A 131,868-nucleotide genomic window follows, 5' to 3' on the forward strand; every position below is an offset into this window, starting at 1 on the left:
TCCTAGCTGTTATTGATTCTATGGCGTCTGCACGAAGTGAAAATTTTCTATATCTAATCGCAGTTATACTGGCCACTACAGGAAGGACAGAAAGAATTGGACCATTCAATGCAGCTCGCGCTAGTGAGTCAGCCATTTCATTTAATTCTAATCCAGAGGGGCCAGGTACCCATAATAATTTTAAAGGAGTACTGACACGATTTTGAAGTGCAGCAAAACGGACGTTTTTGGTTTCCTTGGCATGTAGTGTTAACGCTCTCCCCACACCGCATCCGCGAAACACGTATAAATATTTAAGTTTGATTTTAAAGTTTTCATCTCCCAGCATCTGCAAGGCAGCTTCACCGCATGGAGAGCCCTATGACGTTTGAAGTCAGCTCACTTGGTTTGCGAAATCTGGGTTCTGCATGCAGCCTAAACCACAGAAATCGCTGTCGGAGGCACTGGACGACAGTTCACTCATCATGAACCACGTTCGACTGACAGCAAAGGACAGCAGGTGCATATTTCGTGGGTTGCAGTCTGCCCGTGACGTCACGGGCCGACTTGACACGTCACTATGAATCCGCCCTCTTGAAACCGAAACCGAAACTGCTGGTTGAAAGAAGCGGTATTAAAAATATATGCAATGCATCCCCAGGCACCACGACACTCTTTTTAGGGTTCTCGACACCCGTGCTTTCATTTAGAGCAACAACCCGAAAAATTTTTAAATTCATGTCAGTACTCCTTTAAGAGCTTCAGCTGTGGAGGAATCAGCGTCAGGAACGTCTTTAGGGCAGTTGATTTTGATGAAGCTGTAAGGGACGTGCATACTGACATGGAGTCTGTCATTATTATTGCGCTATGGGCGTTCAAAGCTAATTTACGCAGAGCTAGAATAATTGCCAAGAGTTCAGCTTCAAAAATGGGGGTGAAGTCCGGTAGTCTTAATGAAAATGACCAGCCAAGCGAAGGGAAGTAAATGCCTACTCCTGCCTTTTCGTCTATTACCAGTGATGCTACCGAGGAATTCTCATTTGGAGCAGTTTTTGGAGCAGCAAAATTTCCGTTTTGGAGCACTTCGGCGCAGCAAAAAGTTTCATCTTGGAGCACTTTGGAGCAGATAATCTTGCATCTGGGAGCACTCTGGAGCAGCAAATTTTACATCCTGGAGCACACTACAGAAGCATATTGCATCAACATTCAAGCCCCTGAATATTTATTATGGGGCTCTTATGAAGGCTAGAAATATTTCGATTAATTGCAAATCTCATGGAAAAAAATCATCTCAGGAGAACTTCATACTTCATTCGCTAAGGAAAAAATAAGGGCTCATGCATTTGAGTGTTCTGGATTAACCTCCTCGGTGATTATTTTCGACGCTAACAAATAAACAGAATTCCGGATCAATAAAATTGCATTTTATGAAATAACACTCTAAATACATCAATGCGGTTATCAGCAGACGTGGTAGACAAACGCCGCGATGTAAAGCAATGCCTCAATGCCAAAGAGCCACACTGTCCCTAATGCATTCCCCTAAGAAAACTCCAAGGCGAAAGCCAGGTTCTTTTTCTCCTCTATCGACGGGTAGATCCTCCTCCTCCCTCTCTGCAAGCTTTCTGCACCTGGTTTTGCGCTATCTCCATGATCGGCGCACCGATCACGGAAGCAGTGTAAAGTGACGATGTCATGTGATGACGTCATCACGTGACATCATGATATATGACGCCATGGTGACGTCACACGTTTTGACGATCTATGACGTGATGATGACGCCATCACATGATGATTATTTTTTGCATCAATCGATTGACGCCGCCGACAGTCTATTTTCGTGTTTGATAAAGCATCTAAGGCTTTCGCATTAATATTGCGTATTGAACGTTAACAGCCTGGCCGTTAACAACCTCGCCTTACATACCAAACTGTCTTCCACCATGTCACCTCTGTGCCATGCGCGAAACAGCTTCGCTTCCACTTCACAAAGTGAAATGGCTGCTAATTTTTTTTAAATTTTTATTGTGATAGCAATTATATGGACACTCTCGGCGGATTTTTGCCGTTGCCGTTGCTGTAACTTTCCGTATAAAGTCCAAATTAATAACATCACGTGCATTCTAGCCGCGGGTAAAAGCTCGCGAGCACTGGCAACGAACGCGACTGAAGCGGAGATTAAACTAGCCAGCCGTCTGTCTCTGTCGCACGGACAGCGCATGAGATAACATCTTCCCGCGTGCGGACCTGCCCCGTCTTTCGTAAGGAGCACGAAGGGGCGCCAGGGGAGCAGAGGTGGGGGGGAGAGGGGACCGCATCGTTCGAAGGGCGCAGTCGCTTGCGCGCGCTATCTCGACGCATCAGGAGACTGTTCATAAACTTGCTGTGCTCTTTCTCAACGCTTACTTCGCGTTTAGAGAACTCAGAGCACGAAAACGCTTCGGTTCCTGGAGCGACCGTATTTTCTTAAATCTGCCTTCTGTTGAGTTACGCGAGATCGGATCCAAAAGAGTTAGCTGCTAGCCTTACTTCGTTTAACAATACAATTTGTTGGTATTGCATTCATTGCTTCACCCTTAAGCGAAACTGAGTTTTAGATGAGAAGTACCTTATAGCGAGCTCAAACCAGGGGTGGTGGTGGTGTGCGGCGTGACCACCCATACTGCACATGCGCAGACCCTCCCCACTCCCCCTTCACCACTCCCCCTCTCCACTTCCCACTCCCCCTCTGAAACGCGGGTTCGACATGCCGAAACGCTGCTTCGCATCGCCTCATGGTCCCCTTTAGCAGTAGGTGGTGTGCCCCTCTCCTGCGCAACGCCACGATGAGCGCCAGTGCATGCGCGTCCCTCCCCCTCTCTCTCCTGTCCTACGCTCCCCCCTTCGCGCGCCTGACGACCGCGTTCCCCGCTCGCCCTGTGAGAATTAACGGCAAGGCTGGAAGGAAGACACGACGCGCGTAGCGTTCCTCTTCGCGTTCCACGACGCGAGGTCGGTAGCATGCCCAACATACGCCAACGGAACGCGATCGTGCAAATGCTCCGGCTTCGCATCGCCTCATGCTCCTATTTAGCGGGAGATGGTGTAATTTTATTTAACCGTCAGCATTTGACCCTCGAAAGGGAGGGCCGGACGTGTAACATGGAATAGCCGCTTCACTGTGAGCCGTCAGCGACGGGCCCGCTACTGACAGCTGCGCATTTGCCGCTGCTCCGACCAGGAGATATGCTTTTATTCATTAGATTACATTTTTAAAAAAGTAAGCACAAATTCGAATTGGAACCCTAGCACGTGAGCTCGAAAGGGCAGGGCCTTTAGGGGGTATTTACCGCAGAGTGATTACAAACTCGGATGTGCTGGTGGAAGGAATTACGAAAGGGCTCTTCTGGACGGTGGTCCATGGATAAAGTATATCTGAGGAAAAGTGTCAACGCGTTCCCACCGTTCGCGTGCTCTTCCATAAACGCGAAGCAAGGACAATTCGATATTGTTCCATATATCTACTGCTAGCGATGTCCAGAAACAGAAGTGACAGACATTTTAGCGGCACGCATGTAGTTATTACTGAACATTGATTTCCTTGCGTGCCGTGCCACGCTTGAAACGAGCTATCAGCAGCGTTTCTGGAACAGACGACGTCCGCCGATGAATCGCCGTCGCACTTTCTCGCTACCGATAGGCCTAGACGTCACGAGTCTCTGCGGAGAGCGCGTTTTGCTGTCCAGCCAACTTGCAGAACAAAGCTGCGTCGGCACCGTGCATGGCATCGTGGCTTACTCGGGACGCACGCGCGAGCGCTATTTATTCAGCGGAATAATTCTTGGTCCATGGTTGCGACTTTGGCAGCCCCAAGATCAAGCTGCACATGTTCTGACGCGCCGGCGGTGCGATTGCCGGTGAAAGACATCCACAAACGCGAGAATTTGGCGCAGTTTGGCGCAATTTTCGTCCATATTATCAGGATGGCGCAGTAAATACGATTTGGCGCACTTTGGCGCAGTTGGCGCAGGAGTGGAATCACTGCTATTACTGAAGCGTCTGTGGCTACTACATTATTTGTTTCCACGTGTGCAAGGTAATCTTGCAGCCGGCTATTTAATACCCTGTATGGTTTGAAATTTACGTTTAGAGAGGAAAATGTCATCATATTCTATCTTTAGGTTCTGATTGGTCACATTTGCTGCAGGCACATCTCGAATTTTCACGTTTATCCGGTCTAGCTGCTTCTGAACAAAAGTAATCTGTGGTGTACGAAAACGTGGCCAATGAGCAAGAAAAAAGGAGTCTTGGTTTTTTATAAAAGCATATTCAGATCGTCTTAACGGATAGCTATAAATTTTTAAAAATGCCTGCACCGTTAGGATGCGGAATCGACAAGGCAATATTGGCAATCTAGCTTCCTGGTACATAACATTGTTAGCTACAAACCTAGGGAGCCCTAGACATAATCGCAAGGCTTCTCGCTCCAGCAGAATTCTTTGTCCTATTCTTCCTCTTTTCTTATCAGTCATGTCGTAGTCAAGTTCGTTATACAAGCGTAGCACCGCACGTTTACGTTACTTCGAGTAAAGGCACTACAACAAGTCCACCTGAACACTAAAAACAAAAGTGTATACAGGTCTGAACTCTGAACGGGCTGCGAAAGCTACTGACGGTGATAAAAACAGAGAGAGACACACCGCAAGCGCCGACAACAAAGTGTTGTATGTCATTAGAGCCATCAACTGCTTTCACTACGTGCAACCAACTTGATCCATTCAAAGTACTGGTTGAACGATTTAGTACATCAGTGTGCAAGGGCGAGCTCTAACAAAGCAGAACACACGGGAAAAGCGCATGTTTGTTCATGTAAGAAAAGTACGCAAAGACAACATCTATGCAGTGCTTCGCAGTGTGCTCTCTCTGTTTCCATTTGTGCTAGACCTCCTACAAAAGTCATTCTTCTACCGACTTTTGGTATAGCCAGCATATTTAGCCTGAATTGCGGTGTACTTAAACCAGTACTACAAGAGTATCATGACTAATTCGCTAAACTCACCGGTTGGTAAGACTACCTTGCGATGACCATCATGCGAAAACATTAAAACTGAAACTTCTGAGCGAGTCTGCGTCAGTCAGGTAGTCAAGCCAATCCAAGTCAATATTTTCTCAGCATATATTTTCAACCGATGACTAATTTTTCGCCCTCAAGATAACTTTATTTTTATAAGTAAGCCATTTCTTTGTATGTTGAAAACATATGAATGACAGTGTCCGAAATTTTACCATCTGATCGCCAGAGGGTAGAGCAGTGGCTGTAGCCGTTGTTAGCTGGCGCTACTGGCGCAAGCTGTGCACTGCGCCTGGCGACTGATTGCTAGGATTTAATCGCTGTGCGCGGATTTCGCAGTAGCGTTCGATGTATCCGTGGTACTGATCTAAATGAAGTTTCGTCGAGGCATTGCTAAGCTAAAGAGCCGGATTCTAGTCCCTAGAATGGTTCAAAAATTATAGCAAGGCGTCTGAGCAGTCTTCTGTCGTGAACATGCTGCCAGGGGTAGGTGTTTTCGGTACTGGTAAGTCGGTGCGAGTGCTGGTCCCGTGTTTGCGCTCTCGTGGCTTTAAGGTAGAAGCCATTTGGGGCCGGACTATTGATACAGCGAAGGAAGCTGCTTTGGAACTGGGCATTCCGTTTTACACGAACAAGGAAGATGAGGTACTACTCCGCAAAAGTGTCGATTTGGTGTGCATCATGTGCTCTCCGCACCAGCACGCCCAGATCGCCGTCAAGGCTCTCGGAATTGGAAAACATGTTCTGTGTGATCGCCCTGCTGGTCTGTCACAGTCCGAAGTACTGAAGATGGTGCGAGCGGCGCAGTACTACCCAACGCTGATATCGGTGCTTTGCCACAGTCTGCGATTCCTACCAGCGTACGTTCACATGAAGCGGCAGATACAGGACGGCTATGTGGGAACTGTGCAGATAATTGAGGCTCGAGTACACTGCGGGTCTCTTGTCCACGACCGCTACGACTGGACTTGCGAAGAGTCCATGGGAGGTGGTGTACTGTCCACATTTGGCAGTCACATCATCGACATAGCGGCATTTGTGACGGGTCTTCGCGCAGTTCGTGTGCACGGCTTGGCGAGGACATTGACCAAGACAACGGACACAGTGTGTGGCATTCGACAAGTGAGCAGCGACGACTTCTGCACCTTCCAAATGGAGCTGAGCAACGGGGCATACGCAACCGTCACGCTGAACAGCCACTGCGCGGGCCAGTTCAGCCAGGAGCTTCTGGTGTGCGGCACACGCGGCAACCTGGTAGTGCGCAGCGGAGATTTGCACGGACAGCGCAAAGGCGCCAAGGAGGAAGTGCTCTACCTGGACGTTGAGGACTTGAAGCAGGCGCCGGACTGCGTGGTGCCGAAGCCGCATGCCAAGGGACTCGTCAAGATGGTCACGGCGCTGCGGGATGCTTTCGCCTCGCGTGCCCATGGCCCAGGCTGGGCCAAGGAGCCTACAGAAAGTGCTGCTAGCTTCGAAGACGGCCTTTACATTCAAGCCGTTATGGAAGCCGTTCGCCAGTCGTCGCAGGCACGCCAGTGGGTGCGCGTGCAGTTGTTACAGGACGAGGGCCGCAACAAGGGTGCCTTCTGCTGCCTCTATCGCATGGCCAGTGCTTCCATGTAGCCATTCCTTAGCTTTATTTATTGCAATATGACGCACACGTTCTACGCACCTTGCCACCTCCACAGCACAGGGATGTGAGAGTGCAGCTTCACCCTGCAGGTCATGCAGATTTCGCACGGGTGCTAAGTGTATATATAGCCCTCATGAAAACGGTGCCACTAATTTAGAGTTCCCGCTGGACAGATTACCTACCTGCATTTATGCATCCTCTTTTTTTTTTCCCCCACTTTTCTGCCAGTATTTTCGTGCAGGTGTAGCTGCCTTTTCATACTTACTGTGTGGCAAAGGACTGAGCACACAAGGTGTGCGCATTTCTTCTTGCCGGTTAACTTAGTGCAGCATTTGAAGGTGCCTGAGCACAGAAAATTCAAAGCGTCTTCGTAGTCATTGGCAGGTAATAGCACATCATAGTCTTCTTGAGGCTCAGAATGAAAAGAAAGTGCAGCTGTGCATATGCAGGTATACAGCAAATTGTAGGTTGTGCTAACATTAACGTGATACATGTGCCCTCGCTGAAGCTACATGTGCATTGTGGGTCCTGTTGTGATTACAAGGTAGCTGACGATCTCAGGTTACTTTTAATCTCTGCTGTCATTGTTAGTACCTGTTCAAGTTTTGAATGAAATTCTAGTCCTTTTCTACAAATGGCCTGTAGTGCTTATCAAGAAAAGGGTGCAGAGGCCCTTTTGCCAATGATCTTGAGCATATTTTGAGGGATTTCACTGTTTGTGCTCACTGCTGCATTTATTTTGTTTGGCAGCTTGTTCTCATTTATACAGTTGTTTTGCAAACCTGTAGGTGCTTTTTTTCTTAATTGCAACTCTGACATGTAACGTGCGTACACATATACATACACATATATATACATATACACATAATGCACACTTATACACACTTGTTTCCTCTCTACACTATGGGTGTCAATTTTCACATTCTTGTTCTAAAATGTTGCCATTGCAAAATATTGTACTTAATGTAGTGCCTCCCAAGCCAATAATGAAAAGTGTAGCTGTTGGGCATATGTTGTAAAATGTTTTAGTGTATTAGTAAAGCAGCAGACCTATCAGAATGCAATAAAGTTTAAAGTAATCGTTTAGCACTGTTGACAGCGTCATTAATATTCTATGTTATTGAGCATATGAGATTGTCCCTGGCTTATTTTATGCAAGTTACTTGCCCCCTTCTTACTATAATAATAATATAAATGTCTATTTCAGGATGGCTGTCCATAACTGATGCTTTAATGCAGGGACCACTTCTCTATGGACACTGTTTATCGTCAAATGCTGATGTATTCGTTGTTTTCTTGATCCTGGTGTTGTCTCATATTTAATTGGCCTTATGTGTATTGAATAGTGAACATTTGTACTTATTTGAAGACAAGTGTTTTCACTCCTCTTCAAGTGTCTTAAAACTAGACTGTCTTTTTGTGTTTGACAACCTGTTACTTCCTTTTGCCCCTGAAACTTTTGCACAATTTTGTGTCGTTAATGTCTGTGACACGTGTAACATTAAATAAATCAATGCGCATGGAAGCATGTGCAGCATATACAGATAATCTTGCAAAGCTTATCTGGTAAGAGCAGAAATTTTATGGCCATATCAGGTATTAAAAGGCTGTATCTGTGATTCACTGTCTGCACTTGCCATGCTTATTTTGAAATGGTATGAACGAAAGAAAAGGTATATTATGGTAAATAAGTGAAACGTGCAAGATATACACAATATTCAAACTGTTTTCTTTGCAGTGTCCTCTACAACTGCACCAAGAGGCGATAGAGTTTCTAGCTCAGGCCACACTAATATGATTTGGTATAGATTTTCCTGTGGCACTGCAAAACACAACAAAGTCTGAGGATGGAAGTAGCACTATACACAAGCTGTTTTCTGTTTTGACAAGGCCCACAGTGGTAAAGTATTGACTGTATAAGGGACTCTACTGCAGTGAATCCTACTCTCGTACAGTTATGGAAAGGCCTACCACACACACACACATTGTTTTGGGGTGCCCCCTCCTTTCTCTGTAGAGCTGCCCCTGATACAGTGGTTCGAGCATAATTGGCATAAACTTTAGGCTGAAAACATTGGTGGTTTTCATTCAGTCTCATCTTGAGAAACATCTTCTAGGTTGTTATTGCTTTCAGTTTTTGCCATTCTAGCAAAACTGCCTCTTCTCTCCTTTTTTTATGTGCTTTACTTCAAGGGCCCCTAAACCACCGTGAGGTGAGAATTTTTTTTATATAGTGGCAGTTGTGTATCAGTCAACAAATGCAGAAAGGAAATTGCATGCACAGAATATGGACAATCGTAAGGACAACGACAGAGTGTTATGATTGTATCCTTGCTGTCATCCCTATTCTTCTGTGGTCCGTTTTCATTCTGCAATGTTGAACCAACAAGCCCAAATCAGTATACTTCCACAATGAACATCCAGCTGCAAGAATTTATCTAAATGATGCTGTAGTAGAGTTACGAGTGCTTGATGATCGACATTGTGGCTGCTGCTCTTTTCTCCCTTTCCATAACTGCAGCGACCTGGTAGCAAGCCACAAAATTGACTGGCTAGTACAACTCTCAACATTACGCATTGAGTTACACTGTCAGTAGGCAGTACAGCTGGCCTCACTTGCTTTTTTATGCATTAAATCTTCACTTCTTAGTTATCTTGATGTTCACTTTTACAGCACAAATAAGGGTGGGACAAAAGGAGAGAAGCTACAACACAAGTGCCCATTTGTTCTGTCCTTATCGGCACTGTAAAAATGCCTGTATACCATCTAGCCCTCATGTTGGCGCTTCTACAGTTCCTATTTCCATGTCTACTTAAAAAAACCATTTGCATTCACTGTTAGTAAGTAGCCTGTGTCTCATCTCTTCAAGAGTGTGCCCCATTCTCCACTTAAGCAAGATTGAATGAAGGTTTAATTCAATTAAAATATATGAACAACAGAACTGAGCATTTCATCTGAGCCCATAACTAGCATTACTGCTAGTTATGGGCTCATGCAGCTGTTATACAACTACACTTTTTGTTGTAAAGATCTAGATGTTGCATAATATGAAAAGAAAAACAAATCAATGCAAATATGAAATTATTTGTCCAAAATCCTGAAGCAGAATACAGTTGGGTTTCTGAAACCACAGATGATGATGCTGACTACAGACACGTGTAATTGGGTATTTGCTCAAAGAGGCATTCATTGTGCATGCTGAGATCATGAATAGGCCATGTTGAAAGTCGCAGGTTTTATCCCGGCAACAACGGTCACCTTTCAGTGGGGTTGGAATGCAAAAACGATCTATATACCATGCATCAGATGTGCGTCAGCAAACTCCTGATGGTCAAAATTAATCTGCAGTCCCTGGGGCTTTGTCTCGCTTATGCGATGTAAAGTTGCATCGTTCTTGTCCTCATTGTGCTGCAGGTATCGTGTATATTGTATGTGGTCTTTAGTGTTCCACTGCAAACCTATGTATTCCTTTTACAGAGCACTTTTTTGATGGTCTTTCTAATTTTTTTTAGGTTGTGGTAACCGATACATCTTGGCAGTTTTCTGTCATAATTAAATTCTGAGGTTAATACCAAATTGAAAAAATTCGCAGTTTCGCCCAAAATACAAACCATTGATAGTGATACCAGTGTAAAAGACAACTTCACGATGTAAAGCACATAGCTTTATCGACCTCATGCAGGTTGTTTCAAGAAATGTGTCCGAACGTCCTCAAAAATAAGTGAAATGAGGTATTTGCACGCTGCCTTCATAATTACTTTTTCTGTGGTCCCAGACATCATAACATGAGTAGAGGCCTCAATTACAGCAGTAATCAATTAAGTTAACTTTTTAATTAGTGGAGAGCGGCAGTTGGGTCAAATGGGAGAAATGGAGCCTTTCCTGCGAAGAGCTTATTGCCGCTTTGAGAATTTGAAGAAGCGGCCGCTGGTAATTATTTGGAGTAATGAAATCTGACTCTGACCAATTCCGCCGGCGAAACCGAAATGCAGGAGAGCGCAACTTTCATACTCTTCCGAGATATCCAGAATGAGCGAGTGTCATTGTATCAACCATCCATCGACTTCGCTTCATGGTTGTGCAGGCTGCACTTGCGATTAGAGCACGCATGTTGCACATACATTATCAAATGCAGAAGAACTAATACCACTGTAATCGTTGTCGTGAACAGTGATGTCATTTTGGTCGTCTGCTAGTTGTGCTCATCAGAGTTTCAGTTTCGGCATTGAATTTGGTCGAATTTCATTGCTCCGAAATGATAAGCAGAGGCTGCTTATTCAAAATACAAATGCTGCAATGGGCTCTTCGCCGAAAATACTCCAATTCTCCCATTTGACCCGACTGCCTGTCTCCATTAATTAAAATGTTAAATTGTTTCCTTTAATCACAGCCGTAATTTCTCTGTCTTGTCATCTTAAGATGTCTGCCACCATAGAAAAAGTAATTATGAAGGCAGTGAACAAATATTCCATTTCCCTTCATTTTTAGAATTTTTGGACACATTTCTTGCAACACACTGTATATTGCGGCAACGTTTGCTTACTACTTAAATAAACAACCACAGCGTTACACGCGTGCGCAGGCAGACATAACATCTCGCGCAGTGACCGTGGACACCCTCTCCCAATGCTGGCACGATTGACAGCGCGGAGAGTAAGCAAACGCATCGCGTTGCCTCTCATTTCAACGCGTCTCGGTAACTACGCAAGGCGCGCGGGAAAACGGCGCGCGCTCAGCCACCAGCCATCTCGTCTCGCTCAGCCATAGAGTATGAAATTAATGTGCCTGCAGCCTTCACAGCCGCCACAGATTGTGTCTGCAAAATAGGGCGCGTGGTCCGCATAGGCCTGCGCGAAGAGCTAGCGCACCTGTTAGGTCGTGTATGACGAAGACACGCACTGAATGAGACGCACGTTCGCCTGGTCCCTTCCGTTGCAGCGCGCTTGCCTCAAGTCCGCCGGCAGCAGCCTCCAAAACACTGACTCCTCCACTGCCTGCGCGCAGGAAGGCGGCGCTTATCAGGCTACCATTGCTACCATCCTTCTCGGCTCATACGCACCTACAGCGTATAGCACGAGGAGCATGAAATAATCTTATCGTATTTAGATTCTATGCTGAACATCACGGCGACGGCATACAACAGAGTTTCTACACTCGCGGTACGCCAGGCCACGGGGCAAGAAATGTTCTTGCTTCTTGGCCCTGGTAGTAGCAAGCAGCAGGGGCGTAGGCAGAAATTTTTTTTCGGGGAGGGGGCACCTCCGATCTGAAGTGGGGGCCGGGCTAGCAGATGCGTAGAGAATCATTTTGTGCTCTGTATGTCATGGATGGATGGATGGATGAATAAACTTTATTTCGGTCCCTCGGAACGCGTCATGGCAAGAGAAAACTTTCGGGGGGGGGGGGGGGGGGGGGGCTTGGGCCTGGTGTGCCACCCCCTGGCTACGCCACTGGCAAGCGGACTAGGAGCGGCTAAGCGCATAAGCGGCATAAGTGTTTTGTAGTGAGCGCATATATTTTTAATAGATGAATGGATAGATGTTATACTAGCTGTCCCCATTGTAACGGAGCAGTGGCCTGTGACCAATCAAGCTCAATTTCTAATTTGTCATGATTCCTTAACTACCTGTACACGTGGCGTTGGCATCGAGGCGCCCCAAAGTCTCTCTGGTTATACAGTTCTATTCTAGTTCACTGTACTATGGTCGCTATACAACGGGTTGTGAAGAAACGTGTCTTCACAAATCTAAGGGAAATGCGATATTTGTGTGCTACCATGGCACTGTTTTCGACAACGATTGAAATGATGTTATTCCTCTAGATTCGTCATACGTACTCCATGCGTGTTAATACAGTGCACTTACCATGGCAATTTGCGCAGCCCGTACACCAACGAAGTAAAGTATAATAGATCGACGGCTGATAACGACGTGCGCTCATTGTGGGCTTCTCGGAAGAGTATGGAAGATTCCATAGAGTTTCATTATATCAAAGTAGTATGAAATTCTATGGGAAGTGGGCCAGTGGCGGTTTCGCTGCTGAATTAAGTTGGTCAGTTAAATTGGTTGGTGGAATTAAGTTGGATTCCATCGCTCCGTGAAAATTACCAGCGGCCGCTTTTTGGAAATCTTCAAGCAGCCATGAGCTCTTCGCAGGAAGAACTTCAATTTTCCCGTTTGTGGCGACCGCCTGTCTGCTCTAATTAAAAAGTAAATTATCGTAATTTCTATGATTAATGTCTCTAGATGTCTGCCACCACAGAAAAAGTAACGCCGAAGGTAGCGAGCAAATATCGCTGTTCCCTTATTTTGAGGATTTTCGCACGCATTTCTCGAAACACTCAGTCAAAATTTCCCTACACATTGCTTTGGGAGGGGGAAAGGGGGGGGGGGCACATACTTAATGTGTCAGGCACGTAGGCAAGGGGGAGGGGGGCGGGGGGCCCGGGCCCCCCCCCCGAAATTCGCCCAGCCTTATATATTCCCGGGCAACATTTTTTTTCTTTTTGCCATGAAAAGACTTTCTTTCGAATAATTAGGCCTTGGGCCCCCCCCCCCCCCCCCGAAAAAAAATCCTGGCTACGTGCCTGTAATGTGTAACAATTTTTTCCAGCGGGAAATTTTGCCTAGGAGGCGAAAGAAGATATGCCCGTCTAACTATGCTCTATCGTACACATTCGACTTTGATACTCGACTGGCGTAGCCAGCGGAAGGGGTTCACACCCCCCTTTCCCGAAAATTTTCAATTTTGCATGTGTATAGTTATATACACGTACGCATACACATTGGCGTGCTCAAGGGGTGGGGGGTAAGGGGGCGCCCCCCCCCCCCCCCCAGTCACCTAAGAGGGAGGAGGTTAATAGGGAGGGGGGCGCTGCGATGAACCTTCGCCTAGAGTCATTTTTCTAGTGACTCTACCTTCGCCCGCCTTCGTCCCCTGAAGGGGAACCCTGCGCACGCTATCCGCATACAAACGCACTTGCGAACATGCAAAATATTTCTGGCTACGCCACTGTTATATTCTCATGTTATTCAGTTTTGTATGTTCGTAAGCTGTAAGCTGTGTTCACCAGCTTTATTTCTAGGATAAAGTGAAGTGCTATTTTTTGCAAACTTTCATGAGTGCCGGAGCCACAATGCGTTGCTAGCCCTACGCAACTACATCGACACGAATAAAAGTTCGCGCAGCGAGCTGGCGGGCACCTAGCTGGTCCTGGCTTTGGATAAGCTTTTACCTTCTCACCTCTCTCTTGCCCCATCCCTTGCTATTCCATACTATACACGGCTATGCTTTCTCTCTTTCGTTTTCTATCTTTTTTGTGCGTCTGATTCTTTCTTTGTCTCTCTTTCTTCCCTTTCTCCCTCTCTCTCTCTCTCTCTCTCTCTCTCTCTCTCTCTCTCTCTCTATGTGCTCGTTCTCCCCTCCTCCTTTCCCCTTCCTCATTCACGCTTCCCTTTCCCACCCCTTTGCTATGCTATACTATACTATATAGGGTATCATACGCGCTGCTAGCGTGCCTGGATAGCCGAGTGGTTACGACGCTCGCCTTCGGATCGTGGGTACGCGGCAGTGGCGTAGCCACGGGGTGGCACACCGGGCCCGAGCCCCGCCCCCTACGCCCCCCCCCCCCAATTTTTTTCTGCCATGGGATAGCTGAGAGCACAAAATGACACTCGACCATAGGCGTGCGCAAAGGGGGGGGGGGGGGGGGGGCGGCCGTCCCCCCTAATCACCTGAGAGGGCGGGGGGCGCAAAATCTGCCCCGTACATTGACTAAGTAGGGTGGGTGGGCGCTGCGATGAACCTTCGCCCCCCCCCCCCTCTGATGGGAACCCTGCGCACGATATGCACTTGACCACATTTACCTGCCCGGACCCCACGTCGGATCAAGGGCGTGCCACCCCCCCTCCCCCCAACGAAAAAAATTTCTGCCTACGCCACTGGTACGCGGGTTCGAATCTCGCCTCGCCAAGAATTTCTCTCTTTCTATCTCGTTCTTTCTCTCTCTCTCTCTCTCTCTCTCTGTACTCGTTCTCTCGCCCATCAGAGTTATTGCACCCTGCGCCGGACAAATCGGCGCACGTGTTCTGGGAGCGAAGCAGAAGAGGACGAAGAGAGCACGTGCCGATTCATGATGATGATAATTTTATTTCTACGACACACGGCAAATATCGAGCATAATAGACCTGCTGTAAAAATTCCGATGTTCGTCGGCGGCGACCGTTCAGTACTACCTTAAGTCACATGACCTCACAGACACACAAGATGATGCTAAAAGCAGAATGTCACGTTACGTCATCAAAGACGTGACGTCATACATCGCGACAGTTTGTGACAGATATCGACTTCGTTTTTGTTCCATTAAAACAAGTTTAGATCGTACTTTCCGTTTATAAAGCAGCTATAGAATCCTTCAGATTAAGGTTACGTGGATTCCGCGTGGTGATTCGGTGTATTGACGTGGATGCTTCATTTTAAATGCGCAAGCATTTCAATGCCGGCTCAACGAGAAAACTGTCCGCCCGTCCGTCTGCCCCTCTGTCGAAACTGTTTTCTTGGCAGTGCTGGGGTTTGAACCTGGGCCCCCACTCTCCGAAGGAGAGAGAGATAGCTCTTTAATGAAAAACAGAGAATTCTGCCGGCGTATATAAAGGCGCCTACATGCTACTCTGTACAGGGGATTGAGGACAGAAATGCCCTAGGAGGAGGAGGGCAGGAAAGGGGGGAAATATTATGATTGTGGTATGTGCACGCGTAATGGTTAATTGTGATGTAAGTTACATTACAGTTTATCAATTAAGTTAATGTCATCGAGGAATCTGAACAGACATTTTAAAATCTGACGTTGCTGAGAAGGAGAATACGTAGGTCCAAGTATTTTCCCGAGATCTAGCGGTGCTTGGGAAGATGAGCTTATTTTACTTTAGGGGAAAGTTCTTTCTTCTCTGTATGCCTGGCAATCTAAACGAAATATGTTCTATTGTTTCTAATGCGCCACAGTTGTCACAGTATGGGCACTGCGACGCAGCTGCGTTGAGGCGAAGTCGATGATAGAGTGTCTCTATCATCTACGAGGAAGGTGATGCGGAAGTCTTGATTTTAAGTCAGGGTCTACGGAACAGAGAAAGAGGTCTTCAGGCGAAAGATTCCATAATTGATTCCTTTCTTCGTGGGCGTACTTCTTTGCCATTGCTGATAGACCTGATTTAGTGAAGTATGTTCGCCGAATTTTCTTTAAATACAAGCCTCTATGTGCAGTTAGATCCGCTTTTTCATTTCTGTATATGCCGCAGTGTCCGGGAATCTACTGAAACATGACAGCGTGACCAGAAACTCTCCGAAGGAGGGTGCTCGGCTCCCCTTAATGAATGTTCGTGCGTGTGTTTGTATGTGTGCGCGTATGTATGCGCACATACAAAATGAAAAAATATCAGGGGGCAGTTTATTATTGATGTGTGGTGATTACTTGTCTTGACATTGCATTGATGAGTAACGCGGCAGACGAATTACAGCTCATGATTACTGAACTTTATAGCATGTGCGTTGCTGGGTTGTATAACTTTGTATAACTTCTTTGTTCCGATGCAAAGCATGTGCATTGCTGGTTTAAACTGTCTTGTGGTTTACTTCGCTTTTGCCGTTTTGTTGTCACAGTGAACATGGGGATGTGGGGCTTTGTCAAGCTGTTTTTATACAGCTTTTTTCCCCTGTCCCTGTCCCTGCCACTTACTGTACAACTGTACGTGGTAAATAAACTCAACTCAACTCTACTCAACTGGATTCTGAAAATTAATATGCATAAAACTAAAGTAATGTGGAACAATCTTGGCAGAGAACAGCGCTTTGCGATAGGTGGCGAGACACTGGAAGTTGTAAAGGAGTACGTCTACTTAGGACAGGTAGTAACCGCGGAGCCGAACCATGAGAGTGAAATAACTAGAAGAATAAGGATGGGATGGGGCTCATTCAGCAAGCATTATCAAATCATGAATGGTAGTCTACCACTATCTCTCAAGAGGAAGGTATATAACAGCTGCACATAGGCGTGCGCAGGGTTCCCCATCAGGGGGGGCGAAGGTTCGTCGCAGCGCCCCCCCCCCACCCTACTAAGTCAATGTATGGGGCAGATCTTGCGCCCCCCCCCCCCTCTTTGGTGATTATAAGGGTCAATGTACGGGGCAGATTTCGCCCCCCCCCCCCCTGCCCCCCCTGTGCGCACGCCTATGCAGCTGCATCTTACCGGTACTTACCTACGGAGCAGAAACCAGGAGACTTACAAAGAGGGTTCAACTTAAATTGAGGACGACACAGCGAGCGATGGAAAGGAAAATGATAGGTGTAACCTTAAGAGAAAGGAAGAGAGCAGAGTGGGTCAGGGACCAAACGGGGGTTAAGGTCATCATAGTTGAAATCAAGAAGAAGAAATGGATATGGGCCGGGCACGTAGCACGTCGGCAGGATAACCGGTGGTCATTCCAAGAGATGGCAAACGCGTGAGGGGGCGACTGAAAATTAGGTGGGTAGATGAGATTAAGAAGTTTGTAGGTATAACGTGGCAGCAGAAAGCACAGGACCGGGTTGATTGGCGGAACATGGGAGAGGCCTTTGCCCTGCAGTGGGCGTAGACAGGCTGATGATGATGATGATGATTACTTGTCTTGATCGGTGTGTTGCTCCTCGGGAGTGCGCACTGCACGCGGCTACCTCATTACGGCAAGAAGCGAAATTCAATATGGAGAACGGCAGCTTGGCTTGTCTTTTTGTTGAACAACCGCACAAACAACCGAGACAAAGACGAAGGGAAGAAGGAGGAACAAGGCTCCTTTCCCGCGCTCGCTCCGGCCAGGATGAGGAAGGTTGCCTTGCGAACCCTCCTTTCCCGCTTCCCTCTAGCTCTGAGCGAGCGGCGATATGCGTTTGCTTTTGCTGTTGGCTCTTTCACTCTCACTCTTTAGAGGAGAGTTTTTCCGCGCGGACGCCATAAAATCCCGGATCCTAGCTTCACTAAATGTAAAAAAAAAAGGGGGAAAAACTCAACTGTGCAGTTCCCATAGTTACCGAAAGATTTTGCGCTTTTTAATCGGAGTCGCCACATCTCTGTGAAAGCCGCCAACTCGGGGCACGCATCGCGGCGTGCCGCTGCTGGCGGGTATGTGCCACTGCACGCAACGTCTCGGCCTTGCCGCCTTTCTGCGTGTCTTGCAAGCTGCACATGACGTGACGAGTGCGGCCTGACCATGGCTGAAACAGCGGCCCACACGCGAGCTCTTACTGCACTGTGCGCTGCCAATGGTATACAAGTCGAATGACCTAAATGGGAGCTCCTCGGCGTGCTTCCAAAACAGTGTCAAAGGGCTTGCTAAGGGGGTCAGGTGACGCTTGCGCACATTACGGCCTTGGAAAAATCTTGCAGGTCTCGCGTATACTGTGGGAATCGGTATATAAGCGAAGCTTTGATGAGCCAGTTACCAGTAAGACCGGCGCTTTAACGGCGCTCTACGACAGGATACGCACAGCGGATTTCGGCGACTTTATTGTTTGATAACATCTTCATTATCTTTTTAAAGGCTGCATCCGCCTGAAATAATTGTCCTCCGTGGAATAGGAAATAAGATATGGGGTAGCGTACCACATACAGCAAATATAATTCTTTATTCAGGGGTGATGTTCCCGAGCGATCACTATCGCAACGGGATGGATGGGTGGGCTAGTTGGTACTGCATATTGGAATGAAACTTAGAGCGCAAAAAGGAGACGCAGTATGTAGGAAAAGTGGTGTGCGTATACCTTTCCTTGTCCTGCGTCTTGCTTTTTGCGCTCTAAGTTTTCCAAGATCACTATCGGTGATAGGCTGTCACCTTCCCGAGCTTTCGCGCGTCTCTGCAACGGAAGCGTCGAAGTAGACGGGCGAAAGCGGTCAACCTAAGGTCCCTATATTTATAGAGGGACTTTAGGTCAACCTTGTCAGCCTCCAGGGGGTGGGGGTTACCCCCCTCCCCCCGCTTCCCGAAATTTTTGAACTTTGCATGTTCTATATATATGCGCACGCATACAAACGCACGCACGAACATACATAAAGGATGGTTGACCGCACCCCCCCCCCCCTGCCCCGTAAAAATTTCTGGCCACGCCCCTGTCAGCCACACACGCTGCGCGTTACCTACGAAGCAGCCGACTACGACGACCACGAAGACGACACATCCAATCACAAGGAGGTAGGTAAATAAAGCTTGTTTAAAGCCATGCTCCGAATCCTCTCTTCATGATAGGCAGGATACCGTCCAGTGCAGCAGCAACAACGTGCATAGCGTGATCAATTTTCTTTTTTATTGCAGTTGTGGACAGTCCAATTGAATTTGCACCGTCACCACCGTCACCGTTATGTTCGATATATATAAGAAAGAGAGCCTGACTTCTTCAAAAAAAAATGTGAAACAAGCCTTTTCCGAACTGGATACCATCGAGTAAAGCGCGTCATACGCATGATCTGCGTGCGCGAGTACATTGGAAATGAGGAATTGAATTAAGTCAGGTCTGGGGCACCTGGTACAGAAACATTGTTCGTGAAGACAAAAGCGTTATTTAATCTTTTTTCTTTCTTTTCTTTTTTTTCCCCCTGAAAGCATCTGTTTTTGTGCCAGAGCGAAAAACAGTGACGGTGATGTACTACGGCAAGACGTCAGGGTCACACTGGTCGTGCCGGAAGCAGCGCGTTGCGGCAACAACGGTGCACATGTATCATCTCCGGTTTCCTCCGTGCGCCCTTGTCACACGCCGAACGACTCGCTTAGTCAGCGTGAAAAACACGCAGCTGCCCTTGTCTGAGCAGTACAAAGGTGGATGCACCGTTGATAGCCTCCTGCGTGGATGTTGGCCGATAGCGCGCTTCCTGTCCGAGATGCCACCATGCACGCATGCTCGCTCATAGCGGCAGTGTTGTCATCGCTGCAATGCAGTCATCCACTATAAAAAGGTCGCGCTTCAGAAACGTGTGGCTGGCCGATTGTATTTGCATTCGGGGACACTCTATAACTGCCGCTCTGAGGCGGCTATCACGAATCTCGAATATGAGGTTTCTACCAAGACTACGTACAGAAAGAAAGTGGTACTTTGCATCGAATTTTTCATGCATTTAAGCAATTTATATATTTGGCCATAGGATATGAGGAGTTTTTATTGTGAGGTGAGAGTATAGAGAGTAACGTCATTTCAGTTAGTTTCAATGAATGGTCTCCGTTTGTCTAAATAAATAAATACGTGCAAAAATGAATACATATTCACAGTCCCTTTAGCCAACACTATAAGGAGAGCGCAGGTGAAAGTCCATGCTCTCACGAGACATTCATAAATTTACTTTGGTGTTCTCAGTCGATTGCAATAATGTAATCGACTCCGAACGTCAACGCGCGCGCGCGCGATCTGTACGCGTCTCCTGCAGTGCCTGCAGTATAACGGTCGAGGTGAACGTGGCAGCATGGCGCAAATGACTCGCGCGCCTTATCATGGTTATCTGTGACGGGCGTAAAGGCTGAGCGAGCCAAGATGCCTGGCTTCATGTGCGCTGTCTTGCAAGTTTCGGAGGCGTGTTGAAGCGAGAGGCAGCACGACGCGAAGTTGGCTCACCGCTGCCGGCTCTTTATCGCGCCAGCATTTTGACAGCGAGTGTTCGCGGTCATCGATTGTGTAATTAAGAACTGCCGGGGTTTTACCCGCCAAAACCACGATATGATTATGAGGCACGCCGTAGTAGAGGGCTCCGGATATTTCGACGGCCTGGGATTCTTTAACGTGCACCTAAATCTGAGCACGATAGTTATAACATGTCCGCCTCCATAGAAAATGCGACCTCCGTGGCCGTGATCGAACGCGCGACCTTGGTGTCAGCAGCCGAGCGGCCGTAACTACTCCACCATCGCGGCAGCTGGACATCGATTGCTTTTTTTTTTTTTTTGTGCGCGTGACGCCATCCTTGTTATTTCAATTAGTCAGCGAATGTTTGTTTCACAGCCGATAAAACTACGAACTTTACTTGGTGTAATAGTCTATTATAAGCGATTCGCTATCGCTAATTCGCCTTCCTGCCAAAACAGCCACATTTCCTTTTTCATCGCACCGCGTGCTTCGCTGCACTCGTGTCGTCCCCATTACTGCGTTAGTACGTATACACTCGAGAATCACGAAGGCCAACCATCTCCTCTGGTTGAGTTTGACCGTTTGACCGGAGTCGGTAATAGCGGGCCGGCCTCCCGGACGTATATATATATATATATATATATATATATATATATATATATATATATATTATATATGCATGCCTGTGCGTAACAAACACGCCGCTTCCGGATGGTGGTTAATGACGCGTACGTCGTGTAAACTGCGGCGGAAGGGGCGTCTTCCCATGTACGTACATATGCGCCGTGCAATGGTAAGCGTAATGGTGCGGTCGCTTTCACCGCCCGCTTCGGACGAAATGAGCGATGCTGGTAGGCGCCGCGCCCATTCCAAGCGCGCGCGCGAGAGAGAGGCCACGCTAACTGCGCTTGCGTAGCAGCCTCGCGTTTGCGTTGAAAAGGAGTGCCACGCGAGGCGCAACAAACAACAGGAGTCACACTCGGCTGCCCATGTTCATCGCGAGTGAAAAAGACACTGCCGAAATTCCGCCACTTTTCCTTGGGCGCCCCCACAACACAACCACACCCTCTCCACGCTCTATCCTCCGCCTAGCTTATTGTTCCCATTTTTTGCTCGCCACCGTCCTATTACGAAATGACGGTGGTCTCCCCCTCCGCCCAGTCCTTCCCGCGGACACAAAGCTGGCAACGACGCGCAGCACCTTTCCTCATTGCGCGCACGCTGGATGAACACCGTAAACACGCACGCCGCTGCTAACCCAGTTCTTCGCCAGTCGTTCTGGCAGCTCACTCGGGGGAAGCGAGAGCGTCTGAGGTGATTGCCGGGCTATCTTCGCATAGCTCTCATGACTTCCGCGCTCGTTCGCTTTTAGTGGCGGAAGCCACGTTGAAGGTTATTGCTTGCTGTTAGCGACTCCTGCTGGAACGGCGCCATCCAGGTCCTACTCTCTGCGTCTCCTTTTGTCCCTCGTTACCTACTCACAATTGTGACTCGAAACTTCTTTTATCCTAACGTCATACCTTCTCTACAGAAAATTTTTGAGTGATGGGGATAACTGAGCTGTGACAGGTGTCCGTGCGCAGCATATATCGCGGTACACGCTGTAATAAGGCCTTGGGATCAGCCCTCGAGCCAAAAATTGCCACTGCTGGCACGCACACACGCAAGTGGATTTGCTCGTTATACATATTTAGCAAGTCCCTCAACGCTCTTATCAAGCTAGAGTAGAGAAATAATTACCTAAAACCAAGTTAGGGGCGCTTACAGAATCAGCGTCGCGGCTTCCTTGCAGCATATACACTGTTGCAACACTTCGAGCAGGGGCCATTTAAATGCGCTACAGCGCCACGACGATCTTTGCGTAACGTTACTAAAACGCGTTGAAATAATTCGGTTCTCCCATAGCGTTATTCACGAAAAAAGTTAATCTGACCAAAGTCCGTGAAACAAAAGCGTGTTGTTGTTGCTGTGTAGTAGTAGTAGTAGTAGTAGTAGTAGTAGTAGTAGTAGTAGTAGTAGTAGTAGTAGTAGTAGTAGTAGTAGCAGTAGTAGTAGTAGTAGTAGTAGTAGTAGTAGTAGTAGTAGTAGTATAGAAGGAGCAGCATAGCAGTAATAGTAGTAGTAGTATAGAAGAAGCAGCAGCAGAGCAGTAATAGTAGCAGCAGTAGTAGTAGTATTAGTAGTAGTAGCAGTAGTGTAGAAGAAGGAGCAGCGGAGCACTAATATAGTAGTAGTAGTAGTAGTAGTAGTAGTAGTAGTAGTAGTAGTAGTAGTAGTTGTTGTTGTTGTTTTAGAGGCAACTCGCAAGTATTCTCGCCGGACAAATACCAATTATAAACGGCGCTTGCTCATCATATTGTCAGTTTGTGGTGGGTTTATTCACCGTGAGATTAAAGAAATGGTAAACAAAAGACGGGACAGTCAGAAGCTGCAGATCACCAATCATTCGCGCCCGTTCCTCTACCTCGTTCCTCTTTCACACACTTGCAGCGCACCGTTACAATATTCTCTTCATCCAGGCAACTTGTATATCGGGCGTTTTCCTTAGACAATACCGATTTCTTTTTTTTTAAATCGCCTGAGGTAGATAGCATGATTGTAGTCGCTGACCTCGATTACTCCATGCAGTGGATATTACTTGCGTGATAAATCCAAATACATAATCGGCTAAATAAGAAAAATCACTCACATTTCTAATTAATTACTTAATGACACATATTTTAATTTACGACTGTAGCCTATTAGTTCTCACGACGTATCCACATTGGCCGAATTTCCAGGGTGACACCGGTTTCGAAATATTCATTCCCAAAAGGTGCGACAAAAGACATGGATGTTTCAGTTGCTTTTGTGCTTTAGTGCACAAAACGGCGGTTTGAAACGGCGGTTTGTAAAATGTAACTGAAATAACAGTGCATTTTTACCGCAAGCTTGATGGCCCTACAACATCATGTCCTTCAGTAAGTGCCAACTCGCCCTAGAGAAACTAATTGTAGTACGTGATAGCAAAGCAACTAGGACACATATGAAACAGATTGGATGAGACCATGTTGGTTGTTTTGGTCACGATTGTTGACGTAGCGCTAGTTTAATGATTGTGACTCAGTTTGGTTGAAAAAGATGCAGAATTTGGCTCATTTTTTTATTTGAAACTGCCTTTTTGAGTTCACGTTACAATCAGCTAGGAATTGTACCATTTTGATTCCAACTGTTTTAGAAGTTAAAGATACTTAGGCGCACTTCACGCTCCCGTGAAATTTAGGCCAGTTTCGGCATGTGCATTTGGCTCTTTTTGAAAAAAAAAAAAAACGCCACAAGTATACGTCTAGTGGCGATGTCATTTGTATGGCGTATGATCTATTTATGAACATGGACAATGGAAGGCGGCAATGTTATCACATACAGTGTGTCCCAGCCAACTCGGGCCAAGCTGACGAAAAAAGAAGTGCAAAGAGATACGAAGACGCCACCAACGGCGTTTCGTTAGTGGTAGCCAGGCACATATTGGTAATTCTTTTTTTTTTTTGGCATCGCTTAGTTATTTATCGAAAAGTGCCTTAATAATTATTACTTGTTCCGGAAATTCAGACGTCTAACTCGGCATCGTATTCGAAAATGTCATGCTCAAAAATTTCTAGTCCGCTACATCATTCCTAATTACTTATACTGCATTTGAAATTTGTGCTGCAAAAGGTGAAGATGCGGAGCGAGCGAGCGCTGTTGTCGCGCCCGCAAGACGCGTGGAACTATATAGTTCACTGTACGTAGAACCGAACTGCAAACCACGTTGCGTGCTCGTGCGGTTCGTCGATGCAGAGCGCACTAGTAAGTAAGGTTGTAGTAATTTTTTCCTCCCCTTGGTACTAAATACCACGGAGTGTGCATTATAAATGGGAGCCCTATTTTTTAGAAAAAAAAAAAGATCTCAGCAATTAATTTAAGCACCACTTGGCACCGCACATAGCTTGAGCAACTGTTCATTGACTCCTTGGTTTTTAAGCTTATACTCACGGACAGCGAATTCACACACATACATGCACATTAGAGCTGTAGCAGACGGCGGGAAGAAGGAGCGAAACTACAGCGATCGATGTGTGACCGCAGCTGTTTCGACTTGTGTAGCCTATAAGGTTTCCAGATAAAATTACAAGAGGGAAATGTGACGCTGCAACCGCTAGGCTATCATATGGTCGTAACGAGTACACGAATCGGTCTTGGGGTTTCCTTTTTCATCAATGGAAGCCCATTATGGCACGCGCCCAAGCTTAATTGTTTCCTCTGGAGACGCGACCTAAGAAAAGGGAACACTTTAAACAAGCAACGCCGATCCAACGCGTGTGTTGTCATCTACATGTGGGATTCTAAAAGGCGATGAGTATACAGCTGTATTTGCTTTCATCGTATGAAACGTGCGTTGTCATGAAATGTTTATACCGATCATTGCACAGTCGCGTACACCACAAATAAGGTAAATTCGCAATTTATTTTCATAACAACGCTCTATCTAATATCGCAGGTTATCATTACCGTGCATCTAAGCATTATCAAAATTATTGTGTTATTCTTCGACCGCACGCTCTCGCCCCAGCCCCACCCCTTCTTTTTTTTATCAAATGTATGTAAGGAGAAGCTGGCGCCTCGTAAAGGCACCGGCTACTCCTTTCCTTATCGGAGCTTAAAGTACGAACTTTCTGCAAGCACGTTATTATTATTATTATTATTATTATTATTATTATTATTATTATTATTATTATTATTATTATTATTATTATTATTATTATTATTATTATTATTACCACTACTCAATAGAAAAAAATCCCAAGCATATATAACCATCGCTTCGCCAGAAATGGCCCTGGAGCCTTGCACTCTAAGAAAAAAAAACAGCACCTCCCCCCCCCCCCCACCCCCTCTTTAGGCCTATGTTTCCACCAACGCTTTCATATATCATCGTCAATCATTATTACCATGCGCCCAGCGTTTTCTGGCCAATACTGTTCATTGCGCCAAGAAAGCACATCAATCAATCAATCAATCAATCAATCAATCAATCAATCAATCAATCAATCAATCAATCAATCAATACCCAATTTACACGATCTTTTTTTTTTTTCAAGCAGAGCTGAATGCCAGAATTCCAGAAATTTGTATCTTAGCAGCGTACAAAGGAATTTTATATATGTATATTTTGTTAATTTCAACATACTTTCAATCTTTTTTCACCATTTCTGCGACTAATTTCTGCATCATCGAACTGATTTATTATATCTTTTGTTCAACGAACGACCTTTTCGTTCGCCTTCGTAAAGAGCTGCAGCGCTAGTCCTGTGTGCATCTTGTCCGTGTTTATTTTGCGCTGCCTTTAACTAAGGATATATGTACCAAATGGCTCGCATTCACACGCTACTAAGCGGAGTCTCCGTCAGGGAGCTTGGCTGTCTGCCTTTTGCAGGCAGCAACGATTGCGCAGCTGCACTGTCCCTGTTTTCCGCCGGTGAGTATAGTGAGAAGTAGAACGGTTGTCTCGGGCCGAAGCGTGCTGCTCGTTTTTAGATAGCGAGAAGCAAGTCAGTTGCAGACTCGCTCGACGCTGTCATGCTAGAGTGAACTCCAGTCATGCCGAGGCTGTTGTTGCACATAGCCATCGTAAAGATAAACGACGGGGTGTCTTTTTGGGCGCGCTTTGATATCAAGATAGAAGAACGTCAAGTGAGCCAAGTGCTTTACGAGGTGACGCACCTGCAACCAATCAGCTACTTTCGAAATATCTTGAAACAGAGCACATGACACTGAAGGAATTTAAGTTCCAGCACAGTAAATAATGTCCTCCAAAAGTATTTGTGAAATACCAAACTGAAATAAAAAAGTGTACCAAATAAAGCATTTTCAGTGGGGTGCTTCAGGTCTGAGTTCGCACCAATGTCGTTTTCTGCTAAATTCTGGTAAACACTATCTCTGCGTTAGCTTCTTTGAAATTTTGTTTCAATTTCGTAAGTTGCGGTCCAGCCATCCATCGCCCCATCCTTCTCCCTTCTGACCAGTTTCTCCGTACACTCTTTCAAAGCACCCTCACCACACACCTTACAGACTGCAGGTCGTTTACATGAGATATCGTCTAGGTTTACCGTTACCAGAAGGGGAGGAGAGTTCGCACCCGAAGGCGCCTCGTCCCGGGCTTACTCACTGATCCTTCATCATTCAGGCCCCGGCAAGTTTTTAAGGGAAGCTTCTATGAGTTACAGATTTCGGTGGCGACAGCGGTATAATTCGCAAGAACCTGGGTCCTGCGAGTGTGCAGAAATGCGGGTGTACACCCTCGAAGGTGCGCCGGTCACGTGCGTATTTGTATGCGCCGTTTTCCAAAGATTGGTGCTGCCTCGATCGGCCGTTTCTGATGTCTGATCTATTAATATGAGGTCTCTTGTCATTTCGCTTTGCCACATTTTATTGTTGCCGTTCATTGTTTCACGCATGGCCGTCGTTGTTGTCTGTAGCAACAGAAGTGTAGCGCTGCTAAGCACGTGGATGAAGGTCCAAATCCCGGCATGAAGGAAGGGAAAAGTTAGGAGGACGCATTGCGCAAGTTTCGCTGTCACAAAAATACAGGCCCCTTAAGACGTACATTTCTTGACATTAGCACATTTGGTGTGCTTGTTGTTTCGTTGAGAACATATATATATATATATATATATATATATATATATATATATATATATATATATATATATATATATATATATATATATATATATATAGTACATATGTTAAGCGTTAGCCCCTTTGCGACGATGCAATACTGACATGAATGACATGAATGGACCATTAGTTCTGAAAAGTGGGAAAAGTGCGAAGAAAAATGTATACCGAGTCGGTCGGTATACAATCGGTATACATACATCACACACTGTCGAAGTGTGTGATATGAGGGATAACGCGTATTTGGTAAAAGGAATGCAAATGAGTGAGGGGAGGAATGAAGTGTGGTGAGGGGGACAGAGAGTGAAGGAAGAATTCTATGCTTCCAGCTTGCAATCGGTCCATTCATTTAAGTATTGCATCGTCGCTATGGCTTTATAAACGCAACAATTCGCATTGGTTATGCACGTCTGCGGAGACTCGCTGTACCAAAAAATAATAATAATAAGTAAGTAAATGAACCACGAGTGCTTAAAATTTGTTGATTATATAAAACTTATTAGTGTCAGATGAATGTTTAAAGCCGCAAGTACGAAGACAGGGAAAATTCTTGTGCTAGTTCCTTCATTCCCATGGCATCAGAATTTCCTTCAGTAAGTTGTGTAAGAAACTATATGAGCCCAAGAATTATTCTGATTATGTCAGAAGAATTTCTGAGAACTTTACGCCAATGAAGTCACGGAATATGTCCTACGTATACCTGAGGGCGTCCATAATAAGTCTGGCGTCTGCGTTAAATGAGTGATAAAAACGTAGAAGAGAGCTAAATATAGAACCATACTGGTTTTTCTATTATATTTCAGTAGCAACATTCGTTTCATGGTAACAAAGAGAAGAGGAAAAAAACTGACAGATCAAAAGATGCATTACACTTGCGACAGGGGCGTAGCCAATATTTTATTTCGGGAGGGGTCCGACCCCCTCTTTCTGCGTGCGTGTGTGCGCAGTCGTCGGATGGGGCTTGAACCTCGTCAGCTTCCCTTCTGGCTACGCCTGTGCTTACGAGTTCCTTCGTTCACCATTACTTTCAAAGGGACAAGACGAACGGGCAGCCATCACGAATGTGTGACACGTGCGCTGGGCAAGTGGTGAGATAGGCGTTGAGCGCGGCGTATGCGCAGCCGTGCTTCCGGCCAGCAGAGCCGTCGTGACGAGTAGTGTCATCCGTGAAAGGAATGGCCGCCGGGGGAGGACCCTCATTAATGGCGCCTTCAGCGTGGCGTCGGACAAAAGCCACCGCCTCCGCGTCCCTTCTTCTGGCAGCTTCGCCAACGCCGGGAGCTTGCGGCACCTGGACGCACCGGGGGTCGTCATCAGGCGGCCCTGGAGACAGGCGTGCAAGGTCGTCCTTGCACGATTCTCGGGCCGTTCGGCTTGGCTGATGCCCCGAGACGGACCCTCTTTCCTGACCGAAAAGAAAAAGAGTTGCGGTCTCATGGGCGCCGCCCGACAGTGCTGAGAGACGCGAGCGCGCTATGAAGACGGCTCTGCTGCTCTGCCTGCTCACCGCGGTGGACCAGCGCCAGAGCACGGCGCACCATCACTCCGCGCCGCCGCCACCGCCGCCGCCGCGCACTGACTGCCACCATCAGTACTGGCTGTACCAGCCGGGGTCTTCTGTTGGTGGCTTCCAGTACCCTCATTCGGGGCACCATGGCTACGGCTACCCCTACGCACCCGGCTATCAGCAGCCCGGCTATCAACAGCCAGGGTATCAACAGCCTGGCTATCAACAGCCTGGTTATCAGCAGCCCGGCTATCAGCACCCCAGCTACCCCGATGGCCGCTACCCAGTCATCCCACTGCCTCCACCTCCACCCCCACCTCCACCACCGCCGCCTCCTTCCCTGCCTTATCCTGGACCATGGGTCCCATCATACCCAAGACAACCGGCACCGAAAAATTTGGACCCATTCCCAGGCAAATTTCTTGGTATGGGCACGGTGCGTTTCCTGAACGGAGGACGGGACGTCGAGCTAGTCTGCGACCTACACGGAGATCAGCTGGTCTCGGTAAAAATGCTTGCTCTTCAATTGCATTCGCGTCCTTCACAAAGCGCTTCACACTTCGCTTTTGTTGCCATCAGTATCCTGAAACTACGCCTCGTCTACTTTGGAAGTTCTACTAGACAGCAACCACGAATGCCATATATATATATATATATATATATATATATATATATATATATATATATATATATATATACAGTAAAACCTCGGTGATACGATCACGGCTCGTACGAATTTCGGGGTGATACGAATTTTTCTGTGGTCCCGGCCAAGGCCCGTTAGCCTGCACTTTATTGAAGTACGGTTGTTGCGAAAAGATTTGCACCCCGCGACGTTTGATACGAATGTACGCTAGCGTACAGGTACGAACAGATGCTGCCCGCGCTGTCGCGGAAGACGCGGCAGTCACGCGCGGGCGCGGGCACGCGCGCTGCGTGAACGGTGCGTCGTTGCCTCCGAGATAGTGCGCGCGAATCTCGGAGGCCTTTGGGCGACTTCGCGTTTACATTACAGATGTCGTTGACGTCGCGCTTTTTTTTTCCGACACGTTGACGCGTGCTCCTGTGCTCGAGGCAGCAGCGTCTTTGTACTGTGTTAACACGTGCCTGCCACGTCGATGCAAGCCATGTCCACGCAATAACACGTTCTATGAAAAAAGACTGAAACTTGGGCTGTGGGTCCGTCATGAAGCCCCATTTAAGGTGGACGAAGACCCCGAAAGACGAAGCGGGCGGTCTTGGCGAAGGTTTTTGACCTCTGTCTATCGTGTGCAGAGCGCTTTTTAAGTCACTTTCGCCGCAATACTTTGGCGTAATGCAGAAAAGCGTAGTACGTTTAGGAAGGGGCTACTAGCGGTCACGGGGCACAACACATCTGGTTCATTAATTAGACATGCGCGCATGCACCGTATATTTACGAGTGCAAGTATGATCATTGACCTCTAAAACTTTACTGGCAGTCATTCAGATCTGTTCATGACGTCGCTGCGGCCCTGAGAAACACTTAATCAAAATGCATGCCAACTTTCTTTTGTCGAATACTAATTTTCCATGTTTTCTGGTGATACGAATTTCGGATGATACGAATATTTTTGGTAACCCCGCGAGATTCGTATCACCGAGGTTTTACTGTATATATATATATATATATATATATCCTGCGATCTTTAGAATTAGCTGTGTATAGCAGAACAATCCCCAGCGCTCCGCGATCGCTATAGGTGTTCAGATTTTTCATTGTACAGTTGGCGCCACTGTGAGCAGTGTTCTGTGGACGTCAGACCGAGTCGCAAATATTCGCGTGCAATGGACACTATACAACTGCCCAACATAGTGAGTAATAATCGGTACCCCCTTTGCGTAAATGCAAGCTAGGAAATCTGCACTTTACAAGAATCGCGCTCTCTCGCTTCTTTTTTTTTTTTTTATCTCTTCCTTTTCGGTATGCGCCGCCGCGGTGGCATAGTGGTTGCATGCAGCGTTCCGCTGCTGACCCGAAAGACGCGAGTTCAATCCCGGCCGCGGCTGTCGCATTTCGATGGAGGCGAAATGCTAGATGACCGTGTTCTGCGCGATGTCAGTCCACGTGCCCCAGGTGGTCTAAATGATCCGGAGCCCTTCAATACGGCGTCTTTCAAAGGCTGATTCGCTTAGGGACGACAAACCGCATAAACCAACCAACCATCCTTTTCAGTATTATCATAGGCGTGCGCACAGGGAGGGCAGGGAGGGCGCCCCCCCCCCCCTAATCACCTAAGACGAAGGGGGGGAGCAAGATCTGCCCCGTACATTGACCATTCTAGTCACCTAAGAGGGGGGGGGGGGCGCAAAATCTGCCCCATACATTGACTTAGAAGTGTGGGGGGGAGCTGCGATGAACCTTTGCCCCCTCTGATGGGCAACCCTGCGCACGCCTATGAGTATTATCTTTTGTTGAAAATCAGAATGAGGCTGTTGGATTTGGGAAGTAACCGTTGAAACAGCTCTCCTGCTTTTGAATTGCAACCCGGTCAAAATCTGATGTCTGCTAATAGAGAATAATGCAAGCTTATGCAAGCATGAGTAACAGGGCATAGTCATGCTTGCATAAGCACTTTCCAGTAATAGTAACCAGCTCGTCGGACGGTGCATTGTCCCGTTTACCCCAGCCGAGCAAGATATTCCTTGTCGTTGAAAGTGGCCCAATCGACGGTAAAGATTTGAATATTTCATCACTGAGGTGACCGCTGAAACCCGCCGTTTCATCCAATCGTCTCCCTAGCAAGCAAATATGTAGGTGCGCATTTTGCACACACGTTCACTCAAAGCTATATCGCAAGCAAATCATTGGAGTATATAGTATAGTTGCGCTGTGAAAGTCGCAAAAGAAAGAAAGAAAGGAAAACTCTACTGTATTCATACAATAGAGAAGAACAGTAACCCTACGAGTTCTGGTCTGTTCAAAATATATCGTTTATGTCAGACTCGGCATTCCGTGATTCGAACCAGGGGCACATTATTACCACCAGCCCAAAAAGTGCGTGCTTTGTTCCTCCTGCAGATTTCATATCGGCAGTGACTACGCAAGCAGCAGTTAACCTTAAAACCTTAATAATAATAATTTTGAGCAGATCCAGTCACGTGATCGTGCACGTAATAAAGAGAAGAAAAGGGAGGGGTGAGGGGGGTCTGCTGATCCCTTCTACAGAGATACACGGTGCGCCCGAGGGAGGGGGGCTTGCGGCTGCAGCTATTCGCAACAATTCTTAACTGACCTTGTTCTTTCTGTTAAATTACTTAAATTTATACACTCATATTTCGCGGCATTTTCTGAACGTGCAGTATACACAAGTATAATAATAATATCTGGGGTTTAACGTCCCAAAACCACGATATGATTATGAGAGACGCCGTAGTGGAGGGCTCCGGAAATTTCGACCATCTGGTGCTCTTTAACGTGCACCTAAATCTAAGTACACGGGCCTCTACCATTTCGCCTCCATCGAAATGCGACCGCCGCGGCCGGGATCGAACCCGCGACCTTCGGGTCAGCAGCCGAGCACCGTAACCGCTATACCACAGCGGCGGACCATACACAAGTATAGACAGTATAGAAGTATAGAAGTATAGACGTACAGTATAGACAAGAAAAATAACCGCATAATCTCAAGAATCGAATACACAAAATGCTTTGAGCGATTAGTGGAACATTTTCTGACTGGTTATTTTTAGGACGTATATATCCGCGCATTATAAACGATCGACGAAATTCTTCACAAGATGGACGGTTATTTCGGAATAATTGGACTATACAAGAATAATGCTGACGTTGAATGAAATCCAGCGGTTCGCTGTAAAAGGGTTTTTTAGACGTTTATAATGTAATAATGATTCCGCGGTTGCATCGTATATGAGTATTTGTATGCACAGCTACTTATATGTGGATACTGTAATGTAAGTGTATGTAGTACAAGCTGTAGGTGTTTTTTATAGGTTACTGCATTTTCTTTACTGAATGTGAAAAAAAAAAAAAAGATTGACAAGTTTGGCGACATGTAGGGCCGGCAATATTGAAATAATTGTTCGTATTACAAAGGTACAGTGAAAACAGCACATCTGGCCTCTGTGCAAAGCTTGTTTCGAACGTCGTCCATGCTCTCAGGTCAGGGGCGTAGCCAAAAACTTTTTTCGGGGGGGGGGGGTTCAACTACCCTTTATGTATGTTCGTGCGCGCGTTTGTTTGTGTCCATGTACACATGCAAAAGTGAAAAATTTCGGATGGGGAAGGGGGGGGGGGGGGTCAAACCCCCGGACCCAGTTTAATTCACACTTGAGTTTAATTCTATGCGCTAATCAACTGCGCACTCTGCTCGACGGAAGCAATCAGGGCTATTTACGGCCGTAACTGCTCGTACACGTACAGACGAGCTCCATGTCCAGAGAGCAACGAAATACATAAATCAAAATGGAGGCTTTATAATAGTACCATGATTATAGAAAAATAAGGAAGTGACCGTGGCAAAGGAGGCTGTACATACATCTTCGGACGCATCCAGAGTTCTGTCGGGCCGTCGACGTCCTCCTCCTGATAATGGCAGCACCTGTGTTACGTCTCTTTGTACATGTACAAAGAGACATAACGCGTGTATGATGCCAATTACATAGCCTGCAGACATGGGCGTCCGGAGGGGGGTGCAAGGGGGGGCAGCTGCCCCCCCTTGGAATTTCGGATAATATTTTCCTATGCAGTTGCGATAAGCTACACAGCTTGATTAGCACACTCAGGTCCTGGCCTTCAGGTTTGCCATTCAATTTCGCGCCTTACAAACTACTGACTAATCTTGCCTGTCATGTCACGGCAGTGAAAGAAAGGCTGCCAGTGCTGAATGCCCCCCCCCCCCTTTGCGTATGCACCCCCCTGCAAAAAGTTCTGCGGACGCCCTTGCCTGCAGACCATGTAGTTGGCATCATACAAGTGCGCACGCCGCACAGGGGGGCAGGGTAGGCGGTCGCCCCCCACCTAATCATCTAAGGGGGGCGCGAAGTCTGCGCCACACCTTCACTCAGTCGGATCTGTCACGCCATTGTGGAGGGTTATGGCCATGACGGTTTCTGATTTTACGTTCCATCGTCACCCCCTGAAAGACGGGAACCAAAGGCAGGCCGTTGTGATGAGCAGCACGTCATCGCTTCATTTTTATTTTTGCATCCATTGCGAAGCTTGTTCTCTTTCAGGCTCGACCATGAAAAAGGAATGGGGAGGGGGGGGGGGGGCTGCGGCGCTGCTGTGATACTTGCATCCCCCTAATAGACAACCCTGCTCACCCATATGGTTGGTATGTAATGCTCACCCGCACTACATACCATGTATTGCATGTCAGAAGTCTCTTCGCCCGCCACGACAATATATAGTATAAAGAATGTGCACTTTTGATCACTGTTTCGCAGAACGTGGTGTGGGTGAAGGCAACGCATCCGCGGGGCCAGCCGCCGGTCGCATGGCGCCCTCCACCGCCCAGCTGCGGGCCGTGCTTCTGCCCCGTGCAGTACGGCTGTGTCTACCAGCATCTGGACCTGGCCGACAGAAGATTCTTTGCCGACACAAAGGGGCACCACGCCTCGCTGCACATCTACGGGGTTTCGCCGGCGGACTATGGTGTCTACCGCTGCAGTGCTACCAGCTCGCCTACGGGGTCGGCCGCGGCCAACACCGAGACGGTTTACCAAATCGTTCATTTCACCGGGTAGAAAGGTGCCTCGGCGCCCCACAGTGATGCATCACCACAGATGTTCACGCGCGGTGTGCTTTCCGGGACTCTGGTAGTCATTGTTATTAGGAGGTTTTATAACCGCTGAAGATACGTTTAGCATGTTTTTTATTATTATTAGGCATAGAAAAGTAGTTTGCACGTACTGATGTACGCGCTTACTGATGGATCGCACCGCTTTGGGATTGCACTGGAGGAGATATTCCGTAGAAACGCAGACAAAGATATCAGCTAAGTGCTAGGTATTTGTACCCGTTCTATGACGCTGAAAACGCGTACATCTTCGACCACATTACACGTTGCTTAGAAGTCCCCCCCCCCCCTTTTTTTCCGTCACGGGAGCCTCATTCAAGGTGCATTCCTCATCATCCGAAACATCTTTGCTCTTAGACGTTCCTCTCTATATGTGTTTCTTTTTTAATATATATTTTTAATGTGTTCCTGTTTTTGTTATGTATCGACCCACCCAATTCTCGATTCCAAAAAGCGTTTTGAGAACGAGCAGGAGCACCTGCTCGCTGCAGAGGCAAATCTGCGCACCTACACACGTATTACGTTAAAGAACGGTCGCGTTCCCAGTTGCAATCTTATGAATATACTTCTCTTCACACATTACCTTTCAACGTGTTGACCTTTGAGACACGTGGGCTGTGCCGATTCTGCGGCACGAACTGAGTGGAGCAACTTCGCTGCGACGATGTTCTTTGAAACAAGATGGTGCGACAAATGTATATCATTACTTTAATAAAGGTATTAACACGTTTATCAAACCAAATTATTTAATCCTAATACCCGCTTTAATTGGTGTACCCCAAATCTCCCAGCCGTCTCTGGTTAGTCTTCTACTGTCCCCTCCGCCTACACCCATTTACGTTTCCTCTACAGCCCTGAAAATCCCGAAGTCTCGAGCAGGGTTACTACGTAGTACACACTTTTTGAAATGCTGCGATGTACCAACAGGACATACTCAACACTTCTATATATTCTACGCGCTTTGAACTAATCGTGGTAGCCGGCACTTTCTGCAGTGTTACCACGCGTTCTTAGATCTGATCTACCTATCTACCTTCAAGCACACGTACACACACACACACACACACACACACACACAACACACACACACACACACCACACACACACACACACACACCCACACACACAACACACACACACACACACACACACACACACCCACCACACACACCACACACACACCACACACACACACACACACACCACACACACACAACACACACACACACCACACACACACACACACACACACACACACACACACACACACACACACACACACACGGCCGCTTTAGTTCTCTAGTTCTCGGTTAATAATAAATAATAATAATAATAATAATAATAATAATAATAATAATAATAATAATAATAATAATAATAATAAGGCCTATTTCCACATTTGAAGGCCAGATTTAAAACATGGTCTTCTATAATTAAAGTAGAAGCAAGTTAGGTTAAGGAATGTCTAATTTGATAGCTCATTGAAATGTATGCTGAACGGAAAGAAAAAAAAATGTAGGAGGAAGAAAATTGGTGCAAGACAGACAGGGCAGACTGCCCCATCAGGTTATACTCCACTTCATCAATCTGGTGCAGTGCAGCGAAGCTACATCTCGTGTCAAGAACGCGAGAAAATAGCAGAAGGGCTCTTATTCCATTGTCTGCCTTTGATCCCTCTCCACGCAACGACGGCTGAATCGGGAAGATTATAGTAGCGTACAACGGGCGAGCCCTGTTCCCTTCTCTGGAACAACGAACAGCGGCTTCTCTTACTGACTGGCCGACTCGAGCCTTCATTGCTCTACACGCAATCGGAGAGGTGGAGTAAAGCTGTTGGACACGATAATTGATACTTTTCTTCTTGTAGATTTCGCGTCATAACTAGGAGTGACTGATTTTGCCAATGACATTAAGAACTGCAGGAACGCATCTGGTTTACTTGTATTGCGCAAACACTATAGTTTTTTCCTCGCGTTATTCGTAACGGTTAGAATTTAGTGCTTCCCTTTAAAAAATAGTTATAAAAAAGACAGAGTCACGTGGTATACTAACCCACCTCTCATTCAATCAGTCGAACATCTCTTTTATATACATATACAAAAACGTCAGACCAAAATGTTTGTGTCAGCTCCCCTTTAATGACTTCGGTCGATGTTCTGACACCGAACCCCCCGCATGTGCGCACGCCTATAGTGGTTCGCGCGTTCCGTTGACAGCGTTAGCGGCCTTCGGCGCTTGCCACAAGGACAATTTTCCTATATTAGACCTACAAGTGTTGGTGACGCTGCCGATCAGCGTTTCCACAGCAGAGAGGTGCTTTTCAACTCTTCGCAGGCTGAAAACATGGATTCGGTCCACTACGGGCAAAGAACGATTGTTAGGCCTTGCTACACCCCCAACGCGCCGGCAGAGGCGGCTCCAGCGGGGGGGGGGGGGGGGGGTGATGGCGGGGTGGCAGCCCGCCCCCCCTCCCCATAAAAAATATTTCCGCCGGTTCCCCAAGACACAACTCATAAGTTTCCCGCCTCCCTGGCCCCCGAAGAAACTCACTTGTCGTGGACGCCCCTCCCCCCAGTAAAGTATCCTCGCTCTGCACGAACTGTTCGCATTAGGACGCACTAGGACATTTTTGTCGACGTAATCAGAGTAACCTAGTGATTTGCTCACGGTTCGAACTGCAGATCTCTGTAATCACTTTAGTGAAAAATAGAATGGCTTTCAATTTACTTTTCCAATTGTGTCGGGTGTGTCATACCTAAATCTTCGTTTTTATCATTTAGGTCAGTCATTCGTGTGTTTCGAAGCTAAGGAATTTCTTTAATTAAATGTTTATTTAGGCTAAATGCATGCTTTAATTTTGTGCTCTCATCGCCCATTTGATAGTCGTGACTACATGAATACTTTGGCGCTTCAGCGATTTCATATTTGTCTGAATTCTATGCTTGTGCGCTTTGTGTACTTTCGTCGCTGTGATCACCTTTTGTACTGAATAAATTGTCACGTGCGACAATGTATACTGACCTTTCTTTTTTTACTTTCTGTATGTCTTCGTTCCAATGAATAGCTTGTATACACTACAACTTATCCAGCATGTGTCGGACGGTCCTGCTTTCAGCTCTTACAATATTTTAACACCAGAATTAAATGACGGCAGATGGGCCGAGCTCTGTCTAGCAAGTATATTAGCCCGCACAGTCACTGGAATTGACCAGTTGTGCGTCCAAAATTGTTATCCAGAGCTGGAAGGTTTTTCCTTCCACTCCTTTGGAATTGCTGTGTATGGTACAGACACAGGGTTACAACGCCAGTATCTTTATCCGCATACAACTTGACCTCGGTATACGCTTCACGAAATCGAAGTGGGCAGGACCTAGGCATATGCGTAGTTTTTATTTTCCCGGCAAGGGGCGGGGGGGGGGGGGGGGGGGGGGGAGAGGGACCGACTGGCGACTGGAGAAAGTACTGCCTGGCACAGGAAGCTTTAATTTTATCAGTGAATTTAATTTGAGATGGCCAAAAATACTCCGCAGATGGTAGCAAATACCATTCGGTACCACTACAGCTTGCGCGAAGCTGGGGCTACGAATTTTCACGTTAATCTGGACGAGTATTTGAGTGGCTCTTCGGTTATCGAATTGATGGTAAAACCCTTAACTGATAAGTCGAAGATGTCCTCGGCACTTCTATAGCCAGGCAGGTCGTAAGGGCACCCATTTGCAGACATTCAGGAAATTACACTTCTTTATTGGCGAGCAAGTCTGTGCGAAAGCATTCACTGACTGGCTGTGTCGTGGATGCTTTCCATTCTCAGAGGCACTTTGATTGTCTGAAAACCAGTCGCTACGCGGTTCCAGACCTTCTTTTCTTTAAAAAAAAAGCTTGTCATTCCTGAAGCGGCCACTTAAGTTGTTCATCAAGACAACATATTCAGCACATATAAATTCCCACTGAATGTTTCAACTGTTACTGCGTCAAGATCCAAATTTAAAAGGCCTGAAAGGAAAAATAAGCGCGAATAAACAAGCCCCTGTGAAATAGCTGCCAGACAGAACGGCCAACAGTACGTTGTGAATGGATGACACAAAAAAGATATTCCGTGCCGGTGCCAGGAGCGGGAGGGGAGGGGGGGGAGGGCACGAGCCTCACTGCGCCCCCACAGTCGACGCTTATGATCTAGGAGGTATGCAGGAAGTGTGAGAAAGATAATATATATATATATATATATATTATATATATATATATATATATATATATATATATATATATATATATATATATATATATATATATATATATATATATATATATATATATGCGGTTTTTTCGTGCACGGCCGGTCAGAAGGCGCGCGCCTCTAGACAGTCCTTGTAACCTTCCCCGCCTCCCGCCTTTGAGTCAACCCTGGATCCTTCCCTTATATAGTTGACATGATACTTGCTTCTCTGACAGCCCACGTAGGATCTAAAATAAAGTAAAGAAAGAAAGAAAAACAAGGAAGGGCGGGGTTGCTGTACAGCAATTTAATGGGGCGCTGCCCCCATTTGCACCAGTGATCAGCAATACGTGCATACATATACATACAACCTCTCTCCTTGAGCAAAGATGCGAAGCTTGGTGTGGAGGAAGTCGCTCTCCGCGGAGTTCACGTTGAGTCCTGAATTTTAAACACGGAGGAAGAACTAAACTAGGAGAGAACGAATTACGTTACGCAGCCAGCCTTGATAAGCAAACGAGCTATTTCCTTCGCTTTTTCCCTAGCTGAATCGACCCATCACGTGACCTCTGAGAGAGAGCGTATTGGCCGAAAAAACACATAGGCCTACAGCGGAAAGCAGACGATGCTGTGAACAGCTCAGCCAAATCTTGCAGTCGTGCGCTGTAAGGAGCGCTCACAAGCGGAGCGTGAAGTTGCCACTTTTTCAAGCGCCCTCTCTTCATTGAGAAGCCCGTATGGTGGCTACCCGTACACTCTTCGGAGGGCCGTCATACAACACATTTTTCGTCAAACAACAGATTGCTGCTAGTGCAGATAGCTGACATAAACCAAGAGCGGCGTTTTGGATCAGATGTGCTTCTTGCCACGAGGTGCCGGGCGCCGCGCTCTATAGTGTGCTAAAATTACTCAGTAGCAGCACTAGCGCGCCCCGGAATAACACAGGGAGAGAGTGGTCGCGGGTCGCGTTTCATGACGCACGCTCTAGGCCATGAGACGTGCGTGACGTAGCTTCTTTTCCTATTTTCATCCCTCCCTGTGTAGCTTCTAGCCAACACCTTCTATAGTCGGATACAACTTAAGAATTCCGGAGAGGCCCCCACCCAGATGACCGAAGCGCGCCAGCCGATCGCCTCCGCGACTACAGAAATAGTCCCGCTCATGCACTCGGCAATGTTCTCCGAACAGGGGCGTAGCTAGGCGGGGGCGGGGGAGTTCAGGTCCCCCCTCCCCGAAAATTTTCAGTTTTGCTTGCGTATACACGCACACATACAAACGCACGCACGAACATACGTATAAAGTATGGTTGAACCCCCCTCCCCCGAAAAAAAATTCTGAACGAAGAAAACACAGACGATAAAAAAATAAAAAATATAACTGCCACACCTGACCAAAGCCTGCATTGCATTGCAGAAACCAGGTAACATCTACGGCATGTGCCACTTGCCAAGAACACGAGTTCCCTATCTTGACAGGGCGATTGAGGGTTTGGTGACACAAGATTTGTTTGTATTTTCTTTGTTGTGTTCTCTTAGCGGCTGTTCTTGCGAAACTTTTATTTGTCGGTATATATATATATATATATATATATATATATATATATATATATATATATATATATATATATATATATATATATATAAAACCTCGGTGATACGATCACGGCTCGTACGAATTTCGGGGTGATACGAATTTTTATGTGGTCCCGGCTAAGGCCCATTAGCCTGCTATGTATTGGAGTACGGTTGTTGCGAACCGATTTGCACCCCGCGACGTTTGATACGAACGTGCGCTAGCGCGCAGGTACGAACAGGTGCTGCCCGCGTTGTCGCGGAAGACGCGGTAGTCACGCGAGGTCGCGGGCATGCGCGCTGCGCGACCATCAACGGTGCGTCGTTGCCTCAGAGATCGTGCGCGCGCATCTTGGAAACCTTTAGGCGCCTTCACGTTTAGATTACAGACGACGTTGACGTCGCACTTTTTTTTTCCAACGCGCTGATGCGTGCTCCTGTGCTCAAGGCAGCAGCCTCTTTGTACTCTGTTAACACGTGCCTGCCACGTCGATGCAGGCCAATGTCCCCGCAATCAGACGTTCTATGAAAAGACTAAAACTTGGGCTGCGGGTCCGTCATGAAGTCTCATTAAAGCTGGACGAAGACCCCAAGAGACGAAGCGAACGGTCTTGGCGAATGAGCTTGGCCTCTATCTATCGTGTGCAAAGCGCTTCTTAAGTCACTTTCGCCGCAGTACTCTGGTGTCGTGCAGAAAAGCGTAGTAAGATTCGGAAGGGGTTACTAACGGTCACGGGTCACAACAGATCTCAGGGGCGTAGCCAAGGGGGGGGGGGGGGGGGGGGGGGGTTTGGGGGGGTTCAAAACCCCCCCGAAATTTTTCAGTTTTGCTTGCGTATATATACACGCACACATACAAACGCACGCACGAACATACATAAAGTATGGTTGAACCCCCCGTGGAAACGTGGAAACATCGGCTTCCGCTATCTTCAATGACTGTGCGAGGTTTTTCACCTCAACCCACCATCAATTTCACGCCAACGAACGCAGCAGGTTACACGGATTCCGTGGACACCGGATTTATTTCGGTGGGTAGGCTCTTTCTCCATATTTTGCCTTCCGAAGTGCCAACCACGCCGCAGCCTCGCTAACCTTGACGGGCTAAGCCTAGCTCCGGCGACCCAAGGCGGGTAGGCCTAGGCCTAACCCGCAAGTTTCCCCCATTCACCATAGAAATCGTAGACGGCGAAGCAATTTCGCCTGAAGAAGCGAATGGCCCGGGCTGGATTACGGCCTACAACCGTAAACCAAGCAAGAGCAAAGCTAAGCAATCTCAAGACGCAAGACCCGCAAGTACACGAGGCAGACGAAGGAACGGCGGCCGCACCACCGGACCGAGAGGCGCGTATGAACGCCTCGTCGCCACCTCGAGACTCCCTCAACTACCGAGGGACACATACCGCATCATCGTCAGGCCCCGAGACGGCCTCAACGTGGCTAAAATCACACCGGTGCAGTTTGAGCAATCCCTGGCAATGGCCGCAGCCCTGGCTCCTCAGGAGCTCACGGAAGACTCAATTTGCCCTAACGTAACCCAGAACATTTTCGTCGTGTGTACCCCTAGCGAACGAAACGCACGAGCCTATACCACGGTACAGCAACTCCGCCTGCGAGACACCTTGTACCGAGTTGCGGTATACCCGGCTCCACCTGACGACACCTGCAAAGGCGTCATCCGAGGCATCGACCTCGACCTCAACGATAACCAGCTCCGAGAACTGATCGTCACAAAACGCAACCCCAGTGCTCTGGAGGTGAAACGCATCAAGAACACCCCAGCCGTGACCATCCTATTCCAAGGAATGCAAGTTCCCAATTATGTGTACTGCGGGGCGAGCATAATTCGATGCACGCTTTTCCGCAGGCACACGGAGGTTTGTTACAACTGCGGCAGCCTCGGCCATCGCGCAGGACGTTTGTCCCAACCCCAACACAACATGGTGCCGGACGTGTGGGCTCAAAACCCCACCCGAGAACCACCAGTGTAAGCCCCACTGCACCCTTTGCGGCGGACCGCACCCCACCGCCGACAAGGACTGCAAGCGCAAGTTTCAAGTTCCGTACATCGTGCGACAACGACGGCGCCGACGTCGTCAACGTGGCCGTAGCCGCTCCCGGGGACCGAGCGGAGCCAGCTCCCGCAACTCCAGCGCCACCTCGAGCACCTCCGCGGCATCCAGGAGAAGCCGCTCCGTCACACCGGCAGCGAGACGTCGCAGCGCCCTCCACAGCCGCTCCCGCTCCAGGGGACGCTCCCCCTCCCGTCAGGCCGGGCTGACATGGGCGGATCGAGTCCAGGGGAAGCAACAATCGCAACGGAGCCCACCACCAACTAAACAGGTAACGCGGCCTTCATTGCCAGAGCATGAAAGCGAGATAGTCACAACCCTACGCCAAGAACTAGCAGGCCTTCGGGCCACCATACAACAGCTCACCACGCAACTAAATGATGCGAGGCAACAGATACAAACTCTCACAGCCCCTAAACCTGTACCCTCACCCTCGGTAGACGTTAGCAAACCCAAGCGCAGAGCCCCCTCACTCTCAGAAACGGTCAGTGGTGACAGCGACACATCACAAGACACTCTAAACGAAATCCTCCGTCTCACACGAGAAAACAACGAAAGTATCCACACCTTGTCACGCCGGGTAGAAGCACTAGAGCAAAAAGCCACCATAAAAGCTAAACACAAAGCGAAACAAGCACTTCCTACGGATCCAACGGCACACCTGCCTGGGCCAGCTACTCTAATCTAATCACCATGGCTTCCACAACCCAAGACACCCTAGAAATTTGGCAGTGGAATTGCGCTAGCTACGCGAAACGCAAAACCCCACTGCAGCAGTACATTAAAGCGCAACCCAAAAAGCCTCACGTAATACTACTGCAGGAAACCTTATGTGACAAGCTCACACTATCGGGTTACCACCCCATCTCACAACGACGGGAGACCAAGAGAGGCATAGCCACACTCATCAGTAAGAAATTCGCTTTCATTGAACACGACGTGTTACCCACCCGCAGCCGCCTAGAGGCGATACTCATCGAACTCATACCAAACCGATTATTAAAACAAAGCGTTTTCGTTCTCAACGTTTACAGCTCCCCGTCGGAGTATCGACAGTCCTTCCACGCGCTCTTAACAAAAGCCACAACCCTCGCGCGAAACTCTCCGCTCATCATAGCGGGAGACTTCAACGCCCCCCACCCGTCATGGGGTTACCCCCAGGCAACGGCCAAGGGCACTAACCTCACGCGAGCAATAGACGACCTGTCCCTCACACTAATTACAGATCACCGATTCCCTACGAGACTAGGCACGTCGGTACGCCGCGACACTACACCTGACTTAGCATTCACCCGTAACGTCACAGGCCATACCTGGACCAATACGCAGGAGAACCTGGGCAGCGATCACTTCATCATACGCACCGAACTACCCAACGCAACAGCCCCACCCCGTACATTCACGCTAACGGACTGGGATGCCTTCCGCACCCTCCGCAAAAACAACACAACCGCATACAACACATTCACCGAACTACTGTCCTCACTCCAGGAAGACGTAGCCAAAACAACGAAAACCATACAAATAGAGCTCGACGTCCCGAGGATGGACCCACACCTCGCACACATGCTCGATGCAAAAGCATCATTACTTGCACGCTGGAAAACACAACGACTCAACAGACGCTTACGCAAACGCATAGCAATACTAAACCGAGACATCACCCAATACTGCACGGAGCTCACACGACTCCAATGGCACGAACTCTGCTCAGCGGTCGACGGCCGCATGCGAACGGGAGGTAAATGGAACCTCCTAAAACACATGCTCGACGACCGCCAAACAAAAGACAACCAGAGTCACGCTATAGACCGTCTCCTTCACTCGCACAAAAAGACGGGAGGAACGGAGACAACCTTCCTTGAGGAAATCGCCAAACGACACCTTCCTCTACACACCGCACACCCCACCGACTACCCCCAAATAGAATGTGTAACAATACCCGAACTCGATGACCCCTTCACGGAGTCTGAAATTCGGGAAGCCTTGCACAACCTCAACAGTAGATCGGCCCCTGGTCCTGACAGGGTAACCAACCGCCTGTTGCGAAACTTAGATGACCAAGCCATCACACTACTCACGAAAGACATAAACCACATGTGGGAAATCGGCCACGTGCCTGAACAATGGCGCGCAGCCACGGTGGTCTTCCTCCCAAAGCCTGGCAAACCACTCAACTTTGACAATATACGCCCCATCTCCCTAACCTCATGTATAGGTAAAGCAGCTGAACATGCTATCCTTAATCGCATATCGCGCTACATAGAGGACCACGAACTCTTTCCATTCAACATGGTAGGGTTCCGACCACACCTCTCAACACAAGACGTCATGTTACTGCTAAAGAAGCACATCTTCGACTCAAAAACGAGAGATGTCCGCGGCATCCTCGCCCTAGACCTCACCAAAGCATTCGACACCGTTTCCCACCGCTTCATACTGGAATCCATTGCCAGCCTTGGCCTCGGTAAAAGATTCCAGGCATACGTCCGTTCTTTCCTGCAAGACAGGAAAGCTCAACTACGAGTATCGCAACTCACATCCGACACATACACATTAGGTCCCAACGGGACACCACAAGGGGCAGTCATTTCGCCCCTTCTTTTCAACATAGTAATGAAGGGACTGTCTGACAAACTCCGCGACATCCCCAACATAAACCATGCTCTTTACGCGGACGACATCACCATCTGGTGCCCGGGAGGTTCCCTGGCGGAAGTAGAGCAAGCCCTTCAAACCGCTCTCGATATCACAGAAGCCTACCTACAAAACACCGGACTGAGACTGTCACCCACGAAATCCGAATTGCTACTGTACCGGCCATCTCGCCAAGGCGTTCGTAATCTAACCCCTTTACACGAGCTTCCCATAGCACTACAAGCCAAAGACGGGCAACGAATACCCCGCGTTGACTCCATACGCATTCTCGGCCTCCTAGTCGAGGCCACCGGGTGCCATGCACGTACAATAACACATATCACAACTAAAACGGAAAACATGCTCCGACTGATCCAGCGAGTCTCGGGTCGCAGGCAAGGTCTCGGTGAGGCCAACCTCCTGCGCATATACCACGCGTTCTTAATGAGCCACATCAATTACGTCGCCTCTGCCCACAACTGGACAAAAGTGGAAAAGACTAAGCTGAACACACTCATGCGCAAAAGCATTAAACAAGTCCTCGGCCTACCCCAAAACACGAGTACCTCCCGTCTCGACCAACTAGGTATGCACAACGACATCGATGAAGTGATCGAGGCCCAGACCACAGCCCAAGTGGTCCGCCAATCCTCCTCCAAGGCAGGCCGTCGACTACTAAACGAAGCCGGCATGTCCTCACACCCCTACCTTGAACGCGCAGTAACCCTCCCGAGAGATGTCCGAGAAACCTACATGGTAACCCCATTCCCGCGAAACGTCCACCCACACCACAATAAAGGCAGACGCCTGGCCCGCGCTCGCGCTATCCTCGACCGTACCGCCGCGAATCGCGGCTCTACCGTATTCGTCGATGCGGCGCAATACGGCAACTCCTCCACCTTTGCACTCGCAGTAGTAGATGGCGATGGAGCCCTACGCTCAGCCGCTTCGGTTAGGCTAGCAACGAGCGCCATAGCCGAGCAGGTCGCCATAGCTTTAGCGATGACCGACCCCTCGCACACTAGCGTCTTCACTGACTCTCGCGCCGCCATTCGGGCTTACGAAACCGGCAACATCGCGCGTGAAGCAGCCCACATCTTACAAACACGAAAGCACACGGGTTCGCACTGCCTCTCTTGGTTCCCTGCCCACATGGGCAAAGACGTCCATTCCCAACAACCCAACCTCAACGAAACGGCTCATGACCGAGCGCGAGAGCTCACCCGCCGCGACGATCAATCAGCCACCGAAGAGCTGGGCCCAGACATACAGTTTAACGACCCCTTACTAACCTTCCACGAAATCACCTCTCACTACCGCAACAACAGATGCCAATACCCATTACCACACACAAAGCTCGAACGTGCGCAAGCGGTAGCCTTTCGAATGCTACAAACAAGATCGTACCTATCACGGGGCCGACTGAGCCATTATAACACAGAAATCACTCCCCAATGCCCAGATTGCAGAGAACTCTATTGTTCACTCTCGCACATGCTATGGCAATGTCCCGCGTTACCTCAGGGACCTCTCACCAGTGAGTCCGACTGGGAAGAGGCACTCAGGAGCTCCGAGCTCCACCAACAACCCAAGGCAGTCCAGAGGGCCCAAGAACTGGCGGAACGCCATCACGTTCCCGCCCCGACTCGGGCGTCGCCTACGGTAGCGGCTGCTAGGGTGTCCCCCCTGGATCCCCCGGTGGCCTAAACTCCTCAGGACCGATGAATAAAGTTCTTGACTGACTGACTGACGCCCCTGACAGATCTGGTTCACTGATTACACACACGCGCATGTACCGTATATTTACGAGTACAAGTATGACCGTTGACGTGTAAAAACTTTATTGGCAATCATTCAGAGCTGTTCATGACGTCGCCGTGGCCCTGAGAAACACTGAAACAAAACGTATGCCAACTTTTCTTTGTCGCATACTAATTTTTCATGTTTTCTGGGGATACGAATTTCGGATGATACGAATATTTTTGGTAGTCAGTCAGTCAGTCAATGAACTTTATTTATAAATTGTCCTGAGGAGCCGATTCCCCTCAAGAGGGAGGGTCGGCTGCGGGCCGCACCCACGTGGGGACAGGAACAGCGAGCCCCTCCGCCAAATTGCGGGCCCTCTGGACAGCCCGGATTTGGACCTCCCGGTCCGAGCTAGTGATTGCCGTCCTCCAGGCGTCCTCTGTGCTGAGATTCTCGCAATCGCGCAGCGCCGTGCATTGCCAGAGCATGTGGGCTAACGTGCATCGTCTCTCATCGCAATGAGGGCAGTGCGGCTTTATGCTGTCAATAAATTTGCTGTACACTAAAGGCGACGGGTAAGTACCCGTTTGCAGCATTCTTAAAGTGACTGACTGGGTCCTCGAGAGTTGCGGGTGCGGGAGTGGAAAGCTACGCCTGGCCAATTGATAATGTTTGCAGATCTCATTAAAGGTGAGGAGAGAATCAAGCTGCCGGATGCCATCCCCAAAATTAGATGCCGATTGCCCGTCACGGTGGGACAGTTCGCGTGCGCGGGTATGGGCAAGCTCATTGGCATTGGGGATAACCGGGTGGACCCCGCGACATTCGTATCACCGAGGTTTTACTGTATATATATATATATATATATATATATATATATATATATATATATATATATATATATATATATATATATATATATATATATATATATATTTTTTTTTTTTTACGTTTATTGACGGCGGGATTGACGGCGACGGTGCACAACGACGACAGTCGACGGAGCGCAGGCTCGCCTCCCCCCCCCCCCCGATACAAGCGTATCGCGATGGTATCTTCTAGATACTATTGAGTATCTGTATTCTGTATCGAGATACATTTGAAAAATGCATTTGTATCTCAGTAGTGAAATATTCTACTAGGAAGAGGGGGGGGGGGGGAGAGTTCAGTTACCCTGTATGGTATGGTCGATCATGCGTGTGTTTGTTTGTATGTCCATGCAAAATTGAAACATTTGGCGGGGGGGGGGGGCGTGAACAACCCCCCCCCCCCTGGCCAGTGGGTATCTCGTTAATTTTTCTTTTGTTTTGTTGGAAATGACCTCAAGCGAAGTGTCAAATTCTTCCAACTTTGAGAGCTCGCACGTGCGAGTTGCAAGGTACACGCGCTACAGCAAAAGGACATCTGCGCGAGTCGTCATGATCGGCGGTCATGATGTAACACGGTTTTTATAAGTTAAAGATGGAGATGCATTTCGACTTCTGCACGGTCAGAACAGCCCTACGGTGTAGCGGAAGTGTTTGTACCTATAGTTGACCCGAAAAGAACTGTCGGCATGCTGCAGGGCTTGCCGGCCATGAAGGTGGTATTTATTCGTTATAACACGAACTTTTGCTCGTCTGCAGCGGTAGAGAGACTTTTATCGTTCGCGAGTCTTCTGTTGAGGCCGAACCGACTATTTTTAGAAGCTGCTGTAAACAACCTCCACAGCAAAACGGATGTGTGTAAAATAAATGTAGACTTTCTTTAATTCACTGTTGATCGTTAGTGATTCGAGCGATATGTTGAGTTGCAAGCCCTACGGTGTAGCGGAAGTGTTTGTACCTATAGTTGCGTGCAACTATAGGTACAAACATCGATCCGATGCGCTGCAACATTATTCACAATATTATGCTGCACTTAATAAATGTCCTAGCGGACATTTATGCATCATCATCAAATCATGCATCATCCTCGAAATAAAAAGAAGTATTCCAGGACCTGTATTCTTGTATCTGTATTCCGTATTTGTATTCCGTATCTGTATTCCGGGATAATTCTTTCGTCTTTTTGCAAAAAGTATCTCCGGAATATCCCTTAGATTTAGGTGCACGTAAAGTAGCCTAATTTCCGGAGCCCTCCACTACAGCGTCCCTCATAATCATATCGTGGTTTTGGGACGTTTCAGTTTTAGAATAGCCTACGCAAAGCTTTGCGCTGGCTTTTCGCGCAACTGCGCATGCGTCATACGCTAACCGCTTGCGGGCTCCCGTTAAGTGACGGAAATAGCGGGCCGCAAACGCGAACTTAGCAGGGGCGTAGCCAGAAATTTTTTTCGGGGGGGGGGGGTTCAACCATACTTTATGTATGTTCGTGCGTGCGTTTGTATGTGTGCATGCCTATATACGCAAGCAAAACTGAAAAATTTCGGGGGGGGGGGGGGGTTTGAACCCCCCCCACCCCCCCCCCCCCCCCCTTGGCTACGCCCCTGTAACTTAGCGTACGCTATTCTAAAACTAAATATCCTGTTACGTCAGACAAATGTGGCTATCTGTATTTTAGGCTTCCAACACATCTGTATTTTGATATCTGTATTCCGGAATACTCTTCTGAGAATCTCTGCCCAGCCCTGGAACATCAAAAGCACTCTAGCTGCGCTGACTGCAGAGCGGGAGTTCTGCAATCGACCGTGCGCTCTGACATACTGTCACGTAGTCTTGTGATTTGCGGTAGGAACCAGAAAACAGTCTGGGAGGCAACCACTTTATTGGTCGAACATGTGCCCGAATTCCTCGGCGGTAACGTCGACAGGCGCGGCTGCTGGTAGGCGTAAAGAATACTGCACCTCGGTGCTGCGCGCTCTTTTAAAACAAGGCGTAGACCATGTGTGACGTATCTTATCAGTATGTCAAGTGATACACAAAAAGAAAGCAGTAATATCGCTGAACTTGGACACATTGCGCGCATAGTTCTACGCGTGCAACGAAAGGAACGGATGCAACAAATGACACAGATAGCGCGCCTGCGGTGACCAACTGCACAGCTCACGTGTCATTGCCCCCCTTTCAAGGGACATCGTCCCGATGTTGAAACTAAACATGAAATACACGATTGTAACAGAAAATGGTGCAAAATCTAACATGAACAAAGAAAGAAGAAGTCGATTATGAGTGTGTTAGTATCAGCGTTCATGGTAAGGCTTCAAGTGCATGGACGACGTGGACCACCTCAGAGCGTGGGCGACGTCTCTGTGACGAGGTGAGGTCGTCGGGGACAACCTCGTAATCCAAAGAACCTAGTCGTCGTAAAATCATGTATGGTCCGAAGTAGCGTCGCAGCAATTTTTCACTCAGTCCTCGTTTTCGAAAGAGAGTCCATACCCATACGCGGTCGCCAGGTTGATACTGTCGGTCGCTTCGGCGCAGATTGTAGCGTCGGGCGTCGGCTTTTTGCTGGACTTGAATGCGTAGACGGGCCAATTGCCGAGCCTCTTCTGCTCGCTGCAGGTATACAGACGTCAAAGTTCTCTTCCTCGGTCGTGTTTGGAAGCATAGCATCGAGCGCTGTCACGGGTTCTCTTCCGTATAGAGCAATTTGAATGGCGTCATCTGTGTCGTTTCCTGCACTGCGGTGTTGTATGCAAAAGTTACATAAGGCAACACGGCGTCCCGGTACTTATGCTCGATGTCTACGTACATAGACAGCATGTCGGCAATGGTTTTGTTCAGACGCTCAGTAAGACCGTTCGTCTGAGGGTGGTAAGCCGTTGTCCTGCGGTGGCTTGTGTGGCTGTAGTGCAGGATTGCTTGCGTCAGGTCAGCCGTGAACGCCGTTCCTCTGTCAGTAATAAGCACCTCGGGCGCCCCGTGTCGCAGTACGATGTTTTCGACGAAGAACTTGGCGACTTCCGCAGCGCTTCCCTTGGGGAGAGGTTTTGTTTCGGCGAAACGAGTGAGGTAATCAGTTGCCACGACGATCCGTTTGTTTCCATCAGCGGACGTCGGGAACGGTCCAAGAAGGTCCATTCCAATCTGCTGAAAAGGCCTTGAGGGTGGTTCGATCGCCTTTAGATGCCTGGCAGGCTTCAATGGGGGTTTCTTTCGTCTTTGACAATCTCGACAGGTTTTTACATATAGCGCCGTGTCGGCAGCGAGACTGGGCCAGTAGTACTTCTTTTGAATTCTTGCCAGTGTGCGGGTGAATCCGAGGTGACCTGACGCTGGTTCATCGTGGCAAGCGTGCAGAATTTCTGTGCGAAGTTTCGAAGGCACGACCAGAAGGCAACTTGCCCTATTTGGGGAGAAGTTCTTTTTCACCAGAAGGTCATTCTCCAGGCAGAATGAAGATAGACCGCGTTTGTAAGTTTGCGGAACGGATGAGGTCTTGCCTTCTAGGTACTCAATCAAGGCACGCATGTCGGGGTCACTTCGCTGTTGTTCGGCGAGATGCGTAGCACTGAGTGCTCCGAGAAAGGACTCGTCGTCTACATCTTGCGGGGCAGCGTCGATCGGTGCTCGGGAAAGACAGTCGGCGTCTGAGTGCTTGCGTCCGGACTTGTAAACGACCTTGACGTCAAACTCTTGAAGTCTCAAGCTCCAACGCGCTAGGCGGCCTGACGGGTCTTTCAGGTTTGCAAGCCAGCAGAGTGCATGATGGTCTGTTACCACCTTGAAGGGCCGTCCGTACAGGCAAGGGCGGAATTTGGCGGTTGCCCAGACTATGGCGAGGCACTCCTTTTCAGTTGTCGAATAATTCGCCTCCGCTTTCGAGAGCGATCGACTGGCATAGGCGATGACCTTTTCGAAGGAGTCACTTCTTTGGACGAGCACCGCGCCGAGTCCAATGCTGCTTGCATCTGTATGAATCTCTGTCTCGGCGTTTTCGTCGAAGTGCGCGAGTACTGGCGGCGACTGAAGGCGGCGTTGAAGCTCTGCGAATGCTTCGGCTTGTGCAGTTTCCCACGTAAATTCGACGTCTGATTTTGTTAGTCGCGTCAGTAGCTCAGCAATATTGGAGAAATTCGGCACAAAGCGCCTGTAATAGGCGCATAATCCCAAGAACCGGCGGACAGCTTTTTTTGTCCTTAGGCCGCGGAAAGCCGGCGATGGCTGAAGTTTTTTGTGGATCCGGGCTTACGCCATTTTTGCTGACTACATGGCCGAGGAACAGCAACTCTTGGTAGGCAAACCGACACTTGTCCGGTCTGAGGGTGAGCCCGGAAGATTCGATTGCCTCGAGCACAATCCTCAGCCTGCTCAGGTGTTCCTCGAAGTTTGCCGCAAAGACAACGACGTCGTCAAGGTAGACGAGGCACGTTTGCCACTTCAGACCAACCAGGACCGTGTCCATAACCCTCTGGAAGGTAGCTGGTGCAGTGCAAAGTCCGAATGGCATGACTTTGAACTCATACAGGCCATCCGGCGTGGCGAAAGCGGTCTTTTCCCTGTCCCGTTCGTCGATTTCAATTTGCCAATAACCGCTCTTTAAGTCCATTGAGGAGAAGTATTTGGCGTTACTTAGACGGTCTAAGGTGTCGTCGACACGTGGTAGCGGGTAAACGTCCTTCTTTGTGACGCGGTTCAATCGACGATAATCCACGCAGAATCGCAGTGTCCCGTCCTTCTTTCTGACGAGCACAACGGGCGATGCCCAGGGGCTCTGCGATGGCTGAATGATGTCATCACGTAGCATGTCGTCAACTTGCTTCTTGATGGCCTCGCGTTCTCGCGTCGTGACTCGATAAGGGCTTTGGCGAACAGGCTGCGTGAATTCGTCAGTGAAAATGCGGTGCTTGGCGATTGTTGTCTGTCTGATTTTCGACGACGACGAAAAGCAGTTTTTGTGTTGCCGCAGAAGATTAATCAGCTTTTGTTGTCTGTGTGCTGGCAGCTCGTGGTTGACGTTAAATGTGAGCTCCGGTTCTGGTGCTTCGGTCACGTGGTCTGACGACGAGTCCGTCAGGCTGAATGCTTCGCTGATTTCGGAAAAAGTTTCGATAAAAGCAACAGTCGTGCCTTTGTTGAGGTGCCTCTTTTCCGCAGTGATGTTTGTGACCAGTACTTGTGCGCACCCGTTTTTGAAGTGGGTGATACCTCTTGCCACACAGATTCCACGGTCAAGCAGTAACTCCGGGTTTCCTTCAACAATACCATCCATTTCCTCTAACCTGTCGTTGCCGACGGTGACGAGCGAGCTTATATAGGGCGGGAGGCTAACGTGTTCTTCGCGCACGCTCAAGGGTGCGGTGCACTCAGCACTGTGGTCCCGGTTTACCGCTTGGTCTGTTGAAAGCGTAATTGACTGCGACTTCAGATCGATGACGGCGCCGTGTTCGTTTAGGAAGTCAATGCCGAGTATTACGTCTCGAGAGCACTCTTGAAGTATTACAAAGGTGACAGGATAGGTGTCGTCATGAATTGTGACTCTCGCCGTGCACCTTCCGTTCGGCGTGATAAGGTGACCACCAGCTGTGCGCATCTGTGCGCCATCCCACTCAGTCCTCACTTTCCTTAGCTCAGTGGCTAAGTACCCGCTTATGACGGAATAGTCCGCGCCCGTGTCGACGAGTGCACTAACGTTGCGGCCATCAATAAGTACGTCGAGGTCTGCCGTTCTTGATCTTGCGTTACAGTTGCGACGTGGGGTTTGGTCACGGCTGCGTCGTGCTGTCCTGCTGTTTATGCGTCGCGTCGCCATGTATTCGTCGAGCATAGTTTCCCTCGGGTTCGTAACTTAGGCTCGGAGAAGCGTCGCTTTGTCGTCGCACGTGTATTTCCATCCTCATCGTCTGCGGCGGAGGTTGTTCGGAAATTTGGCCTACAGCAACCACACCTCCAGTGGCTGCAGTCTTTAGTTTCCCGGGCTTGGGGACCGGCCACGTGCAGCCGCAAACTGTGACCGACGTTCTGGTGAATGCTGGCAGGCAGGCGACGGTGAGCGGGAGGAATACCGGGGGCTCCATTCAGTGGCACTCAGGTACTCGGCAATATCTCGTGGTCTTTCACCGCGTTATGGGCACGGCGCGGTGGCGGAAAACTCGCGCAGACCCATTTGTCTGTAGTGACAACGGCGGTAGATGTGTCCCAGGGGCGTAGCCAAGGGGGGGGTTGGGGGGGTTCAAACCCCCCCCCCCCCGAAATTTTTCAACTTTGCTTGCGCATATAACACGCACACAAACAAACGCACGCACGAACATACATAAAGTATGGTTGAACCCCCCCCCCCCCCCGAAAAAAATTTCTGGCTACGCCCCTGATGTGTCCCGCTTCTCCGCAGTGGTAACACAGTGGTTGCTGATCCGGTGCGCGCCATACATCGGTCTTCCTCGGGGAGCTCCGCGGAACAAGGGGCGGGCGGCTGGTCATGTCTGTTGGTGGAAGACGACGTTGCGGCATAGGGTTGTTCTGGCGCGGGATGAAGGGGCGTGCTGAATGGCGAGCGGCGGCAGCATAAGTCATCAGTTGTGGTTCGTCTTTTGCTTCGCACTTGTTTGTTTGTTTGTTTGCCCTGAGGAGACACGGTTCGTGGTTCCCGAGCGCGTGCTGAACTTCTCTTATTACGCTGCTGAGAGACGACAGCTGAGGTTGCGAAAAGGGAAACAGCATGCGTAGTTCTTCTCGGATTACGGCTCTAATAACATCCCTGAGACTTTCATCGCGCGGGATGGTAGTTCTGGCGCTACTGTCCATCGTGGCTGTCGATAGCCTGTCATATAATGCCTTGCACGCATTTGCAGCGATTTTTCTATGTGGCTGGCTTCCCTTATGAAGTCTTCACCGGTAGTGGGGGTGTTCCGTAAAGGCCCAGCAAAAAGGTTTTCTTTTACGCCTCGCATCAAGAAGCGCACTTTCTTGTCTTCAGACGTACGCCCAAGAATGGCTAGACAAGTTCGAAAGGGTAGCTATCAACAAGCGGGACGACGACAAGCTTCGGCACGTCTTTTTTGCGTTGGAGGACTCAGCCAGGGTGTGGTTTGAAAACCGTGAAGCATCGCTATCTTCCTGGCATCTTTTGAAACAGAGCCTTTTGGAATCGTTTCCTAGCGAAAACGGCAAGGACGTCTTCCCATGGTGAGCCGTTGGAGGCTCTCTTGGCTGCTGGAGGACTATCGGTGTCGTAGCTGAGTCGGTGATGCTAGCTTCTGCCTTGTTCGTTGTCATCTTGATTGAAAGAGGGCCGAATTCCGGAGGTAAATTCTGCAATCGGCGGCTTGCTCGTTGGCTAGTAGCAACGTCGATTGGAAGCGCACGAAGGGGGCTGGTGCTCCGGCTTCGACGGCGCGACTTGGGCATAGGACGTCCGCACCTCCACCAGATGTCACGTAGTCTTGTGACTATTGCGGTAGGAACCCGAAAACAGTCTGGGAGGCAACCACTTTATTGATCGAACATGTGCCCGAATTCCTCGGCGGTAACGTCGACAGGCGCGGCTGTTGGTAGGCGTAAAGAATACTGCACCTCGGTGCTGCGCGCTCTTTTAAAACAAGGCGTAGACCATGTGTGACGTATCTTATCAGTACGTCAAGTGATACACAAAAAGAAAGCAGTAATATCGCTGAACTTGGACACATTGCGCGCATAGTTCTACGCGTGCAACGAAAGGAACGGATGCAACAAATGACACAGATAGCGCGCCTGCGGTGACCAACTGCACAGCTCACGTGGCAATACGATCACGTGCTGAGCCGATACTTTGTCTTCACTCATGTTGCCCAATAATCTCTCCAAATGTTTACATCTTCCATAACTTCAAACTTTCCGCGCAACTTGCCTCTCGCCAACGTTGCCTCTCACGGATCGGCCTGGTCGACTTTCAACCTAAAGAAAAATTAAAATTTGAGTAAGTCTAGCCCTGTAAACCACTCGAAATACGACAAGACTATTGCACATTGCTAGTTTAGTGGTTATAAGTACTAACACGCACAGGCTACATAGCATGGCGCAGCTACTTGTAGGTCTTTTAGGAGTTTTGTGTTCACGGAGGTACGGCAGATTATGGCATCTGGCCACATTAATGGCGACGCACATGATAGTGGTTGGAGTCATTGCGTTAACCGACTGCCGTGCGCCGAATGTCTGACTGGTTAATGTCAAAGCCACTATGTTCAAGAAAATGGCGAAATATTTTGACATAAGTACTTAGACTACTTTTGAAGGGGCACGCGTCTGAGATTAAGCAAAATACAAATGATTTGGAGAAAGCGATGGCAACGACCTTGACTGGACTTCGGCATCTAGCGCTTCCAAGGCTTCGAAAAATTGCACCTGCTTTTTGCCTGACTATTCCCAAGCAGCAGTCACGCTCACGGAGCGACCTCTTTGGAGCGCCGAGACTAGGGCCTCCGGAGGTAATGTCTTTGTAACATACTGCTGCCCAGTGTCCGCATCAAATAACCTTCTTTTCATTAATTAACGGGGAGATCTTTCCCCCCGTACTGTTGTGGTTACAGTCAAAAGACAGAACCTGTGCCAGGAACGCGCTCCGCCAAGTAGAGTAGTTGTGGTTTTTCATGTTGTGGTTGTGGTATGCTTCGCACGCTGAAGTTTTGTAATGGTCACAGAAATTGAAAGGGACTCACCAGGAACTGCTTATTCCTGCAGGTATCAAAGATCCTCCGATGCAATGAAACGTCAAGGGAAGTACAAGCGCGGTCTCTGCGGTCCTTCGATACAAATCAGCTTGCCTCCAACAGCCCCATGGAGGATCGCCTTGTTATTGCTCGCTGCCTGCTCACTACGGGACATTTATTCGGCGTGTTTGATGGACACGGCGGACCGGGTTTTGCACAACTTGTGAGCCAACGCCTGTTTGACTACATAGCACTGTCTATTCTTCCCCACTCTCTACTTAAGGAATATATAGAACAAAATAACAGGACACATCTTGTTCAAGTTATGCACTGTATAGACTCTCTAACAGATGAGCAAAATCAAGCGCACTTTGACAGCCTACATGCCTTTGCACATAAACTGCTTTCAAGTGTGGGAAGGCCATTTTCAATGCAAGATGCCCTGCATCAAGCTTTCTTGCAACTGGATGCTGACATTTCACGTGAAGTAACTGAGAAAAAGTGGCAAGACTCTTTGCGGTATGCTCTAATGGGAGCCTGCGCCTGTGTTGTGCATGTAGATGGACTGCATTTGCATGTGGCCTCAGCAGGTGACTGCAGGGCAGTACTGGGAAGCCTCACTGAAGACTCCAGCTGGCGTGCCAAGCCCCTCAGTATGGAGCATAACGCGGACAACATAGCAGAGCTTCGTCGTGTGCTGAGTGAGCATCCAGATCAAGAACGCAACACAGTGGTGCGGCAGGACCGCTTGCTGGGCCAGCTGGCACCGTTAAGGGCTCTGGGAGACTACAACTACAAGTGGCCCGTCAGCAAGGTGACCGAGCTTCTGGTGCCACTGGCTGGACCGCATGCCCTGCCACCGCACTACTATACACCTCCTTACCTAAGTGGTGCACCTGAAGTGACCCACCACCATCTGGGCCCCCATGACAAATTCTTGGTGCTGGCCTCTGATGGCCTTTGGGAGCAGCTGCAGCCACACCGTGTGGTAAAGCTTGTCGGCCAGCACATGAGTGGTCGGCAAACATTGGACCGACTACGCTTGCCCCAGCCCAACATGCGCCTCATACAGGTGGCGCGCATTCTTGCTGCCCGCCAGAAAGGCCTGGCTCAGAAGCCTACAGATGCTAATGCAGCAACTCACCTCATCCGCAATGCACTTGGACGCACTGAATATGGCATTGAGCACAGCAAGCTAGCAGCCATGCTGGCACTGCCACAGGAAGTGGTGCGCAGCTTCCGTGATGACATCTCTATTGTTGTAATTTACTTTGACTCTGACTTCCTGCGGCTCTCACCCGCCGGCTAGCAACTCTGGACATCACGTATTTATTGTTCTGTCTTCATCTGCTTCGCCCTCTCATTGTGATATTTTATCTAAAAGTATTTATTGTGCAGAAAAAAAAAGCAAGAAAAACTGCCACTGCCATGTTGCTGAGGCATATAGCAGCTAGGAGGAGGTTTGTCTAGTCTACAGAATGTTCCACACAGCAAAACATCATAATGTGAGAGTTATGGCAACTGGATGCGTAGTTCCAGTTGAGGCATAGGAACAACTTGAAAAGGGTAAATAATAGATTGGTATACAAGGACTACTCTGGATGCCGCTATATGTAGTAAATTACTTTAGTGTTCTTAATAAATTATGTTGACAGTCCTATGGCAGAGCAGCATCCTTTCTTCACCAACTCCAGCACCACTCCTCAAGAAATTGCAGTTAAGCAATAGCAGTGCACACTACTGGCAATACATTATATTGAAATGTTGCTGAAAAGAAGCAGGAAAGCACTGTCAGTGCATTCCTCCTACTTTGTGGCTATTCAACATAGTATGTCAAATATCGCTAATGAGATGGCTACAGATGCACAGGTGTGGCTTTATATGCACCAATATAATAATCACCAAGGCTTATTACTATTTCACATTACCTTTTAACAAAATCCTAACAAGGCAGACACAGCTTTGTGCTTCAAAAGGTATGTATGATATGGCAAAATCTGACATTGACATTGAATTCTGTTGCATGATATGATGTTACATTTGTTTAAACACTGCCAACTACTAGGCATGTTCATTGAAGGTTTGAAAATGTTTTAACTGTACCTTGATATTTTACAGCAAAGCTGTATATCGCTAGGTTCTGGCGAATTGTTGTCCATGGACAAAATGAAGCGTAGAACAATAATTTTCAGCAGCAGATATATCGTTTTATGTATAAAGTGCCTTAGCACAGGTGCCTCTCGCCATCGCTGATGCCTCTTTCACGAGTGTCGCAATACTCTGTGGTGGCACATCCCATCAATCGTTGTGCCCCTTTGTCTCATAAAATCGAGATCGTGCTAGCTCTGTTATGAGCAGTCGCCCTTTGGATTCGCTATGGGAGAGACGCGTGTTGTTCACTCAGAGGAACAAGAGTGGCAATTGAAAGAGAGCCTATGTGCATGGAAGCACGTTGGCGTTTTGAGTGTATGTCTCTTTATGCACTTCAATATAGTCGATAATCATAATATATACATTCACTATACCAGTATTTACTATAGCAGACCCACCATGGTCACAGCTTCACTAGCTTCAATCTTCACTGTAGTGGTTCTGCAATTTTGTAATTTGTATCTTGTGCAGTACACTGGGATCAACATTTCAAATACATCTTTTTGCAACACACATTATTTAAAGTAAAGCCAACAAAGTGGGAAGTTGGGTAACTTCATATGGATTTATGGTGGAAGAATAGCACAAGTTATGCACAAAGCTGGAGAGTATAAAACACAACACATATGCTCACTGAAAATACGTCGAGGACCCTGTACACAAGGTTTTACATGAGCGAAAAGTGAAATGCCAAACAATATCTGAAGAAAATGTTGCAAATCAAAGGGTGTTGGCATAAGTCTTCAGCCTAAGTATCGTATTCTGCATTGATAACTTGGTGCTACCACATGATGGTGAATGAGAGCCTACGCGTGGTTGCAGCAGTACTCAGAATAACATTTTATCTTACCATTATTAGTATAAACATATGCCACACACATTTAGCTTTAGTGGAATGGTTGCCTGGGCTAGTTGGTTCATAATTTTAAATACTGGATAGCGCGGATTCAACATGCACATTGGTCTTTGTTCTGTGAAGCTCACCAACCGAAAGATGCTTTTTTTGTTATAGAGTTCTGCTAAGGCACAAAGTGTGTACTCTTTTGCATTTGTTATCGGCCTTCTGCATAGCTGACACTAACTGGCATGCACTATTAGGTAGTAATTTATAGTATTTGCTAGAAAGGACAAGGATGCCTGCATCGCTACAGCCTTGCCTTTCGGTTCGAATGTCCTATGGCCATGAAGAGGTGGGGAAGGAAAGTTACAAAACATAGAACAGCAGTATGGTTTTCATAGTATGGGCTTTTGATTAAACCCAATTTCACAAATATGCTCCATCTCAATGGTTTCCCTCAGTGTAGGGGCAGGTGGCTTCAAAAAATAAAAATACCTCCTGATGTGCATTTATCATTCTTATCTGGCTTGTTGCCTGCACAACGTTCTCTTGCAGCATTCAAAATTGCATTTACACATAAGCGACAATTACAGTATTCTAGGCATTACAGAGTCATATTTTAAACTAATTCAGTCAAGCCTGCTTACAATGTACGACTTTAGAACAAACCATGTTCTCTATAGCTTTATCAAGTTTCAACTGCCCCAAAAGCATCCTCTCCAGAAGTGAACAAGGTGTCAAATTAATGCTTGAAACATAAAAATAACACAAAACACTACCTTTTTTTTTTCACCAGAAAATTTTTTTGAGGTCTGCTCAGCTGGTGTACACCAAATAACTGCACTCTCACAATTCCACAAGCTAGCCAGATACTTGCAGCTTGGAGCTGCAAGTATCTGGCTCAAAAGCATCAGGCATGATGCTTTTGTTTGTTTCTTTTCCGTGGAGGGTGGATGGGTGGTTGCTTTATCACAGAATTTTCCTCCCTTTTGTACTTGTTTTAAGTCAGTGATGTCTTTAACAACCAAACACAACTGGCTGCACATCTTTGTGTGTGTACCTTGTTCTGTCATCTGGCAAACAAGGTAAGCTGAAATGGCCTACTTTGTTCAGCACCATCCTGTGCGCTGAGCAGCTGCTGTTACAAATTTTTGAACTAGGAGAGGCTTCCATTGTGAATCATGGTTTACATGTTGACTAGTTACGACACTACTGTTCGACAGTTTATTTTGCTAGACTTCTGTTCATTGTAACTGGGTTGGAACAACTCTTGAGTCACAACTAGGCAATGCCTCAGAGGCTTCCTAGAACAAAACCTTCTGTATAATGCAAAGGTGTTCATACGAAGCGCGAGTTTGCTTAAATTGTAGTGATAACGAGTTAGGTTGACACTGAACTGAGTACTGAGTCAGGCTAGCTGGTACATAGTTTTACAAAGGATGTGGCACAAGGTTAAAATCGCAGAAATAAGAATGGACAGAATGCCCATTCTTTCTATTCATTCTCATTTTTATAGCACAAGCCCCAAGTCTTGAAGAAGTAAACTAAGTAATCACAGAATAATCTTGCTATTGTACTGGATTGCCTCGCAAGCCTTCAAGTATAAGTAGAGTTAGTTGCAGGTAGTTATTGCACACTCCAAGTGGCTTTCTCTCATTTTGTACCCATGAGCACACTAGATGCTATATAGGGGGGATGCCAAAAGGTTAGCGAATCCTCGCCCGTAAGCTATGTTACCACATCTCATTGCCTCAAGCATTTTCTCTTGCGTTTTCCTTTTCCTAAGTGTTAGTTGCTACTTGCAGTTCAGGTGTACATGGCGCTCTCTGGAAATGCTTCACTAGCTCAGGCTGATGCACGTCAGCACAAGCTTGAAGGTACATCATCCACAAATCTCAATCACGGTACATAATTGCCAGCTGGTGAGAGGGCTCGTTGTAGTTCATTGCAGGACATGGTGGTACCCCGTTGCAGTCGCTGTACCCAAAGAATGCAACAGAAGTAGCAACATGCAATTGTCGTGTGTATAGTAGTGTGGGCTCATGTGCTGCAGTCAGGCCACACTACACGAGTTACTTGGTGTAAACTAGTTATGTGCAACACCAGCTTGGCCACAGTATAGTAGCCAAATCTAGATTATGCATCTGAAGCACTTTTGGTTAGTTCAATACAAGGCTATTTGTGCCAAGGTATCTAGCTTGTGAGGTGCATAGACAAGAGCTAAAGTGCACTGGCAAGCATATGTTTGGTTCGAAAGATCACAATATGCATTAGCAATTAGTGTCGTAGTGGGCTCAGTATGAGACACGTGACCAACCAAGGCACACCTATAATCTGAAAAAAAGCATGCATTTACTCTGGCATGTGACATACCACTTGACTATAGGAGAAAACGGAACATTATAGGGGCCCTGTGACACAAATTAAGCATGTTGTATTCAACACTTCTGGTACTGTCAAATACACCAGTTTTGTGACGCAGGCAGCAAAGCCCAAAGCAAAGTAGTACAATTTTATTTGAATGGAGAAACCACATTCTTCTCAGACTATAACGATGCACAACAGCGATTTTTGGCATTGGAAGTGGCGTTTGGTCACGTGAAATGCACACCAGTGGCTGTGCATTCTCAGTGGCTTGACACAGCCAAGTCGCAAGTGACGTTCACACAGTCCCAGCTAGGCGACACTATTGAGCACCAAAAAATAGAAAAAAATTCTTTGCACTTCCTGAGTTACAAAATTTATTTTTAAATATATTTTGAAAACAATTGCAACATGACAATAGGCACACTGTCCAACAGCCATCATGAGGCAAGACTTCCAGTATATCTCTGTAAGAGGCCCACTGTGATTGAAAGCAACCAGTAATGTCTCTGGGAGAGTGAAATGTCAAAGGTAACATTTTCTCTCGTCATCTACTCAGGTCGTGAACTTTGAAGACTAATTAAACTTCAGTTTCCATGCTTCAACTTTTATAATTCCTTTTGTGTTGATCTCAGTATTCAATACAAAACACACTCCAATGCTACAGAAGGCGGTCGAAAAAACATTGCGGGGCCCCTTTAAGTAGATAACCATCAATCAAGAGTGGAAGAGCAAACAAGAAATACAGCGCAATCTCGTTGACATGGTTCTGTAGACAATATATTTTTAATTTTCCCGGCTGTCATCCAATAGCAGCAATGCATTTTTATACAATTAATGTGGTTGCGTTTTTACCTGAAATCGGATATACAACTGCAGAAGTAGGCTTTTACTGGCACTTATAAAGCTCTTACTTTTATATTCCTGTATATATCGGTTTAAATAACATTCCAATGACCCACAAACACGTGTTGCAGAATATGCATGCCGACAGCCATGCATATTCTGCAACAGCAGTGCGGAGAAATAGCCACAGGGAAAGAGTGAAAAGAGCTACTGACAAACTACCATGATGCTACTGCTCCACACAATGTGTCATGCGGAGCAGTCTTATTCGATGCTAGATGAACCTTTTTTATCAAGCTTGTCAAGGAGTCCAACTATTTTTTAACGTTTTGAAGCTTGCTTTGAATAATACAATTTTAGATTGATACACCTTATTATCTGGTTCCCAAGAAGATTGTATTAGCGCAATTCTACTGTACTAGAGTGTACTAGAACAGGGGAGTTTCGGAACGAGCTTTGAAAAGTGAAGCCCAAACAGGGTCAATCCACTTGTGGCGCTGCTATCGGTAATCTGCAATGTGTCGTCGTTTAAGAGTCGCGCGCGGCTTCGCCGAAGTGATGCAGGGGTAGAATGGCCATTTCCCACTCAAAAGGCCCGGGTTCGAATCGCAGCTGTAAATGCTGGGTTTTTATTCTTAGTGTCACCTTTTATAGCTGTATTGGTTTAACTTTGTTTCTTAAAACTAGCCTCAGTTGCTACGTGTTGCTTCAAAAAGTAACGCAAAATGTGAAGTAAAATAGAAGAAATTTGACAGTGAGCGAAGTTACTTGCAGCGCCACTGCCCGGGATTAAACAAAAACGTAAAGTATGGCCTCCAAGATTTTTGCGAATAAGAGACTCGAAATGATATTTCATATCTTAGGTTACTTTTTTGTAGCAATATGTAGCTACAAAAGCTAGTTTTAAGAAACAAAGGAAAATCAATACAGCTATAAAAGGCGACACTATGAATAAACCCACTAAGACGCATTTTCTGCTGGCTGCAGCAGAAAATGCGTTATTTAGCTGGCCAGGCACGGTAGCCCATGGGTGTGCATGCCATATCTTTAGAGGGGATCAGCAGATGGCTCAATCCTTTGTACGTGTTGTGCTCTCATTGCGAGTTTGCATTGACGCATTAGACAGCATAAAGGACACTTCACTCGCTGCAGTGGCCGTGCTTCCTTACGCCTGCATTTTGTGTGAGTTATGCCACGTCACCTGCTAAAGGAATGAGCTGCTAGCCTTACTTCATATAACATTCCAATTTGTTGCTATTGCATTCGTTGTTTGACACTTGCAGCAAAACTGTGACTTTTTTTACACAAATCTGTAAATTGACAACTGCATGCAGTGCAATATTTAGCTCACGTGTTCATGGGTGGCTTGTCTAAAGATGAGCAATTTTTTCTTAATATGCAAAAACACATTTGAGCGTTCCTCTAAAAATATGAGGCATCTTATCAGCCAATGTTTTTAAAAGAGGTGAGGAGAAACCTTGCTCTGGCATTTGTTGTTAGTGTGCAATGTTGCAACATGGTGAATAATCATGACTTGTGTAAACCAATGGATGCAACGATGCTTTATAATGGTGCTCACTCTGTGGCAATGATCTCTATAGTCAAGTACAACTTTATAAGGTAACAGCATTTCTATCTCAAAGGCAGATGCACACAAGCCAGGCCTGCACTAATGAGCACACACTTTGACTGACTACATAAGCTTCACAGTCGGTCACCATGCTGACGGAGGACATTGCTGAGTACAAGAGCAGGACTATTTCTTCAGTGCTCAACCCTTTGTTTCTCACATACAGTCTGTGCAGTGCCCACAACCGAAAATGATATTTTCAGACAGTTTCCGTTCAAAATAATACCTGGAAAAAAACTTACAAGAATACATATACATTTTATAAGAATTTCATTACTGCCACGTTTGTTGCAGTCAGGAATGAGGAGTTGAAAATAGGGGACCATGCATTGAACTCTCAGGGGCTTTCAAGAGGCATGAAAATTTTTAAAGCAGTTGATTTTTTCTGTATCAACGCATAGGTAAGATGTGTTCTTCTCCACTATCGATCTTGAGATCCTTCTTCACCCAGTGCCATACTTTTTTTTGTTTATCTGAGTCGATCTTAGTCAACTTCTTCATCCTCACTGTCTGTGGAGCTTTCGCCATCCGTGCATGGCAGTCTCTCCGGCGAAACATACTATCCCTTGCAATCTGAGCCTTTTAAGTCTTCATCTTCGCTTCCGCTTGGATACTGAAAGAGAATTTCTTGTATATGCTCGTCTGTCAACTGTTGCCTCCATAAAGAAAAACCTTTTTTTTAAGGCTTTGAGGTGCTCTAAAACTTCTTTTGCAGTAAATTAATGAAAAAGAAACAGAACGACACACTGCAAACTTCTGTACAATTTTTGGCCTATCTGGAAGCTGGACCTCGTAGTCCTGAGTGCCACAAATGTGTATGCAAGCCTAAACTGCACATACAGTTGACAATAACCAATGATACAAAAATACTACAAACTAGGCTCGTTCCGTAGGCTTCACGGAAATAAATATAGGCATTTATAACTAGATATTACAAGTAATAAGCAAAGACGAGCATGAACAAGCCAAGAGGTCGCTGTCTTTGCCGGCCGCACGTGGTGTCCATGTTTGCAATGGAAGAAGCACTCACGTGCGGTACCTGTAACGCCATCTATCAAGCCGAAGTGAAAGCTTGGACTTCAACGTTTGTGGCAGCAAGCAATCGGGGGTCTCATAGTAAAATTTCGAGGCAAAAAAAAAAGAAAATAAAACAAAACTGCCACAGATGTGGCACCTGGAATATAAAGGGTTAAGATTGTCTAAAGTGTCATCATTATCAATAGCAGCGCTCTAGTAATACAGAAATTAAGTAAATGTAGGACAGTATAAGCGCCACCAGTGGGACATTTTGGAATGAGCCCGATGATGTCAAGAGTCCCAAGTACAAATTATCTCTAGTAGTGAAGCTACTTATGATAAAAAAGGAACATTCTGAGCATTGCAAGACTTAATAAAATGCTGCTTATGTGTTTGTTTGATTCATGGAAAAAAGAACTTGATGTTACAGTGGAGAATGGCGCGGGTTGTGCAAAAGTTCCATTTTCGCAGGGCTGTGCTTCGCTTGCGCGGTCGCGTCTCATTGGCAGTTCGTTATCACATACTGCTGCGTGTGCCTTGCACGCTCGTGAAAGTTGCTCTAACGGAAACTTCGACAAAATACCACGTCTATGCGATGATGTGTAATGTGCCCTTCAGAGCAGAAATCATAGCGCCTGCTGCCAAAAGTAAATGCAGGCAATGTTGGGCAAGGCAAATGCTATGTCGGGAGGCCTTTTCAGGTGTGCAATTTAGCTAACGCTGTGCGGACCACTAAAACACAATTTTCATTCAAAATAAGCATTTCCTTGGCACGGAACAAGCGCTACAAGGTTTCTGGAACGCTATTTCAACAATAAACGTCTACTTAACATTTGCCTTTAGTGTCCCTTTAAGTTGTATTGGACTGCAGTATACGAGAGTGAAATTAGGGGCTGCAATGCGATTCTAGAAAGTATAATGAAACATGTTTCAGATGGTTTTCACTGTAATTGAAAATTTACTATAATGCTTATTTGAATATTATCCAGTTTCAAGATCATGTGTTACACTTACCGTTTGGTGAACTACAAGATACTTAAAACGTGTTGATGACCTAAAAATGTTTGGCTGCACAAGTTCAGAACCCTAAAATGAACAGCTTGCTACAGGTTGTACACGAATCTGGCATGCACAGAATAAAATGAATTAGTGCATTATGACTTCAGGTAAACTTTCAGTGGAGCATATGAGACAGTGATTAAATTTGTGACACCACGACCTTTTTATAAGCTCCAGCTGACAAGTTTGCTCATGCCGGTCTTCAATACAAGCAGCCTTATGTAATCAGGTGCAACACTGCACCATGAAAGACAGTCTCAGCACCATGCACTGAAAGCCTGTTTAGTGAATGACACTGCCATCTGCAGCAACGTGCTCTGCCAAAGAAGACAAGGAAGACCATGAAATGCGCTCATGCTCCTTTCGTTACCATGGTTTCAAGGCCGGGCTAACGCATCTGATCGTCATTTTGTCTCATAGGGACCTTTCAAATAAGTTTGGCAACAGTCGCCTCACTACCTGACAGCACAATTTGGTCTGCAAGCAATTCAGTGAGTTCACAGCCTGTAAGTTGTCTCAGATAACCAGCATGGCTTTTTCACCATGGGCCGTATTCTGAGACTATCGCATTCGGCAACAGTGTCACTTTCCGTGACACAGAATCTTGAGTCTCCAGTGACTCAAGCACCCACTTGCCAGCCTTTCCTCAACCAGCCAATCAGTGCGCACTAAAAAGTGATACTATGCATACCTGACAAGTTTGGAGAAACGGAATGCGGGAGATTTACTCACCGGGGGGGGGGGGGGGGGGGGGGGGGGTTACTGCCTACTAGGCAGTTTTAGAATACCGTACGCAAAGCTTTGCGAAAACAGAGCGCACCTTTTTTTATGTACTAATATGTACGCATCACGGGCAAGACGCGGCTGCAGCGCTATGACACGTTTGCGTTGGCAGCCCTGCGGCACAAAGTGCACAGCTACTTCATGCGCAATGCAACTGAGTTGAACCTTTCTACCATCGTTAAAAGAAAAGAAGAAGAAGAATCCTTTCGTCCTTTCTACTACGTGGCCAGACAACTTTGCTCATGTGGCCAGACAAAGCACTGGACGCGCGGGGCAAAACTGGATTTCCGGGAGATTTTCCTATGACCCGCACAACCGGGAGAAACGTTCAAAATCCGGGAGTCTCCCGGGTAATCCGGGAGACTTGGCAGGCATGGATATGGTGATATGAGCAAAAGTTGTCTTCTCAGAACACAGCCCCACGACACATTGCGCCAGCTTCCAATCCCATCTCTTGAATCACATCCTCTATCAGCCTCCTATCAGCTAGTTTACTCAGTACGAGTCTATCCTAAAAATAAATGGCGTCACTTTCCAAGTATGGAGCCTGCAAGTGAAGCAGATTTCCATTGAGCTTTTCAATAAGCCCTTATCAACATCCTCGGTTTCTTTGTCTCGACATGCTGCTATAGACAGCAGCACCACTACACACCAACCCAAAAGAACAGAAACCTCAAAAACCTTTGATAAGCCATGACAATGCCTGCTAGCAAACGTACAAATCCAAAGTGAAAGCATGTCACTGTACCACTGTGCTGTGCTACAGACCATAGTGGAGACACAGAGCTGCATATAGTGAACTATTTACAAATTTTACTTTCAAGTGGTGCACTTTTATTCTGAAAACATTTCCGGTGAGAATCAATGAATATTAACATGCTCACAGAGGAGTGTCACCTGCCATAGAGCCATCCTACTTTAATGTGAGATGCAACTTGAACAAAACATCCTCCAGAAATGCTGCACTATGCTAAAACATCTGGAGAAACCCGATTCCTCGCTGTTCTTTACACTGTAAAAAATGCTGCTTGCATGGTATGTCATGAATTCTTGCGATGGTGCAAAGTGATGCAAAGAGCATACTATACATATTAACAAATGTGAAAACTACAAAAACATGCAACCAGATTCAAGTATCAAAGGTTCACTGCATGTAAGGCTCTCAAGAGGTAAAAAAAATGTTACTGCACACATGAAGCTTTCCGACTAGCACTATGACATCAATAGATAAATACCAATCAGGCTACACATAAAACTGCAGGGATGCTCTGGCAAAAGTAATACATACCTTTTATACCAGGATTTCAGGACATTTCCATACTAATAAACCGCACTTTATTGGTATTCATTACAACACAAATATCTGACTGTACAGACAAGTATAATACATGGTAGAAACGGGGGAAGAAACCACACCATCTCACCTCTCCAGAAAAACAAGCTTTGCAGCAAAAAATAGTATACTCTCATAATGAAATGATTTATAGTACTAACTGTGCATGCATTTGTATGCTTACTTTGAAACACATAATAAAAAAAATCTTGCGATTCACACACTTAAAGTGAGGACAAATTTTCTGCGAGCTAAACTCTGGCTAAGGGAAAATGAAAAAGACACAGAACATGCCCCTGAGGTAGGGTACTCAGCAACTCAGCACCACCTCTTGAAGATTGCTGCGATGATACATCAGAGGAAATGTGCTGCAAAAGACAAAAGACTAATTAAATATTTGCTGCTGTTTATATATTTCAGCATACCAAGAAGAAATGAAAAAAAAAAAAGGAAATCAACGGTTAACAATAAACTGTTACCAGCAACAGCAGCCTGTCCTATGTACACAGCAGGACGAAGGCCACTCCCAATGATCTCCAATTTACCCTGTCTTGCTCGAGTTGATTCCATTTTATTCCTACATCTTAATTTCATCACCCCACCTAACTCTCTGCTGGCCTTAACTATTTCCCATCCTTTGGTATTCATTCTGTCGTTTTCATTGACCGTCGGTTACCTAACCTACGCATTAAGTCACCCAGCCATGTCCACTTTTTTTCTCTTAACACAATGCCCACCTTTACAGAGCACAACAACAATAGCTGGCAGAGGCATGGGAAATATAATTCTGTTGCATGCTATTGTGTAAGACATGTCACTGCAATGTTTAGCATAAACTAGCCTACACTGTTCAAGAGCAACAGCAGCACGACATACTATTCACAATAAACATCGAAATTTCAACTGATCACGTTCTTCACTACAGACAAGAAAATTGAATATGTATAATTCATGTAGTATGATAGAACAAAACAAGTGGAATGGATCAAGGGCTTGTTTATTTGTTAGACACAAACTAATGAAACCAACAATGAGGCCAAGGAAGGCATAGGGGACATTATTTTGTAGACCTTAACTGTAGTGTAGTAATTATGACATAAATGGAAAGGACGAAAAAACAAACTGCCACCGTTTTCTTCATATATGCATAATTCGTAAGGCGCATGCTTCAGAGGATAAAAACACTACCAAGGTGGCACAGCTGCTTTTTGATACACCATTAAAAAAAAAACAATGCAGTGGTTACATGGTGATGGCAGTTATGCCAACAGTTAATCCAAGCAGTGTGCACAGTGCTTTTAATCAAGTGCACAAAAACAACTAAGAGGATCCAGTGTGGAAACACATGCATCCATTGTTCACATTGTGAACATCTCAATGTCCCGACCTATGCTGCATCCTCAAGACCAATGCAACCACCTTCCCTGTCAAGCACACACACAACGTGCGTGTGCTGGCAGGGAAACATTGCAAATAGAAAAAGTACAGATACGCTCATAAATGATAGCCTTTAATTCTATGTATATGCACATATGCAAATCATTTTCATGTTTAAAAAAAAAGCAGCGAGAAAAAAAAAAGAGCTCTATTCTTACAGCGAAATCATTTTATCAGGTAGCATTAAGTGAACCCAGTACATAGCAGAGCATGAAGCTTTTAGAGGACCCATGACACCAAAATTGGAAACTCAAGGTGTTTATGTTGTTTGTCCTGCATATGTTGGTACTTATGATCGATTATTAGTGGCGAACGCAGCCTTGAAGATATTTAAGATATTTAAGTGTGCAGTGGAAGTCACAGGACACTGGTAAGCTATCCCAAGAGACAAAAAAACCTCATTAGGAAACGTCAAGCCACGAAAGCTTCAAATGCAACAGACAAAATAGAGCTGGTGGAGCTTTCAAAGTTAATCAATAGGCGTAAAGATGGAGAGAATTGAGCATGCTCTAAAGAACAGAAGAAGCCTAAGCAATGTACAGTTGCCCAAATCTTTAACTAGCGTGCACGAGCGGCGACTTTTCTGTGTGTCAGTGCCATACGACGGAGCCAAGTTGCAAACAGGGCGAGGGTAAGCGCATGCTCACAAAGCTTGCTCAGCTGCGCCCATCGTCTGCCGGGCTGTTCCTTCTTAAGGACATAACCCCATATCAGCACATTTCAGCTGAACCACATTCTTCTGCTTATCTCATGAGTGGGGGCATGTGACGTATCTTTAAATCTTATTTCCTCAATTTCTGGCTGCAACGTTCATCTTCAGAAAATAAGATACGAGCAAAACTATTCGCCTATTCACGCTGCCTGTTCTTCTGAAGTGCGCTAATATGGGGCGACGTCCTCAAGAAGGAAGAGCCTAGTAGACGACGGGCCCAGCTGATCGTGCTTTGTGGTCATGCGCTTACCCTCGCCCGGTTTGCAACTCACGCACGCTACCGTATATTGCCGATTATAAGTCGACCCCCCAACTTGCAACCCCTTCTAGGGGAAAAAAAAAGTTGACTCAGAACACAGCCTCATGCTGCTGCCATAGCTCACCAATAAGTTTTTCAGAAGAGGGAGTGATGCAAAGAAACATTTATTTGCCCGTGGAACATTGCTTACGACTCGTCGTCGCTTGAGAGAAGGACGCAATGACGGTCATTGCCATCGTGTGAGCCACTGCTGCTGCTCTCCGTCGGAACAGGTGCCGGTGGTCGTGAACCCAATCTCGTACCGCCTCCTCAACGGCAGGGTATCATCCAGACTTCGGTCCGCGAAAGAGATGGCGTGTAGCAGCACACGCGAAGATCTTCGCCCTTTGTTTTCTCCATTCCCTCATGCACTTTTCCAACACATCAAACTTGTGCCCTGCTTCAATGTTGCTTTCAGACTCTGCGTAGAGGATCGCTTGCCTCTTGAAAGCAGCGCTGTACTGTTGCCAGCGTAGCGGTGGCATCTTGGCGTCCGTTTGGCAGCGTCGCAAATAGCGCACACCCCTGCTTGCAAGCGAAGCGAAATGCAGAAATGGCGAACAGGCGTGAGTGCAAAAAGACGCGAAGATGCTTGTGGGTGCATGTGACTGGTCATGTGGTTTAGTTCCCCGCGAAGTGCTGCCAGCCCACACAGATGGCGATGGTTTGTCAACGAATCGTTTCTATTGTACGAAAACAAAATTGCAGGGCGCACCGCAACGTAAATTCCTCTTTATTCATAGAGCATCGTTCGCCCTCTATCAAAGGTTTGAAATGCTGCTTTCGAGACCGTGTTTCCCAAGCAGTCCGCATTAATGCCGCGCGGCGGTGATTTTTAAATGCGCTCCGTAGTTTCGCCTTGCGTGGTTTCGCTATAGTTTCGCGATCGTCGTGGCAGATCGCAAAAATGTCCGGCTCCGGAAACGGCACACGCGCAGTGGGAGATAGCTGTTGCCGCGACTCCGCTGCCTGCGCGGCTGATGTTATCGATGCGTCGAATAGCAGGAAATCGGAGGACGACGACCTTTCGTCGGACCCCACAGATAAGTCAACTTTACGATTCCGCGTATAGGTCGACTCCGATTATAGGTCGACCCCCGAACTTTGGAAGGTCATTTTATGAAAAAAAATGTCAACTTATAATCGGCAATATACGGTAGTTAAATATTTGGGTGGCTGTCACCAGAACAGGGAACAGTTGCCCAAGACTTTGCAACAATATGCAAGATGCACGTGTGACCAAGGTGAAGGCAGGGGGTTTGAAGGTTGTGCTACATATGTCTCACAACTTAAAAAGAGCATAGAAAAGTTTTCATCACAGGCAGCTCACCTGAAGATCAGTATTTGCCATTATTCCACTTATAGTGACAGGCCTGCATAGGATGGTCCTTCGGAATCTTGGGACTCCATACGAGTGCGTAGATGATCTAGGGTGTTCTGAAAGTGCTTCTTAATTTGGTCCGTCTCTTCATTTGCTTCAAGTTGTGGAAGCTCTTCTCTTATTCTACCGATAAGCTGACCAACAGTATCAGTCTTGATCTGAAAAATATTCAGATGAACATGTTAGCAAAAAGGGACAATCACTTCAAGGGACCGACAACTGATTTTTCTCGACCCAGTTTTTTACGGCGCGACAGGAAGCTTACCCTTCGTAGCGTTTGTAGCTGCAGTGGTTTATCCTAAAAGCACGTAGTTATTTTATAAGCAGTATTTTTCGATCTGAAAGGCTCGAAACACGCATGGAGGCTTGCTCCAGCAACGCTGAGAATTGATAGCGATGCCGCTAGCCCTTGTGAAATGTGTCGTTGTTCTGCTTTCGCAGGAGTTACTGTAACTATGCTTAACCATCATTATTTTGAGCTTTCCAGCCATTTTTGAAAACAGCAAGGTGTTACAATGAGATGATGTGGCTTTATTAGCCCCGAGAACGAACACTGGCGGCGCGGCAGTCGCGGCGATGTGACGTCACGGCAAGGACTCGCTTGCTCCGCGGCCGAGGCTCGCCTTTTTCTGCGCTCGCCGCGTGCCCGCTCTTTCGCGATCCGGTGGTGATTACTGCTTGTTCTTGAGGTGCAGATTTCCTACGGCAGAAGGTGGAAGTTTACATTAATAGCGAACGTTTAGTAAGCTGTAGAAAGTTTGGATAATATAGCTTATAATGGGTGAATTCCCGTCCGAACTGAAGATTCACCGTGAAAATGGTGATGCATGAGAGCAAGACATTCGTTATTTTGACCACGTGCTCCAAGACATTGGTGCTACATAATTTACGCTAATGGTTCTAACTTCATTACAACTTGGCGCAGACTCCACGGTTAGAACACGCGTCCCGAAGATTACAAGTTAAAGGGACACTGAAGCACTTTTAAAGAAAAATGACTTTGGAATGTGTAATCATAGTTTGATCCTTGCTGAATACGAAAACCAATGTAAGAGTTCACAGAAGTGAACGCAAATGGCATTTCTTGGCAAAAAAAGAGCGGCTGCAGCCGCAGGGCTTTTTGAACTGCTGAGCGAAGGCGGTGACGTCAACTTCGGTATGCCGCGTCATCGGCGCCATCAGCTCTGTAAAAGCATGGCCTTCGCGATCAGTTCCACCAACGCGCGCAGCCAGAAGTAGTCACGGAGGCCACGGCTCCGCCAAAACCACGGTGGTAGAATAAAACAGGTGGCCCATCGAGCGCCGCTAGCGCGTCGCCGTACTGCTCGAGTTGCTCGCGGCCGCCGCTAGGTTCGCGACGAGTTTTTGGGCCGAAAGACGCGCATTGCAAGCTCTCGCTGGGCTGTAAAAATCGGTTTTTCTAGCTAACTTTGTGGCTTTAAACGGTTGTTTGTGCTTTTACTAGCTTGTAGTGGCTGTCTGCCAGCTTCGACCACAAAAGTGAGAGCGCCAGGCTTTATGAAGCTTAAATTTTTTTAATCGGCGCGGGTAGTCCCGATATGACTGTCACAGGGTGCCGATTGCAAGAGACGCGCGCGTATTTTTTTTTTCGAAAGCGTGCAAAATTCTACCGGCGAGTGTATAGAGTAAAAAAAAAAGCATTTGGTTTTCACGCTATCGTATGTATGCCGGAGGACAGTAGCTGGCGGTCTTTCCGTGGAATTGCATTTCTCCACAACTGCAGTCGCTTTTCGTCTTTCGGCGCGGAGAGAAGACACAGCTTTTCTTTGCACGTTTTATAGCCAGATTTGCAATTTCGAGCAAAGCATTTTCGTCCCATGGTGGCCGCCGCATCAGCGGCACAGATCTAGCCACCGTAGTTTCAGCCGCGGTTCCAGCTTACAAAGTGAGCGGAAACACCAATGCGGTCGCGCGCGTTGGTTTGACAGAGCGCAACAAACGCGACGCATCAGAGCGGATCTCAAGCCGTGGGATCACCTAATCACGACCACAGTGATCTGGCTACAGTGTACTAGAAAGGGCAGTGAAGCGGGTGGAGGCACCGACACATAGGGGCAGCTGACGCCGCCACTGGCGAACGGAGCGGCGGCGCTGCAGTCGCTCAATCTTGAAGGCGGGTGCCTCGTGTGGCCGGTTCCTTGGCTGGAGCGCTAGTTTGGAAGTGATTCTCCCGCTTTTCTCTCAATGTGTGATGCTATAACGTGCGAATGGCTCCTAAAAAACAACGCTTGAACCATTGCTTCACTCCTGGATGCAGCACAGGGTACTCTCGAAGCAAACAAACGGCGAAGCTTTCGTTGTTTAAAGCGCCCGCAGACCCAGAGCGAAGAAGCGCTTGGGAACGTTGTTTGCGATTGAACGTTATACAGCGGACGCAAACTTCATAGCGAGAGTGTTATGAATGTGTTGCACATGATTCATCATGCTTCCCCATTGCAGGTCGGCGGTGAAATTCACGCTAAGAGCCTAACAGCACGCAGTTTTGGATTTTACGTTAAGCGACTGCACTTTTTTGTGAAAGGCGAGAATAAGTCCAATCTGCTGAGGAAACGTAATTCTGCCAAGCACCTCAAGCGAAGCAGGCAAACTAGGTGCATGGCAACTCTCTCAACATGCATTATACCTTTGCCTTCCTCACCTGCTGTTATTTATTTTCGCTTTACCTTGCCAGTTGTGAGGATTTGCAGAATCAAAGCAAGCGGCTTCCCTTTTGTACAGTAATTCAGTTGTTTTTCTACCCATTACTAGCGTAATGCTCTCATTGCATTAGTGTGAAAAACAATGTCATACATCAATGTTCTGTGCCCTACATGCCTCATGTGTGTGTTCTCATATTCTGTGATGCATTGTCACATATTTAAAGGCGAATGTTTGACAGCGTTCTGTCTGGTTGGGAAGAAAATATCATTGAAAAAGTTACACCAACCAACGAATTATAAAAGTAAAAACTTCTTTTACTTTAAAAAACCCGACGTTTCGGATCCAACTCGGATCCTTCCTAAGGGGTGACTGTGGGGCGCCAGAAAGCAACAGAGTTTTGTCAAACAACAGAGTCAAAACTCTGTTGCTCTCTGGCGCCCCACAGTCACCCCTGAGGAAGGATCCGAGTTGGATCCGAAACGTCGGGTTTTTTTTAAGTAAAAGAAGTTTTTACTTTTATAATTCGTTGGTTGGTGTAACTTTTTCAATGATATTGTCACATATTAATTCAAAGATTACAGAGACCGTGACCTTGTGTCCATTTTGTGAAATGCTGTAGCTCGTTTAATTGCTCGCCGAAGCCTGCAGGGTCACTATCAATAAAATCGGCTGCTTTGCCAGTTTAAGGAAGTTCCCACTTGGCTTTCTGCATCAGTGCTGTGCTAGTCCTCTTTTTTCAGCTTGCCTTGCGTTTGGGGCATGATTTCTATAGGTGAATTTCAGTGCCCTTTTCACAATAAATTGTTGCTGTGGGCGTATATGACTGTTCAAATTCGTGCACGAATGTTTTATTATAGCTGTTTCAGCAACGAGTCCAGCTGATTCTGCGTGACGTTGTTCATTTGCGCGATCAATAAAAAAAATTTTTTTTTCAGGCCTTGCATATTATGCTGTTGACAGGGATTGCAAAGAGAACGAGCGCACCATGTAAGTGTTTAGTTTAAACTTACTTTCATAGTTGCGGTGACTAGCTACGTTTAATTGACCTCTCACAGAGCTTCCCTATTCCGATTATACAAGATCCGAATGTACTCGCTCTCTATCAGAGATTCGACTGCGCTTTCAAGTTCTGTAAGCTAAACAGACTCGATCCTGATTGCTGAAACGGTTGAAAATGTTCTAATGGGACTCAACTGCGATGGAAAGTGTCCGTGTTTTCAAGAACGTGGCTCTATTCAAGCGGCGAGTACTTTCCCAAAATGCGTTTGCATCTGTGGGAAAACCAATCTGCCTGGCAGTTTCTGGTCCTTACCAGATGATACAGACTAAATAAGCGAAGTGCTTACGCACAAACATCGGAACCACAGACACAGCGCGCGCCAAGCACATGCGAGCGTCGCAGTGGATGCTACGTTTCGCGTGCTCCTCTTCAAGATTGGTCGATCGCAGCGCCGCCGCTGCTGGCAACGCCGCCGGAGTCACGCGGAGGCTGCCGCCCGCTTCACTGCCCTTTCTAGTACACTGTAATCTGGCCGTGATCATGACTCGAAGGCTGATTGCGACTTTGCGACGCTGGTTGCGTCACATAGGGACGCTCTTGCTCTTCGGACGCTTCCACCCACGGACGCCTCCGCATTTATCGAAGATGACCAAGCAGAAAGAAGGAGACGCGGCTGCAACGCTGGTTGCGTTGCATGCTTTCATTAGTGGCGCGTCCGTCCTAAGCCACGGCAACTCTTCAGTGTTGCTGTAGGCCTCTCTGGTGTGATAAATACACCGCGGATCTCTTTCTCAAAAGTTAAAGATGTAACTTGCAGTTTAAATGCTCGCGACGCACACTGGCCACATGCCTTCAAATGCGCCGGAGCGGAGATATCGGCCCAGAGTATACCTGCTGCCACCTTGCGGAAAAGCGGCCGCAACTCGAGCACCTCCGTGACACGCGCGGTGCATTGGCGGAGCGGCGCGTCGGGCCACCTGTTATTCTACCACCGTGGCCAAAACTACCGACGATGACGTATTCCGGTCACGCCCACACTTTCGGCGCGTTCGCGTGGGCGGAGCAAGACGAACTTTTCTTTCGCGTGTTTTAAAGCTCCTGCTGCCACAACAGCGAAAAAAATTACGCCATCGTCGACAATAATGTTGGTCCTTGTTAACAACAAAGTTTTACCGAATTGTAAAACCACTTCAGCATCCCTTTAAATTAGGACGTTTTCAATTCACTAACTACATTGTGGTTTATCGCACAAGCTATGCCTGCCTTCGCAGATTAACTATAGGTGATTTGACAGAATTGCGCTTTCTGCTACAGGGGACTTTAGATGAATCTGTCTATCATAAACAATCACTTATTACATCCGGAGCGTTAAGCAAAATAATACTGCCACACACAATGGTTTCGGAAATTCTGAGGTGTTATACTTGGATTATGTAAACATTTCTTCTCAACGCTCGTCTGGTATTATGTGGACGTATACCGTGATTTGCTGAAATGCTGGTCCGATCAACCCCCGGGTCACATGCGGTAATGTTAAATTCACGTAGGAGCACTGTTGATAGCAATCGCCTGCAAAACAAACGCCTGAAAGTCGAGATGAGCGTTTTGAACTGTTTCGATGGCACTATCAGTGACGTGGCCCACGTATTAATTAAACATCCTTCGCCTTAATGAGTGAATTAATGGTCTCGAACGTCTTGTCCACATAAAGGTTGATGATGATCAGGGGTATCTCAAATGCAAAGAACAATAATTTGCGAGCTGGCTATCTAAACTAGTACTTATACAAGTGTAACAGCGCCGTTGCTACAATGCTGCATGAATACACAATCTGACAGCAATAAGGAGTTTCCGCAATTAACCTCAACATTTTTATGTTGTGAAATGAAGCCCCCAAATTATTGCGAGAAAAACGTGAAACTAAACAACATGATAAGCGAGCGAGTACACAAGAAAAACAAGCACAACAACTGCGACGGTATTCTCGGGCGAGCGCTTTCGAGATATTTTGCGAAGCTCAATCGCTTTCGTAATCGTGCGCGGGGCTTGGCACGCCAGCAAGAACGCTGTCCACCGATCCCGGATGCGTCCGATGCAAATAACACTTGTGGAGGCGAAGCCATCATATTTTTTAAAGGAATCGCCCGTGAACAACGCAACCTAATGTCTTGCGTGTCAAGACCACGACATGTGTGTGAGACACGCTGCATATTAGTTTTGACCGCCTCGAATTCTTTAACGTGCTCCTGTATCTAAGCAGAGGAATGTTGTTTTTCACACCCTTCGGAATGCGGCTGCTGCGGTCGGTAATCAGACCCATCCCAGAAGTTAGCAGCACGACACAACGACAAACCTGATCACCCCTTTCAAAGTGTGCACGACGGCGCGCGGACACCGTTGGGGACTGTGAAAAAAAAAATGCATATAACTTTTTGTCGCTTTAATAGGAATATTATCGATGCTGTTTTCGTCATTCATCTGAAGCTTGAGACAGGAAAAAGGCGAACGTAAACAGCGGAACAGCGAGCGAAACAAGCGTGCGATATGCCGGCGCGTCACGGCGGGCGTCGAAGAGTCCTTGCCGTGACGTCATCCACGCCTCCCGCCAGGTGGCAACACCCCAACTTCTCGGGGCTAATACACCTTCTCGGTATTTGTACAACGTTGTGTGAGCCTGCGCCCAAGGTTGCCTGCGCCTGTGTCAAGGCTGCCTACGCCAAGCGAAGGCAGCGCCACTTTGTTGCATACAACTAACGCAGGCCTATATGTACATTTTTATGGAGTAATATCTTTTAATATAAAGAAATAAACAATATTTCAGTACTAACAGAAAAGTCATCGAACGCGTACACCAATCAACGGTCACATGACCGGCTTCATCATCCCATTTATGATTTTGCCGCCAGAGGCGCCAAAGGTCATTTTTCGCGACTTTCAATGAGGAAATAAAAATATAAATCCATCTCTCACGAGATAAACAGGGTTGGTTTGAGTCAATGCGATGGACAATCTTTTCATCAGTGCAGTCATCTCATTTCATGTTCTGGGCAGTTGTCGGTCCCTTTCAGTCCCGAGAGTGTTATCTATGCCATTTAGGCAGCTTAATTTTCTTGTAGTAATCAATATGATGTCCTCCTTGAATTTATAAATATTTATAAATATAACATGAAACATTTCAAACTGCAAAGACTTTACAAATCAAACAAAACAATAGAGCTTAATGAGTACAGTAAATGTTTAGATAATTCCATGTGCCACCACAGCTACACAATATACATTAATTGTATACTTAATATCAAAAACACGGACATGACAGCTATCCCAAATGTGCACAGCATAGGACATATAATTATTAATGAGTACTACTGATGCACTTATCAAGCATTTGCATCCACAGAAATGTCATTCTGCATATTTTGCAAAGCAGTTTATTTTGATCTGTGACACTATTTGTAGAGTATAAATACTTTATACACTATTACACATTAATTGTAATCCCAGAAACGTTGAAGCAGCACTAAAGAATATGGGGGCCACACGAAATCAGGGAGAAGGAAACTTGGCATAGTAAAGAGCCAGAAGTATGTGGTGAAAGCATGGCAGCATCTTCAGCAATTTTAATAATAGAGTAAAATCAGCGCGGGAATTCTATACCCAACTGCACAGTACTCGGAGCAGTGATGCGACCTTGACGGGAATTTTTGATGAACGGGATAGAGACGTTCCATGTGCAATCCACTCTTCACAATGCACTGTAGTGCCATCGCACAGTGGCCATCAGAAACAATCTGGCAGGTGCTGCTGCACGCCCTGAATGCATTGCCACTGTATGTGAGACTCGTGAGCTGACAAGCAGAGTGTAAGAATAATTTAAAGAAAGTACTTTTGACTTGTGCTTTGCGTTGTATTGTGTTTTGTTTCCTCCCTTGAAGTTCATATTTTCACAGCACTGTTGGAGGCAGGAACGAGTGGGCAATAGGCGTAAAGTGCACATTGCAGAAACAGTCAGCGATAAGATCATTGCAGTATAAGACCCTTCCTTCCCTTTGGGTTTGTTACTGGCTGCAACGAACCTGTGCAGTGACCTGTAGTCAACAGTTTTGTAGTCAGCTAGCTAGGAGCCCGCTGGTCAATCCTTTGTACCCGGAGGTTTCTTCAGCATTACGAGCGGCTGGCTGAAGCGCTTTGGCAAAGTAAAAATACCCGTGGAAGTGCAGCTCGAAGAACACATAGTGTCAAGAGAAGCGCGCTTCATGCGACAGAAAAAGCCGCAATGCTCCAAGAAGAAGGATACGAGTGCAATGTCATGTATGACGATGGGTCAGCGACATCCCTGTGTGGACTTTTTCGGTGCATCTGCCTTCATTGATGATTCACTGATGATTAATGTCAAGAAGCGTGCTTATTTCAGGTCCATGTTGTTTGACACAGATCTCAATATATAAGACACCACCTCCTTTCTATAACAGATAAATAAAGCTAACTTATCAGACAAAAATAAAACCACCCAGGGCTTACCTGTTCATTGCCTTTTTCAAAGAAGTAAATATAGTAATTCAGCAGCTCTACAAAAAGTTGCACCTTCACTGACGGGTCCATACATTGTGTTGCAATACGAATTCCTTTTTTAAGACATTCAACAACTCGTTTGCTATCGTGCAGCTGCAAGAGACCAAAGTTGTGCAAAATTAGATGGGAAACATTGCAAACATCTGCTGTAAGCAGGATATTCACATATTTTACAATGATGGGTGAGAAGTAATTAAATGACTGCAGGCAGTTTCCTGTGCCCAAGTTCTAGAGAAAGTTATACATATGTCATACTCAACAGGGCAGTCACAATTAAAATGAACCATATTGCAATGCTCCTCCTCTTATCAGTTGCATAATCGAAGCAAGAAGACTATTAAGAAAGGAGTTCTTAAGTGAGATGTTCAATGGTGCTGAAGTAAACTTAGCGTACAGAGAGGCCACAAACCTCTTCTCCTCCAGACTCTTGGGTTTTGCCCGACCAGAATAAGTGCGAACAAAGGCCCACACCACGGCACTGGTCAGGTTTTTTGAGAAGCTTCGATGCTGCCAGTGCGCACTGTGTACGCAGCGGCTCATGGTTTTCTTCTGAGAAGCAACTTGTCTGTTCTACTGTGCCCATAATCAGGGTTATTGCAGATAGCTGGGCTTTGCTGTCAGAAATCTCATCCTCATAGAGAGAAAAAGCCTAAAAGAAAATGAAGAATAAAAGAACAGCAATTTCATATGCATAACAGGTCACTGTGTTAACAGAAAATTATACTTTCCAAGACATGACAGCAGAGCACATAAGCAATAATTTCAGCTCATGATCTACAACTTCGAAGTCTTAAGAATGAAAGAATGGCAAGCATATGAAAGTGCAATTAAAATACCTGGGATATAAATTCGTAGGCCACGGTCTCGAAATTTTCAAACTTGATTTGACCAGCAACTAGTGCCCCTTGAAGAAACAGGCGTAGAGGCAGCTCAGCAAGTTCTGCTTTGATAAGTGCACTAATAGTTTGGTGGCAGAACTGGAAGATCTTGTTGCATTTCTTCTCCCACTTGTCATCCTGCATGTGACGAACAGGGTTTTCTGCATGTTTTTTGCATCAAGCAGTATATTTCAACATTGAAGCCAACACAACAAAAATATTGGTATAGCATAACGTATCATGTCACATCGTGTACACGTTGCACCCATTTAAAGTAGGTATCTAAATGAAAAAACAGGCATAGAGATCACAGCCTTTCACAGAAGGCACCACCTTGAACTGCAAGTGTGATGAAGCTTAGTTATCAAGCATGGGTGGGAGTAGTGTTTGTCTATGCAAGAAAGAATACACACAGCATCTTTAAAGTCTGCGGTAATCACTGTACTAAAAAAAACATTGTTATACTCTGTATCTGGTCCACTTAATGCCATTATAAAAAAGAAACCATACAGAGTGCACTTTGTGGTGAATGCATCTTCAAAATTTTCAAAAAGCAAACAAAACCAAAACACTGTGTGTTGTGAGCCTGTTTTCATTATATTCTCCATAATGGCAATTTTCCTGCCGCCAAACAATGACATGTAGATCGCTTCATAATGATGCTATACAGAAAAGTACTTCTTTCACACCAAATGCTCCTCCAGATTGCAATGACTAACTGCTGGTACAGGCGTCCCACAAAAACTTATGAAATTGCAGCATGCTGTTATTAAATGTTGACCAGAGCTGCACTGAACAAAGCAAGTAAGTTCTGCAGAAGCTGACAAGGTAGAGGAAGGTTCATGATAGGAAAATTTTTCATCCACCCTAGTGTAGCACAAAGCTACAAAGAAAACCGAACATGGGTTTCTTGAACAGAAAGCTTCACGGCTGCTAAAAAGTTTGTCCTGGTATGGGTATCAAATATAGTACAGCCTTTGCAAGGCAGTCTGCCATTTGAGCTAACCATGAGGCCAGCAAATCACAGAGTGGGTGTGAATTAGGCGCCAATTCAAAGCAAAGGGTCACTAAATGTGGCAATCAGTTCAGTGGAAGCCTACAAGGCGAAGGAACATTCATGAAAGGAAGGTTGAAAAAAAAAAAAAGCCTCGTTACGCTACTGTTGGCGGATGACAATTTTTTTCTTTCATAAGCCACACGTGTCTTTTTAATGAACACAGAATGCATAGGTAATTAAAGGGCCCCTAGCCCGCATTGTAAATTTTAATTAAATGGAAGTTGTGAAATGCCATCTGGGAAATATTTTAGCAAAATAATTTTTCAAATCGGTTCATTATTGGCAGTGGACATGTTAGAAGAAACTGAACTCTCCTGTTACAATGCTCCAGGAAGCAAGCTTCACTGCCAGAGTTACACTCTCCCCATTTGCTTTGGCTAGCGTCTGCAAGCAGCAAAGCTCCTTTTCATTTTAATAATTAAGCGCCAGAGGAGAGGGAGCGCGACATGTTAATGTGATGAACACCGCCTGCTTTTTTTTCTCTCTCTCTTTCTGTTTTGCTCCTTGCACATTTGCCGTGGTAGTATTGCATGCTCCATATTGGATGACGAACTGAAGTTACATGCCATGGTCAGTGGCACTACACGGCTGGCCTAAACGCACAGGTGCGCACGATTCCAGACTGACCGTGGAGTGATCAACATCTTAACTGCGTAAAGACATTGTTGATAGTGTGCAGTGCTTAAAACAGCCACATGGCCAGCATGCACTGCATTACGATGTGCGAAATGCTAGAAAACAATAAAATAAGAGAACCAGAGCTGTGCGAATAGCAAAATTTTGGGTGCGAAGCGAATTCAAATATTAAAATTTGAGTGCAAATAGAATCGAATATTTTTCTAATACTTTGAAGTGAAGTTGCAGAAAAAGGTTGCACAGGATCCCTGAGCATGTTCTTATGAGATAGGAACATGCAAGCGTTTCTTTTGGCTATGATGGTGAAGTGCTGGAAGGGTGCTGCTAAGTGGTGTTCTCTAGTTGCCTCATGAAGAACGAGGCAATGCAGAGGCTGAATTGTGTTTATTTACGTGATTTGGTACAACCAAAGTGGTGTCGACAACATTTTACATGTGAAAGGAATAGAAGTTATTTTCTCAGCCTCTCCTCCTCCAACTTCTCTGGAGGTCCAGATGATGTGATGAACAGATGATGTGTGCTCGATACCTGTGTCATATTCAGCGGCACGTCGACTGGGAGAAGTTTCCACAGGCCAAAAATCGGAAAATATTCAGACCTCGAGAGGAAGCTTGCAGGCATTCTCAAGCAGCTTCGTGTAGACCGAGCTTGTCAAGGTAAAGGCCTTTGAATAGGCACGCGATTGAGGCGTTTCCACATGTGACCTCAAAGTCAGCAAAACTGGATCACTGAACGAAAGGAACTATTAGCAGAATAAATTTCACTTTCTATAAGGGTTCATTGTGCTTTCCTTTCTTTTTTTTGTTTCTTTTGCTCGGTTAAAGGGGTCATGAACCACTTTTCCAAGTAATGATCTAATGACCTCAGTATCGGAGTTTACTGCCTCCCGAATCGATTGCCGCAAAAATTTCTCGAATCCGTCAAGAATGAGTGGAGTTACGGGGGTTTAGCGCATGCTCTCAGCGCTTTCTCTCTTTTCTCGTGCCGACGAGCGCACTGGAAGCTACATAGGTAGGGATGGCACGGGGGAAAGAAGTTACGTCAGCGTGCGTCATGAAACGCGATCGCTCTCCCGCTGTGATTCGCGTGCGCGAGTGCGGCTACCATGTACTGAGGAGTGTGGCGCCGGCAAGTGGCAGCACCCCGTGGCAAGAAGCGCATCTGATCCGAACGCCACTCTCGATTTACGTCGGCTATCGGCCAATAAGCATGCTACGTCTTTTGCGACGTGGAGATGCAGATCGCGACGTCAATGTGCAGACGCCCCGCCCACCGACGAGAGTGAGAACCGGCCTCTGTTTGAAAAGAGGGTGCCTGGGGAAACGGCAACTTCGCGCTCCGCTTGTGGCCTTTACGCGGCGCGCACGACTGTAATATTTGGCAGAGCAGTTCATAGCCCTGTCAGCTTTCCACAGGATGTGTTTTTTCAACAAGCCCAAGGGGTGCTTCATGACCCCTTTAAAGGGACACTAAAGGCAAATAACAATTTATGTCCAGAGTGAAAGCCCAATGTATGACAACTTCTAAAACGGCAATATTATCAACAGCAGTGCCCTACTTACCGAGAAATTAAGCTAAATGTATCACATGATGAGCGCCACGAGTGGGACATTTTCAAAGTGATCCCGATGACGTATGGAAGTCTGCCTACAATAAATCACTGGTAATCAAACTAGCAGCAGTAAAAAAAGAACATTCCGAGCATCAAAAGACGTAATAAAATGCTGTTTGTTCGTTTCCGCTTGATTCATGGAAAACAAAACCTCCGTGGCGTTGCCATGGGGAACGGCGCGCGTGGTTCAAAGGTTCCGTTTTCGCCGAACTGCGCTTCGCCCGTCTCAGTGGTAGTTTCGGGATCGCGTACTGCCGTGCATGTTTTGCGCGCTCATGAAAGTCGCTCTGACAGAAAGTTCGACAAAATGCCGCATGCGTGTGATATTGCCGCATGCCCGAATGGTGCACAACGCCAGTGCTGCAGCAAGGAAACCGGTGTGTCTTTTCAATGGGTGCCGCGGAATGAACCCTTACGCTCGAAGTGGCTTAGTGTCATGCCATTGCGCCAGTGTGCTAAACAGTCAAAACCTCTGCGTGTGTGCTCGCTGCACTTTCGTACTGAGGATTACGAGACCAACAGCAACTTGGTGAAGGCTTTGAATGTGCCCATCCGAGCAAGTCTTTGCCGCAGCGCCGTTGTTGCTACTGTGGGTCCCGCTACTTCCGCTCGGCTGCTACTAGTGCCGGCGGCCGCGCAGTAAAAGCGGGCAACGTTGGGCACGGCAGCAGTGACGTATGAAAGTCATATTTTCAGGCGGGAGATTTGAAGCGCGCTAACGCAATGCGGACCACTAAAAACGTGATTTAATTTCAAAATAAGCACTTCCTTGGCACAAAAGCAGCACTACAAGGTTTCTGGACCGCTATTTCAACAATCAACGTCGACTTAATATTTGCCTTTAGTGTCCCTTTAAGTACAGTATAAGAATATGATGCGCTTCGCACTTTTACGCTGCACTCATTCTAGTCTCTGCACACTGACTGGTCAAGCGACAGGGTGCGGTGACGGCCATTAACGTATCCGATAGGTCTAAGTTCGCGAGAAGAATTGGAATTGTGCGCATCATTTCGAAGCGCTATGATTTGATTTTCAGCGAATGAAATGATCATACTTTCTTTCCAGAAGTTCGAATACTTTGAATAGTAAAATTCCAGTGCGAATTGAATCAAATAGTAAACACTGTTCGAAAAATATTCGAAAGTTTGAATATTCGCACACCCCTAAAAGAAACACTTGTCCGTGTGTTACTGTGATTTGATGTATTAGCGGCACTGAAAAATGTACAAGGAAAGCTCTTTAGGTTCTCTGAAGCTTAGATAGTGAGCGAACCTTTTTGTTGGCTATGTGGAACATAGTGATCAAATGTTAGGACACCCAAAGGACAGGCAAATAGGCTGTCCTACAAATACTGGTAATCTTATATTACCTTGTCACTCAAGGAGCGGTACTTGAAAGCCAGCTGATACGATTGGAAGACAAGTGGAGGCAATGTGTAGCGAATGCGCTTGTTGCCTCCACTGCCAAAGTGCTTCCTGGCAGTCATCACGATCTGCAAGTTAAACAATACCCAATGAAAAATGTTTGAAATGACAAGAACGTGTATGCTTTCCTTTTTTTTTTCATTTGAATGGCAGTGATACGAACCAGATACTGTTGGTCAGGCAGGTCAGCCACCATAAGGTTTGCAAATCGCCCTACAAGCACCTGCTCTTCCAAGAAGTCCTCTGGGTCTTCCTCTTCGTCTGGCTGGTCTGGCTGATCTTGAACCAGCGGGCTTATCAAGTTCAGCACTTGGTCTGCCTAAGAACAGTAAGCATGCCATTCAAGTAGGCTTTAAAGGTTTATGTTTGGCAAGGCACAATAAGTACACTATGCTCATGTAACAGCACCACTTTTTTCATTGTCTTGACACGCTACAGCTCTTACAAAGGGCAGGTAATTTGGGTCCGAATTCTCCAGCTTTGTATAAAGGCTCAGTCACACCGACGACTAGCAACGGTTGTGCGACCAAGTTAGTCGCAAAGCTCTGGGCCAATCGCGTGTGCAGAAACAGAACGTCAGCTTATTTTAAGGGGTAATGGCAATGCGAGCTATATATGACCAGACGTGAGTTCTACGTCGCAACGTATATAAGTCGCACTCAGGTGTGAACATGGTCGCTTTGAGTCGCTTTTTGGTCGCCAGTCACAAATGGTCGCGTGACTGGTGCTAGTCGCAGGTGTGAACGAGCCTTAATTCTTGAGATTATTTTTCACCAAAAGAACGAACTGTTATTTTTCTAATGCACGCACACTACACACCTGGCACTTATTTAGTCTCACCACAGTTTTTGGTTTTCGCTGCTTATAGTACATACACCTGGTCAAAGTCAAGCAGCTTTAATACATTTGGCTGGTTCTCTTGGAGCACCACGCTCTACCTCAAAGCACTCTGAGGCACTCAACTTTGACCTCGGAGCACAACCGAGATCTGATCACGCAACTCCTCCGGCTCTCGTTCTGGTGTGACGTCAGTCACAGCTGCATGCACATACACACACACACATAGACCTAATGGCACCTTAGCTGAGCTGCTTCGTTTCAGTCAAAATAATCTATTTTGCGATGTGAATCAAAGCAGGAGCCCGCAGTGCAGTACTATTAGTACCGGTGTCCAAGCCATTTTCTTTATTTTACGACAGGCAGCAAAAACAGCACGTTTCTGAAGTCGCTTGGTTCTCCTATATGAAGGTGCGCATTAGATAAACCATGTGAGCAATAATGAAGAGTTCATTATTAACTGACACAGATGAAAGATGAGAAATCTGGATGCAAAATTTGAGCGCTAGTGAAGCACTGGTAGGAACAATATTTTTGATAAGTTTGCAGGAACAAAAATGCAAGTCACTGTACAAGTACATACAGTTCCAATAAGCATTAACAGTTCTCACAGCATTTTTTTTTTTAACGCAGTGAAGGAAATGTTTGCTGGAAGAGCACTGTATATTGCTGCACCTTTTCAGGACTTATTTTATGAAAACTATAGCTAATTACATGACTTCTATTAGATGGGTGTGCCTCGCATACCTGCTGGATTTTATTATGAAGAAAAAAAAAAACATTTCGTAACTTCTACTATGCTTAGTTAAATGTCACTTATAGTTTCCTGAAAGAGCCAGCATGCAGTTTTCTTATACAGCCAGCCTAGAAGCTGTTACTAATACTGGCTCATAGCTATGATGAACGATTTTATACACGGTAATGTCATCATTGGACTAGAATGGGGCTTGTTAGATACTCATAAATGTTACCAGTAAATGTCTTGGCTCAGTTGCTTAAATTTTAATGAAAAATATGGAGCATCTGTTTTCTTTCATAAGTTATAAATTGTTAGTATCCTTCCACAAACAATAATATACAGGCAAGAAACCATGCATTTACCTGCTCTGGTGTTGGGATCAGCGTGTCATTTTCAAGTGAACTGTTTACAAGAAAGCAGGCCATCACTTTGCGGCCACGGTAGTCACAAAGCTGCAGCAGACTTCCAAAGTGACTGAGTTGCAAAATTGTGAGCAAGTCATTGTATGACTGCACAGGTATCTTCAGCAGTCGCACCAATTCCTTTCCAACAGGTTTCGACAGCTCCACTCTAGATAAGCAAGAACAAGTGCCATAGAAACAGGATCAGAGCAAGAGGTCATAGCAAGTTTTTAAATTGAGCAATTTTTTTATACACTATAACTGTGGTAGCCACCATACTATAACAATGAAATCAGTCTGTACATTTTCGCAGTCACCAGTATCAGTGTTGACATTTTTTCTTTAAGGATTTCACTAGCACATCATTCAAAATCTGATGTAGGATGCCTATAACTTTTGCATGTCTGCTGAACATCCAATAAACAATATTACTAAGTGGCAACAGAAAGCAGGCATTTCTAAGGCCTACAAATACCTTACTTCCTTTTTCCTGCTTATATTAAGTTAAAATGCCACCAGAAATCAGATAATATTTGGTAAATGTAAGCACAAAAAATGCAACAAGCAATAAAATTAACTATAGTGAACAGGCATTTTTTTCTTAGTTCAAGCACTACATAGTATGCTAGGGACACTTCAAATACGAAAAAGGAACATCCACACTTGGCTGGATGTGTTTTCTCACCAAGCCCGAGGGGTGGTTCATGACCCCTTTAATGAACAGTAATACACTTTTTCTTAAGCAAGGCTATATAAAATGACACCATGTTCAGCGACAATTTACAAAGTGCACAATTCTTTTTCCGCAATATTTCTCCAAGTTATTTTTTTTTTACATATCATCACACACTGCACCTCTTTTTGCTACTTAAAATGGCAGTAAACACTGTTTCATACCTAGTTATGCCAAGCTTGACGAAGATTTCCTCAGTTGTCTGAAGCACTTTGTCAACATAGTCGACTCTTTCCCGGTAGCATTTCAGAGCCAGGTGAATTAAAGAAACTTGCAATGAGACGATGTCTTCAGTTGGCATGTCCTGCCTCATCTTCAAAAAGAGGAGAAATTACATGCGAAACTTCTGTACTTGTTACGTGCAGTACGTCAATACATTTTGTGAGTACTTTTTTTTCACGAGATTTTTATAACCTATCCTACAACAATCATCAAAGGTTTATCCCAACTTTACAATCGTTGATATGACAATTAAGTACCAAGGGTGTGCCCAACCAACAAACATTAAAAAAGAATACAGTCAGCACAAAGCCTTTTCGACACTTTCTCCGATTCACTTGGCCACCATTCATGGAGACACTATTCTAGTTCGAGTAAGTCATTTCATCAAGCGTATGATTAATTTGTTATTTTTTATAATCATGCTTGACAAGTTATACCTAGTCATTAATTATTTATAGCACTGTTAATAATTCAATGTATTTCTGCATTTCTTTGCTGAAATCAAGATGTAACGTCAACCAAGTTATAAGGAAATGGGTATAACAAAATAGATATAGAAAGCCAGCGCTGGATAAGAGGTGCAATGGCAGTTTCAGCGTGCTACTAAAATAGTATGTTGATGGCACACGGTAGGGAGACCACGAAAGTGGCATGTCACTTGAACGATGACAAATCCATGCCTTTAACATCATTTGTTTGTACCATCATTTGTTTGTACAGCCAAGCTCTGCCCATGGCCATGCGAGATACAAGGAGCACATGCATTCCTATATATTGTGGCACTTCAGTACACAGTCACATGAGAAACTAAACACACATGCCTCAGGATTAGCTACCAATTGGCTTATGTGAAATCTGAGCAAGTGCTACTGAAAACTGTTTCCTCCACTCACTAGGTAACGAGTTACTGTGCGACTGTTGGCGTGTGAAGTTTCAGTGCTAGTCCCCCCAATGATGTTCCCCTTGAAATCCCCTCAGATCCACGTATTTAAAACCTAATTTTAATAAAATAAAAATGTCCTGTCAACGGACATATTAAACTAAGTTCATCACAGATACCAAAGAATGCCCTATCTTTGCACAACAAGCATATCGCTTTCAGCAGAGTTCGGCCCACATTCAGTGCAGCAGTTCAATTCTCCCGTGTCCCTGCATAGAATACTTTCTAAACTTCGACACATATGGAGCATTTTTACTGGCATCTTCTGGCGTTTTGTTCCCTAGCACCATTCAGCACTGCTAAGTGTCGACGCTGTTGGTAAAGGCTGTCAGTAGAGGCAGCTGAAACACAGAGCTCTGCACGTTCCAGATATTGGTGTTGTCGCCGGAAGCGGCTGGATGAGTGGAGACCAATCAGTGCATAGCTCGCAGTGACTTCCGCCAGCATATTAGTGTCATCACTGCTGCTGAAGCGAGCGTAGTCTGGCTTGAATCTATAAAGTCATCATACAATGTGTGGCCCACAATTCCCAACTGGCGCTTGTTCGTTTCTACATGCTTCAGCAGCAAAGCGCTTGCGAATATTTTGCACCATTTCCAAGAACCATTCTCAACTTCTTGGTGCTATGGGCTCATCAAGAGTAGCTGTATTGGCCATGCATGTCTTCAAAAATGTTGCGGCAGTGCATGTGGTAGAGGATGGGTGCTAATGTAATTTCAGAGGCCACATATAACGAGTTTGCTGGTTATTTTTAATCAAATATGGCATAAAAGCTATAATCAGGAATATTTCTTATTGCCCCACTGATAGACATAACTAACTGCTTTAGGAGGTTTCAGGTTTAGTCCGTCTGGTCATACATATTGTGTGGCACAGGTCTGGCACTGGTCTGCATGCTTTTTGTGTGGTTGGTCGCCCTTTCTGGCAGTGTTCATGTGACAATGCTGAGATACACAACGCTAGGAAACACTAGTAAAAGCGCTCCACGTTGGTCAAGTTTTACCTTTCTTACCACCACACGCAGCTGCACACAAAAAGCAAATAGCTATCCTCTATGCCCACTTCCATCGCACTTCTTTCTCCTACACTGTGTCTAAAGCCACCCATCCACTCATCCAACATCTAAAGCTTAGTTAGGCCCACACATCAATGCTGCATAAAATTGAATATTGTACAATGAATCCGAGTATTCTATCCCCCCCAGTTAGAAAGATGGCCATGGATGACATAATATGAGGCAATTTCATGCCTAGACCATGATACAGAATACACTGTGTTAAGCATTACATGATAACACTGGAAGTAGAAACATTCACAAGCGGAACATACCAAGAGCTAAGTGTAACCTGCCAAAAGCAACAAAGAGGTATAAGTGAAGTAACAACTTTAATAAAAGCACTAACCTGTATCACTTGGGCGATCTGGTCAGAAAAGATATCAAACAGCTTGATGTCACTCGGAATTCCTGGTCCATCTTCTTTCATTGCATAGGCTGCTAGTCTAGAGGTAACAAAAATAAAAGCTAATTCACTCCACATTTAGAAGAGAACATCCTTCACAGCAGAGAGCTCTTCAATATGCTCAGGTATCGAAAATATAGTCAGTACAAGTCAATAACAAGTTCCTAAATAAATGTTGGAAATAAACATTACCAAAAAAACTTCATACATTTCATGTCTTTGAGATGAGCACATGTCACTAATTTTATTTTATTTTTTCTTCAGCAATTGTTTTCTGTGCTTCATAATACAAAGAAAAAAAGGCATGGTGACATAGTACCAATGTCCGCATGTATGCACACAGCACTCATTACTAACTGCATGAACGAGTACTAGGTCTCTCTGGAAATTTTAGAAAAATTGACACTGACTTGAAAACATCCAACAGCAGCAAGGTACTGCATGCACAAGAGAACCTAACTCTAGATTGCCAAAGCTGAAATGAGCACTCTTGCAACATCTGTCTCTACATTTCATTTTATTTTAATTAACTCTTCTACCATCTATGTTTGTTCAAAAGTGGTCAACTGGAGAAGAGTGAGGGTACCATAAATGTATGCAGCCCAAAGGTGCAATGCCTGTTGTGATGCTATTCCTTTTTGTACTCCATCAGTGGTCAGAGCGATGCTCTGCTCATATTATCAATAGGATCAGCGGGGCATGAACAGTGTGTGATAACAGTGGCACTGCTACAAGGTGAAAGGCACGGCTGAAAAATTGTGGCCCTCTAGTCAGTCGCAACCTAAGAATAAATGCAAGCTCTGCCCACAGCCGTCACTCTCCCACCCAGAAAGAATTTGCACAGATGTCCCATCCAATGGTATTTGCTCATTTCTGAGATGTCAAGCACCTTTCGCGTATTTCAGGAAGCTGATTTTCCCACAAAGACACATGTTGGTGTCGCTGGTTTTTAGTCGAAAAACTTCAACTTCCAGACGAATTTCAGCAAATTCCGACAACACTGCTCGGGGAAACGCAGTATTTTAAGTAGGGACGACAAACTGTTTATTATTGATATGCGTAGTGTTTACAATAGCAGTGAAAAAGTACAAATGGTTAGAAAGGAAAGCACCTAAATTTTGGAGGACCACATAAAAAGCCCGGTTTAAGGTAGAGCACACGCGCACACGCGCACACACACACACACACGCACGCACACACACACACACACACACACACACACACACACACACACACACACACACACACACACACGAGCTTCTGCATGAATTGTTACACTTGAAATACAAGCAGAAGCATCACGAAAAGCTAGCAAAAATAGCGTTTTTTGACACTGAAACTGCAAGAAATGTCATTGCAGTTGATCCTGACCTTTTTGTAACAGACAACAGATGTAGATGACAATCGGTTGTAAAGGACAAATTATTTTATTTCGGTCAACAATCTCACTTGTAATGTATATTTTAACATTAAATGTAGTGCTGTTTGCAGCTAACTGCAGTTAATTTGTTGTGGAAACAAAGAGAAATGACAGACACCTGCACTTACTATTTAACTACAGCAAACATAGAGCGGGTCAGTAGGCTCTAAAACAAAGATGAAAAATCCCTGATATGGGAATGCAATATAGAGAAGCACTTCAAGCTTGCCAAGGTTAAAGGACCCCTGACACCAAATTTGGAAACTCGAGATGCTTGTGTAGTTTAATAGTCATGCATGCGTGGGCACTTCTGACCGATTATGACTGACGAACATTGCCTTTAAGATATTTTAATTTGGTTTTAAAGTAAGCGTGAGGGCTCATCTGAGTTTTCAGCGCCTCGCGACATCGCCACTAGTATGACGTAGACAGAGGCCCTGTGTGACGTACCACAAGAAAAGCGAGTATTGTCAACGTCGCAGAAGATTCGCAGGGTGCACACAACAGCCCGACTGGCACCCTACAAGAGCTATTGTTCCTCGCCCCTCTCTCTCTGTTGTCAGGCTGCTCTCAAGGCGGTTCTGGCTGCTTATGCCAGGAATGCTTTTCTTTTTCCTGAGGGGGGCCACGCTCAAAGCACCCACATCGTTTCATTCTTACCCGCGCGCGGGTCCCCCAATTTGAAAACTGCGTGTTCAGCGTCACCGAAGCTTGAGCGCACGTGGTCTCAGGCGCTCTCTGCTGTGGGGCGCTAGTTTCTTACGATTTTAGGTGGGCGTTTTAAAGTGACGCTAAAATTGGTCACAATTAACGCTAGCATTAATTATACAACACATTAGAGCATTTCCGATTCAATTTTGGCATTACCAGACATAAGGCTACAAATTACAGTAAAAAAGTCACAAACAAAAATTTTGCTGTCAGAGGTCCTTTAAGGGTGCGACTGCATCTGTGGGCATCTGTTTGAGCAAAGAATGCCGGGAGTGCGTAGCGAGCTCTCCCACTCAATCAAAAAGCATTACAGGTGTCACAGTGTCCACAAGCGTGAAGACAACAGTGTTCCAAAGCAACACAGTCGAGAAATGGCAGGGTGAAGATCTTCAAATTAACAAAGTTTAATGAAGTTCCTTCATATGCAGTCTAAGTTAAGCATGTGGTGTTTTTACATTCAGCCTTGCCTCGATGCAGCTGCTACAGCTGTGAATGGAATGAACAACCTCGTGTTCAGCAGCCCCCTACCGCTGTCGCTGAGCCACTGGCAAAATATTTGAAGGAAACTAAAGATAATCTGGAATATTTCTATTATGGAATGACAACAACTTCAATAAATGAATTCAATGAGCGGACAGAAAAGTGCTTTGGCAGCAGTATGAAGCACAAAGCATGCGTTTACTTCAGCACCTCTCTAAAATAGAACTAAGCTATAATTCCAAATGCATTTGGAGAATCAAATCAAGATCAAACATAAAAGGTTTGGAACATAAGGAAAATTGTAGTCACCTGTCAATAAGGGAGATTATGATGTTTTTCACATTTACTTGTGGCCTCAGCTCCGCACAGGCCTTGAGAAAGCAACTCAGAGTTTGTAAGTGAAATTCATCCGGAAAAACCTGAATGATGCACTCCATGAGGTACTCCTGGGCTATGGCATCCCTACAGCTTACTACTTGCTCCAGAATGCCTGGCAAAACAACCTGGTCACACAAAGACAAAAGAGAAGTGATATGAAATGATGTCGCATGTACTCCTTTTGCAATAATGTAAAAGCTAGCCAGCTGTTGCCATCAGTGGCCAGCTTGACTTTATGCTTGATGATATACCGCGCCTCTTACAATAAAGAGAACTTTTGAAATAACACTGCAAATAAGATAGACAAGCAAGACGATATGACGGGCATTAAGAAAAGTTTTATTGCAATAGCATAAAAATGAAGAACAGAAAATCAGAAAAATAAAAGTCTCAACGTAAGATTAAACTAAATAAGTGTTGCCAGAATACATCCCTCTATAAAAAACTATGCAATTTTTTTAGAATATAGCAAACTAATGTAGAATATTTGTTTTGTTTAGATAAAAACATTTTAATTACAATACAGCAAGGAACTATGTATGATTCGTCCTGGTTTCTAAAATTATTGAAGGGGCCAACAACTGACCAAAGTCAGTTCTGTTATTGTGGTAAAAATGAAAAGGAAATGCTTTACATATTGGCAGACTCAAACAGCCTCTTACATCTAAAAAGAAGTTTTATTTACACAATAGAAAGTCATACAAAACAATCATGCTACAAAGCTCCAGTGTGAACTTTTAACACCAACACTGCAGCTTATACATGATCACAAAACAAGGTGCTTAAGTTAGTTGATAAACATTAAATGCCATTTTATGAACATTTATCATAGTATTTCAAATGTGTTTGCACACTTTCAGTTCATTTTACAAGTGACGCAGTGCACACTTAGATGTGGTATTGGCACTATGACAATGAGTGAAACTGCAGAACATTGCATGCTGGCACGTATAAATGCATTTGCACGTGTACTAGTCTACAATTTTCTATAAGCTCTGTAGCCTCACTATTAAATACGAGATGCTGTAGACTCACGCCAGAAAAGAAGTGTTGGCACTGCCAGAAGAATATGTTATAGGTTGGTTAATAATGGAACAACTTAGCTAGGCTTAAATATGGCCACAGCTAAGCACATTAGAATAGGAAATGGCAAAAACATGCATACTTTATCACAAAAATTATTCAACAGTGCAGAAGCATGAGGTTCATAGGGATCACCTCGATAAATGAAGCTTCTCCCTTGTACAGCATGCGATTGCTACGGCAATCCCCTACTATTGTTTATAGCGTAGGCCCACTTATATAACCACAATCTTGACTACAGGTTGGAGAATCCAACTGAAAAATTTTTCCAGATTTCAATGTAGTCACCACCTGAACATTCAACAGGGCATGCTCTGTTCCACTATATAAGAATCAAAGGAAAAAAGAAAAAAGATATAAGACACTGTAAGAATCACTTGTCAGTTCAGCTAGCCCCGCCACGGTGGTCTAGCGGTTATGGCGCTCGACTGCTGACCCGAAGGTCGCGGGATCGAATCCCGGCCGCGGCAGCTGCATTTTCGATAGAGGCGAAAATGTTTGAGGCCCGTGTACTTAGATTTAGGTGCACGTTAAAGAACGCCAGGTGGTCGAAATTTCCGAAGCCCTCCACTACGGCGTCTCTCATAATCATATCGTGGTTTTGGGACGTTAAACCCCAGATATTATTATTATTATGTCAGTTCAACTAATAGATATGCACTGATTAAATTTAGGTTACAAGAAGAAAACTAGCCCAATACTATGAAAGACTACAGAATAAGCCTAAAAAATTAAGAGACCTGTATTCAAGAATAAAACTTCAGGATGACTACCCGACCAGAAAACCTACTCTACTAATTAAGCACACCATAAACGACTTCAGCAGGGCCTCACTGTTAAGACATGGCATTGATTTATTGCCCAGTTGTAAAGAATGACAGACACACAAATGCACACAACTGAATGCATTTCTTTTCCTGTTTTTTTTTTTTTTTTGTTAGAAGAGGTGTGTACTAAATCAAAGGAATGCGTTAGAAGGGTGCCAAGCTACTAACCAATTTTAATAAAGAAGTTTTAGCAGTAAATGTAACCTCTCTGTCTTTCATTGCAGTTGTCACACTACTTTACACTGCATCAAACATGCCCTCCGATATATTACACAAGGCCAAGGTAACTCAAAGGGTAAGAGTTTTGAAAGCAATCAGAGAGCAAAAAAATGAAACGGCAACTGAACATTAAAGCACAGGGTTTTGCTTCTTAATAAAGATTAAAACATCGCGCTCAACTGCTGACACGAAGGTCGCGGGATTGAATCCCGGCCGCAGCGGCTGCATTTCGATGGAGGCGAAAATGTTTGAGGCCCATGTACTTAGATTTAGGTGCACATTAAAGAACCCTAGGTGGTCGAAATTTCCAGAGCCCTCCACTACGGCGTCTCTCATAATCATATCGTGATTTTGGCACGTTAAACCCCAGATATTATTATTAAGATTACATCATCAAGGTTTTGTGGGATATTCAAGACCAATGACAATATTGGCAAGCTGCCTAAAATGCTGTCGACAGGGTTTAAAGAACACCCATGTACTTAGATGTAGGTGCATGTTAAAGGGACACTAAAGAGAAACAATGAATTAATTTAGATTGATAAAGTGTGCTCGGAGAACTCTAGTGTAGTTTATTTCACCACCATAGGTTTATTATTAGAGGAGAAAACCAAGTTCAAAGTTTCATTTTTTAATTTCACACCGAACTTTGTAATTCGTGACGTAAAAGACTTCAAAGAGCATTTAACGTATTTTGGCGCCACTGGCTCGACTAAATTTCCACAAATTCGTTATGTCAAGTCTCTGGCCCCCTCAGAGGACAAAGTACTTCGATTTAACCGATTAGGAACTACGTAGGCCCAAGCAGGCACCTTCAAAAATATGTGATGTCACGGCAAATGGTGCGGGAATTCCAAGGTGGCGTCGCCACCTGTATTTTCTTCTTGCGTGTTTTCTCACTTATTAAGCGCCTTCTCGCAGAAAGCGTGGTGTTTTTGGTATCGTGGAAAACTACTTTACTAATGCGAGAAAAATCGTTTTGCTCTTTAGTGTCCCTTCAAGGAACACCACGTGGTCGAATTTCAACCAGATCAATACAATCAACTGATATATGATATATTTTGATATGATATATATGATATGAAAGGCATAAGCATCTCATTAATTTCCATAAGTTCACTGGAAAGATGCTTGCATCCTGTCTTAGTCTTCGTAGCTTCCACAGTCATGCTGCTTCTTTAAGGTGAGAGATGCGCAATAAGGAGAGGTGCTTATGAAATGCTTATGAAAATGCCACCAGATTCAGAACATCAGACATCATATGGGGCTTTTCATCATACACTGCATTCACCACAAGGAAGACTTGTCCCCCTTTATGCAGGAAATGACCAGGGTAGCAACGTACCTTCTTGTAACGGTCCATGTCCACAGCATCAAGCTGAGATAGACGCACCAGATTGGTTCCTACCAGCAGGCGCAACTCCTGACGTTCTTTTTCCCTGCGGTCTCGATCTCGAGAGTGGCCTTGGTGTTGCATCCGCACCCACAATTTGTTCATTTCACCAAAATTAAGAAGAACAAAGTCTACAGAATCTTTCACTGTTCCACTCACTTCACTGTCCCTGAAAAAAAAACAAAAAAACAGCAACCCGGAGGTATGAAACAGCTGCCGTACAGAAGATGCCTACCTTTAACTTGTAAATTTAGAACTACAAACTCTTAATAATTACCTTGAATACATCAGCAGTTCAACTTTCCCTCCATCAGCATTCAGGTTTGCATCATTCCTGAAACACAACAAAAAGTGCTTTAAGTGAAGCGAAATAAATTTATGTACTGTACAACTTCACTCTGAGGTGATGAAAGCAGTGATACGAAATTAAAAACTGATATAGCAGACCACCACATTACTGAGATTGGAAAACTGGTTTAAAAACAGCACAAAATCTTCTGCAGCACACATTGTGCTAATATTACCTCACTATTGTAAACAAGTGCCTACTATATTAACAGAAACCAAACCTGTGCCTCAAGTGCACTGATAATGACTGTGGGAATCGAGCGCGCCCTCCCCTTTGGCGCCTCGTTCCCCAGCTAGCGCGTGTGTTGGCCCCGCGCGGCTCAAGCGCCGGGGACTGCCGTTAATCGGCAGCGCCAGGCCTCTTTGTCTGGTGCGAGCCATGCGTCGGCCTCCCGGCGCGCGGGCACGCGTCTGGGCATGCCTCGACATGCTCACGCCACCAAGCTAGCTTACGTCACTGCGCAACGCCTGTCCCCATTGGCCGCCAGTGACAACCCCCCTTCCCCCTTGAGCTCGCTTCTGTCTGGCGCGGGCTTGCCCGCGTCAGATGCTCTCAGGCTAGCACGAGAGGTAGACGCGCTGCTCTAGCAGGCGGCTTCTCGTTCGTGTGCTCGACTGCTGCCCTTTGTGTGAGAGTCGTAGCGCTGCTGGCAAGCGTACTTGCTCGGTCTTGCGGAGTTCCCTATACGGCCTGCAAGCCCGTGAGTGTCGTACTGTGCTGCATCTAGGGTTAATAAACCCGTTGTTGTTGTTACCCTGCCTCGTGCGTGGTTTCTGCGCTGTGTCGGAGAAAACGACGAACCCAACCGCAGCGTCGTCGCACGTAGCGGCAGTGGAGAATGTCGCGTCCCTACACGGTCGCGCTCGTAGGTAAGCCTAGTGCAAACCTATCTCCACATGACATATGGTGTTTCATGCCTCTCTTTAGATGGCACCTGCACCCTACCACACAGATTATTACAGTTTTTAACCTCAGCATAACGAAGCATGTTTACCCGCGATTTCAATATAATGCAGCTGCACTGCACTGCACCCTACCACACAGATTATTACAGTTTTTAACCTCAGCATAACGAAGCATGTTTACCCGCGATTTCAATATAATGCAGCTGCACTGCTAACGCAAAGGAGCCCAGAGGCAATAAATTTACATAATACTCGTGCCAGTGGTCAAGTAGTTGTTACACGCCGTTTTCGCGAACACATTTTTGGAATCACACATCACTTAACCAAAAAGAAAGACTCTTTTCCTGCTGCAGTTGGGGGGATTTGAATGCCTTCCAGCACAAAGGAGACTGAGAGCATACTTTTTGTCAAAGCGGAGAGTCCACAGAGCATGAAGGCGAGTGCCCTAGTGCATCGTACTGCGCACTCTACAACCAACACAGTTCTGTAATTACGTAGTCGTTGCCTTCCGTCAAAGACATATTTGGTGTTTTTGTTATCGCCGTGTATCAAGTGACAAGCGTGAGCACCCATAGAGGCAGAAGTACTAAACACAACAAGCTCTCACTTATCTTGCAAGCAATCTCAATCATTCAGGAAATTGGCGTAGCCAACAAGGCTTTTAAGCTGTCTTGATCGGTGAGAGAAAGGACGTAGTTTGTTTTAATATATGACAGAGCTTGCTCTCCATGATACCAAAATCAAAAGAAGGTATTCTTTACTAGTTGAACAGAATAAATTGTCACTGCCCCCCCTCCTGTGCCACATAAGCATAACCACAAAGGAAAGAAAATGGCTTTTTTTTGGACAGGGGGGATGACCGCCGCCGTAGCTCAGTGGTAGAGCATCGGACGCGTTATTCGAAGGTCGCAGGTTCGGTCCCTGCCGGCGGCAAGTTATCTTTTCGTTCACTTTACTTTCTTCACATTTATATCCCAAATTACAAATAACATCTCCTATACTTTCCTTGGCATTATTGTCTGTTAATTCTCATTAATATTAAGCATAACCACAGCACACATTGCTGTATTATGCTTACTTCTTCTGCAGAGGTACAACAACAGTTTCCTTGCTTTGTAGGAGGAGATTTTCTTTTTCCGTGTTAGTGCAATTATTTCACTTTTTATTTTCAGCAAGGGCAAGACTGTGAATAGGCTGGATATCTTCTTTACAGTTGACACAGTATGGTGAACGAGTGCAGTTGTCAGGTGTGTGGTCATTGATGCCGCATTTCGCACAACTTTCTTTGCTTCTGCATGAGTGAGAAGCATATCCAATCTTTGGCATTTGAAACATCGCCGAAGGTTGGGGATGTGGGGTCTTATGTTAACTTTCACGTACCCTGCCTCAAGATAGGTGGGCATAGCACTAGTTCCAACAGTGAGTACGGCATGTTTCGTGGGTATTTCTTTGTCATTGCAGTGAATTACTGCTCTTCAGACTGACATTTTGATCCTGAAACTTCTCAAGAAGTTCCTCAACACTCGGACCTAGGAAATCTTCAGAAATCATGCCTCTGCTTGTGTTTAATGAATGGTGCTCTGAAATTGTTACAGTGTCACTGCCAATACTTTTGATTTCAGAAAGTTTTTACACTTGCTCTTTTTCCACGAGTTCAAGGAGAATGTTTCCACTTGACGTCTTTGACGCCTTTTAGGGGTGAAGCTCCTTTGGGTGTGGGTCTGTCCCTCCTCTGTAGTATGTAGTAGTAGTAGTAGTAGTAGTAGTAGTAGTAGTAGTAGTAGTAGTAGTAGTAGTAGTAGTAGTAGGTAGCCACCTCTAGTTCTTGGAGTGTTCATTAGATGGCGCTGTCGTAGCCACCTCTAGTTCTCAGAAAGATTCCTAGATGGCACGGAGGCGCTCGCTGAGTTGCAGATGCGTGCTCTAGTCCCTCCCTCTCTCTCGCCTCGCGAGGCCGACGTAGGCAGCGTCTGCTAGCGAGTTTCTTGATTGAAAAAAACCGACTGCTCGCGCTGCACAACCGTTCACTGACCACCCCGTATATATAGGCACTGGATTTTGACCTCCAAGGTAGTGCCTGTGTGAGACTTCTCCTGTGCGTGATTAAACAATAAAAATTCACAGCGTACATGTGAAATTAAAGTGAGCTGCAAGTCGCCATGACCCTCATCGACCCTTTAGTATAAACGCGCCCGATCTCACGTCGTTGATGATGTACTGGGCAGAATTCACGGAAGATTCACATATGGCGCGTGTCATCGGTGGAAGGCAATCGTTCGATTTAGTGCGGCGACGTACGCTAGGGGGACCGTTATAATGAAGGGACCACGTAAACCAACAGTACAATAAAAGTTTGATGTTTAATATATACACGGTGTTTCTCACGTGTTTACTTGATCATATAATGGGCGAATTACTCGGAGTATTCACGGTTTACCGATGATTCCCTACGGAGCTTCGCCCCACTCATCATCATTCACCCCGTGGATATGTTGTGGATTTTTCATCATCATTAGCCTGACTACACCCACTGCAAGTCAAACGCCTCTCCCCTGCTTCGCCAATTAAACCGTTCATGTGCTCACTGCGGCCATGTTACCCCGCAAACTTCTTAATCTCATCTGCCCACCTAAGTTTCCACCTCCCTCTCGTGCGCTTGTCTTCTCTTGGAATCCAGTCTGTTACTCTTGATGACCAGTTATTATGCTGCCTTCGCGCTACGCACCCTGCCCATGCCTATTTCTTCTTCTACACCTTTCACATAGGTCCTATTTTCTCTTTAAGGCACTTGGCCATGAGGAACAGGGACAGCTTTATGACTGGTGTAATTTTGCTACACATTACATGATATTAAGGGAAAGTTACACTGCTTTGAAAGGACAACTTAAATGTTGCTCCAGAGCAGCCACTTTCCAGAGGCCGATCAAAAACAAAAGATGCTTGAGAAACCAAAAAAGATGCAATATTTTGGCAACAGCCCCAACCGCCCACCACGGAGCCCAACAAAGGGATGCGGAATAACTTGTGAACAAGCCCGTATGTTATCAGCCACGCGCCGCCACTATAACCAAATATTGAATAACCATGGCAGGATACCCACACAAGGTTAATTAACCCTTTCCACCAGGAAACTTGGAAGTAAATGGAAGAGAGAAGAGGACAAGAAAGATTAAAAGTGAGAGAGAAAGACAAAGATGTGGGGAGAAAGACAGGAAAAGGCTACTGCTAAAATACTGTGCTGTTGGAGGTACTTTTTGCTCTCCGACACTCTTTGTTGATTTTTCAATGTTGATTTTTCAACCACAAAAGCAAACTGCAGGTTTTAAATGCAAAGCATTTCTTAGCGAACCTTTGACACTCTGAGCGGTCCTTCGTTTCTTTCTTCCTTTCTTTCTTTCTTTCTTTCTTTCTTTCTGTCTGTCTGTCTGTCTGTCTGTCTGTCTGTCTGTCTGTCTTTCTGTCTGTCTGTCTGTCCGCCTACATCTGGGTGCTCTCATGATCACCTCCTTAACTTGGTGTAGACCAAAATTGACATCAGAGGGTAAGAGGATTCGACGAATATGACTGTTGGATCATGACATGAATAATGTGAAAATCCTGTCACGTATGTCGTCAAACCATTTCCTCCAGACACGTGTAGCACATACCCGTTTACCACTGGCCGCTTTTATAGCAGTCTAATAAACACTACATTTGTATTCCTATGATTCAGCACGTTACAATGAAGCATTGCTCGACCCCAGAGGAATACATAAACGAAAGTTACGTATGATATTCACATGATTGCACCATAAAGTGTACTTAGTTTCGATAATATTGATGTATGTACTCTAACGTGACGGCTGACGTTACGTCGCACACAAGTTACCCTATAAACACCAGTGTTGTCGATGTGCCTGGTAAGCCCATGATGTGCACACGGCTACTACACTTACAAAAACACGTCGATCCACCTCGTAACGCTAGGCTCAAAGCCATAAAATACAGCATAGAAGTACATACCGACTGCTTCGCATGAAACCGATTCCCACAATGCGTGGGATCTGCCGAATTTTTTTTTTCATGCATTCTTGGGAAGTTGTCCTTTGCTGAGTTTACATGGCGCAGCTTTGTATAACTAGTACATCTTAGTAGGGGCCTGTCCTCAACCTCTTCATCTACATTGTCGTCCATTTAAATTTAAAGGCATGGAGGAAGAAATAAACAAGGAGAAAGCATGATGTCATGCAGCCAGCCTTCGCAAGAAAGCTCTCAATGAAGTCTTTTTCTCACAGCATCAGTCCAACATGGCCTCTGAGACGCAGCATATTAGCCGAGTAAGTTTGTTCGGCTACATTGCCACAGCTATGCCTGCATTGCATGTGCACTATGACACAGCGACCACTTGCTGGTCCAATATTAAGTTTTTTTTCTCCAACTGTGTTGCACTACGGCCACTTCTAACTTTTATTCCTCCATGATAACTAATCTAATGTGAAATCGATTGGAAAAGGGTATGTTGGTTGTTTTGGTTACAAGGCATTAACAAATAATGCCCATTACTTAAGTGAATCTGGCTCACTTTGATTTAAACAGGAGCAGCATTTTATTAATTTATGGTTCAATTTTTAAGTGGGCATCAGTAACTGACCAATTCTAATAAAATTTTTTTAATGAGAGAAACCCAGATAGGTTTTACACTATCGTCAAATTTACACCAATTTCAGTTTCTCATTTAATTTAAAGAAAACATGGCTGATCCCCCTTTCATAGGAATCGGTATAAGATGAAAGTGAAAAGTGTCTTCACAGGGGTAGTTGAGAGTTTATTGTGCATTGTTTCGCCATAAGGGCGAAGGAATGAATGCTATAGCAACAAACTAATGTCACGCGAAGAACGGCAAGCAGCTCGAAACTTGCAGCGCGCTCTAAAGCAGAAAGGACGCGCGAAAAGAATGTACACAGGACGAGCGCGAACTAACAACTGTCACAATTGTTACTTCTTTGCGTGAGCAGCGCGCTCCTTTTGGAAACACGGCTGCAGCAGTGAGCGAAGTGACCTTTGTGCTCTCTGTAACGTCAACTGCGGTGAAAGCACAAGATGTACAAACCACCCCAATCACAAGATAAGCGCGTGCACACGAGAGACACCCATGTTGTGTTCCGCTCCCAAGAACTAAGTCAGGACGGGCGAGCTCAAGCCCCAGTGGCGGGTGCCCAGGTGGAGGGTGACTAATGGGACTTGCAGCTCTATGGAACGCGGTTGTTCTGGAAGCTGACCCTGGCGTCCATTAAAAACCTCGCGGAAGGCCACTGGACTCGTCAATCTTCCAAAACGCAGTGCAGGTGCTCTTCGACACGAGGGGAGAGTCGGTCTCGAGCTTTATAACAGAAGCTGCTCTGACTCACTGACCCTTCTCATACCGCTGGCCACCCCTTCTTTTTGTGAATCGGCCGGGATGGGCAGAGTAAGAGGTGGAGAAAAGCGGGGGACGAGACAGAAGACTGACAGCAGAGGCCCGAGAATGCGGGTTTTCGAACTGCTCAGCCGAGTGAAGTTTTCTCAATGTTAATAAATCAGTTTTCCTAAGTTACTACCTTGAAGTCATGGCTTCACCAGCAACGCCTAATCTTGGTCAACACACCAGAACTCACGCACAACGCAACACCCCCTGTAGAGGTGCGCTCGCATCGCAACACACAGGGCAATGACCTTGAAGGCGTGCCTCCGCACGTTTCACGCCATCTTGCTAATGATAACAAGAACACGCTGAAGCCACCAAGCTCTGTGTACCGGCAATGCTAAATGGTGTATATAAATAGCTCGCCGTTAGTAAGCTGAAGAACGTACGCTCTGTGGCTGAGTGGTTTCGCGCCGCGCGCTGCGGAGCGAGGGGTCGTAGGTTCGACTCCCAGCAACGAAACTTTTTCTTGTAGTTTTTTTTCTTTGCTATCAGTTAGTGTATATTTTAATGTCATATCCGTGACAAATACGTCAGTGGAGCCGTGGTGGACCCCGGCATAAAACACTTTCATCGTGTTAAAAAAAAGCAAGCTCATTTGAAGCACTGCCATCAAGGCTGTGCACCTTATCACAGCAAAGCAAGTTTGACGATCGTATTCATAGGCAAGTGCAATCTGAAGCGAGCGTCACCAAACACCATGGTAAAAGCAGTGAATGACGCTAACAGTGAATTGCACTCCCTCAAAGTGACATTAAACTTGTTTGCCTGACAGGGGCATAAGCTACTGATGTAACACCATAGCTACTTACAGGGCTGCATCCTCTTCATTGTCAGGCAGAATATTGCGTGTGCACTGCAGCAAATAATTGCGCAGAAAGAGTCCTCGTAGTGGATGTTGTACCCCACGACACATCTCCACCAGGTCCTTAAGGATGTCCTTCTTAGAGTGCTCATTTGACTTCATATAAACCAACCCAACAGTGATTAGGAGATACCTATTAGGAGAAAGGGCACACTGTAGTCTATCATGGATTGCAAGAACATGCTTAAAAACAGCAATACTTTCAAGTGAGAAGAAAATGCTACTTGAAACTTGAATTGCAAGATTGGGAAATTCAAATAGGTAACTTCAGATGCATAGTCTAGCAACACATCTTTACCATAAAGAAATAAGTCACAACAAGATCAAAGCAGCATTTATACAATGCAATGCAGATTTAAAAAAATAGCAAGACATGAAATCCAGGGCAAATATTCAACAGATCCACAACAGCTCGCTGGGGCAATACATTTTCAACTAGGACCTAATTGTTTTAAAACTTTGCCCATTAAGAAAGTTTTACAAGAATGTCAATTAAAATTATTCTTTCTCAAATTCGTGGTGAAAAGGGCTTCATGCAGGGCACAAAGGCTGTCAAAAACACACACAGCTGTATCAGAAAAAAAATTTATACAAGCAGTTTTGTACTACAACATTCACCTTTCCATCAGAAGGCATACTCCTTCGACAGCTGTAAGCATGCGCAAAGCGCAAATGTTGCTATCTTCCACTTTCAAGCAGGTGCTAAGCTTATAACAGTAAGGTATAGGTTACATATGTCAAGGGACCTTTTGTTGACACATTCAATAAGCTGGGTCATAACTCAAAACAATGGCGTAGAAAACCAACTGTTTAGCCTATGTAGGCATGGACTGCTTGCAGCTGTGCATCCTATTTGATGGCTACATAGTCCACCATGCTCTCTAAACAGACTCACTAAGCCCACTACTTCTCTGGTGTTTTGGATTCTAATAAAATTTGACTTGATCTTAGGAAAGTGTAAGGTGTTTTAAATACCACTGTGCAATATTTACACTTCGGAAATGAAGCTCAGAAACCACATATTTTGTTTCATAATACTGCCTACTATAGCTGCCGGTCCCTGCTGGCGGCAAGTTATGTTTTCATCCACTTTACTTTCTTCACATTTATATTCTAATTACTACAAATAACACCCCCTATACTTTCCTTGGCATTGCTGTCTGTTAGTTCTCATTAATATTGTGTCTAACAAAGAAAAAACGAGCCCTTAAAAGTAATCTTTCCTGCCTACTATAGCTGTAAGCTTATTTTTAACCTTCAAAGGTATACTGCGCTATAAGAAACAAGGACACAGAAAAGGGGGGGACAACACATGCGCAGTTGTCCTCCCCCCCTTTTCTGTGTCCTTGTTTCTTATAGCGCAGTATACCTTTGAAGAATGAACATCAACCAACTAGCCCAACTTGCTGCTCTGTTATTTTGAACCTATTTAACTTGAACAATTAATAGTACACCTCAGTTTTACTTTCTGAATTAAAAGTAAAAATTGAGAAACCAATATGAAGACCTAGCTGGCACCTAGCTACAGTTGAAGGTCAGTTTCACATTAAATATTTTCACAACAATTTTGATCACCATCTATCATTCTTCCAATCCACTGTGGCAAACTCCCTGTCAGCCCTGCTAACAATACAGTTCTCATACAAAATGCAAAGAATCAGTTTGGAAGAGAATTAGGAGAGAGCTCTTATCAGGTCAACTCATATGAATCACACAAGCAACTTTATGCAAGGTACAAGAATTAGAGTCTGGTTAGAGTTCTCATACATGAACATATGGGATGTTGCTTCAATGCACTGTCACAGTGGTGCCAACTAACATGCACAGCAGCCTCATTATGGAATGATCCCGTTTTGACAACATTCTGCCTCATAACTCTAATGAGTAGAGCTGTGCGAATAGCAAAATTTTGGGTGCGAAGCAAATTCGAATATTGAAGTGGGAGTGCGAATCGAATCGAATATTTTTCGACGAACATTTTCCTAATACTTCGAAGCGAAATTGCAGAAAAAAAAGTTGGAGAGGATTCCTAAGCACGTTCTTATGAGATAGCAACTTGAAAGTGTTTCTTTTCGCTAGGTTGATTAAGCGCTGGTAGGGTGGTGTTTCATAGTTGTCTTATCAAGGATGAGGCAATGTAGAGGCCGAATTGTATTTACGTACATGATTTGGTGCAACCAAAGTGTTGCCGACAACACTTTACACGTGATAGGCAAAGATGCCATTTCCTCAGCCTCTCCTCCTCTTTCAATTTCTGTGGAGGCCCAACTGATGTGGCAGACAAGGGTGTGCTCCCTTCAAGTCCGAAGTTCCAAATCTGCCTCATAGACGTCGATATATAAGAACATCTGAAACTTTGGATGCTCAAAAGCTTCGGCGTCCGATTTTTTGAACTTCCTGCCCAAATTTCAGGTCCAAAACAGCATTAATTGAGCCCTCACCTGTGCCACATCTTTAATCTGCATGTTGGAACCAGTGTTTTCTTGAGTTAATACATTTGCGACCATAACAGAGCTTGAAAGGCAGCTTTGCCGCAATACGGGGGTGTGATGAGACGAAGCACACTGAAAATCTAGGGACCACTTCCAATCGGACGTTGACTGTGTCTTGGCTAAGTTCGACCGCAACGGAGCTTGAAAGGCAGCTTTGCCACAATACGAGAGTGTAATGAGATGAAACACATTGAAAATCTGAAGGGGTCACTTTCAATCGGACGCTGACTGTATTTGTCCTCAGGAAGTTCGAATTGTTCGAATAGTAAAATTCCAGTGCGAATCGAATCGAATAGTAAACACTATTCGAAAAATGTTCGAAATTTCAAATATTCGCACATCCCTACTAACGAGTGAAAAGATCAAAGCAATGTTTAAAGTAGAAGACGGTAAACACTGCATTTAAGTCTGCCACTATAGCATGAGAAAATGGCTATTTTGCAGCACCTTAAACATTAACCATTTATCTCCTGCAAACTTCATATTCTAACAATAATACTGCAAAAGAAAAAAAAACTTTTGTATGTGGTCTGTGTCCCTGTACAACATTATCCCCTACATGCACGAATTATGATGGGATGTCTGAAAATGTGTCAAATTCCTACAGCACAATTCCAAAGCACTCAATATTACATCTCAAGAAAGAAAATGAGGCATTATGTTGTTCTGTGCAAGTTTCAGTAATTAATGGTAATTAGCACATAACTAAACATACAATTATTCTGCAATCAGTCATGTTCCATTTTTTCATAAAAAAAAAACTAAATCTTATGCTCAATATGCATGCCCAATTTGTTTTTGGTTGTATTCGTTCAGAGTAAAAAAAAATACTCTTGAAGTTGGGGTTCATAATGAACCCCAACCAACTAGCCCAACTCTCCCTTTTCCTTGATGTTGGTCCTGGAACGCGGCACGTCGAACGATCGTCGAACATGGTAGTGTCTCTAGCAAAGTGATCCTCTGCAGCAATGTGCAGCATGATGCAATTAAATGAGTGCTGGTTGTCTACTCAGGAAGCGTGTACAAATGTGCACACTGCGTTTCAGGCCACTTGAAGAAATATGCGGTGCATGACGTGCCTCTGTAGTTTATGTGTTCAAATGTACACACCGCGCTAAAGGGCTATATGTACTGCTTTTTTCTTATGCTGCAATACAGGTTAGTATTTACACTCTGTGGCTTTCTTCTTACTGACAATTGCCACATACAAAAGTTGGCATCCACACCACTCTTCAATGTATGCAGAGTACAATTCTCGACTTATGATTACTGCACTTCTAATCAATGCTTTTTATGAGTTTCTACTGCATGTATAATTATACATTGGGCATATATTATAGAAGTGGGAACCGTAACTCTCACAGTTGTAAATGTGGTCCCTGGACTAGGTAGCTTTACATAAACATAATGAGCACGTTAATAAAAATTGTGCGACTGCCAAAATGGATCTGGTGATGAAAAGATGGATGAGCAAAGGTTAGTTTTGCAGCAAACAATTTTAGCAATATAAGATCTATTACTAACTTGTTCCATAAGTGCTACCATAAACAAAAATGAAACTGGCCCATAAATGTACTGACACTCAGCATAACTAGTACATTCAACATCATTGATTGCAGCAGGTACGCATTGCTGAGATACACAATTTTTAATGAGGAATACTGAATTTTGTGAAGAGTAATGTGAAGTAAAATGAGAACATGTAAATGAATGAAACCTTTTACTGGTAGTACATTGAACATAAGGTAAGCAAATCTGCATCAATTCATGATGCATGTAAAGCATATCTTGAAGCACAGCATTTTGTGACAACAGTACACAATAACCTCCTCCTCTCACCCCCCCCCCCTCCCTAAATGCAATACGTACAAATTTAACTCATTTCTAGGGTTTTAAGTGTCAAAACCACAATATAATTATCAGGTATGCTGTAGTGGGGGACGCACCACAGTCATCTATCTCGGGCAAGTTACTGCCCGACATAGATGTTCGACCTTGCAACATCACCGAGTTTAAAGGAGTGGTGACAGAAAATTTGTGAACCTCTGTTTCTTGCTCTTAATCAATGGCTACTGACTCGATAATAGAGGCAACGAAACTCATTTGCCCCAGCGCGAGACGAATGTTTAATTATATGCTCGTATGTTACGACCGGAGGCAGTTTCGATTTCGAAGAGCACTCGGTAGCCCCGTGACGTAGATGGTCTACTTGTTAAACAAGACCACAAGAACCAGTGACGTCACTGGCCAGCTTCTGCAGTGCTATGTTGTCAGTGCTGCTGTTTCGTTTGCTGTGTTGAGCAGGTGTTGAGCGTTGCGAGAGCTTGTTTCCTCGATTTGTCAAACTAAGTTGCTTATCTAGTGCGGCGATGGACGAAAGAGCTGGCAGGAGTGTAAAAATCAGTAAAAAAAGCACGGTTCACTTTGCGAATCTCGCCGGTAGCTGCGATTTTGTTCTTGTAGTCGTTGTCCAACTGAGGGGACGTTTTCCGCCAGGCTTGGAGTAGCCGCAGCATTAGACGTGCTGAAACATTTTCGCTCCGATCATTCGTAAAGTAGCAGGATGAGAAGTGACGAAGGAAGCAGAACAACACAACATTGGCGCTCTGTAACAGTGTTTATGCGTAACATGCAAATGACGTGACTCGTATTTATATCGGGCAACGCCGCGTTCTCAAGGCATACCAATCCCACGTACGCACGTCGGAGGGTCGAAGCAGTTATCTGTCCACTACGCAATATGATCCCGGCAGCAGAGAGCTTTAGTTCGTCTGTAGACTTCCTAACGTTTGCGGGTACCTGGTTATACTTGAGCTGTTGACGACTGCAGCAGTAGCAGCAACTGCGGAGCCCGTAGCGACATCTTGTGGCATTTTGTCCAACTACAATAAATTTTTTATATTTTTTCCGTCGCGTTGTAGTTCTTGTCGGGAAAAAAAAAGCAATGAGAACACCGTGAGTTGCTAATTATCTCACTGCAAATGCTTTAAATAGAATCAGTAAGCGGGTAAGTCGCTGCGATGTTATATTGTAGATCTCTGGTAAGGATATGCATCATCAGGTGTCGCTACCAGCGTTGTCTGTCTCGTACACGCCTCCGGTAACCCAGCCAGAACTCGTGACGTACGTGGTATCCACTCGATGACCTCATCGTCTTTTGCTTCCATTACTGATCAGGCACTTTCACGAACTTCAAAACTCAATTAAAATACCTTTTAGGCTGTATTTGTGGCTGCTATTGTACAGATGGCACCTATATGCACCCATTAGTGTGATTCAACAGTCAAATTGTGTCCGAATTTTTCTGTCACCACTCCTTTAATGAAAATGACAGCAGCAAGACAGCATAACTGCCAGTATTTGAACATGTATAAGGTTGCCCTGAAACACTACATGGGGCCGATGAGCAGAGTGAGATGTACAGTGATGCCCCCTGTGTGATACTACAGCATCATACAACACAGTAGCCAGTACCTGGCTTTGAGCAATATGTCAAAATCACTCAAGAGGAAGAACTGTGTGCATGCGTCCAGCTACATTATGCTCTAGGCCATTTCTAATTCTAGCTGAACTTAGTGTTTCAGGTACATGTGCTGCCAAAACTGATCAACCATTACTAAAAAAATTGAATGTAGAGTGGTCAATAGAGACCGGATTATAGGCAAATGCCTATTTTGTTCCTTGCGCTCCTATCGTGCCACTTTGATATATGAGCATGAATTAGAGGTTACGAAGGGCTTTTATAGTGTTTTTATAGTGCCTATAAATGCCTATTTTTGACGTCTGTGCCTAAATGCCTACAAATGCAGATTTTCAAAATTGGCGCTTATATGAACACTATTTAGCCTAAAGTTTCGCTCCCAGGTGCAGTTTGAGACCTTTACTCATGTTACCGCGCAACATTTACCGTTCGGAACTATGGTGTTCAACAGGGGCGTAGCCAGAAATTTTTTTCGGGAGGGGGGGGTTCAACCATACTTTATGTATGTTCGTGCGTGCATTTGTATGTGTGCGTGCCTATATACGCAAGCAAAACTGAAAAATTTCGGGGGGGGGGGGTTTGAACCCCCCCAACCCCCCCCTTGGCTACGCCCCTGGGGTTCAACATAGTCCTTTATTCAACCAACTCCCAGAAACAACCGCTAGTGAAAATTTATTGTGCTTACATTTACAATTTTGGAAGCCTAAAACGTTTTGCCTGCCTATTTATGGTGCCTAAAACAAGCTTTTCTAATGCCTAAAAATATGGCCTCTAGTGATCATTCTTATTTTTTGACTTACTAATACAGAAATCACAATTGCACCCATTTCAATGTTTGTTTTCCACAAATGCCTCAGACAAAAGGTCCCTTGCAACGTTACAGAAATAAGACAAAGTAGGATGTTTGTACTGGTTCCTTTGTTTTATCTCAGAAAAGTAAAATGTAGGCATACAGATAAAATTACAGACACCTCAAAACTCCCAAACAAAGCAAAGGAAGAGCAGAGAGCATGCATTTAAGGCTGGCACTACATGTCATCTGCATTAAACAGGGCTATGATTTTCCAAGGCTTTAATATCTTCTCTCTCCTTTCTTAAAACATTTGCCTTCTGCACTTATATTCTCGCTCTAAAAATGTTTGATTCTCTTGGTGGTCAGTTCTTGCAATGCTGCATGGCTGTTATAGTGCAGCCAGTCTCCCCATTATTCCTCACCCCTATATTCATAACTAGTTTTTTTATGTACAAGAATTAAATCTAGTGAACACTGAGCCTTATAGAGGCATTATAGTATCAAGCTGATAACATTTATTTTGCGCAATGGATGCATTAGATAAGAGTGAAACTCGGCCAGATATACAAGCAGCTTCTGCAAAGAGGTGGATGGTTATTTTGCCACACAACAACAGCAAAGTTTTAACACATTTTTCGGCAGTACTTCGCCCAAAACGTTACACCTCTACCAACCATTCAGACAAACAGAATACAACCTACACTATGAGAGTCAAAGTGTGCTTCATTTTGTAGCAATGCAATCCCATTTCCTATGAAGCATCGGTTAAGACAGCCAGGGACAAAGAATTGCTTTTCTTCATTTCATATTTAGGCACGTTACATCTCCAAGCAAGCTTCCTTGCACAGTGCAACATTAGTGATGTATGACCACAGAATGAGTATGACTGACTGCATTCAATTATATTTCAATGCTCATGCAAAACAGACTTACAGACGAGGGATGATGTTGCCGGCATACTGAACAAGCTCATAGAGATCGGACATCTTGCGCCCTTTTTGAATCTCATCTAGAAGGTGAATTTCTAGGTGCCTCAGTTCATCAGTAACCGCCATATCTAAGTATATAATTAAGGAAACCACAACCATGTCATCCATGTGCACAAAGAGCTTTGAATATTGCATGCACACTTGCACATCAAAATATGTGAATTAACGAAAGGATACACAACTCGTAGTAGCTTTTTGGACTCAGAAGAGACGTGCGAAGTTCACCAAGCATGTTAGAAGCATGTTTTAATGCTTCCATAAGCTTTCCTTTATCGAGACATCGTTTCATGTGAAATGCTTGGACTTTGACAATGCTGGCAGCATCATCAAGTAGTTTTTCTTGGTCTTCTTGGGGGGATGCCTGTGGCGTCTGAGGCTGCAATATATATTTGGAGGGAAAAAAAGAGAGTGTGAAGCATACATATACCGTAAACCAACGATCACTGATATGCACATTGATGACGGTGTGCATGACCTGCCAACAATCAGTCTCTCGGCATGACACGTTAACAAACTCATACCCTAAGCGTTATACGACTGCTCATGCTGTTCGACCAGATATACTTATATAATACGCGCAGAACTTTACTAAAGCTTTGACGAGTCTGCGATTACTCTATGTAAGGTCAACGAGTTATACGTGACCTAGAGATTGTTTCACAGTTCTCGTGACAGAAGACAAACGTAGCAAGAGAGACCAACAAAAATTATTTTAGCTTTTTACATCCGTAAACTGTAACTTGAGGTACACAAATGATTTATACACGTAAATGCACGTAGTGCGTACCATTTGGGGATGTCTGCAGGCGGAGTTTCAGTATGAAATAGTGGCCTCCCGCTGACTTGTAAGCACCGTATACGTTGTATACGTGGCCTAAAACTTAACCAGCTTGAATACTCAAGTAGTACCCAGCCGTAAACACACCAAAATCGCTTCGATTGACGCCCACCATGAAGTGGACTCAACGTCAACCAGTGGTGAGCTACTATCACGCAGGTAACGAAGTTACACTTACGATGTTGATGATGATGATGATGTTTAGTGACATGGCTGGCCCTCTCGTGGACGAAACGCGAAGTTAACTGTTATCCGAACCTAAACCTGCTGGTTTCTGGCTAATAAAGTTTATTCCTCCTCCTTCTCCATGTCTGTGCGCGTCGTGTGTGGGGAAGATTTCTAACAGTGGTAGTACGAGACCTCCACAAGACGTTTCGATGACGTAAATTAGTGCCCTTTTTTTTCTTGTCCGAAGACACGCTGCACTGGCACGTTTTGTTTGGTCGCATTAAAAAAGGTCACGTAATTTACGTTCTAGCTCAAAATAGAGATGCAAGGGCCACTTTAATTCGAACAGCTTTTTTCCCCTTTTTAATAGGACAGCAAACCAACTAAAATAAGTGGCGTACCATTTAGAAGTAAGTCTGAAAAGAATTCAGTGCTAGTTGGATCTTGGGACTGTACCAGACGAGCTTTAGAATAATATAAAAAACACATTGAGTAGTGTTGACTGGTGGGCCAGTTGGCCCATCATTTCTTCCTGTACAGTTTTTATTTTTTCACATGAAAGTTTTCTATGACGGGGTCCACCAAGACTTCACTAATGTCATTTCCGTCACGGAAGTGACGTCGGTAAAATGCACACGAAGAGATGACAAAGAAAAAGTTCGGTTAATTAGGGTGACCTGGGAGTCGAACCCACAACCTCTCAGTCCGTGACTATAGGTGCCTGGTGCTTTATACCCACTGCACTACTGAGGCACATGTAAGAGTCTCACAAACGCACCTTATATCTCTCACACCTTTCGTAGTTTCAGAGCATTATCGTAGGAAACTCTACAGTCGGTGCAATACACTGCAGACAATGTGCCTTGCTTTGCCTCTCACGTCGTCTTAGCATGTGCCGCCTCATCGCCAGAGTAGTGCAGCTCCACATGCACCAACAGTGTTTCTCAGCTGTCGACTGCTTCGAGTGCAAAAGCACCGACTAATAAAACGTCTGCTGCAATAATTAGCAACCCAAAAGGGCAATGACGTCAATGGGTGAACATCGCACAGAGAGTGCTTTGTTGCAGTGAGACACACGCCAGCGGGAAGTGGAACGCCTTCCCGTGTATTGTATATCAGCTTTTGGACAAGCGAGTGAAGACGAGGAGAACGAAGTGGCGCGACCGAGGACTCTGAGCTCGTGACCAGGCTACCTGCTTTTCAGCGTTCTGAAAAGACAATAAAGGAATGTTATAATACTGGCGACGAGGGAACGAGACCCCGCAAAGCAAGCGTGGAAGACGATGCCCAAAGGCAAGATACCAGAATTTGTGCCTGGCACCAACTGGTCGTCATGGATAGAGCGCCTGGAGTTCTACTATGAAGCCAACAACATAGTGGAATCCTCCAAGAAGTGAGCGGTGCTTCTCACACTTTGCGGTGAGCAAACCTACGAGACGCTGAGGGCCCTGGTGGCCCCAAAGAAGCCTTCCGAGGTGGACTTAGTGGACATCGTCAAGCTACTGACCCAGCACTTCGACCCCAGGCCTTCCGAGTTACTTGGCCGTTATCGTTTCCAGAAACGAGACCAGCTTCCTAACGAATCCGTCAAAGACTATGTGACAGCTCTGCGAACCTTGGCAAAGGAATGCAACTTTGGCAACGCAGACTCCACGACGGCAGAACGCGAGGCGTCGGGCGGTAGCACGAAGGTCGAATACAAGGCTACCTTTGGAAGTGATGCTGCGAGACAGACTGGTATGTGGAATCCACGATTCTCATCTTCAACAACGGTTGCTAGCTGAGGATAAGCTAACGTTTAAGAAAGCCTACGAACTCGCGTTGACGGCTAAATCAGCAAGAGACCAGCAGAGGCAGATACAAGGCAGTCAGCAACAGGCTGACACTTTCGCTGTAAATCGTCAGAATGTTCATGAGGGCATCACAAGCAAGCCGCCTCAGTGCTTCCGATGTTTAGCAGATCATAAGGCCGAGAAGTGTTTCTTCAAAAATGCCACGTGTAACATCTGCCGCGAGAAGGGCCACATCGCCAAAGCTTGTCTCTCTAAAAAGGCTAAGGCACCAGAGTACCAAGGAAGCCATTGTTTAGAAGAGAAAAATGAGGTGTTCGATGAACAGGACGACTGCGACTACCTCTTTACTATTTTTCACACAAAACCACAGATGACAACCACACCAAGGTTCGTCGTGACAGTCCGACTTTCTGGTCGGCCACTCGAGATGGAAGTAGACTCGGGAGCCGCGTTCTCTATAATAAGTGGAGCGACTTTTGCTCGCCTTTGGCCTCAGGATGCCCCGGTGTTAAGAGAACGCAAGCTTGCTCTACGGACATGGTCGGCAGAATGCCTAGACATCATGGGCTCCATGCTCATCGAGGTTTCCTTCAGAAAAATCAAAGCCCAGCTGCCTTTGCTCGTGGCTGGAGGAGTTGGAGCCAGTTTGTTAGGAAGAAAGTGGTTCGAAAAACTGGGAATTACGATGCATGGGGTCAACAATCTCACGGGAACAACCATGGAAGACATCTTAGCCAAGTTCTCTGGGGTGTTCGACGGCGATCTCACTGGACATTCAGGCCCACCTGTACGCATCGACTAGGCTGAAGACGCAACACCCAAGTTTCTGAAATGCCGGCAAGTGCCATTTGCTTTACGCGATGCCGTCTGTTGAGAACTCGACAAGCTCCAGGCCCAAGGCATAATCGAGTCAATCGCCGCTTCGGATTGGGCTACGCCCGTGGTAGTGGTGAGGAAGAAGAATGGATCTTTGCGATTGTGCAGGGACTATAGAAGCACAGTGAATGCGAGCATCAAGCCCACAGCGTATCCCCTGCCAACGGCAGCTGAGTTGCTGGCAACTCTTCGGGGTGGACAGATATTCTCCAAGATTGATAGGCTTATCAACAACTGCATGTTGACAAGGCCACTTCAGAGATGCTGACCATCAATACAATTAAAGGCTTGTACGCAGTCAAACGGCTACCATTCGGCGTTTCAGCATCACCATCTATATTCCAACGCTTCATGGATACTCTGCTCGCTGGAATGCCCAGGGTTTGCGCCTATTTGGACGACATCCTCATCATGGGAGTGTCAAATGAAGAACATTTAGATAACCTGGAAGCAGTTCTGCAGCGTTTGCAACAAGCAGGCCTTAAAGCCAACAAAGAAAAATGCATATTTGGTGTACGTGAAGTGCAGTTCCTGGGATACAGAGTGAGCCCTAAGGGAGTTGAGCCAACGTCTGAAAAGGTCGAAGCAATAACAAGTGCACCAGAACCAACAAACAAGTCGGAACTACAGTCCTTTTTAGGAATGATAAGCTTTTACAGCCGGTTCCTCCGTGACAAGGCATCCATTGCCGAACCTCTACATCGTTTATTGGACAAAGAAGCTAAGTGGAGATGGGAAGCTCCGCACAAGGCTGCTTTCAACAGACTTAAGGATGCGCTGCGTGAATGTACGGTTCTTGCGCATTACGACGATTCTTGTTCGTTGATGCTGAGCTGCGATGCTTCGCCTTATGGTTTAGGAGCAGTACTTGCGCAGCTGGACGGAAACGGACAAGAAATACCAGTAGCGTTTGCATCAAGAACCCTCGGAAAATGTGAGAGAAATTACTCCCAGCTTGACAGGGAAGGACTTGCAATTGTTTTTGGAGTCACGCACTTTCACCGGTATATTGTTGGTCGGCATGTACTCATCATGACTTGACCATAAGCCGCTTCTTGGAATCATGTGCCCGAGGAAACAGATTCAGCAGGTTTTATCACCGCGAATGCTTCGCTGGTGCGTGATTTTGAGCGCTTATGACTACGAGTTGGTGTACCGAGAAGGGAAAAGACACCAAAATGCAGATGCACTCAGTAGACTTCCTCTGGCCTCCAACGTCGATGAGCTGGCGGCACCGGGGGACGTGCTGACGGTTGAAGGGTTGCAGAAACCTCCACTGACTGCTGAGAAGATAGCCAGACTGACAGGGGAAGACTCCACGCTATCTCCACGCTATGGGTTACAAACCAGATCAACGGCATCATGGCAGGATGCAAGTTTCCAACCGTACAAGAGTCGGGTACATGAACTCTCCACGCACCGTGGCTGTGTATTATGGGGCACACGAGTCATGATTCCAACGGAAGCAAGAGAGGAAGCTTTGACGCTTCTTCATGCCAATCACCCGGGAATAACCACGATGAAACGTTTCACCCGCAGTCACCTGTGGTTGCCTGGGTTGGACGCCGACATAGAGGCCAAGGTGCGAACATGCGAGACGTGTCAAATGCACAGCCGTCTTCCTTCCGCTGTTGCGATTCCGGAATGACCCCGTCCAAATGAACCATAGAAGGTCGTTCACGTTGACTTCGCAGGGCCGGTGAACAATAAGAGCTTTTTAATCGTAGTGGATGCTTACTCCAACTGGTTAGAAGTAAGACAAGTGCCGTCACAGTCTACTTCCACTGCAACGGATGTGCTACGGTCACTGTTCACCACTTTCGGCATACCGCAAATGATAGTTTCCGACAATGGAACAGCATTTGTTTCGTCCGAAATGCAACACTTCTTCAAACTGAACATGATCAAGCACATAACATCAGCTCCATATCATCCGGCTACAAATGGGCAAGCGGAACGCATGGTGGCAGAAGTGAAAATAGCTCTCAAGCGGTTTTTATTCATGCAGCATACGACACCGCATACCACAACGCAGAAACTGCCTGCAGAACTAATGTTCGGTAGGCAGCTGCCATCTCACCTGGATGCGCTACACCCAACTTACTCAAAAAGGGAAGGTGGATGACGTGGCTGACATGGCAGAACATTATGCGCCAGGCGACAAGGTGTGGGTTAAGAATTTCCTCAACAACCCCGCATGGCTACCCGCTGTAGTAGTTGAAGCATGCGGCAAAAGGTCATTTATAACCATGACCCAAGATGGCAGGAAGCACAGGCGTCATGTGGATCATATGAAGAGAAGGTACACGGGGATTGCAAACGCTGTTCAAGAATCACCCTATTATCCTTGGCCAGAAGACGATGCACATGAAGACAATCGCTGTCCTACAAGACAAAGTTCAGGTGCCGAGTGCGAGACGGAAGATGCACCCGCAGCTTTTGGTTCGCCTCCTAATGCGGACACAGATTCGGCCTCTGAAGCAGGCACGCTGGAGAAAACGCAGCCCACACAACACTCGCAACACGTTCCAGACGGTAGGCCATGCAGCCGCTATGGTCGTATTCTGAAGGCGCCAGATAGACTGTCCGTGTGAAGATGCCGCCATCGAATTGACTTCAATAAGGGTCACTAGAGGGGGGAAGTATTGTATATCAGCTTTTGGACAAGCGAATGAAGACGAGGAGAACGAAGTGACGCAACCGAGGACTCTGAGCTCGTGACCAGGCTGCCTGCTTTTCAGTGTTCTGAAAAGACAATAAAGGAATGTTATAATACCGTGTTCACTGCTCAAGCTACGAACTCTGCCTCTCGCTTTCCTTAAGCACTGTGTGGTATATGCATGAGCAAAGGTGTAGGCAGGGCTGGGCAAAGATACTTTGAAATTGTATCGCGATACGATACAAGATACTCGGGCAAGAAGTATTTGAGATACAGATACAAGATACTCGCGGAATAATTGTATCCGAGACGATACTCCCCAATTGTATCTTAAGATACTTCGATACATTTGCAAATTTGCTGTTATAGATCTATGTAATGAAGCAGCAAAGGCCTATGTAGAAATGTGTTTACTTGAAAATTTCTTAACTGCGACCAGCTTTGTTTAATTTTAACAAAATACCTGTTTGTATCACAAGATACAAACTTTCTTGCTCAAGGCGTATTAGTTTCATTTCTAAACGACTTATTGTGATTCGTTTGGCTACTTAACATGACAGCTCTTTAACTGCTGCGCTGTTAGTTGTTTTTTGCTTTACACTTCTGTAGTTTATTGGTGTCGCCGCCCTACTTGGCGACCAGCTGGCTGGTTACCATCTACTTGCAAGTGCCTCCGCACGATGGCGCAAATACCTCTGTGCAGTCTTACCTTGTCTGCAAGCGTACTGTTTTCGTAATACCGCATCCACCGACAGGTGTACAGCAGCAACAACGTTGGTAGCGATATTGTTTGTGACGCATCGTTTAAAGACGATGAACTACATAGTCGGCGCTCACAATTAATTGAGGACACAAAACTGCAGTGATTTTTCATATTTTACTTATCTGCTGGCGTAAAGCGTTCGTTAGCAACATATTCACTAACGTGTCATCTTTTACCATTTGTTCTCCGAGAGAACCTGAGCCGCCAGGAAACGTCTCGTACGTATTCTAGCGGCACAAAACGCCGAAGGTTATCACTGCTATTCACACTATTGCCACTTCTAGCTCTGCTTACATGCGGATTTGTAACAATAACAATACTTTAAGGTGACCTAAAAAAAGGAAAACGCATATATTTAAGTCGCATATTGGTTCCGTATTAAACAATCAAAGCGAATAAGTATACAGGGTGTTTCACGTAAGTAGAACCCAATATTAAAAAAAAAAAACAAGTGGTTAACCACCGCTGAATGAAATCAAAGGTATTTGGTTTGCCGTCATGTGGCACTCGTTATGGTATCTTTTGTATTAAGCTTAACAGGTTAATAGAAGCGCGATAATGCTTTTAAAGCCTTCTGTGCTGAAGACGGACTCGGCCATCGTCAGAGACAGACTCTGAGCAATGTCATATTTTCGTTTTCTTTTTTTGCCCCTCTCTTTTTGTTCTTTTTCTTGCTCTCCTTTTTTTGTAGCATCTCTCTTCTATCATCTTTTATCTCCCTTACCCCTTCCCCCAGCACAGGGTAGCTAGCCGGTCTAAGAACTGGCTAACCTCCTGGTCTTTCCGCTTGTTTCTTTCTTCCTTCCTTAACTGCTTAATTAAATAAGGTCAATTATGCGACATTGCGACATTTTTGATATTCACTTTAGGGCCAACTGCGCTTCGACCCATCGTAGAGCGAATTTAAAAACGACCAACCCAATTTTTTGGTGGCGTCCATACTGCGTGGTGAATGTTTTCGGGCTTTTAGAGAAAGCCTGCGAAATATGAAATAAAACCACGTTCGCAGACAGTTAAAAAATAAGAATAAAGCAGAGAACGTATTTTAGCAGCAGGTTATAAAAGACATATTACATAAACAAACGGGCGAAAAATTATGCAGAGGGCAAGGTAATGTATGGGGTGCAAACGGAAGACAGCAAAGAAAGCACTTGTGCTAACAATCAAATTATCATTAAAAGAATTTCTCGAATAATTTAGCAGGAAGAACAAAGACATAATACTTCAGAATATTTCCTGTTACGTAAATGCTGGGTCTATTACATCTAACGTCAGCACCGTTAGTGGGACGGTTGTTAGAATCTCCTTTGCATGCAAGTAATAATAATATCTGGGGTTTAACGTCCCAAAACCACGATATGATTATGAGAGACGCCGTAGTGGAGGGCTCCGGAAATTCGACCACCTGGGGTTCTTTAACGTGCACCTAAATCTAAGTACACGGGCCTCAAACATTTTCGCCTCCATCGAAAATGCAGCCGCCGCGGCCGGGATTCGATCCCGCGACCTGCGGGTCAGCAGTCGAGCGCCATAACCGCTAGACGAACGTGGCGGGGCCTTTGCATGCAAGTCAATCTCATCGTACTATGCAAGTCAAGCTTGCATCCACAAGATCTTTCAAATCGCTGATGTGGGAAAGGCGCGAGACGCAAAGCAGCCCCACTTTTGCATTCTTGAGACATTGCAACGAAGGATCACGCAAGACAAACTTCGATAGCGACAGTATAGCGGCATCAGAATTTGCGCAAAAACGCCGCACACATTGGGAGTACGCAGCAGAGTGCAGGGTCTATGAACAAGTGTCATCACGTCAACACAACTAAAAATAAAGAAAGCATCGAGAAAACAAAAGGTCGACAGTGCGTAGACGTTCGCGCGCTTGGTTTTGTCCAAATGGCTCGAGAGCCATCACGTCACTCTGCTCCACCAATGGGGACGCGTATACCTAATCACCTGCCCTCGCTGGAGCACTCTTGCGGAAAGATAAAATAATGTTGCAATTGTTTTGTTTTCTTCTGGTGGCATTATGGGCAGTAGTATCAACTGAACAAGCGGAGTTCAGCCAACGTTTATTGTTTCGCACGGTGCTGTTTCTATAGCAGTATCTTGTATCTTAAGATACATGATACATTGCTGAATGTATCGGAAATACAGATACAGATACTCGTTTTGCAAGACGTATCGCGATACAGATACAAGATACCCAAAGAGTATCTAAGATAGTATCGAAGATACATGTATCTTCGATACTGCCCAGCACTGGGTGTAGGTTGCCCTATTACTGGGGGGTGCACACCTTGGCGTTTCTCTTGTCAAATGATGACGCTTTGAATAAGTGCATATCGAGTACCAGTATTTATGTGCTTGTTGATGCAATCTTTGCAGGGGATTCACCACATGCTGTATCCAGGCGTATGTTAACTGCTTCAGCTACCGCAAGGGTTAAATCATGATCATGAACGTTAGTCGTTTGGATGGAGATGTGCCACTAAGTCAACATGGGTGCATCCACATCAGACAGTGCTATAGCTGCCAAACACCAATAGACGTTATGCAAGCTCTCGCACATCAATGTACAATAAACAATCAACTACTCCTGTGAAGACACGGTTCACTTTCGTGTTATACTGATTCCTATGACGGAGGGATCAACCATGTTTTTTCTTTTTTTTTCTAAACAACTTCACAATAAAAAACACTGGCACTAAGGAAGCTTTTGAAAAACACTTCCTAAAAAAAGAGAAGCGAGATTAAATGCCGTGGCTCTGAAAGGAAGCAGACAGCATCACCATAAAGGATGGCGAAAGTGAAGGGCAACATAAGCATGGGCATGATAAAAATGGACACTTGATGAAATCCGACTAGCTTCTCCAGCGAAACTGAAACGCTGAAGATTGCAACTTCCATACCTTTTCGAGATACCAGAATGAGCTCGCGACAACGTCAACAATTGATTTGCTTCCCTTCGTAGGTGTGTGGGTTGCACTTGCCATATAAGGCGTACGGAGCATGTAGCTTAACGAATCCAAAAGAATAACACCACTGCAATCAATAGGGGTTTTTCGAATAGGGGCCCCAATCATTTTGGGGCCCCAAAGAAATAACGTCGAGGCCACTGTGCATGCGTAAGACCCAAACAGCATTTGGGTTTTGCGTTGAGCATGCTATTTCTCGAATTTAGTGGGAGCCCCAAAGGCTGCCCCAAAAGTTTTGTGTCAAACAAACAAGGCGGCACTCACTGAAGCAACAGCTCTTGGCCAAGGCTAGAGTGACCTAAAATAGGGGGAGTGTGCAAAGCGCCGCAGACCCTATTTGAAAACTCTTAGCTCCTGCTTGACCAAAAGCGAGCACACGCAAAGGGCTTTGGGGCCCCTATTTGAAAACTCCCTATTGTCGGAAAATGTGTCATCATTTTGGGTGTCTCAGAAAGGTATGGAAGTTGCACTATCCAGCACTTTGGTTTTGCTTTCGCTGCTAAAACTAGTTGTATTTTATATCACTCATAAAAAATTACCAGCGACTGCTTTTTGGAAATCTCAAAGTGGCAACATGCTCTTGACTTCAATTCTCCCATTTTACCCAACCACCTGTCTCCTTCAATTAAAGAAATTATTTCAATTTCTGTACTTATAACTGCTGTAATTAATGCCTCTAGTCATCTTAAGACGCCTACCACCACAGAAAAAGTAATAATGAAGGTAGCGAGCAAATATCATATTGACCTTATTGTTTAGGGTTGTGAAGGAAAAACAGCGCTAAAAACGGACAAGGACTAAGGAAGACACGACACAGGCGCTGACTCGCAACTAAAATTTATTGAAAGGCACAAGCACATATATATACAGCAGCCGACTCAGTCACGTGACACTCCATATCGTCTGCAGTGCAGAGCAATCCGATCTACAAAACTAACAACTCATGACGAAGTAATACATGTGTAAGAACACCCGAGAAAAAGAACAAACCATCTACATGCAAAAAAACCTGCATAACCTGCATAACCACAAAAATAATCGCTTTAATGTGGCAGCGTTGAATCCAAGTATCGAACTTCCTTTTCACCAAGGGCTACCGACGGTTTGCTCACGCACCGTTCCCCTTCCCTTTCAATGTAAAAAGCTTCCATCACCTCCCTAGTGCATTTGTCCCGATGGCTAAACAAACAAGTGGTTTCCTCTGCCATTGGTTGGCAGCCGCACTCTAGTGAGCTGGCAAGTGCAAACCTCCAGAAGTCGTTAAAGAGGATAGGTGTTCCCTTAGTCTGACATTAACGCACCGCCCAGTTCGTCCTATATACACGCCCCGCCCAGTTCGTCCTATATACACGGCCCGCATGATAATGGTACCCCATAAACAACACGATTTAGAATGAACATATCTATTCTTTTTCTTGTCTGGACAGAATGTACTTACATGTCTTGCGCAAACCCAAAGTTCTTCCATGCAAGCGGGAGCAAATTGAGGACATCTTATTGGGAGCTGACATTACAACACACACTCCATACCAACTTGCCGCATTCTTCAAGCAATGGGAAAACTTATGCACGTAGGGGACCACAACCGGTCTCTTTTCATTGCACACGCTTCCTCTTTCCCAAGTGTCTGATTTACTCCTTTGACCCACTTGATAAAGATTTTGACAGCTCCTCAAGATTTCCGTATCAGGGTAGCCCTCTGACTTAAGTCTTTCAACTTGGCTCAGGAAACTTTCTTTTATCGCATGCGTGCACGTTTTCTGGAGTGCACCTCGCAGCACAGCACCTGTGTCGTGTCTTCCTTAGTCCTCGTCCATTTTTAGCGCTGTTTTACCTTCACAATGATGAACCACCAACTAGCCCAAGTTTCTCTTCTAGTGCAGTTTTTAGGGTTTTCAGGCACATTTCTTGAAACCATGTACACACACACACACACGCACAGAGGTGTATCTAGGCATTTTGTGGGTATAGTTGGTTACTCAGTTTTCTTCTGTTTACAAAGAAATAAAAGCAGTTTAGAAATGCTCGCATAAAACTTATCTGCGACAATAAGTAAGAAGTATGTCGACCTGGGCGATGATGGTGTTGTGTTGCCGCAAATTTTTTTTTTTTTTTTGGGGGGGGGGGGGGCACTTGCTGAACACTTTGACTATTTGAAAAAAACACCTATTTTCATTATTTATTTTTGGTAAAAACACCTACTTCACCGAAATTTCGGGGGGGGGGGGGGCCTAGGGACCCCCCCTGGCTACAGGTCTGGTTAGGGTTTTAATGAAAGCTGCCTTGTTGGGAAGGGCCATAATGCAAGTAGAAAGGGCACTGATCACAGAAGGAAATGAAAGAAGTACGTTTCAGCTGGCCGACTGTCCCATGGCATCAGCCAAACCTGCGCCAGGTGTACGAGCAAATATATTACCAAAATTCGCCATTGTGTCTCACTGACAAACAAGATGTCTACCTCAACCTCAACTTGACATGCAAATCAAGAGGACTTATTTTACAGTCTCCCCATCAGAACAGGCCTGTACCCTTACGTTAGGCCTCAGAATGGCTGCCAAAGTAAAAAAAGAGCTAAGCAAGGATTATGGATTGCAGAAGGGTCGTAACGTTCCTATAAAATGAAAATACATGTGTTGTCAACAAGGTTCCAGTCAGGGGGGCCAAAACATTTATTTCATTCTCTTCTAGGGTCAGCTGTCCTTTTTACCGATTTATTATAATACTTCCCGACCAGACAAGCTTCTGTCAAGACCTTCATTTCAAAACTTATTTGTTTCTGAACACATAATTCCATAAAAACAAAAAACAAGCAAAGATCTGTGCAGTTCAGCAAAAGATAAGGGCTGCATTAGCCAATCTAAAGGGCCTCTGATCGACCTTCGTGCATTACCAATCGATTAACCCTTTCAGGCCCAGTGATTCCAATTGGAATCATCAATTTTCTAGGCCACTCAGCAAGCACCTGGTAAAGATAAAGCGTTGTTCTTTTTCAAGAGCTCATACTCAGCATCTGCCCTACGTATGGTGGCAACCTGGTACGTACAACAAAGTGAGGTCACCTGTGAACAAAGAAATTACAGAAGCGGTCATGCTGTTCGCGCATTTTGCTGAGGCAGCTTCTTCTTTTACCATGCTGAGATAGGGCATTTATTTTAGTTTTGCGTCGAAAATTGGAATGTTGGCTATTTGGCATTATGCTATCCCATCTAAATAATTGTTTGAGTAATGAATTAAGTAAAAATAATGGAAATATTATTCAACAATAATTATTAATTTAATTAATTTCGACATTAATTACTCGTCATTGAAAAGTGTGAGCAACGTTTTTTTTTCATTTTTTAATTACCATGATCATGCACATCTCAAAATTTAAAAACTGGTTGCTTACATCTAAAATAAATTAATTTGGGACTGAAAGGGTTAACATGCGAATACGCTAGCACACAACGAGCATGATCCTACTGTGGGAAAACACACAGACGGCTCTCTTTTCTTATTGACAAGCTCCATAGCTTTCACAGTCTAGAGAGGGTAAGCACCTTAGAATATATGGCAAAGCTTGTAGCGCACTATGGAAGACTCGGACAAAGAAAGTGAGGACAGGATGATGTGCTTCGTCCTGTCTTCAGTTTCTTTGCCCATGTCCTTCTAGTGTGCTACGAGTTTCACTACGTATCACCACCAACAGGCCTATTTTTACACCCTTTCATCTCAGGATATTAAGAAACTGCATGCAGGAAGAGGCTAATGGCACCTTTGCAGAGCCTGTAGCAGTGTTGAAACATCCATACTTCTATTCTATATATCAAGTACATATATCATTCTAAAGCAAAAAAAATAAGCTTCATTTTCCCAATTTTTATTTTAATGAAGTTTAAAAGGACAGACTGGTGGGCTAGTTGGTATTGCATAATTGTGAACAGTAGCGCAAAAAATTCACACAGACGACGACAGAGCAAGACGGGACACAGCGCTAACTAACAACTCGGTGTTTATTGCAGGTGATTGCATATATATGCACATGACACCGCGCAAAAGGAAAAGGGGCGAGGGGGGGCGGTGTCATGTGCATATATATGCAATCACCTGCAATAAACACTGAGTTGTTAGTTAGCGCTGTGTAACGTCTTGCTCTGTCGTCGTCTGTGTGAATTTTTTGCGCTACTGTTCACAATTATTTTAATGAAAGTTGTTTTCATTCATTCATTCATTCATTTTCCCAAAGGCAGCGACATATTCGATGATTGATGCCTTTGCGGGAAAGAAAATTATGAAACACCTTTTATGAGTGTCCATTTTTTCACTAACATGATTTACTAATTGTTACACACACACACACACACACACACACACACACACACACACACACACACACACACACACACACACACACACACACACACACACAGAGAGAGAGAGATATGAGGCAAGCTTCAAGAAGCCCTGCAGTGTAAACATTGCAGGCATTAAATTTCAGAGTTCTCTTTGAAAATTTGCTTCCTTAGTGCACCAAATTTTTTTCATCAATGCTTTTGGTAACCTGCAAATTTTTATTGTCATCCTTCATGTAGCCATGGACACAAGAGAAGGAAAACAAACAATGCAAACATGTTTGTACACTCGACTTTTCTTCTACAATGAATAAGCTTTACTTCAAGATAAATGGAATCTGTTTGGTGTAGACGGCAGGGAGGGTGCCAGCAGGGGCGTGGGGGGGCAGCTGCCTCCCTAAGAGCAAACATATTCAAACCACAGCACCCAAGTTCCCAGCCTCCCCAAATGAACTTACTTGTTGTGGGTGACGCCCCCCCCCCCCCCCCCCCCAGCAAAAAAATCCCAGTGCTGGCCCTGGTAGATGGATGTATACAGAATAATTATTTACTTTATAGAATGAATAGGGCACAGACAGGAGCGCCAGCAAAAGACGAAGACGAAGACGGTTGTTGGTGCTCGTGCTTGCTCCGTTTCGGACTGCTGGTCACTTCACCTGTGCTAGTTCTTTAATAAACAAACCACGGACTCAACACTAAATGCGTACCAACAAGTGATGGAGGTGCTTAATTGCTTAACTACTGCTTAATTGCAAATGCATCATACAAAGTACTAATACCATAGTTTATTAACAAAGCCACAGATACTGCCCATCAAGCATGTATATCTCCAAGCAAAATTATCACTTTAAATTCTTTGTCAGATTTTATTACGCACTTTCTTAATGAGCATATGCTTTGAAGCGTTTCAGGATATCCACAAAACCAGCAAATAAAGGCAGATCCTTCAGCCCCTCCAGAAGTTTAGAGAAAGTCCACATGCTTATTGTAGATCTGAATGCAAGACCAAAAGGACTGGCTTAAGTTGGCCTGCTACATGTTACCACTGTAAAAATTTGTGTCACAGTGTTCTGTTAACTGTTAACTTTACAAAAGGAGAGCAGTGAGAGAGAAGATTTTTGTCCTTCTTCCCAGGCACTAAATAAATAAAGGTCACTGATGCTCACACAAAAACAAACAAACAAACTTTATTTAACGAACAAGTACCTACAAAGAAATAGATCAACAATAGATTACATTGCACAAGACTGCCCCAGCCAAACCATGGTGGCCTTCTAACTACCATACCATAATCACAAATCACTGCAAGGGCTTTTGAAGTATGCATATGTGATTTTTCACTAGGCTGCATCCCAGTGAACACTTGTGAACAGCTATGCAGACTAAATTCTAGCACACACACTGGAAGGGGGACAGTGCAAACATCTTCGAAGCAGACTGGCTCCATGAACATCACATTAAACAGTCACTGCACGTGGAGCATGTTTGCCCAGAGCCAGTGCTGGTTTATCAAGTGACAAGGCTATGTAGTACACTTAGACAGCATAATGACAATCTCTGTTCTCAGAATATTGAAACAAACCTACTAAGTTCTAGCTAGTACTAAAAAACAGAGTTCTAATTAATTTCCCAATTTTTTAAGTGGTTGTTATTACTCACAAGGAATGAATTCACCTTTGACAATAGATACCCTGTTTGTAAGAACCACTGTTGGCATGGGGAGCGTGAAGAAAATTTGCAGTGTGTTCTGTGTTAAAAAAAGATGCACCAGTATGTCAAGGCAGACACAGTACATTCTTATTAGGAAAGCGATGTTACATGCCTCAAGTCAAAGAGAAGCTTTCGCTTCTGGTTCCCAGAGCAGTAAACACCAATGTCCCTCTCATGGGCACGTTCATGCACAATGTCAGCTTACACTTTAAAACAGTGTGGTGACATCAGCACTCAGGGACAAATTTGAGACTAGGTGGAATACAGACTAGTTTAATTACCTAAGCTTTTTCTTTACTTTCAAAAATTTTACATACACAAACATTGTACCAGGTCAACACCAAACAAAATGAACACGCTAACAACTCTGCAGCTAATGATGCAGACACATGGTGCATCACCGCAGCTGCTGCAAGAGCAGCAGGCAAGCTGTTACAGTGCCAAGAGACCTTAGACAGACAGCAAGCGGTAAAATGATGGTCACAAAAGGACTGGCAAAAGGTACCACAGGGTGAATGCAACCACCTAATAAAAATGGTATCAACAATGTGGCACCTTTCCTGCATGTTGCATATATGTCCAAAGCTGGCCCTTGAGCCAGAAAAAACCTATACATCAAATCAATGTTTGTCGAACTCTAAACAATTTATTACAACACTTCCTAGACCACCGCCCAATACAGACAAAGAATTATCAACTAAACTTAATCTCGATACGTCGTTCAGATTAAGATATCTATAATGAACTTTGGATGCTCAATAGCTTTTCTAGAATATGATCTTTTTCAACAAGCAGCACCTTCTGGTGCACAGTTTTTATAACGCTGTGTATTGTGCCGCTAACACAGGGAATCCCTGAAAAAGAAACTTCAAAGCCAGAGATAAGATCTCATCAATATACACCTATGACAAACTGTCATGCCTTTTAAAACATAACATGGCAGCTGCCCTTAAGGGAGAGTAAGGACGTGGGAACATCATACAACCATGGCAACAACACTTCACAACATAGTTGTAAAACTCGTGCATACTCAGTCAGAAGCACTCCTTAAGCTTTTATCGGATGCCGAACAATATTATCTGTAGTGACAGTTATTTGTTCTTAACCATCAAGGTTTTAAAAAGACAAGACAGTATTGCATATGTGCCACAGAACAAAGGTCTTTCCTATACAAGAGCTGCACATTTACATCTCACTACCTGCTGTGCCAGTCCTACGTCTTTTTTTTTTCTGTTCTTTTTCCATCGCATCAACATTGCCCTTTAAGCTTTTACTCTTAATTACACACGCAAAACAAGGTATTCTGAGTTCCCAAGATAGGTTGTACCGCCCACTGAGAATGGCTCACTTTATGTGCACAGCTTGTCTAGTGGATCTTCAGTTTCAAAGAAAGCTGCAAACATTTTCACATCTCTGTCATAATTTCATCAAAACGCCCAAACAAGAAGTAAAACGAAGAAGAAAAAGATAATGGAAAAGGAACTGCACACTCTGATAAAATACAAACAATGCAGTAACTTAATATTCACTGTGTTATATCCGAATCATACCAACATTTCACCTTCACGAACCAATATTATGAATTGCACCTGGCACAAGGTACTCACAACACAGACAGCAATATTTTAGTGTGCTCTACTTTCAGAAGTTTAAGCAGCAGGTATGGCACATTTTGCATATGTTGGATCCCATAAATCACATTGAAAAAAGAAAATCGGTAGAATTGCAAGCATTGAATCTCTAGTGGTTCGTGATTTTTTCTCTATTAATTCGTAATATGGCATAACTTTTTTCACAAAATTCTTGTGCAATTTGCTGTGTTTGTTTTCCTTGATAGGCAAACAACAAGCGACCCTGAATATATCACACTACTTATTATGCTCAGCACCTCCAGCAAACATCTAAAACTACGAAAAATCTTCACTTCTCTTTTTTCTTCTAAGTGGCAAGCAGAGAGTCAAGAACACTTTCTTTAAATAAGATTTTGATGTCTACTAAGAGGTAACCCAGGAAATAATGTTCTCAAACCGGCAAGGACCCAAATGAAACTGCAAGCAATACAATTACCCTAAAAAATTCACATAAATTATAATTTAAATGTGTTTTTGAAGGGATTTTCAACAAGGGATTTGAACAAGGGATTTGAAGGGATTTTCAACAAAACCATTGTTGTCAACAACGGTTTGAACATGTGTGAAAATATTCTCATATTTACGTACAGCAAGAGAGAATCTATCTAAGGTTGCCTGTCTTCCTCTGCAATGTTTCAAAGCACTTGTTGCCCACCAAGCTACTGGGTTACAGGGACACAAAAGTGGAATAATAAATCAGTTCAAACAGATAAAGCATTCTTTTAAAACGCTATTATTGTTAATTTCACCATTGTAGGCTCACTATAAAGAGAGAAAATGAAGGTCAAAGAATCACTTTTGAATTTCGTGCTGAAACTTCGGCACCTGATAGTAACTGCGATACCACGAATTACAAAATTTCACCCTTTTTTTTCATACCTTGGCCACAGTGGCTCAATAATATTTCCTGAAACTTACCATGTTAAGTATCTGGCTCCCTTGAACACAATGTCATGCTTTTTTACCTACAAATAATTATGTAGGCCCTAGGAGACGCCATGAAAACCTATGACATCATGGCGAGTTAGTGTGGGAACATCAAGGCGGCATCACTGCCTATATTTTCTTCTTGCCTTTTCTCACTTACCAAGTGTTTCCTTGTGGCAAGAGTGGTGCTTTTAGTGTTGTGAAAGGATAATTTACTAATACTAGAAAAATCGCTTTTCTCTTTAGTGTCCCTTTAACATTTTAGACAGTGGCTAGATGAGCTTCACAGT

At 45.4% G+C, this 131,868-nt stretch overlaps 6 protein-coding genes across 7 annotated transcripts in view; 4 read left to right on the top strand and 2 right to left on the bottom strand.

The window, feature by feature from the left end:
- The first annotated feature begins 5,273 nt into the window (after nt 1–5,273).
- LOC119378269 (glucose-fructose oxidoreductase domain-containing protein 1) lies at nt 5,274–7,748 on the top strand. Its single transcript, XM_037647460.2, has one exon. It carries the CDS (start codon nt 5,504–5,506, stop codon nt 6,650–6,652), a length of 1,149 nt encoding a protein of 382 aa, XP_037503388.1. The 5' UTR covers nt 5,274–5,503; the 3' UTR covers nt 6,653–7,748.
- A 20,718-nt stretch (nt 7,749–28,466) lies between these two features.
- LOC119382417 (MAPK-interacting and spindle-stabilizing protein-like) lies at nt 28,467–35,129 on the top strand. The gene is made up of 2 exons (XM_037650117.2): nt 28,467–29,003; nt 33,926–35,129. Exons 1-2 carry the CDS (start codon nt 28,467–28,469, stop codon nt 34,223–34,225), a joined length of 837 nt encoding a protein of 278 aa, XP_037506045.1. The 3' UTR covers nt 34,226–35,129.
- A 20,371-nt stretch (nt 35,130–55,500) lies between these two features.
- Nucleotides 55,501–57,722, top strand: LOC119378279 (pyruvate dehydrogenase [acetyl-transferring]-phosphatase 2, mitochondrial). Its single transcript, XM_037647468.2, has 2 exons — nt 55,501–55,842; nt 56,096–57,722. The coding sequence occupies exons 1-2, from the start codon at nt 55,699–55,701 to the stop codon at nt 57,371–57,373; spliced, it is 1,422 nt and encodes a 473-aa protein (XP_037503396.1). The 5' UTR covers nt 55,501–55,698; the 3' UTR covers nt 57,374–57,722.
- Nucleotides 57,723–68,070: 10,348 nt separating this feature from the next.
- On the bottom strand, nt 68,071–113,923 carry LOC119378288 (vacuolar protein sorting-associated protein 35). Its single transcript, XM_037647477.2, has 17 exons — nt 113,695–113,923; nt 113,085–113,283; nt 112,852–112,975; nt 105,100–105,285; nt 97,871–97,927; nt 97,546–97,762; nt 94,003–94,196; nt 91,026–91,122; nt 88,625–88,773; nt 87,689–87,896; nt 85,914–86,069; nt 85,696–85,818; nt 80,980–81,159; nt 80,553–80,792; nt 80,093–80,236; nt 71,863–72,071; nt 68,071–68,453 (listed from the first exon to the last, which is right to left on the bottom strand). Exons 1-16 carry the CDS (start codon nt 113,695–113,697, stop codon nt 71,892–71,894), a joined length of 2,457 nt encoding a protein of 818 aa, XP_037503405.1. The 5' UTR covers nt 113,698–113,923; the 3' UTR covers nt 68,071–68,453; nt 71,863–71,891.
- Nucleotides 113,924–115,196: 1,273 nt separating this feature from the next.
- On the top strand, nt 115,197–116,508 carry LOC119382444 (uncharacterized). The gene is made up of 3 exons (XM_037650148.1): nt 115,197–115,306; nt 115,358–115,650; nt 115,694–116,508. Exons 1-3 carry the CDS (start codon nt 115,197–115,199, stop codon nt 116,506–116,508), a joined length of 1,218 nt encoding a protein of 405 aa, XP_037506076.1.
- An 11,976-nt stretch (nt 116,509–128,484) lies between these two features.
- Nucleotides 128,485–131,868, bottom strand: part of LOC119378319 (BTB/POZ domain-containing protein 17) — a 36,677-nt gene continuing 33,293 nt past the window's right edge. For both annotated transcript variants that reach the window (XR_005180981.2, XM_037647499.2), the window contains one exon: nt 128,485–131,868. This exon is cut by the window's right edge. The gene's annotated coding sequence lies outside the window, so the exon portion shown is untranslated.

Source organism: Rhipicephalus sanguineus, chromosome 1 (assembly GCF_013339695.2).
Source record: "Rhipicephalus sanguineus isolate Rsan-2018 chromosome 1, BIME_Rsan_1.4, whole genome shotgun sequence".
Taxonomy (NCBI): Eukaryota; Metazoa; Arthropoda; class Arachnida; order Ixodida; family Ixodidae; genus Rhipicephalus; species Rhipicephalus sanguineus.

Coding starts and splice junctions, on each gene's coding strand:
- LOC119378269 (XM_037647460.2), top strand. CDS start 5,504: ATGCTGCCAGGGGTAGGTGTTTTCGGTACTGGTAAGTCGGTGCGAGTG.
- LOC119382417 (XM_037650117.2), top strand. CDS start 28,467: ATGAAGACGGCTCTGCTGCTCTGCCTGCTCACCGCGGTGGACCAGCGC. Junction 29,004..33,925: donor ACGGAGATCAGCTGGTCTCG/GTAAAAATGCTT, acceptor ACTGTTTCGCAG/AACGTGGTGTGGGTGAAGGC.
- LOC119378279 (XM_037647468.2), top strand. CDS start 55,699: ATGGCAACGACCTTGACTGGACTTCGGCATCTAGCGCTTCCAAGGCTT. Junction 55,843..56,095: donor CGAGACTAGGGCCTCCGGAG/GTAATGTCTTTG, acceptor TTATTCCTGCAG/GTATCAAAGATCCTCCGATG.
- LOC119378288 (XM_037647477.2), bottom strand. Junction 112,976..113,084: donor AAAAAGCTACTACGAGTTGT/GTATCCTTTCGT, acceptor TTATATACTTAG/ATATGGCGGTTACTGATGAA. Junction 97,928..105,099: donor AATGAAGAGGATGCAGCCCT/GTAAGTAGCTAT, acceptor GTTGTGTTTCAG/GAATGATGCAAACCTGAATG.
- LOC119382444 (XM_037650148.1), top strand. CDS start 115,197: ATGCCCAAAGGCAAGATACCAGAATTTGTGCCTGGCACCAACTGGTCG. Junction 115,307..115,357: donor ATAGTGGAATCCTCCAAGAA/GTGAGCGGTGCT, acceptor CGAGACGCTGAG/GGCCCTGGTGGCCCCAAAGA. Junction 115,651..115,693: donor TGATGCTGCGAGACAGACTG/GTATGTGGAATC, acceptor AACGGTTGCTAG/CTGAGGATAAGCTAACGTTT.